At 44.6% G+C, this 101,105-nt stretch overlaps 1 protein-coding gene, 1 long non-coding RNA gene and 1 pseudogene across 2 annotated transcripts; all 3 read right to left on the reverse strand.

Annotated features, from left to right (window-relative positions):
- Positions 1–1,514: 1,514 nt before the first annotated feature.
- On the reverse strand, positions 1,515–64,981 carry LOC129327968 (zinc finger protein 850-like; annotated as a pseudogene).
- Positions 54,461–57,750, reverse strand: LOC129327276 (uncharacterized). Its single transcript, XR_008596798.1, has 4 exons — positions 57,696–57,750; positions 56,062–56,147; positions 55,249–55,375; positions 54,461–54,536 (listed from the first exon to the last, which is right to left on the reverse strand). It is a non-coding gene; the product is annotated as an uncharacterized LOC129327276 (long non-coding RNA).
- A 24,702-nt stretch (positions 64,982–89,683) lies between the features above and the next one.
- LOC129327969 (zinc finger protein ZFP2-like) lies at positions 89,684–100,159 on the reverse strand. Its single transcript, XM_054976717.1, has 7 exons — positions 100,060–100,159; positions 97,883–97,975; positions 95,838–96,077; positions 91,333–91,415; positions 90,258–91,014; positions 90,035–90,211; positions 89,684–89,868 (listed from the first exon to the last, which is right to left on the reverse strand). Exons 1-7 carry the CDS (start codon positions 100,157–100,159, stop codon positions 89,684–89,686), a joined length of 1,635 nt encoding a protein of 544 aa, XP_054832692.1.
- Between the last annotated feature and the right edge of the window lie 946 nt (positions 100,160–101,105).

Raw genomic sequence — 101,105 nt, forward strand, 5'->3', positions numbered from 1 at the left:
TCTCTCCCCAAACTTTGACAGAGGGCCAGGATCACATGGTTACCATCTACCCCCACCACAGTATCTTGGCACCCCAACATATTTACAAAAATAGCAATTGCAAATGAGGATTACTCTCTAAATAACATACAAACACCGATAATAATAAAAGGAGGTATCCATCTGTCTGCTTGTGAACCTGTTTGTCTGTCCAGGGCAGGCATACCTTATCAAATAAAACTTGGGTTCTCAAAATTGGCTTCCAGCTTTAGGGCATTAGTGGGAGCTGCAGTTCCCAAATGACATCCACCCACATGGCCTCAGGACCCCTCCACTCTCCCTGCCATTTGCAATGGATTACATTTACTTATGATAAATGAGGAAGGGCAGTGGCTGCACAGATTGGTAGGATAGAAAAACAACCACTCCCTGCATCTTCAGGGGGCTATTTTTCTTCAGAGGTGTCAGAAACCAGAATTCAAAGGCTGGAAAGTGAATCTTCACTTGCCAGAGTAGAAATGCTGCCACCAGCCCCTTTCAACTAACCCACAGCTCAAGCCCAAGAGGCCAGCCCCAAGCCTTCTGGATGTTAGCAAACAGAAGTCAACCTTGCAAGGTAGGCACTATGCGGGCTGAGTCCGGAAAACAATGATTTGGGTAACTTAGGGTAAAATGGCCAAGGTTGTGGATTCGGTAATGAAGTTTATTAAAGGAAGTGCAAAAATGCAAATTATAAAAAGTATGGAATCGTGCGATCAGGAGAAGCAAAATAACAACAGGCTAATTGGCTAAGCAAACGTTACTTTTGAAAACTTGCAAACGTAAATCAGATGTTAACTAGATGTTACCTTTCAGACAGGTCTCAAGTCCAAAAAGAGCTTCAGGATCTCAAGTCCAAAGAACATAGGAAAGATGACAGCTAGCTACAGGACTCCACTCAGAGCATAGCATAGCACAGCATTCAGAAGCAGACTGATCCTTCAGGCAGAAGTGACCCCAAAAGGGACCGAAGCTAGACTACGATACAAGCTTTTTTAAGGCCAACTGCCAGCAGTATAGCCTGACCAGCTTGACCTATGATGACACACTCCACAGTTGCCTGCCTTCATAGCTGGAGGAGAACTAATCACTCCACTCCCATAATGCCATGCGTTAATGAGAGGAATCCAAGTGATAGCCTCCCCTAATGTTCTGTCCTCGAGAGCTTCTAAGGTCTTGCCCCAGTGGTCTCATCTCATCCTCTTATCTGGCTGGAAACTGACAGTGTCATCTCTATGCCAGTCTCCCAGAAAACCTCTCTCTTTCCCCCCCGAGTTAATTGGGAATAAATCCCACTGCATCTCAGCTAGGCCAAACAGCTTGAACCCAAGTGTATGGAAGCATCAAGAAATGTGCTAGGCAAGTTTGTTTCTGGGCAAGCTTGCCTGTCCTGTCACCCCTTCTGGGGTCTGCTGAGGCGAAACATCAGCTGTCCAAGGCTGGCCTGGCTTTGGCCTCTCCCCCGTAGGCATCAAGTCAGAGGCCCAAGATGTGCACTTTTCAAAAATCTTTAAATTTTTATTGATTAGTGCAAAACAAAACAAGAGAAACATAAAGCAAACAGAAAACCCCAATCGCTGGCTACAAAAACACTACTGGCAAATCTATACATACATAGACATCTATAAAAGGTTTCCAGATATCTAGAAATAAGTCCTATGCAATTGCTGTCTATATCGATATGTTCCAATGTTGATAAATTCCTAAGATCCTCAAAACCAATGAATAACAGGCTTTTGCCTTTCCAGTGCTGTAGTATGTCTTTTAGCAACCGTAAGGACAGGGAGGGTCCATTTCCGTGAAGCTGCCATTTCTTCCAGGGGAACTGGTCTCTATGGGCTAGAGATCAGAAGTATTTCCAAAAGAACTCCACGCCCCACCTGGAGGTAGGCAACCCTATACTTATCTGTGGAGCACATTGGGGTGCATTGGCTTCTGCCTCAGCTGGGGTTCTGCAGTCACTGGGTCTTTCTTCCCTGCCCTCTAGCCCTCCAATGGAGGAGGGGCTTAAGAGGCTGTGGCTGCATCAGCCGGTGTGAGTTAGCTGTGCCCCTTTATTCCACTCAGGGGGACGTCATCAGGCACTACTCTATGACTGCTAATGTTGCCAGAGATTCCAGCATGCCAACTACCCGATCTGGACCAAGCAGAGTGGCCCATGTTCTTTCTCCACCCCTACAAAAAAATATCCATAGGGATCCATTTCCAGCCTTTCTATAGTTTCTCCCCTATGTATTCTTGGATGGACAGAATTTTTTCTGCTCCAACTGAAGGACAAATTCTGGACATTTATATGTTTTTTCCCCCCATGAATTCTTTGACAGGAATTAAGGTTTCAACTGTGACTGGAGGTTTTCCCACAATCCAGACATTTATATGGTTTCTCCTGTCTCAATTCTTTGAAAGGAATTAAGGTCTCCACTGTGACTGAAGGTTTCGCCAAACTGCAGGCATTTATATAGCTTCTCCCCTGTGTGAAGTCTTTGATGGACAGTAAGTGTTCCACTTTGAGTGAAACATTTTCCACACTCCAGGCATTGATATGGTTTCTCTCCTGTGTGGACTCTTTGATGGGAATTAAGATTTCCACTGTGACTGAAGCTTTTTCCACACTGTAGGCATTTATATGGTTTCTCCCCTGTGTGGATTCTTAGATGGGAATTAAGGTTTCCACTCTGACGGAAGGTTTTTCCACACTGCAGGCAAGTATATGGTTTCTCTCCTCTGTGGATTCTTTGATGGGAGTTCAGGCTTCCGCTAACACTGAAACTTTTTCCACACTCTGGGCATTTATATGGTTTCTCCCCTCTGTGAATTCTCTGGTGGTAAGAAAAGCTTTCACTATACGTGAAACTTTTTCCACACTCTAGACATTTATATGGTTTCTCCCCTGTGTGAATTCTTTGGTGGAGAGTAAGGTACTTATTCCGACTGAAACTTTTTCCACATTCCAAACATTTATGTAGCTTCTCCCCTCTGTGAACTCCTTGATGGACAGTAAGTTTTCCATTTTGACTGAAACTTTTCCCACACTCCAGACATTTATATGGTTTCTCCCCAGTGTGAATTCTTCGGTGGACAGTAAGCTTTTCATTTCGACTGAAACTTTTTCCACACTCCAGGCATTTATATGGCTTCTCCCCTGTGTGAATTCTTTGATGGACAGTAAGTTTTCCACTTTGACTGAAACTTTTTCCACACTCCAGACATTTATATGGTTTTTCCCCTGTGTGAATTCTTTGATGGGAAGCAAGTGTTCCACTCTCTCTAAAGCTTTTTCCACATTGTTGGCATGTATATGGTTTCTCCCCTGTGTGAATTCTTTGGTGGGGAAAAAGAGATGTACTGTGACGGAAACTTTTGCCACACTCCAGGCATGTATATGGTTTCTCTCCTGTGTGAATTCTTTGATGGGAAATTAGGCTATATTTGCACCTGAAACTTATTCCACACTCCAGGCATTTGTATGGTTTCTCCCCGGTGTGAATCTTACGATGGGAAATTAAGCTACATTTCCACCCAAAGCTTTTTCCACACTCTAGGCATTTATATATTTTCTTTTCGTTATAAGTGTTCCAATGAATATTTATAACTGATTTTTCAGGAAAATTTTCCACACTTGCAGTGAGTTCATTCCTATTGTCTCTTTCGTATAGTTGTTGCAATAGAGAGTCGCTTGCCTCTAAAAGTCCAGAAGTATTTCTCTCATTATAAAGATGTCTTCCTTCTTCCTTCCTGAGGGCATCACAATATTCAACCTTCTCTTCTAGAGCTGAATTCATATCCTCTTTATCCATCACTGGATGTTCTTTCATTTCATTTTCTGACTCCCTCACGGCTCCTGCTGACAAAAAGAGAAACTGATGTGATGACAGTACACTTTCCCCAACTATCTGTGCCAGAATTTTCTACTCTGCCTTCCAATGGTTGTGTTTGTACTCTGTGAATGCTCAGAGGTTTAACTCACACAGGCCGTAGCCAGTTCTCCCCCTCACCTTCTCTAGTCCGTCTAAATTCCAAGCCAAATAAGTTGCAGAGTAGCCATTTGTATATTAAATGAACAAAGCTCAAGAGGACAAAACAGAGAGAACATACAATAGAGGTTTTCTGCCTCAAAGTGTACCAATGGTTTCAAGTTTCTCTTTCCATGCTGGGTGAATTTACAGATAGGAGTGTTGGGGGGTGGGTTGAGGGGAGAAGAAGGGCATCTGTTAAGAGAGGGTCAGCCATTCATGTTTTTACACATGGAGGAGGGACTGAAGAAAGGTGGACAGCCAGATGGAGAAGGTAATCTGGACAAAGGGAAAAAGGAAAAAAATCCCAACCTGAAATCAAGTCAGGAACCAAAAGATTGAGCAACAATAAAATAAAAATAACATTTTATTGCATAGTGCACAGACTGACAAGATTAAAAACACCATGTATGAAATACCTTTAAAAACTCAGAACATGGTATACACCAATCACAACAATATATGTGTGGACATTATGTTTACACATAAATATTGACCAAAGATCAAGCGTGTTTTGGCCCTGGGGGTCTTCTTCAGTGGTCAAAAGCGTGTTTTGGCCCTGGGGGCCTTCTTCAGTGCCAGTGAAGTTCCGGATCAGAGTCAAGGTTCTGGTATTGACCTATAAGGCCCTGTGCAGACTGGGACCAGCGTTATCTATGGGACCATCTCTCCCCATATATTCCCCAGAGGACACTCCGATCAGGGGACAAACAGCTGTTGGTGGTCCCTGGCCCCAAGGAGGCCCGCCTAGCCTCGACTAGAACCAGGGCCTTTTCGGTCCTGGCTCCCACCTGGTGGAATGCTCTGTCTGCTGAAATCAAGGCCCAGCAGAACTTACTATCTTTTCGCCAAGACTGCAAGACAGAGTTGTTCTGCCAGGCATATGGCTGACGTGTGGTATTATGTCTTCACAATTGTTTTAATAAAGGATATATTAATTGAGTACTGTTTCACAAATTTGTTTATACAGAGTAAGGGATGTAATAAACAATTTGTATATTCTTTTGTTTCTCTTGACACAACCATATACTACACCATATATTGCAACCTCCCTAGACCTCAATTATACAGGCATCTTATGCGTTCTAAAAACAATTCATTAAAGTGTCCCGTGCTCAAAGTGCTATCATGGATGTTATTAAAGTGCAATTGCTTTTGGCATCTTATGACACTATTTCTCATATAGAACTCGATTTGCCTTGCATACAGGTACAATACAGGTACAGTATAAGGGTAATTCCAGACACTGTGAATGTCACAGATCAAAAGGACCTATAATCATAGGTTCACGTAGTTGGTTCTGTGACTGCATTCTCTAACGGACGGTCCAGATCCTTGTAAGGTCTGTTTCCAAGCTTCTTTCTCAAAGAGCACAGATGCTGGAAAATAACTTACGGAGGGAGGAGAGGATGGCTCTAAGGAACTTGAGATCTGATGACTCTATTATAATAAAAGAGGCTGATAAAGGGGGTGCAATTGTGCTGATGGATAAAAAGGACTACATGAAGGAAATAAATAGACAGCTAAACAACGAAATGGACTATAAACCCATCCCAAACGATCCTGTAAAGAAGATCAGTCTATTAATAAAGGTGACAGTGGATGAAGCACTAGCCCTGGGATATATCACGGAATTAGAACATACAGGTTTAATTAACCCGTCCCCTAGAACACCAGTTATGTATATATTACCAAAGATTCATAAGGAGGGGTTTCCCCCCCCAGGGCGCCCAATAATATCGGGAAGTAATTCGGTTTTGGAACCGTTATCCAGGTATTTGGACTTCTTTTTGCAGGGCTTTGTAAGAAAATTACCTAGTTTTTTACTAGACACAGGGGGTTTCGTGAGGAAGTTTGAAGGTTATAAATTACCAACAGGGGCAATACTGGCAACACTTGATGTTGCTTCATTGTATACCAACATCCCACATGAAGAGGCACGCCTAGTGGTAATGAATACCTTAGATCAGAGGGAGTCTCTACACCCACCCACCTTTTTTCTGATATCACTGTTAGAGATAATATTAGAAAATAATTATTTCAGAGTGGAGGACGACTTTTATGTTCAGCTCCGAGGAGTTGCGATGGGATGCTCCGCAGCACCTTGTATAGCAAATCTCTTTATGGGATGGTTGGGAAAGGATTTTTTTTTGCAATCCCGCAATTAATCCATTTTGGAAAGACATTATCATATTTGTCCGTTTTATAGACGACCTTTTCCTAGTGATGAATGAGAATGTTGATATTCAGAATTTGGGGGACTGGATGAATGGTATACACCCCAACATCAAGTTCACTTGGAATACTAGTAGGGAGTCCGTGGACTATCTGGACGTGACAGTATACAAGAAGGAGGATGGAACCTTGGCAGTAAAACCGTTTAAGAAGAGAACAGACAAGAATTCACTACTTCATTACAGATCATTTCATCCAGGACATCTAAGGGCTAATCTACCGTTGGGTCAGTTTTTACGACTAAAAAGAAATTCCACCAGGGAGTCTGATTATATTGCCCAAAGTAACATCTTGCAGGAACATCTTAAACAACGGGGATACCCTGATAGGGTTTTAATTAAAGCCAGACTACGTGCTGATGAAATAGCCAGGGAAGATTTAATTACACCAAAGGAACGAACAACAGGGGAACGAATTGTGGGGGTCTTTGATTATAGCAATAAAGCCAATGCTATTAGAAGGGCAATTTTGAAACATTGGCCACTTGTCAGCGACATCCCAGGCTGTGGGACCCCTCCTTTAGTAGCCTTTAGACGGACACGGAATATTAAAGATCAGATCATACATTCAGACTTGAACTATGACAATGACCCAAGGGGTACAGGACTACCAAGAGGTCTGTACAGATGTGGTAGATGTAAACAGTGCTCCCTAATAATGACCACAGAAGACTTGAATCAACTAGGAATTGAAACCACACAAGAATTTGTTAACTGTGGCACGGAAGGAGTGGTATATGCCCTGAGATGCCCATGTGGATTATTGTATGTGGGAAGTACTGCACGTTCCATTAGAACGAGACTCAGTGAACATCAGTCTAGGATTAAGAATAATGTAGCAGAGGCTCCTTTGGTCCAGCATTATCTAGAAAAAAAGCATAGTGAAAGGGAAATGTTGTTCACCGTTTTATTTAAAACTCGGAAGAAAGAACACATAGCAGCAAATAGGGAGTTGCATCAAAAGGAGACATTCTGGATATATAAACTCAACACTCTTATGCCAAATGGCTTAAATATAGCCAACGATTACACCTGCTTTCTGGGATAATAACAATGTTACTTTAAGGACGGAGATTGTGTGATTAGGGCGTGGATGGCTTTCTGTAGATAATACAGCTGTTAGTCAATGGGACACAAATGGAAGTAATTGACAAATCAAAGAGGGATATGGAAGGTTAACTATGATGAATCTTTGAGTGAGTATATTGTAATATGAATATACTAATGTATGTTTTAAAATTTGGGAATGTATTATATTGTTATGTGTATTTTCCAGCATCTGTGCTCTTTGAGAAAGAAGCTTGGAAACGGACCTTACAAGGATCTGGACCGTCCGTTAGAGAATGCAGTCACAGAACCAACTACGTGAACCTATGATTATAGGTCCTTTTGATCTGTGACATTCACAGTGTCTGGAATTACCCTTATACTGTACCTGTATTGTACCTGTATGCAAGGCAAATCGAGTTCTATATGAGAAATAGTGTCATAAGATGCCAAAAGCAATTGCACTTTAATAACATCCATGATAGCACTTTGAGCACGGGACACTTTAATGAATTGTTTTTAGAACGCATAAGATGCCTGTATAATTGAGGTCTAGGGAGGTTGCAATATATGGTGTAGTATATGGTTGTGTTAAGAGAAACAAAAGAATATACAAATTGTTTATTACATCCCCTACTCTGTATAAACAAATTTGTGAAACAGTACTCAATTAATATAGCCTTTATTAAAACAATTGTGAAGACATAATACCACACGGGAGATTCTCTGTTGTGACAATTACATTACCGTGTTGCTCTATTTTGTTGTAGGCATATGGCTGAGGCTGGGCCTCCGCTAGCCTGGAAAAAAGGGGTGTATAAAACCCCCCTGTGAAGGCTGTCCACCATCTTGTTTTAAATGTATTGTTTTTAATGAATATGCATTTTTATTGTATTTTAATTGTATTTTTAATATGTTGGTATCTGCCTTAAGCCTGCTTGCAGGGAGGGTGGAATACAAATCTGAAATAAATAAATAAATAAATAATATTTTCACACACACAAAACTACAGCATTATCAGTATAAAATATTTCTTTTTCAGGCCAGGCAGGTTGTATATGAGTCCTGAAATCAATAAAAATACTAATGTAAGGCAATTATATACTGACTAATGCCAATTTTTTTTTTTTGCATACTGGGAATTCAACTATGGCCCTGGACAGATTTGCATATGTAAATTTCTAGGAATAGCATTGGGGCATATCCTATGCCATTTCATTGACATCCTAATTGAATTATACATCTTTATATACCCTCTATATTATTTTATTCACAGAACGCTTGCCTTTTGTTGCCATCTTTGATGAATGAGGCTCCTCAATCTATGCACAATTGATTTGTGACTAGTATTTGGAGCTCCACTTTCCTAATGTAAGTAACTTCCGTTCTTCTCAAGATTTAATGCAAAAACAACTTTTGGGACTAGTCAGTTTATTATAATGTATTTACATCGGTATTTTTATTGATTTCAGGAACCATATACAACCTACCTGGCCTGGAAAAAAATATTTTTATACTGATAAAGTTGTAGTTTTATGAGTGTGTGAAAATAGTTTTTGACTACTGAAGAAGGTCCCCAGGGCTGAAACGCATTTGGTCTTATGGTCAATATGTATTGTGATTTGTTGTAATTGGTGTATACCATGTTCTGAATATTTAGAGGTATTTCATTCATGGTGTTTCTAATCTTATGAATCTACACTGCAATAAATTGTTATATTTATTTTATTTTCTTGTTGCCCAACCTTTGGTTCCTGAAGAAGGTCATGGGACATGAACAATAAGTGTGAAAGTATTAACTTATTTCTGCCTATTTCTTTAACATCACAGAGGTAAGTTTTAGATTTTGGTAAAAAAAAAAGGGTTTCCCCCTTTTTGATTTTCTCTATGTTCAGATGTCCTGGGGGGACAAACAGGCACAGGGAGGGGGTGGCTAGGTGGAAGTTGGGAAGGCGAAAGAGCTGACTGGTGCCCCTCCATCACTGGCACCTTAGACTATGGCCTACAGCCATGTAGTGGGGTGGGCTGCCCCTGTGTCGGCTGATTCCTTTATCATAGTCTGGTTGCCAGCGGACAGACTTTAATTCTAATTTGAGCCAGATGGGGGTAGCAGAGAATAAACCCAAGGTGTAAAAGGCTGGGGAAAGGTCAATTCCTTCATATGGTCTAGTAAATGGAACAGAGTAAATCTCACATTCCCCATAGTAATAATTGGGTACCACAACTGGCATGACACAAAAATTAGAGCATTAAAGTAGGGCATGAACTAAATCAGCTGCTGTAGAGAAGGCAAGAATACTGAGGTTTAGTGTCTGGAGACCCTTTCCAATGTCTTATTTGGGGAGTCTGGCCCTGTGACAGACTAGATGGTATTGACTGATCTGTAGCTTGGGGCAATTAAATGGAGAACAACATTTCACTTGGATGGCGATTGGAACAGGAGCAAGGGAGAAATCTCACTCTGGTCTGATGGCATGACGAATGGGACACCCTTACCCCCAAAATCAATCAAAAACTGTACAGCAACCATGGCAGAAAGGTGGAAGAGCAGCCCTTAACACTGACCGATATTATTACACTTCCAGGTTAGCTGCAATTTCATCCTGGTTTAGGAAAGACAAAATTAGAGAAGATTGGGAGGTTGAACTATTAGGTAGTGATACACCTTAAACCATTTGGGTACGGAGACAGAAAATAATTCATTATGAAAATGGAGAAAATAATATTTGTAGAGCCTTAGAACAAGCATGGGAGAAATGTCAGAGATCTTTAGACACAGAGTGTCTGTTCTGTCAGGAAAAGAATATATGCAGGCCTTATATATGCAGAATATATATATGAAAGAATATATGCAGAGGAGTGGGGAATCAAACCCGGTTCTCCAGATTAACCACTACACCAAAGTGGCTCTCAGAAGGAAGTTGCCTATTATCAAAGGTTCAAGAGCTAAAAGCACCATTTCAGCATTCTCAACCATCTCAACTATCTTTTTGAAGATAAACTCAAACTGTGAGGATAAACAAAGCCACAGAAATCCACCAGAACCTTGGAAGGAAGCACAGGCAAGACAGATCAAAGCAGCTACCTGCCAATCTCGCTCCTTCATCAGAGCCCAGGAGAAACAGCTCTTCCTCCTCTTCCATCCAGGATATGAGTTCAGGTTTGGCAATCTGAGGTCCTTTTAATCAGAAAAAAAAATCACAAATTTGTAAGTCTTCTGTGGGGATATAAATCCAGCAATTTGAAGGAAGCTTGACTCTGTACTCCACACCACCCCATTACTTGCCTGTTGTGTATTTCTGGAGGGGCAGTATGGGGTCAAGAGTCACCCATCTTTTATGAAACCTTGGGGGAGCACACATACTTGGCCATTCACACATGCACCCTAACTCTGGGTCACTTGAAACCTGAGCCTTTGTATACACACATTGCAGATTGGTGCAATCCCCCCCCCCCACCTTAAATCATTTTTAAAGGGTTGACTTAAGAGCAAAGGGAAAGATTGACAGTAAGTCAGAAAACTGAAAGGGCATTTGGCAATCAAAACATTGGGCAAGCCAAAATACTTAAAGTATCTGCTAGGTAAGTCCTCATTGAACAGTTACTCAGATCTTGGATCATTAAGACGTCCCCCTTATGGCTAATCCGTGAGAGAGTTGCGGGAAGGTGCGCATGTGGGAAGGTGCGCATGTCTCTGAAGAACACGAGAGCAGGAAAGAGAATGCAAGAAGGCTTCGGGGTTTGAGAGGGAGAAAAATGCTGGGGAGATGGATCTGAAGGGGGGTTGGCAGGAGCCAGAGAACCAGGGGATCTAGAAAGGGGCACCGGGTGCCTCCACGGCAGGAACCAGAGCCGCTGTCAGAGCAGTGATGGAATATTTGCTTACAAAACTCAGGAGATGAGTTTTTGCCCCTATCATTAATGCAGGAAGGAGACCACGTGGCTCTCTGGAACGTGTTAAGACATTTGGCTTAGGAAATCCCTTGATGTCCTCTGTGATGTCGGTTCTTTTTGTCACAAATACTGATCATTTCTTGTGGCTAAAATCTGAAATGATCTTAGTAAGTCCGTGTCGGCTGTTCTGAGGATGAGCTTTCTTGCCAAGGGAGCCTGGAGACCTCGTTTTACATTGTAATGAATATTGGTATTATTTCCTCTGACTGTGATCAAGCTGCTTTTTCCCCGTTGGCCTTTCAGCATCATCTTCAGAAACGAAAGCGATGTGGGGAGGCTTTTCACTGCCACCATTTCTATTTTCTGGGGTGGCCGGGAGGCCTTAGATGACTATAGGGGTGTTGTCATAAAAGTGGCGCTGGAAGCTCTGTGCCTGCTCCCTGCCCAAGTGGGATGGAAATGCCAGCTGAGAAATAACGGAAGTGGCAGGGAAGCCATCAGAATTGCCACATCTCCGCCCAGACTGGAGGGAAGCCCCTGCTTCGACCGCCCCACCTTCCCCAAACCAAGCATCATTTATCAGCTCTTCTGATGCCCTCTCACAAGGTTCAGACCCAGGACTGCCAGGCAGGGGATCCCTCTCTGCAAGGAGACACCAGAACCCCTCCCACATCAGAGGAAGAATCACAGAGGGTGGCAAAGGGCAGACAGCCTGGCCACGTCTTTCCTCACTAAGGACTTCCTTACAGTCACCCCTCCCGGCAAGAAGGAGACAGCCCAGGAGAAAAGGATCCTCACCCAGAGAGGCCACGTGCCCAAAATTTTCCAGCATGACTTCCTTGTAGAGAGCTCTCTGGGCTCGGCTCAGCAGGCTCCACTCCCCCCAGGTGAAATACACAGCCACCTCTTCGAAGGACACCCGGCCCTGGCAGAAGAAAAAGTAGGCCTTTCTTTAGATCACTGGAGAAGTGGTCCATGAGAAAGACGATGCAAAAGGCTGGTGTGGCATAGTGGTTAGAGTGACAGGCTAGGACTCTTGGAGAAGAAGAAAGCATTTCTTTACCTCGCTGGAAAAATGGTCTAAGGGGAGGGGGCAAAAACAGAGAGAGTAAATTTATATCAGAAGTGCAGCACAGAAAAAAGGGGCTGGGAGAAGAGGGCTGAGAGGGGCGGCTGAGGGACAGCAGCCTTGTGGGGAAGAGGCTAGAGATGTCCATACTGTAGAGGGCCTAATCATTTTCCATGGGAAATGCATGGTCCTGTACTGTCTCATAGTCCTTGCTTGGGATTCTCTGCATTCTAGGCAGGGGGGGGACCACTTTCAGCCCCCCCTCACACTGGACAGCCAGTGCCAGAATGGAGGGCAGCAGGATTTGAGGCCAGTGGCACCTCATAGACCAACAAGATTTTAAGAGTGTAAACTCAGGGCTCCCTCCATCAGAGCTTTGACTCCAGAAAGGACATACCCTGGGAACCTCGTTGGCCTCTAAGGTGCCACTGGACTCAAATCCTCCTGTTCTACTGAAGACCAACATGGCCACTCACCTAGAACTGAAGGGGTCTGAACATCTGAGACATGCAACAGAGAAGGAACCACTGCCGCCGTCTGATGCCCGTCTCCCATTGATCCCCCCGCACAGTACCTGAGCTGGCTTCATGGTGGCTTTTCTCAATTCAAAACACAGAAGAGATGGCGGGAGAAGGTGTCAAGGATGTCTTCCGCCTGCCTGAGAGGGAAAGAAATAAAGAGGGTGGGAAACCTTTTTTAGTACACACACGTTTTCTGTGCCAGTCCCTTCAGTGAACCTCTCTGGACTGGCAGATGGCCATGATGCGTTTCTGTGGCAGGGAGGTTTTAACAGAGGGAAATGGTGTTCCACCACCTACAGTCTCAAGTGAATCTGTCGCATTGAACCCATACAGAAAAAGCTGGAGAAAAGTGCCTCAATTAATGCCACCCACCCCACCACCTCAGGCCTCTGCCGGCTTTGTCTCTTGGACATGAAGACCAGATCTGAGACTCGTGCCAGAGAGGGACCATCTGTCTTGCCTCCTCCTGACCCTGAACCAATCCTGCAACTGTGATTAATAATCAATCTACTGGGAAAATAACCTTCCTACATGCCCTGCAGAGCAGAGAAACAGCTCCAGAGACCCGAAGGAGGGAGAATGAGAGAAGGGGGAGGGGAACCATCTAAGGGGCTTCCCACCAGGGGAAAGGCTTGTGTGATTCCCCTACTGCTGCTGCTGTGAGATAGGAGTCCAGGGGCAATGGGGCTTCCTTCCACAGGGCAGATTTCCCTGCCTCAGAGCCAGGCTGCAAGTGACACCTTACACAGGTTGGACACTTGTCAGCTTACCTCAAGTTTTGATGGGAAATGTAGGCGTTTACAGCTTGGCGTTCCGTTACAGCTGCAAGACCAGGATGCCTACATTTCCCATCAGAACTTGAGGGATGCTGACCAGTGTCCAATCTGTGTCAGGCGTCACTTGTAGCTTGGCTCTCAGTCTCCTATGTGTGTGCCCCTCCCCATGCACATATGCCACAGCGGCTTTTCCAGTTTAATTTAAAAATTAGCAATTGAATATTTGCATAACCTGATAGACACATGGTCATAACAATGCAACAACAGCAAAGTGCTGATTAAACAAATCAAAATAGCTTTTGCTGTGGCAGGGGAGGGAAAATGGCTGCCCTTTGGGTGGGACCAAGAGAGCCTGAAGTGGCACCTGGCCAGGTATGGCCACAATCTCACAGCAAAACAGTTTTGGAAGAGGTGAGACAAAGGCTATGGGAAACTCCAGGAGGTGCCCAAATGCTCCCTGATGCTGTAGGGAAGCAGGGGGATAAAGCTGCCCCCCCCAGCATATCACCTGTCTGGAAAAAGTCTAACACCCCGGCCTCCACTTCCCAAAGAGAAAAGGCATACAGCGTTGATGCTGAGGAGGAAGGTTTCATCAGAGAACCCCCTTTCCACTCTTCAGCTTCTGTTTGGTGTGGGTCTTCCAAGGGTCAAAGTCTGCCCCCCCCCATTTAACACTCCCCCTCTTTTCAACTCCCTTAGTCTTTTCTTCGGTGCCCCCATATCTGCCCCATCGTCCTGCCCCAAATCTCCCTCTATTCCTTCCCCTTTCTTGCATTTACTCCATCCTTCTCCCGCACCCCAAATCTCCCTTTCAGCCCCACTCCTCTCCCCCCCACATCACTGCCTTTCCTTCCTACGTGCCTCCGGCACCTGAAGCCACTGCCCAGCCTCCAAAGGTGCTGGGTTTGGATTCTGCTCCCAGGCTCGCTGCAGAGACCTCACAGTGCTACACAAAGGGGATAAAAGAGGCTCTCTCTGGGGCGGGGAGGGGGGAGCAGGAGGGAACTGAGGGCCCCTGCTGCTCCCCCCTCCTTTCTCCATGCTTTGGTTTTTGCATTACAGACTGCATCGCATTGGATCTTGCATCGCGGCCCCCGCCCCATATCCCCCTGCTCCCCTACCCCAAAGCCCCTTTGAGCTCACTCGATCCCTCCCAGCCGTCCAAACAGCAGCCTGACAAAGAAATGGCTTCGGCAAGCAAGGATGACAGGAAATGGCGTTTTCACACAAACACCCCCCCCCCATGTGCCTCTCTAGGACTGTAGCTCGCTCCCTTTAACCCTTTGAGAGTATTCAGTTGCTGGAGGGGCCCCGAAAAAAAAATCTATTGCTGATGGAGTCTGGAGAGGAGGGGCTGAGGACAGAGACCGCCCCCCCCAGCCTTGATGGGGCTCCTTCCTGCAGGAGGGGCTGCCCCTCTCCCTCCCCCTTCCTGGACGCTTCAGTCTGGGCAGGATCCAGCCCGTCTTTCGCATTCTGCAATTTCTGCAGGGAGGGGTGCAAAGTTAGGGAAGCCAAAAGGGCACTTCTGGCTGACAGCTGAGCCCTCGGAGGGGCGCCCAGTGCGGAGGGGGATCCAGGAAGAGGCGGAGCTCACACACACACACACACCCATACACAGACTCTCTCTCTCTCTCTCTCTCTCTCTCTCTCTCTCTCTCTGCCTTCCCTGAGGCGGCATTCAAATGTGTGTCATCGCAGCCCAGCTGGATTTGAGCCCATTGGCACTTTAGGGGCCAACAAGATTTTCAGGGCAGAAGCCTCCGAGGGCCAGAGCTCTCTTTGCTGGATCCGTCTGCAGAAGGGAGGGTGGACTCTCCAGAGCTCATAGCCCTCTGCCTGCCGGGACTCAGCGATCTCCGCTTCGGCTTGCATCTGGCAAAAGAGCTTTGACTCCGGAAAGGACACGCCCTGGAAATCTGGCTGGTCTCTAAGGAGCCCCTGGATTCAAATCCTGCTGGACTTCTGCAGACCAACAGGGCTGTCCACTAAAACAGAGTGAAATTGGGCTGGTTGAGAGCCCTTGAGAAGGGAGTGGAGAAGATTTAAAAGGCGTTTTGGCTGGGCCTGGAAACACCCCCCAGAGGAGCTGTCTCCCTCCTTCCCCCAGAATCACCCAGTGAGGTTCCCCCAGAAGTCCAGCTCCGAAGTGGGACCACCAGCTGCATTGGTGCCTTGGGCTGTGTGTTTGTGTGTGCTGTGTGTTTTGGCATGGAGGAAAACAGTTGCGGTTGGGAGGAGAGCTGTCCATCTCCTTGTCCGCTGTGGCATGAAGCCAATCGGACCATCTTGACCCAGGTTATCTACAGATCCCCCCTCATTTGCACTGAAAGCTACAGCTGGTAGTGGCAGGCCTACGTTATCCAAAATGGAAGCTGCAGGCTTTAAAACTGGCTGCTGGCTTTAGGATAAAATAGCCTAATCTACCTCACAGAATCAAAAAGAGTCCAGTGGCATCTTTAAGACTAACCAACTTTATTGTAGCATAAGCTTTCGAGAATCACAGTTCTCTTCATCAGATGCATGGAGGGCAAGAAGAAACTAGTCAGATATAGAGGAGGAGAGGGGAGGGAGGAGTAGATGCAAACTGCTGCTTCTGATATGGAGATCAGTTTGCTTCTGTTAAGGAAATCAGTTACTTCTGATAATGAGATAACCATTCATAGTCCCTAATCTACCTCACAGAGTTGTTGTGAGGATAAAACGGAGGAGGGAGTCCTGTGTAAAGTATTTAGTGTCCTCATTGGGGAGAAAGGCAACACAGGCAGGGAAGGGAGAAAATATCCCCTTTTAGTAAACAGAAGGGATTGAAGAACCTCTCTGAGCTATCAGAGCTAGTAGGGGTTTGTTAGTAGTTTCTGGTTTTCTAAGGGGTTCCTTTTTCAATTCCTGCCCTGCCACTGAAAGTTGCTGGCTGACCTAAGGCCAGGCCCACATCCTCAGCCTAACCCACCTCACAGAGCTGTTGTAAGAATAAAATGAAGGTCATAATAATGTTAAGTTACTTTGGGACCCTGATTGGGGAAAAAGTGGGGTCTGACATTTGTTATCAATCTAATTTTGCTTGCAGTTTGCCAGGAAAGGGTGATCTCTACGGTTATTGCTTTATCCAGTGCAGCTGCAACCACTAGAGGGCCCTGGATCCTTTTCAGTCTGGCTTCTGGCCGGAGACTGCTTTAATAAGTCTGGTTGACAACATCCAAGAGGAAGGGGCAGAGTAGATTCTCAGGTGAACAGTGAAATCCTAAACAGATCAGTAGACCATCCAGGGTTCAGTGAGAATCTGGAATTTTTTTTACCTCTGTCATGACTATAAACTAAGCTGCGCTCTGTCAGTTGGTCTCATTCACTAAAGTGGGAAGTTGGAGAGGTTGCTATTTTCTTGCTCGCTCCCTTTTGGGCAAGACTTCTACAAAATAAGGAACAATTGTGCTTATGGTTGCATAAGACGTGGCAACACCCACAATAAGTTCTTGTACCCATGAAGGCTTTTATATCCAAGACCCTGTAACTATGGTCATTGTACAAAAGTATAAAAAATGTGTCTGGATATCTCAGAGAGTGCATTTTAAACATACTTGATGCACTCCATATAGACTTCAGGAAGAGGAGGGGAGGCAGCGCCTTTCTAGCCCCCTCCAAATGGGTCTCCACATCAAGGCTCACAACACTTCTTCTGATGACTTCTTATGTAGTCCAGATGCAGGAGTGTCGGGTAGGGGCTCCCTCTCCACAAAGAGGACCATAACCCCTCCTATAGCAGAGGACAGATCACGGAGGGTCTCAGAGATCAGCCACTGGGCCCAGGACCACCTCCTCCCTCATTAAGCAGAGGAGTTAGCCGTGTTAGTCTGTGGTAGCAAATTCAAAAAGAGTCCGGTAGCATCTTTAAGACTAACCAATTTTATTGTAGGATAAGCTTTCGAGAATCAAGTTCTCTTCGTCAGATGCATGATGATGATGCATCATGCATCTGACGAAGAGAACTGTGATTCTTGAAAGCTTATGCTACAATAAAATTAGTTAGTCTTAAAGGTGCTACTGGACTCTTTTTGATTTTGGTCAAATATAGAAGAGGAGGGAGAGAAGGGGAGGAGAGAGAAGAGGCAATTAAGGGGGGAAGGGGAGGGTGTTTGATGCCCTCATTAAGGACTTCCTTATGGTCTCTCCTCACAGTGAGAAGGAGACAGCCTAGGAAAAACGGAACCTCACCCAGAGAGGCTACGTTCCCAAAATTCTCCAGCATGACTTCCTTGTACAGGGCTCTCTGCGCTGGGCTCAGCAGGCTCCACTCCCCTTGGTGAAATACACAGCCACCTCTTCAAAGGACACCAGATGCTGGAAGAAGGAAGAAGAGGAGAGTCTCTTTATATCACTGGAAAGGGGGTTCATGAGGGGGGGAAATCCATAAGGATGGTGTGATGTACTGGTTTGAGTGAAGGACTAGGACCTGAGATGACTGAATTCGTATCCCCTCTGTGCCATGGAGGCTTGCCCAGGGGCATTGGTCCCATCAAAGTCTCCCAGCCTAACCTGCCTCACAAGACTGTTGTTGGGAGAGTTAAGTGGAAGAAAACAGTATGAAAAGCTGTGTTGGGTCCGTGACCAGTGAAAAAAGAGGGACATAATTTAAAAGTAAGAATGAATAAATAATAAGCAAAATCACGGATGGTAAAACCAAAGTGGAGCAGAAGTAACAAAGACGAGGGAAATTAGGCTCCCCGCTCCCTGTTCCAGTCTCCCTTGGGGACAGCTTAGGGCCACAGGGGATGTCCTCATTTTGCATCTGATGGAGAGACCTGTGGTTCTCAAAAGCTTATGCCTCAATAAAATTGGTTAGTCTTAAAGGTGCTACTGGACTTTTTACTGTTTTGCAACTACACACTAACTCATCTGGATCTATGACTCATTTTGAGGGTGGCCAGAATCTTTGTGGGGAGGTGGCCAGAGATGTCCATGAAGAGGAGCAAATTCCTTTCCATGGGAAAGTTGAGCCAACACAAGGCATAGGGTTGCCAGCCTCCAGGTGGTAGCTGGAGATGTCCCAGAATTGCATCCAATCTCAAGGCAACAGAGATTGGTTCCTCTGGAGAATATGGCTGCTCTGTATGGTGAACTTTATGGCATTATACCCCACTGAGGCCTCTTTCCTCTCCAAACTCTGCCCTCCAGGCTCCACCTCCAAAATCTCCAGGAATTTCCCAACCAGGACCTGGCCACCCTAACCCTAACCCCCCTTACTTGCACTGGCTGCATAGCTGGGCTTATCTGTTCACTAATCAGAGGAGACTGCAGAGCCACGCTATCCGGGTGGTCTTTCCACTGCTGCCTGGAAGGGTGAGAAAGAAAGGTGGATGGAAACTCTTTTTTACACACAAATTTCTGTGCCACTCCCTTTAGTGGAGCTCTTCCCCTCCCCCCTTCAAAGGACACTGGACGCTGAAAGAAGGAAGAAGAGGAGAGTTTCTTTATATTGTTGGAAAGGGGGTTCATGAGGGAAAAAATCCATAAGGACGGTGTGATGTACTGGTTAGAGTGAAGGACCTGAGAGACTGAGTTCAATTCCCCTCTGTGCCATGGAGGTTTGCCCGGGGGTGTTGGTCCCATCAAAGTCTCCCAGCCTAACCTGCCTCACAAGACTGTTGTTGGGAGAGTTAAGTGGAGGAAAACAGTATGAAAATCTGTGTTGGGTCCGTGACCAGTGAAAAAAGAGGGATATAATTTAAAAGTAAGAATGAATAAATAATAAGCAAAATCACGGATGGTAAAACCAAAGTAGAGCAGAAGTAGGCTCCCCGCTCTCTGTCCCAGTCTCCCTTGGGGACAGCTTAGGGCCACAGGGGATGTCCTCATTTTGCATCTGATGAAGAGACCTGTGGTTCTTGAAAGCTTATGCCTCAATAAAATTGGTTAGTCTTAAAGGTGCTACTGGACTTTTTACTATTTTGCAACTACACACTAACACGGCTAACTCTTCTGGGTCTATGATTCATTTTGAGGGTGGCCAGAATCTTTGTGGGGAAGTGGCCAGAGATGTCCATGAAGAGGAACAAATTCCTTTCCATGGGAAATTTGAGAAAACACAAGGCATAGGGTTGCCAGCCTCCAGGTGGTAGCTGGAGATGTCCCAGAATTGCATCCAATCTCAAGGCAACAGAGATTGGTTCCTCTGGAGAATATGGCTGCTCTGTATGGTGAACTTTATGGCATTATACCCCACTGAGGCCTCTTTCCTCTCCAAACTCTGCCCTCCAGGCTCCACCTCCAAAATCTCCAGGAATTTCCCAACCAGGACCTGGCCACCCTAACCCTAACCCCCCCTTCCTTGAACTGGCTGCATAGCTGGGCTTATCTGTTCACTAATCAGAGGAGACTGCAGAGACACTATCTGGGTGGTCTTTCCACTGCTGCCTGGAAGGGTGAGAAAGAAAGGAGGATGGAAACTCTTTTTTACACACAAATTTCTGTGCCACTCCCTTTAGTCGAGCTCTCTCTGAATTTGCTTTGGGGATGCAGTTCAAGATCCTGGGTTTGATCAAGGAAGACTCCACAGTCTTTGGCCCAGTATCTTCCCCACCCCCAACCCACCATGTTTTATGAGGGAAGATCTCACCTTCCTTACCTTTCCCCTTCTGGCCACATTTCCTCCCAACCTCACCAAACCCTTTCCTGGGCATTGCGTCCATAGTGCTCCCTTCACCCTCTCTGAGGGAAGACAGGACCCTCCGGCCTGCCCCACTAAGAGGCCGTGCTGAGAATGTAGTGCCCTGATGGGATGGATTGCTTGGCTCAAGGCGGCATGTGGGAGAAGTAAACTGGGAAACTGAAATCTCCCCATACAGAGGAAACATTTCTGCCCTCCCTGTTTGTTTTGATGCTTTTGTGTGACAGGAGGGTTTTAGCAGAGGGAATCCTCCTAAAATGGGCTCTTCCTGTGTGGAGAAAGCAGGGGGAAGTGCCTGAAATTGCCATCCACTCTACCACCAAAAGTCTCTGCCAACTCTTCCTGCTGGCTATGCAGACCCGGAGTTTGAGACTCTGGTTTATCCACGTGCCAGGCAGGGGCTGTTTTTCTTGTCTCTGGAACCCAAAGACATCCTGCACCCGTGGTTGATCATCTATGGGAGCTTGGAGGGAGAAGCCCACTTCGCACATGCCCAGGGGATGAGAAAAGCAGCCAAGAAGTCATAGGAGATTGACCAGGATGGCAAAGGAGAGGCAGGGAAGGGTTGGAGGGGCAACCCATAGGTTTAAACTATGGGGGGAGGGGCTGAGGGGCTCAAGCCCCCCAGATTTGGCTAGAGGGGGCTGAGCTTCCCCCCCGCCCCGGGCAGCCAGTGAACTACATGGGGGCTGAGGGGCTCAAGCCCCCTCAGATCTCACATGAGGACCTCAGTTACAATGGCAGATGAAGCATAGGATTGTTATATCATATTATAATTTCTATGATTCTTTGGGGCTTTGTGCCTTTTTTTGCTTGTATGTATTAGCACGTTTATTAAGAATTTATAATTTTAAAAAGATATTGTGGTTTATGTAAACAAATTACAAATAAATGTTACAGAAGAATTTAGAGGCTCTGATGGAAGATACATGATTTTGAAAACCAGGCTCCTGGAAGGCAAGATTTACACACTAGCAACAATATATGCACCAAACAATGCAAGAGAAAGCTTTTATGAAAATGTTTTCCAATCCATTTTCAATTTTCAAAAACATAATGATCTTCAGAGACATGAATGGGGTAATGGATCTAAAAAAAGATAGGTTAAAAAAAAAAGGCAAACTGCCTCCAAATGTGTTTAATTATACCGAAATGTTACAACTGGAAGATGTTTGTAGGATCAAAAATCTGAATATTGGAGAGTATACTTTCTTTTCTGACAGACACCAAACACATCCAAGAATTGATATGTGCTGGATATAAAACACCTGAGTTATTTATATTGTTTGTTATATTATATTTACTCTTTTTCTTTTGATGTAATTATAATTGTTCTAGTGTTTTTATTTTCTTTTTTCTGTTCTGCTTATATTTATAAAAATAAATTTTATATCAAAAAAGAATTTGTACACTGCCTTAAAATACCTATGACTATGACATACACTAATTAGCTTAGTCCTTAACCCTGGCTGGCTCCACCCATTTTCAATGTAGCAAAAGTTCGATTGCAAGGCCTCTGTTGGATATAAGTGCAATATAATTGCTTGGCAACAATTTATATTTGGGAAATGTTAGAAAACTCCACTTCTAATGCCCTCCCATTCCTCAGGTTTCAGAGGGGGAGAAACCAGAGAGTTAGAAAGATAGATCGTTCAGAGCATCTGTTTACTGCTTATCCCTTTACTGCCCTTTGATGTGTAGATTACTACTCTCAGGACTTCTTCCTCAGATCAGTAGACAGGCATCTGTCTCTTCACTTTGTTATCATAGTTTCTATAATAAATAACTCTGACTTCTTTTTTAAAACTAAAACTTTTCTAAAACTACTTCCTTTTTAAAACTTTCACTCTCACACCAGCCAGCACGCTCCAACCACGCATCATCGCGTTTTCTCTGCAATCAATGTTAAGGACCAGTTTCTATTCCTTTTAACAGGGAAAAAAGTGAGTATCTATTTTACTTTCCAGTAACGTTATCATTACATTGTATTTTGGAAATGGAACACTGGGAAAGGGTAGGCCTTACATTTCCTTGTTGAAATAGCTTTGTTTGTTGGTTACTTTGTTTTGCTGGGTATGGGAGAAGAGTTAGTTTTTTCATGGTGTTGTGTTTGTGGGGGGGGGGGCTGCTTCAGCCCCTCTTTCAATATCCATTCCATGTTTAAATGGAGAGGTGGTGTCTGTTGCAGAAAAAGACAATTCCTAAAAATGAATGCTGTCTCTCTGAAACAATGAGAAGCCCTATCTGCATGAACAAGATTGGAACAGGGGGATGCAGATTAGAGGCCTTTTTAAAATTTCCTTTTGCCCTGTGCGCAGCCTGGAGAGAACATTGGCAAGGAATGTGCACCCTGTACATGTTCATGCTCTGCACTTTTCTGGTATCTACAATGGTGTGGTACAGTTTCAAAGGGGTGATCAACTAGCTAATGCTTAGAGAAGAAACTGAAGGGAAAAAAAACACCAGTTGAGTAGCACTTTCAAAACTACAGTGATATATTGTTATAGGATTTGGGAATTCTTTTGATTAAAGTTGTATTTCAGCTGTCTGGAGATTTGTGGAAGCCAAATGTGTTTTGCAAATTGGGATCAGAGTCATAAATCCTAGTATGAGCGGATCCTGTTTGCATCACCTTCCTGAACCAAAGGGGCAGTTTCTGCTGTCCAAAATTCTCTAATTCCGGGAAAAGTTGAGCATCAGATCTGCTTTCAGGAGATAAGGAAAAAATGTGCCGATTCCTGCATCCTACAGGATGCCCTAAAAATAAGAGGGCCATATTTTAAGGCTTCTTCAAAGATTTGGGACATGACAGATGTGGATTTGAAGGGGCTTAAAAACCCACAACTGGCACAGCTCTTAAACACACACACACACACAGAGGCCTTCCACCCTGGACACCGAGAAGAGAGAGGAGGTAACACGGAGACTGTAAGAACCCTGGGGTTGGAGCAATTCTTAAAAAAGGGTTTCTAACATATTTTTCCATGTTTAATAAGGGCAGATTATGAGCCAGCAGCTTCTCACTCTGGAGAATCTTGAAGGTGACTTTTTAAATCAGCATGCTTTTTCCAAACTGAGAAAGGGTGGTGGTGGTGAAGTATCTTCCAGAATACTGTTTCTACATTCCTGCTTATAACTATATTTTTAAATCCAGCCTCACTCCAACAACTAATGTGTATATGCATCTGCCTATTAAAATGCATGTGCTGAATTTTTTTTTGTGAACTAATGAATGTATCACATAGCCACTGTTGTGTTTAAATGGTGGCAGATTGTCTTGAACCACCCCTGAAGAATTTTATAGGGCCATGCATGTATATAGAAAACTACGCCGCTAGTTGTGAATGCTATTTAATGTATCACACACCACATACTAAATTGCTTCATTTTTCATTAACTGTTTCAAATGTATGTTGTATGTCTATAATTTGTTATTCTGTTACATTGCCTTTCATTGCAGAATTTTTGCGTGTTCTAGGATTCATTTTTGTGGGAGGGAAGCATACAGTGTTTTTTTCTAGTGGCCATGAATATATACATCCGCTCCACTTCTGCTAACTGTACTTTTAATCTAAAATTTAGGATGCTATGCTCCTTTGTTAATGAGACGGATATAATACACACCTCTGTCTTGATATTTTGTGCGTTTAAAAGCTTTCAGAATTCTTTTCATTCTTTCCCCCACTGTTTCGTAATGAAATATCAGGTGTTGCTCCATTTAAATCCCATGTTAACCATTTGATCAGACCAATTTTAAAATTATTGTATAAACGGGGTCAGTAACTGTCTCATGTAGATTAAAACTCCTCTGGACCCCTCTGTTTATAACACGCGTGGTATGGGGGTCTGAGAGTAGCATTTTTAAATGGCGATGGACATATAAATCAGCATGCTTTTTCCAATCGGGGGTTGGCTAGGGGTCTTTCAGGATAGCACTCACACTTTCTCACACCTGCTAACTTTAAGTCTGTCTATAATCTACACAAAGTAACATGCATGTATATTTATGCTAAAATTAGCAATGCAGTGCTCTTTGTTAATGAGACTGATTGAATAGAAAAATGCATGTGCTGAAATTTTTGTTAACTGATGAACATATCATATAATGTAATTGTCATTTTATCTGGCAGGAGCTGAATCAATAAAAATAAAAAGTCTCAGTTGTATTTTACACACAAACACATAATGGCTGTTTCCACACACCTTGAATAATGCACTTTCAATGCACTTTAGTTATCCTTTAGAAGAGGATTTTTTGTTCCACACATGGAAAAGCAGTTACAAATGTTCACTAAAGTGCATTGAAAGTGGATTATTCAACGTGTGTGGAAATGGCCAATGTGCTCTATTGCTCAGCCTGACCTGTGTTCTACACTTTCAATTCCTCTGATATTATAGCTGCAACTTTTAAATTTTGACCTGTCCCATAATATTGGTGGTTGCTGCATGTACTGCCAGAGAGAGTCAATGTACCTCATGTAAGCATTCTACTCCACCCATAATGGGGATGTTACCCCCCACCCCAAGCACACACAGACTGTGTACATTGCACATGCAGCATACACATGTATCATCTGCTCCTCACCCTCTCACATTTCTACACAGAAATACGTATTGAAGAACTGGATATGCCCATAGAAACAGCTCCTTCCAAGTGTGCCAAACAAACCACCATGCACTGCACTACAGAGGTGCAAGCGGAGGCCCATGGCCCAACTTTCTTCAGTGATGAGATAGGTAAGTCCAGCCTCTCCCTGATATATACTATAAAGCTGTAGGGCTTTTTTTCTGGGAAAAGGGTGCTGCTGAGCGGCGCGGAGGGCAATCTAAACTCCCCTCTGTCTGGAGATCAGGGGGCGGGGCCACCAGCCATGTGATCATTTTCAAGAGGTTCCGGAACTCCGTTCCCCCACGTTCCTCCTGAAAAAAAGCCCTGGCTGTATCAATACAGTTAGATTAACTCCCTTCCACTCTCTTACAGAAATTGTTTCAGAGGGAAACAGCATGCCAGTAGCAACGAGAGAGACTCCTACAGCAGCCCCTAGTAAGTCTCAGCTTAACAGGGTCCTGAGAGTTAAGCTAGACAGCCACAGCGGTAAGGCAATAATGTGTTTTTTTTTTCTAGATACACCAGCTGCAGCACCCCCTGATGGCCAAAGACGCCAGAGTACAGCACCCAGCCTGAGACATCAGGCAGAGTCAAGTGCTAAAGGAGTACCGCTCTCTAAGAAGAAGAAGTCCAATCCTTCACAAAATGTTGAGGTTCGTTACAAAAAGCTCTTTGAACACTGCCAGAGAGTTTGTGACATCTTTGAGGCGATAAAGGAGAAAAAGCTGATTCTGGAGAAAACCCAGCAATCCATGGCTGAAGATAAGATACGTCTCCGCAAGCTATATGAGAAACATGTAGCTGATATTAAAAATGGTAACATCTTTTCTGCCTGTAATGATAATTCATTACAAGGGGGCTGCGGGGAGCCGAACTCTGCTGCCTTAACACTACCGGCCCTTTCCCCCCACTCCTGGGGAGATGAGGATGCCGGAGGGGCTGCTCCACCCTCTCCACACTATAGGCAGGAACAAGAAAGCGTGTGGGATGATGAGGGGCTATCTTCTACAGCACAGTGCTCACAACCCCTGTCACAAGAAGCTGCAGCATCTCCTCTAGAGACCCCCCCAACTGAGGGGGATAATCCCCCTCTAGAGGAAGGTGGAGGTTCATGTGGAGAGTGTCAGATCCTGGGAGAGGCCTTTTGAAAGATACAGATCACTGATGATTGGCGAAGAATTTCGTTTTGTTAAATTGCGGTGCTATTCAGAGGCATTCAAGAGGCAGGTATCCGTTTGTTGATTCACAGTTTGGCAGGTATACATTTGTTGAACAAGATAAAGTTGTGGTACATAAGTATTTTGAAAACTAACTAAAAGAAGTCTACTCTTTTAATACAGAAAAGGTTGTACTATTGATATAGGTTAGAACACTATAATGCCTTTTTTCTTGGGAATTCATATAACTAAATGTATTTTTTATGGCAATAGACAAAATTCTTTAGATATAAGAAATTATTAAGAAAACTAGGATGTGCTTTTTTTAAAAAAAAAACAATTTTTATTGGTGAGTTCAAATTCAAAATCAAATACATACAAACAATCCCCTATCTAATTTGCTATAGCCCCCACCCTTTCCTCCCCCCTCCTTATCGACTTCCAACAGCTTTCCAACCCTTAAGCCTTTTTATTACTCCATTAAATTTCACTTAAATTCTTCTCTAACACATATGTCATATCTCTTACTCTAAGCATAATCAAATTCCTGCATATACGTACTATATTAAATCCCCAAATGAGTATATTTTGCTTTTCATTAGTTAAACTATATATTCTGGATATAATTTCCATAAACATACTGCTACCTTAGATTGTTCTTTTACAATACACATACCATAATATCTCTTACTCTAAGCATAATCAAATTCTTTTGTATACATACTATATACTATACATACTATATGTATTATATCCACTAATGTATCCATTTTGCCCCTCTTTAATTAAACTATATGTTCAAAATAAAATTTTCTTAAACATAGTACTAGCTTAGATTTTAATAGTTAAAATTCCCCCTTCATGGTAAAGTCACTACTCTCTTCCGTTTACAACAACCTATTTTAGTAATTCTCAAACTGCCACAGTTCTCCTTTCACATCCCATTTTTTTCTAAGTACTGTTTCAATTTCCCCCAGTCAGCAATATATTGTCCTGGATCAAGATCTTTAAGTCTTCTTGTCATTTTATCCATCTCCGCCATGTACAGCAATTTGTAAATCCAATCTTCTACAGTTGGTACTTCTTGCACTTTCCATTTCTGCGCATACAAAAGTCTTGCCGTCGTGGTGAAAACTAGGATGTACTTTTGATGGAAGTTGAATTTTTTAAAAATGTAATAAAATGTAAACGATAAGATGGACTTGGACTAAGGAAAAAAGGATGGAAATGTAAAATGATAACAATTAAGAGGTTAAACTTAAAAGGGAATTTATATAAAATGCCTTGTGGATGATACTTAATTTTTAAATAGTTTATATAGAATGGATAAGATTACTGAGATGTTAGAAATGTGGAAAGTATACAGTAACTTGTCAGTATAAGTGGTAGTTCTTTATTTTAGAGTTACAGGTAGATGTTGGATAATGATCTAGGTGTTTCCCCATATACCTTTGCAGACACTAATACCTTTTAAGATGGAGATGTTTTTAATTGGAATATATTTTAAATGAATGCAAGAAAGGATAAAGGAAATGAAGAGGAGTTTCCTGGACTTTAGAGATTACTTTATAATTTGAACAAAAAGCAATACGAACATTGGTACACACTAAAATACAAAGGGACGTATATGTTCTACTCTAAATAGTTAAAATCTATTTATTGAGAATGTGGAATGTTATGTTGAATGCTATTGTAAGCAGATCATTGTGAAGGTACTTTTTCTTTTTTTTCTCCTTCTTGTCTTCTTGGCTCTTATTTATATCTTTTTACCTTCCCTCCTCTTGTTTTATATCTTTTTTCCCCTATATACTGTTTGTTACTTGTATTGAAAAAACAATAAAAAATTTAAAAATAGAGTGAACTCATTCCCACAGGCTATTGCAGCACTATTCAGAGGCATTCAAGAGGTTCAGAATGAATTGAACAGGCGAATAGAAGATGGGGACTATGTCCTGTTGCGCTTAGAGTGTGGCGGGGGGGGGGGGTAGAAAATTCTCTGTATTCATTTAAGAAGAAAAAGAATGAACTAAGCGCCAGGGAGTTCCTTGAGTATATTAGTGCCTTGCTGCAGAGCAACAGGGAGATTCTGGGTAACAGCACATTACGCCTAGTGGCTACCATCATGAAGGCTCCATGGCGGGGGGGGGGGCACTGTGAGAGACCACCAGAAATTGCCTCTTTTTTTCAATAATAGCACTATAAGGGATAGACTTGATTGACTGGGGTCCCCCACATGGAGCCTTCACTTTTGAGGTGCAAAGGGTGTGTTGCTTCCCCCCATTCATGCCTGTGCATTTCTCCTGGGGGCAGCCATTTAGGAGCAGCTTGCACAAGAATTGAGCTTTGGTGCCAGAAACATCACCGGTCCCCCTGGAGAGAAGTGCTTCCAGTACCAAAGCCCTGTTTCTGTTTTAGCTGTTCCAAAGCAGGCTGCCCCCAGGAGAAATGAACAGGCAGGAAAGGGGGTGAAACTGAACCCCAAAACATTATTTTGGGGCACAGAGGGCTTTTATCTTTCCCAGTTCCTTATTCACAGCAATTCCCAAGACAAGCATCTGGGAAGCAGGTCAAATAGTAGGTCTTTACTCCAGAACCAAAGACTGGATCAGCACCAGACATGTTCTCAGGCCGCTGCCCCCCCCCATCTTGCAAGAAGTAAACAGCACAGTCAGAATACAGGCTATTACTTTTAATCACATAATTCTCATATTCCTGAACATATTTGTCAAGCTTTACATAATCACCCCAAAGAGCCAGCTTTTCTTTTTCTACAGCACTCCAGCATTTTTTACTTTTAGTCGTTCTCTTAAAAACACCAATGGAGAACTTTATCCTCTTTTTTGGAATAGAACCCCCCCTGGGGGGATTGAGTGCAATTAGGCACCCCTGAGGGTTGCTTCCGTTTGGCCTCTGTGGAGTAGAGAAGTTCCTGGGACAGCACCTGGGAAAACAGACACAGAAGCAATCATATTCTACCTTCCCTTTCGTGCTCTCTTGATTGTTATTAATCCTGTAAAAAGCACTCACCTCTCTACAAGAAGTCCTAGGTGGGTTTCAATACATAGCTGAAAATACATAAGAGAAAAGCAACACTAAAATACAACAAATATCCAATGCAAAAATATACCTCTGTATCATCTCTAAAACTGATCTTGAAATGGTTAAAATCTTTAATTTGGTAGCTTTGCCCACCCACCCACCACACACACACTGCAGAGTTTCCATATCTAGTTGCTGTTATTTTAGAATCACATTTACAAACAGGAGCCAGAGAGATCAAACGTGGCAGATTATTACTCTTAAAAGAGAGTTTTTAACCTTACCAGCCTGCTTGACTGGTGGCAAAGCTCCAACAGCAATACCACTCACTTGTGGGGGGGGGCAGTTGCTGATTCCCCATCAGATATAATCACTGTCAAAGAGAGAGAAGGAGGGAATTAATAATAAAATCTGACATCTTTTAAAAACATTAAAACACTTTGAGTAAGCTGTACCTATATCGTTTAAGTTGGGCTGAATCCACATTACCTCCACACCCGGAAGTATAGCGTCTTTCAAGCGCGATTTCTGAATCGTGCTAGAAAGACACTATACTTTCTGGTGTTTAGCGAATATTTAGTGCAACACCGGGACGCGCGGAGGTAATGTGGATGCATAGTAAGCTGCACTATACACATCAGCAGGTGTTTGCATAGTGCATTGGATCACTGCTGCAACAGTGCCCTGGAGGCTGGAATTAAAGATTAAAGACTTTTTTCAACCTTCTTGGTCACCCTCACTCTTTGTATGCTCAGGGGCTCAGCTCACACTCTGTATCCAGTTCTCTCCCTTGCTTTCTCAATCCCTTCAAAATTCCAAGCTGATTAAACTGGCAGAGTAGCCATTTATATGGTAAGGAATGTAGCAAAAGAGAGAGTATACAATGGAGGCCTCCTGCCTCAAACTGACCCAGTCATTTTAAGTTTCTCTTTCCTTGCCTGGGGGAAATTATAGGGGAAAGTGGTCTGAGGGACTTGTGGGGAGAAGGAAGGCGCCCTTTAAGAGGGGGACAGCCACTCATGCATTTAACACACAAGAGAGGCAGCCAGCCAGGTGGAGAAGAGGGTAATCTGACGTGAACAAAACGGCAACTATTACGGTATTTTTGCCTCTCCCTTTAACATGAGGGAGCTAGGTTTTAAATCTAGGGGAAAAGGGGGTTTGTTTTTAACTTTTTCATTTTCTCAGTGCTCAGATACGACATTAGATACGACATCTTATGTTGTTCTAGGGTATGCTTTTTTATATGTTCTGACCTAGGAGATTCTGTTCCTAGATCAAGATGGGCAGCCATGTTAGTTTGTCTGTAGCAGGAGAAAAGAGCAAGAGTCCACTAGCACCTATAAGGCTAACAAGATTTGTGGTAGGGTATGAGCTTCCATGACTTCGTTCTCCCAACTTCTGAAGAATAAGATGTGGTTCACGAGAGCTCATACCCAACCACAGACTCTGTTAGTCTTATAGGCGCTACTGGACTCTTGCTCTTTTCTATTTCTGTTACTGCAGTTGAAGTCCTACAGGTCCCAGAACGGAGCAGCTGCTTCCTTGAAAATGCCTCTTTGAGCCAAAACACACGTTAAGAAATACCTAGGTTCAGCACGTGTTCTCTTACCTCAAGGTTTGCCGGGATCTGTAGGCGTCCTGGAAGCTTAAAGTATGCATCCAGGAAGCTTAAAGATCTGTAGGCATCCTGGAAGCTTAAAGTCCTGGAAGCTTAAAGGATCTGTAGGCGTCCTGGAAGCTTAAAGGCGTCCTGGAAGCTTAAAGCTTAAAATACAGGCGCCTGTATTTCCCTTCCCCTTTTTGCTGCTCTGTAAATGCTAAACTTTAAGCTTCCAGGACGCCTACAGATCCCGGCAAACCTTGAGGTAAGAGAACACGTGCTGAACCTAGGTATTTCTTAACGTGTGTTTTGGCTCTATGTCAGCTCAGGCCTGGCTTGAGCCCTTTTGATATCCTAAACCCCCACCTTCTCTAAGCCTCCTACTGGTTTGCAGAGAGCCAAGAAGTGAGGGAAGGCGGAGAGGAAGTGGGCCTTTCCCCAACCCCAATAACAGGAGAGAATTAGGGAGCACGCTTCCCAGCAGCTGCTCTGGGCAGAACATAATGCCATGGGTGGGTTGCTGAGTGGGTAATGGTGGTGGCTGGGCAGCCAGTGTCGGAGGGATGGCACCATTTCACTGGTACCTCAAGCAATTGCGTAGGGCCACGTTGGCTGATTAGGACAGCCTAGGCAGACCCACCCTTGCATGGGCCGATTCTTCTACCGAGAGCTGATCGACTGCAATTCTAATTCTAGTTGGACGGTGGAAGCAGAGAGAAAAACCCAGTTGTAAAAGTGAAGGAGAAGGAAAAGACTGGAAAGAGAGGAATTCCTTCTCCTGGTCTAAATAACTGAAAACCAGGATCCACGGAGCAATTTGTGCACCTCCAGGGGTTTCCCTGGCTTTTCTCAGATCTTTCTCAAACCTACTGTGCTCCAAACCACTGCAGTAAAATGTGGGTAGCTGCCTCGTGGGTGGAGAAATTTAGATTTTCTCACCCACATGGTAACCATTTTCCTTGATCCTTTGGGGCAGCTATTTCCTTCCTCTGCCACCAGGGGGCTTTTTTGTCTTTTAAAAAATTGGTACTAGAGTATCATTATATGGGAAGTTTTCTGAATTCCCAGCTTTCAAGCCTTTGCTTTTTGTAAAATCAAAAAGAGTCCAGTAGCACCTTTAAGACTAACCAATTTTATTGTAGCATAAGCTTTCGAGAATCAAGTTCTCTTCATCAGATGCATGATCCGATGCATGATCCGATGCATGATTCGGATCATGCATCTGATGAAGAGAACTTGATTCTCGAAAGCTTATGCTACAATAAAATTGGTTAGTCTTAAAGGTGCTACTGGACTCTTTTTGATTTTGCTACTACAGACTAACACGGCTAACTCCTCTGGATCTATTTGCTTTTTGTGGATCCATTGTGTGCTATGCACCCATTTCTCATGTGGTCTGTGCACCCATGAAAGCCTCATTCTTGGGGTCACGCAAACGAGTTACCAGAGAGAAGCAGGTAGCGCCTGCTGTGTGGAGAATCTCTCTAAGAAGGGCAGTTCTAACAATTGCCCCCTCTCTTTATGTTGGCTGATTTAAAAGGGGGGGGCTCTGATGTTATTAAAGAAGGTCTGTTTCAGGAAAGCAGACTGTAAACTCTCAGAGGCTGACGGAAGTGGCTGTGAGAAAGAAGAAGGGAAATTGTGTAGGACAGAGGCTACTTGTTGAGGTTTAGCAACTTGAGAACAATGCGAGCGGTACAAGTGCCTGAAGGGTCAAACAAAGACTTGAAGGGTCTTTCCCGCTTCAGTACCCCCGCTTCAGTACCAGAGGACATTTCTTTCTACGCTCTGCACTTGGGGGAGGAGGTAGAATGTGTTCCTATGAGACCTTTCCCTTCCATTCCTCCAGCCAGAGAGGAAACCACTCTGTCCTCCAAAGGACCCCCTGCAGTTTGGGAACATAACCCGCATTCTCTCTCCCCCCTGACTCTTGATAAGAGTCAAGTTTATATGCAAAAGGAGAAGCCACCCTCAAAAGTGACAGTTCACTTTCCATTCAACTTGAGTCGCCCCATCAGCAGAAGGAGCGGCAGCTGTCAATCTTGCATCACCTCTGAAGGGAGAAGCACTCCTGCCTCCCACAAGAGCCCCCTGTTTATCCAGAGCCTGTGCTAGACTTGAGTCAGCTCTGAGCCAGCTAAGCTGCCCTTCCAAAGCAATCAGCTACCACTCTGTCCCACCCCCTTTCTCTTTTTCAGAGTCTCTGTGCAGCAGCCCTTCCCCTGTTAATACTGCTTCAGCATATTGCTTGGGTAACTAACAGTGAAACCCTAAACTGGATTACTCCAGTCTAAGCCCTTTGAAATCAATGGTCTTAGACGGGAGCAACTCTACTGAGGATTTCATTGTAAATCCTCTTCCTGCTGCACACAACAGGCAACTGGCTGTTAATTGGAAGATATTAATCCTGATGGGAAAGTCAGGACTACTTCTGCAAAGTGCTGAATGTTGCACTGCTACTGGCCTATCTCTATGGGCTGGCCCCCTTCAGAATCACAACACTGCTCTGTTCGTAGGGGAACAGACAGAATGCATTCAAATGAGATCTCCTGGAATTACAACTGGTCTCCAGGCCACAGAGATCAGTTCACCTGGAGAAAATGGCTACTTTTGGGGGTGGGCTCCATGGAATGATGCCATGCCAAGGTTCTTTCCCTCCCCAAGCTCCACTTTCTCCAGGTTTCACCCCCCCCCCCCCCCAGATCTCCAGGAATTTCCCAACTTGGAGCTGGCAACCCTAATATCTCCCCCCCTCCTGCCCGACCTACCATGTTTTATAAGGGAAGCTCTCCCTTTCTTTATCAATTCCTCCCCTCCCGTTCTGGCCACGTTTCCTCCCAACCTCACTAAATCCTTTCCTGGACATTGAGAGCCTCGCTACAAGTGACATCTTCCACGCAAACGGCACTTGATCATTTTTGCAAGTCTTTCTGGGTACTGAAGTCCCTCTCCCACACCCCTTTTCCTTCTGTTCCTTCCCCTCTCCGTTAGCACGGCTGCCTGAAGAGACGGAGAAAGCCTACGACAGCAGCTTTTGCAAATCGTCTTGCTGGGGGGTGGGGAATGCTCTAGAGAAAGCTGACATGTCGGTGAAGTCCTTCCCTCTCTGTTAGAACTGTTAGGATCGCTGCCTTAAAAGTCAGAGAAAGCCTGCGTTTGCAAATCGTTTCTCTAGTCGCAAGCCTGCTCTCAATGATCTTTGGGAGTGGGCAGCTGCAACTTTCTTAGCTTTCTCTAGAGTATTTCCCCCCCCCCCCTCCCCAAGCAAGACGATTAGCAAAGTTGCAGCGGGCAGGCGTCCAGGGTGGAAGGCCTCTGTAAGTGTGTGTGTGTGTGTGTGTAAGAGCTGTGCCAGTTGTGGGTTTTTAAGCCCCTTCAAATCCACACCTGTCATGTCCCAAATCTTTGAAGAAGCCTTAAAATATGGCCCTCTTATTTTTAGGGCATCCTGTAATATGTAGGAATATGATGCATCTGACAAAGAGAACTGTGATTCTCGAAAGCTTATGCTACAATAAAATTGGTTAGTCTTAAAGGTGCTACTGGACTCTTTTTGATTATGCTTCTGTTAGTTAGTTATCAGGTTCAGCTCCAAAGCCTATAACTTCAAGGGCAGATGCAGGGTCCACGTTCCTCACCAGGACCAGCTGTCTCCGTATGTTCTGCTGCATGACTGAGGTGAACAGCTGCCTGGGCAGAAGCCTTCTTCCTTGCGGTTCCCACTCAGTGAAACCTCCTCAGAAAGGCTCCTACAATTGTATCGTTCCACAGAACGTGGTGAATGGAATGGTTTAAGAGGGCATTTTAATAGAGGGAACAGGGTTGTGGTTTTAGAACAGACTCTTCTGGACCCCTCTGGCCAGGCCTGATTCAGATATTTAACGAAACAACACCACTTCAAGTCAATTTCTTACCGTCCTCTATATGACAGCCCTTCAAGTACTTGAAGATGGTTATCATATCACCTCTCAGTCATCTCCTCTCCAAGCTAAACATACCAAGTTCCTTCAACCTTTCCTCATAGGACTTGGTCTCCAGACCTCTCACCATCTTCATTGCCCTCCTCCAGACATGTTCCAGCTTGTCTATATCCTTTTGAAATTGTGTTGCCCAAAACTGAACACAGTACTCTAGGTGAGGTCTAACCATAGCATGCTTTGATGACAAAGCGTGTCAGCTTGTAATGAAGCCACAGGATCGCATGGCTCTGAAAATTCCACCAATTAATAGTAATTATATTAATAAGAATACAAGGAAGAACAGGTCGTGATTATAAACACCAGATTTGTTATGCACTAGCACTTTATAGGTCCTGATAGGAAGTCTGAATGAAATTATGAATGAACTAGAGAAGAAATACCCTTGTATTTACTGAATGGCAATTGATGTTACTAGAATACACTTTGAATGGTTTGTAAGAAATTGACTTGAAGTGGTGTTGTTTCGTTAGATGGTTACAAATTTTTGCTTTTGTTACTTGATCCTGAGACCCTCCTTATTTGACTGATTCAGATATTAGCATGTTCTTAAGAAGCCCTAACCTTTCCTGTATCTTTTAACTAACGGCCAGAGCAATACTCAGTAATGGTTTTAGTATCATTAACGGGTATAGGACACAAGCAGGGCTCATTTGGAGGCGGAACGCATGGGAATGGCGTTCCTGTAGATCTGAAAAGAGGTCACGTGGGTTTTGGCCCTCCCCACGTGATTCCTTTCCCCCCTGGCTGTCCTTCTTTAGCAGCAGGCAGTAGCAGCTGCACCACCTCCTCCTCCTGGTTTCCCTGGTATTAACTGGGGGCGGGGTGGGGGCATGGGCCATCCTTGAGGCTGGTAAGTGGTGAGGGCTCTCCAAAGGAGGGTAAGCTGCTTTAAATTCATTCTGCTCTGCTGCTTTATTTTCATTTGTGACTCGTGAGAGAGAAGGGGAGTGAGTGAGTGCTAGCCAAGTGGGGCTGGACTCCAAAGAAACTTTAGCTGCTTTGAATTCATTCTGCTCTGCTGCTTTATTTTCATTTGTGACTCGTGAGAGGGAAGGGGAGTGAGTGAGTGCTAGCCAAGTGGGGCTGGGCTCCAAAGGAACTTTAGCTGCTTTAAATTCATTCTGCTCTGCTGCTTTATTTTCATTTGTGACTCGTGAGAGAGAAGGGGAGTGAGTGAGTGCTAGCCAAGTGGGGCTGGACTCCAAAGAAACTTTAGCTGCTTTAAATTGCTGCTTTATTTTCATTTGTGACTCGTGAGAGAGAAGGGGAGTGAGTGCTAGCCAAGTGGGGCTGGACTCCAAAGGAACTTTAGCTGCTTTAAATTCCTTCTGCTCTGCTGCTTTATTTTCATTTGTGACTCGTGAGAGAGAAGGGGAGTGAGTGCTAGCCAAGTGGGGCTGGACTCCAAAGGAACTTTAGCTGCTTTAAATTCATTCTGCTCTGCTGCTTTATTTTCATTTGTGACTCATGAGAGGAGGGGAGAGAGAGTGAGTGAGTGAGTGAGTGAGTGAGTGAGTGAGTGAGTGAGTGAGTGAGTGAGTGCAAGCCGAGTGGGGTTGGGCTCCAAAGGAGCATAAGCTGCTTTGAGTTCATTCTGCTTTAAGGAAATACCTGGAGATTTTTGGGGAAAGGGGCCTGAGGGGTGGATGTTGCCTTCTGACACACTTCCAGTGATGTCAGGGGGTGTGGCATATGCTAATGAGATAGGCTGATGAGTTATGCTAATGAGTTTCTACAGTTCTTTTTCTAGGAAATGACCCCTGGACACAAGTAAGGAATATTACAGAACCGCTGCTTCCATTCTAAGCTTTTATTCCAATATCATTATTCAACATTTTCATCGTTACATAAATCAACAGAAAACCATACCATCCATCATTGCTACACGGATTATTCAAAAGGAGCAATTACACGAGGTCATAAAAGTTTCTTAACCCAAAAGTTGAGCAGATCACAACCAAGAAGCCCCATCTAAAAACAAGATCTGATAAATCCGCCTTCCCATATTTATAGGATTTGAGAATCTTTTCTCAACAACAACTAACCGTCCCACTTGCTAAGGGTGCCCATTCCTGGCTAACTCATTATTTTAACTTCAAACATCATACAAGGTCATCTATACTTGAAACAACTTCTTAAAGCATACAATATTTGTCCATTCATACTTTTTATGTTAACAAAGTCTGTATAGAAACAGTGATTACAAGATTCTCATACGCATGAATATCTTTTGGGCCCACAACCAGTACCCCCATCCTTAATGCCTATCTTCATTCCAGTGAAGTGGACCGTTCTTGTCCTTCTCAGATGTGTCGATGCCCCTGAGCCTCAACACAGAGGATCTACTGATATGGGCTAAAAGGATTTGAGTCCAGCTGCACCTTAGAGACTAATCAGGTTTTCAGAGTATAAGGTTTCGAGAGTCAGCGCTCCCTTCTTCAGACATGAGTAGAAATGGAGATCCCAGAGTCTTTACATCTCAGCCAAAGGTAGGTGGGGTGTTACAAGGGAGGGCATCAGAATGTAAAAGTACATCGCATCTGATTAAGGCAGAAATTGGCATCTGTACTGAAATAAGAATACCAAGTCTCTGATCAGCCCTGTAGGGAGGGAGCCAATTGATCTGAATGAACTCCATTTCTGCAATATTATGTTTTAATCTTCCCTTGAAGTCCCTCTGTTGGAGGGCGGCCACTTTTAGATCAGCAATGGAATGTCCTGGGAGATTAAAATGTTCTCCCACTGGTTTTGAGTGTTGTGATTTTTTTTTTTTTGGTTTATAATATTTTATTAAATTTTCAAAAATATACAACTTATTGCATAGATATATAAATTGAACAAATGTTTGGCATTACAAAACCTTATAGTACATTAAGCATGAAATATGAAAAATATAAAGTTACTATTAACATCATCATTGACGATGATTATTAATACTACTTCTGCCAACAAGATAGCTAAACTTCCAAATCCAGATAAGAACATTATAACGAACTTTACCGCATCCAAACTGCTAAACATAGATAAAATTAAATATTTTGATATGTAGTTGTTTTTTTTGAAGAGCAAAGTGTAAAGACACTTATATTATTACCAGATCTACTAAACTGGTATTAGAAATTGAGAATTAAATATTTTTGATACGAAGTTGTTGCTGAACATGGATCTATATTGGTAAGGTATTCCATAAAAGGTAGCCATTGTTCAGCAAAGTTTGTTGTTTTCAGGGAGCATTGTGATTGTTGTATTCTATCTGTGACTTTTTCCATTGCCATCTGATACCATACTTTCACAAACCACAAAATTAAGCTAGGAGGATACGATAATCTCCAACAAGATGCTACGGATGCTTTAGCAGCAACTAACAGTGACGTAATTAAATCCTCTCTAATCTGTGGTATTGTAGTGCTCTGCCAAATATCTAAAAAAATAAGTTCTGGATTTAAAGGGATTTCAAAATTTGTTAGAGTCGCAATTTGATGCAAAACAGTCTCCCAAACGTTCTTGATATATGAACACTGCCACCAGCAGTGGGCATAGGTACCAATCTTGCCACATTTTTTCCAACATAATGGGGAGTTCTTCGATGTCATCCTAGATAGTTTTAGGGGTATAAGGTACCAACGAAGAGTGTTGTGATTTCTAATATCAGATTGATGTCCATTCACTCTTTTGAGTAGACTGTTTGTCCAGTGTAGAGAGTCCAGTGTACAGAGCAGAAGGCCATTGCTGACACTTAACAGCATACATACCACCAGAAGATGAAAAACTGAATGGTGGACCTAACAACTGGTGGTGTTAGGTCCACTGATCATGATATGGGTTAGATCGCTCTTCTGATGGACAAAGGGCCATTGAATGGTATTTCTAGTTTGTCTTTCAGCTCTCTCCAAGGCTGTTCAACTCTGGGCCATTTCTAGCCATAAGGCCAAGTAAACCCTATTCCTGCCTGCAGAGAAATCCTCTATGATCCTCTATGAGTTACTTAATGAAATCCAGCAACGGTTTCCTTATATTTCTGGCTATATTTATTGCAACCGTATTGAGCAGTTGTGTGTCAAAAGGTCCAAGGGAGTCGGAGAAGCATTATGCTGGCAGACCTGTGTGAACTCTTTGGTGGAAATTAAGGTATCCACTAATCTTGAAGTTTTCTGGTGGGAAATAAGGTTTCCCTTCTGACTGTAGCATTTCCAACACTCCAGGCATTTATAAGGTTTCTTTCCTGTGTGAATTCTTTCATGGCTGCATCCACTATCACTGAAGCTTTTCCACATTCCAGGCATTTAAATGGATTCTAACCTTTATGAATTCTTTGGTGAGACGTAAGGTTTCGCTTCTGACTGAAGCATTTCCCACAGTCCAGGCATTTATATGGTTTCTCCCCTGTGTGAATTCTTTTATGGCGATTAAGGTTTCCACATTCACTGAAGCTTCTTTCACATTCCAGGCATTTAAATGGCTTCTCCCCTGTATGTATTCTTTGATGGGAAGAAAGTCTTTCCCTCCAACTGAAGCATTTCCCACATTCCAAGTATTTATATAGATTTTCCCCTGCATGAAGTTTTTGGTGGGATACAAGGCTTCCACTGTGTCAGAAGGTTTTTCCACATTCCAGGCATTTATATGGTTTCTCCCCTGTGTGAATTCTTTGGTGAGAAGAAAGGCTCCCACTCTGACTGAAGCTTTTTCCACACTCCAGACATTTATATGGTTTCTCCCCTGTATGAATTCTTTGATGAGAAGAAAGGTTTCCACTGTGTCTGAAGCTTTTCCCACACTCCTGGCATTTATATGGTTTATCCCCTGTGTGAATTCGTTGATGGACAGTAAGGCTTTTATTATCACTTAATACTTTTCCACACAGTGAGCATTTATATGGTTTCTGCCTCATGTGAATTCTTTTATGGCGATTAAGGTTTCCACTCTGATTGAAGATTTTTCCACACTCCTGGCATTTATATGGTTTCTCCCCTGTGTGAATTCTGTGATGGGAAGAAAGGCTTTCCCTCCGACTGAAGCCTTTTCCACACTCCAAGCAAATATATGGTTTCTCCCCAGTGTGAATTCTTTGATGGGAATTAAGGTGTCCCCTCTGACTGAAGCATTTTTCACACTCTGGGCATTTATAAGGTTTCTCTCCAGTGTGAATTCTTTGATGGGAATTAAGGGTGCCACTCTGACTGAAGATTTTTCCACACTCCAGGCATTCATATTTTTTCTTTCTGTTACTGGTTCCCCAATGCATATTAATATCTGATTTTTCAGAAAAATTTTCCCCACTTGCTGTGCCCTCATTTCCATTGCCTTCTATGTGCATTTTTTCAAGAAGCGGAATTTCATGAGTGTTTTTACTTTGTAATAGACCAGAATTACTCTTCCTTTTAGATGGATGTTTTCTCTCCCCCTTCCTTAGGGTATTACAATTTTCAACCTTCCCTTTCACATTCGAATATGTATCCTTATTTTCCATCACTGGATGCTCAGAGGTTTCATTCATAGACCCCCACATGCCTCCTGCAGAAAGAGAAACTTAGTGTGATGATAGGACCCACACTATCTTGTATCATTTACAACCTATCTAGATCAGAGCTTCCTCCTTTGTTTTGAGATGGTGGTGTTTGCACTCTGGGAACGCTCAGGGGTTAAGTTCACACAGTCTGTTGCAAGTTTCCCCTCTCGCTTCCTCTATTCCTTCAAAATTCCACACTGACTAACCTGGCAGAGAAGCCATTCCTATGGTAATAACTGGAGCCCAAGAGGACAAAAAACAAACAAACAGGGAATATACAATGGAGAGCATCCCCCCACCCCACCCTGCCTTTGGGGCTCTAACTGAGCCTTTTGTTTTAAGTTTCTCTTTTCCTGACTTGGGCAGCCAGGAGAAATAGTGCTGGTGGCTGGACTGCTGGCACTGGGTGCTCAGAGCTGAGTGGTGCCCTTCCCCTGGCACCCTGGGAAATTGCCTAGGTCCACCTGGGGGCTGATTAGGGCAGCCTCCTGGCTGAGGGCCAGACCTGCCTTGCTGTGTCCATCAGAGAGAACAGAGATCTACGGGCAGATGAGCAGATGAGAGATGGCAGCCAGATGAAGAAGGTAACTAGACTGATTTTAATCTGAAGAACAAACCTGGAACCAGTAAGGCAGATTTGCCTTTCTCTTTAAACACATCACTTAACCTTCCCAAGATGAAAGAGAAAACTACATTGCTTTCAGTGTTCATAACCCAGCCAAGCTCATTGGAGGAGAGGGTCAGACTCTGAAGAGAAACAAGGCCACAGAAATCCACCAGCCCCTGGGAGGAAGAGCAGGCATCGCACAGCCCCACAACAGATCGAAGCAGCTACCTGCCAGTCCCTCTTCTGCATCAGAGATCAGGAGAAACGGCTCTTCTTCTCCTTCCAGCCTGGAAATGAGGTCAGGTTTGGCAATCTCAGGCCCTTTTATGGGGAAAAAAGAAACACAAAACTGTGACTCTTATGTGTGCTCCTCAATTAAGCAATTTCAAACCAGGATTCCTGCTCATACAGAAATTCACAACAGACAAGTAATAGGGGCAGGGTGGCACAGGGCCATATTTGGAACTGGCAGTTCTGTGCCTCCTCCCTGCCAGGATGAGACGGAAATGCCATCTGAGAACTAAGCCAGTGGCTGAGAAGCCAGCAGAGTCCCCTCCGTAGCCGCATCTCAAACCAGGTAAGACAAGACCCAGAGTGGGAGGAAGCCCCCTGCTTAGACCCTCCCGCTTTCTCCATATATTAGGCTCACTTGGTGCCACTTCTGCTTTTAGTCCAGACACAGGGATGCCAGAGCGGGGGGGCTCCTTCTCCACAAACCTCCCCCCCCCCCCACATCAGAAGATCAGAGGAGGGATCACAGAGAGTGGCAGAGATCAGCCACTGGGCCTGAGCAGACAGCCTGACCACGTCCTCCCTCAGTAAGGAGTGACTGTTCCCTACAGGGAGGCAGCCCAGGAGAAAGGGATCCTCACCCAGAGAGGCCACGTGCCCAAAATTCTCCAGCATGACCTCCTTGTACAGGGCTCTCTGCGCTGGGCTCAGCAGGCTCCACTCCCCCTTGGAGAAATGCATGGCCACCTCTTCAAAGGACACCAGACACTGGAAGAAGAAGAAAGTTTCTTTATAACCCTGGAATGGTGGTCCATGAGAATCCAAAGGGTTAATGGTGCATACTGGTTAGAGTAAAGGAAAAGGAAATGAGAGGACTGAGTTTGAATCCCCTCTCTGTCATGCATGTTTCTCCGGGGACGTTGGGTCCTTCATAGTCTCTCAGCCTAACCTACCTCATAAGACTGTTGTTGATACAAGTTAATAATAAAATAATTTTTAAAAAAAATAAGACTGTTGTTGGGAGGGATAAGTGGTGGAGAGGAGAACAGTATGAAAAGCTGTTTTAGGTCCCTGATCAGCGAAAAAAAGAGGTATGTTATTTAAAAACCAGAAATAAATAAATCATAAGAAAAACCAGGGACGGCAAAACCAAAGTGGAACAAAGAGGGGAGGAGACCCCCCCCAGCCCAGTCTTCCTTGGGGTACGTGAGGGCCGAGGGGCTCTCCTTGTCTGCAGGGGGCCAGCAGCCAAGTGAGGAAGAGGCCCGAGATATCCATGAAGAGGGGCAAATCCTTTCCCTGGGGACATTTGTAGCGCAGTATGGTTTTCTCCTCTGAACATGCCATCCTACACAGCGGGTGACCATTTCCCTCCTTCCATGTGGGCAGCCTCAACATCTTGTGGCAGCAGAATCAAAGGGAAGGACCCAATCCGCTGAGCCTTGCAACAGAGAAGGACCCCTTCCTCACATCTGTGTGTGCATCCCCTCCTTACCTGAGCCGGCGGCATGGCTGGTCTTTCCCTTCACCACACAGAGGGGACAGCGGAGAAGCAGCCAAGGGGGTCTTTCTCCTGTTTCCTGGCAGGATGAGAAAGAAAGAAAGAAGGAGGGAGAGAAATGCCTTTTGCTGCACACAGATTTCTACGCCAGTCCCTTCAGCGCTGCTCTCTCTGGATTTGCTTTGGGGCACAATTCAAGATCTTGGATCCCGAGTCTTTGGCCTGCTATCGCTCCCTCCCTCCAGCCATTCTTTACGGGGAGAGGTCCCACCTTCCTTATCCATTTGTCCCCCTCCCCTTCTGGCCATATTTTCTCTTAACCTCACCCAACCCTTTCCCAGCTGCTGAGTCCCTGACCCTGCCGGAAGCCACAGCGGTCCCCCCTCCCCTCTGAGGGAAGACAAGACCCTCCAGCCTTCCCCTCACAACTAGGAGGAGGAGACGGGGATGAGGTGGGGGAGCTCTGAGGTGATGGGAGGGCCTGCCTGATTCAAGGCAGCAGGTGGAAGGTCCTGGGGGAGAGTGGCCCTCCGGTTTAACCAGCATGAGGTGGGCTCTAGGGGGGAGTGGGTCTGTCTTCCATGGCTGCTTAAGGACTCTCCGTCTTTCCCTCCGCATGACTCGCTGCCACTGCTGTTAGCTTAACTTTACCAGAGGGCAGACTCCATTTTCTAGGCCTAAGCCCCTGTTAGAACCAAAGCAGAGGCCCAAATATGGCCCCTCCCTTAAGGCAAGGGTCCGGGGGCTACACAGCGGGAACATTTCTGCCCTCTGATTGACATGATGTTTTTCTGGGGCAGGAGGATTTGGGCAGAGGGAAGCATCCCAAAATGTGTTCTTCTTTGTGCAATCTCAAGTGAAGCCACCTTGAATCTACGTGTGGAAAAAGCAGGGGGACATGCCTGGAAACGGCTCAGGTCTCTGCCAGCTCTTCCTGCTGTTTACGCAGATTCAGCCTGAGACTTTGGTTCATCCACGTGCCAGGCAGTGGCCGTTTCTCTTGTCTCCTGACCCCATGGTTGATTATCTATGGGACCTTGGAGGGAGAAGCCCCCTTCGCACATGCCCAGAGGATGAAAAAAGCAGCCAAGAAGTTACAGGAGATTGATCAGAATGGCAAAGCAGAGGGAGGGTGGGGGATTGGGGGGCATCTAAAGTGTTTTCCATTGGCGGGGGGCAGGCTTGGTGCTGCTGGAAGAGCCAAGACAAGGCAGCAACAAGGAGATTTCCGCATGGCAGGTTTCCCGTATATTCCATGCCCGATATTCCGATAGCACCCACCACAGAATGCCCCCCCCCCCAGATTCTTTTAAAATCAGGGAACTGAATTGGTATATCTACGGTGTCCTCATGTTATACTGTGATGCGAATCAAGTTCTTTGAATTCCCAGCTTTCCCTTTTTAAACAAGGAAATCTCCGGCCCTCTTCGGTGTGAAAATAACAGAGAGGAAGGCATGTTTCTGCAAGGAGAGGGGCTAGAGATTTGCTTTTCCAAAACGCCAAATTGGGGGATTCTGAGAAGCTAATAGAGACATTGTTATAATAAGAAACAATTGAATTTTAAAAAACTCCCCTCTGGCTTTTTCAGACGAGGAATTGGCAGCCACGGAGGCAGGGGGAATAGGTGCAGCGTGGATGGGAAGGAGGAAACCCAAGCTTTCCCATCCACGAGGTAGAAATCTAGTTTGGCTGGGCAGGGAGAGGGGCCAGGTCTCCCATCAGCTGCTGGCCGGGGCCCCCACCTCCACCATGGCTCAATCCTGCTGCCCCCCCCCCCCCCCGCCACTGCTTTGCAGAAAGGAGGAAACTCCAGGATGGTTTAGAGGAACCTCAAAGGGTCTGCTATCTAGCTTACCTCTCCTTGGGGTAAAGGGGGGGATTTCCCCTCTTCTCCTCTCCTCTCCACCCCCAAGCAGTTTCTGCTCTCCACTCCACGCGATTTGAACTCACCAAAGGCGTCTGGGATGGAGCAGATGAAACTCCCGCATTTCAAAGGAGGGAGGGGGTACGGCAGGAAGTGACCTCACTATCCCCCCTCCCCACTGCCCGTCTAGGAGTTGGGACTCTCTCACTAACCCTGTGCTTGACTCGTCCTCCACCCCCCGCCCCTGCCCCGTCTTGCTTTGCGCTCCTCGGTGACTGGGGTACTGGGTTTCCAAAGAGGGAGCCTAGAGGGTTCCCCCTCCCGTCCTCTGGGCATAGAGGGAGGTGAGGGAGGAGATAGCTGTGAATTCCCTGACTTGTGCAGGGGGGTGGACTAGATGTCTCTGGGGATCCCTTCCAGCTCTATGTTTCTATGTTTTTTGCTTCTAATATTGGGACCAGAGACCAGACGCAGCCCCCTGGCAGAAGTCATGGTTTTTAAAGTGAACAAGAATAAAGTTTGTTTAGAAAAACTCACATCTTGAGATAAACATATACGCTTCTATTGAGAGCCAGTGGAGTGGAGCAGTTAGAGGGTCGGACTAGAATCTGAGACATCCACATTCAGACTGCCCATCTGCCATGGAAGATTGGCGAGTGATGGAGGGTCAGAAATACTCTTAGCCTCACCTTCCTCACAGGGTACTTGTGAAGATAAATTGCAGTACAGAAGTATGCCAAGGTAACCATGTGGCTAGACTACTTTAACACACTTCACATGGATCTATCCTTGAAGTCAGAAAATGCAGCTGGTAGACTAGAGAATGCCACAAAGCAGTTACTCTTAGGCTTGAAGCACAGAATGCACCTTAAACACTTCGTACAATTCCTCCATATTCTATTGATTCATAGAAACATAGAATCATAGAATCATAGGGTTGGAAGGGTCATCTAGGGTTCTCTAGTTCAACAGCTTGCCCCATGCAGGAAATTTACAACTAACTTCCCCCACACACCTCCAGTGACCCCATCTCCATGCCCAAAAGATGGCAAAACTACCTTACCCCGAGGTGATGATCGGAATGTCCCTGGGCAGGGACCACGAGAACTAAGCACTGATGTAACCCTTCCTGCCCTCTCCCTCGCGATCTGCCCAGGTTCACAGAATCTGCATTGCTGTCAGATGACCATCTAGCCTCTCCTTAAAAACTTCCAAAGAAGGAAAGCCCACCACCACGCAAGGAGGCCTGTTCTACTGAGGGACTGCTCTAACTGTCAGGAAGTTCCTCCTAATGTTTAGCTGAAAACTTTTTGATTTAATTTCAAGCCATTGGTTTTGGTCCGAGCTTCTGAAGCAGTGGAAAACAGCTCCACGCTATCCTCTATATGACTGCCCTTCAAGTACTTGAAGGTGGTTATTGTATCACCTCTCAGTTGTCTCCTCTCCAGGCTAAACATAAAAAGCTCCTTCAACCTTTCCTCAGAGGACTTGGTCTTCAGACCCCTCACTACCTCTGTTGCCCTCCTCTGGACATGTTCCAGCTTGTCTACGTTCTTCTGAAACGGTGGTCCCCAAAACTGAACACAATACTCTAGGTGAGGCCTAACCAGAGCAGAGTAGAGCGATACCATCACTTTGGGTGATCTGGACACTGTGCGTCTGTTAGTTAGTTATCAGGATCAGTTCCAGGGGCTCTAACTTCAAGGGCAGATCCAGAGTCCACATTTCTCTACAGCTCTCTCCATATGCCTGGACAGAAGCCTTCTCTCTTGCAGTTCCCAGTCAATGGAACCCCCTCAGAAAGACTCCCACAGTTGTATCGTTCCACAGAAGTTGGCGAACAGAATGGTTTAAGAGGGCATTTTAACAGAGGGGAAAGTGTTGGAGCTTTAGAACACACTCTTCTGGACACATCTGGCCAGGCCTGATTCAGACCTCAGTGTCCTCTTAAGAAGCCCTGACCTTCCCTATATTAGATCATTTAACTAACAGCTACAGCAATATACCTCAGTAATGGTTTTACTTATACCTTTACGTATAGGACCCATGTAAATAATGTTACAGAAACTCTGCTTCCATTCTAAGCTTTTATTCCAACATTATTATTCAACATTTTCAATGTTACATAAATCAACAGACAATCGTACCATCCATCATTGCTACACGGATTATTTAAAAAGGAGCAATTACATGAGTCCATAAAAGTTTTTTACTCCAAAAGATGAGCAGATCACAACCAAGAAGCCCCATCTAAAAGAAGCCCCAATTAATTCCCCTTCCAATATTTACAGGATTTGAGAATCTTTTCTCAACAATAGCTGACTGTCCCACTTGCTAAGGGTGCGCATTCTTGGCTAACTCATTATTTTAACTTCAAACATCATACAAGGTTATCTATACTTGAAACGGCTTCTTAAAGTTTGTTCATTCATTCTTGCTACTTTTTATGTTAACGACGTCTATATAAAAATAGTGATTTCAAGTTTCTCATGCATATGAATATCTTTTGGACCCACAACCAATGCACTTTAAATCAAAACTTTATTTCAGTGAAGTTGAACATTCTTGTCCTTCTCAGATGCGTCGATGCCCCTGAGCCTCAACACAGAGGATCTACTGATAAGGGCTAAGAGAATTTGAGTCCAGTAGCACCTTAGAGACTAAGTTTTCAGAATATAAGGTTTCGAGTATAAGGTTTTGAGAGTCCGAGCTCCCTTCTTCAGACACGAGTAGGAATGGAGATCCCTGAGCCTTTACATCCCAGCCAAAGGCGGGTTGCGTATTACAAGCGAGGGCATCAGAATATAAAAGTACAATGTATCTTATTAGGGCAGTGAAATAAGAATCCCAGGTCTCTGTTCAGCCCCGTGGGGAGGGGGATCCATTGATCTGAATGAACTCCATTTATGCAATATTACATTTTAATCTCCCCTTGAAGTTCCGCTGTTTGAGGACAGACACTTTTAGATCAGCAATGGAATGTCCTGGGAGATTAAAATATTCTCCCACTGGTTTGGAGTGTTGTGATTTCTAATATCAGATTTATGTCCATTCATTCTTTTGAATAGGGAATGACTTGTTTGTCCAGTGTAGAGAGCAGAAGGGCATTGCTGACCCTTAACAGCATATATACCACCAGAAGATGAACAACCACCGAATGGTAAAACTGATATTGTTACATCCAGTTATCGTGATATGGGTTAGATCTCACTTCTGATGGACAAATGACCATTTAATTGGGCTACTACTTTATCTCGCACCTCTCTCTATGGCTGTTCAGTTCTGGGCCCTTTCTAGCTGTGAGGCAAAGTTAACTCTATTCCCGCCTGCAAAGACAATGACTATGATTTTCTTGGTGAAATCCAGCAACAGTTTCCTTATATTTCTGGCTATATCTGTTACAACCGTATTGAGTGGTTGGGTCAAAAGGCCCAAGGGGGTTGGAGAAGATATATGCTTGCAGACCTATGGATTTTGACTGCAGAACCCAGAGGTGTGTCATATGTTCCCCAGGGAAGGAAAATGGGAAAGTCACTGAAGTTTCATTGCAGCTTTCTAAACTTTATGAGTTCTAAACTTTATGATTTCTTTGATGGGAAGTAAGCTTTCCCTTCTGACGGAAGCATTTCCCACACTCCAGGCATTTATAAGGTTTCTCTCCTGTGTGAATTCTTTCATGGAGAGCAAGGGTTCCCTTTCGACCAAAGCTTTTCCCACACTCCAGGCATTTATATGGTTTCTCCCCTGTGTGAATTCTCTGATGGACAGCAAGGATTCCCCTTTGACCAAAGCTCTTCCCACACTGCAGGCATTTATAAGGTTTCTCTCCTGTGTGAATTCTTTCATGGAGAGCAAGGGTTCCCCTTAGACTGAAGCTTTTCCCACACTCTAGGCATTTATATGGTTTCTCCCCTGTGTGAGTTCTTTTATGGCGATTAAGGCTTCCAATATCACTCAAGCTTTTTCCACACTCCAGGCATTTATATGGTTTTTCCCCTGTGTGTATTAATTGATGGCGTGTAAGGTACCAAAGTTCACTAAAGCCTTTCCCACACTCTAGGCATTTATATGGTTCCTCCCCTGTGTGAATTCTTTGATGGAAAGTAAGTCTTTTATTATACCTGAAGTCTTTTCCACACTCGAGGCATTTATATGGTTTCTCTCCTGTGTGAGTTCTTTTATGGCGATTAAGGCTTTCTCTCCGACTGAAACACCTCCCACACTCAAGGCATTTACATGGTTTCTCTCCTGTGTGAGTTCTTTGGTGGACTGTAAGGCCTCCATGTTGACTAAAGCTTTTTTCACACACTGAGCATTTATATGGCTTCTCCCCTGTGTGAATTCTTTGATGGACATAAAGGCTTTCGCTCCGACTGAAACCCTTCCCACACTCTGGGCATTTATATGGTTTCTCTCCTGTGTGAGTTCTTTGGTGGAGTGTAAGGCCTCCATATTGTCTAAAGCTTTTTTCACACACTGAGCATTTATATGGCTTCTCCCCTGTGTGAATTCTTTGATGGACATAAAGGCTTCCCCTCCGACCGAAGCTTTTCCCACACTCCAAGCATTTATGTAGTTTTTCCCCTGCATGAAGTTTTTGATGGGAAGCAAGGCTTCCACTGTGTCTGAAGATTTTTTCACACTCCAGGTATTTATATGGTTTCTCCCCAGAGTGAATTCTTTGATGGGAATTAAGGGGTCCGCTCTGATTGAAGATTTTTTCACTCTCCACGCATTCATATTTTTTCATTTTGTTACTGGTTTTCCAATGCGTATTGATATCTGATTTTTCAGAAAAATTTTCTCCACTTGCTGTGCCCTCATTCCCATTGCCTTCTATGTGCATTTTTTCAAGTAGTGGAATTTCATGAGTGTTTTCACCTTGTAAAAGTCCAGAATGACTCTTCTTTTTAGATGGATGTTTTCTTTCCTCCTTTATCCAGGTATCACAATTTTCAACCTTCCCTTTCACATCTGAATACGTATCACCTTTTTCCATCACTGGATGCTCAGAGGTTTCATTCATGGACCCCCACATGCCTCCTGCAGAAAGAAAGAGGAACTTAGTGTGATGATAGGACACAACCTATCTTGTATCATTTACAACCTATCTAGATCAGAGCTTCCTCCTTTGCATTGAGTCTGTAGCCAGTCCCCCCCCCCCCCGCCCTCACTTTCTCTATTCCTTTTAAATTCCACACTGACTAACCTGGCAGAGAAACCATTCCTATGGTAATAACTATAGCCCAAAAGGACAAAAAAGAGAGAATCTACAATGGAGATCCACCCCACCCCACCCTGCCTCCAGGGCTGTAAGTGAGCCTGTTGTTTTAAGTATCTCTTTTCCTGCCTTGGGGGTGGGCTTTGGGGGAGAACAAAACCACCCTTTAAGAGATAGCCAGCCAACTGTGGTTTAACATACACAATAGAGGGTCTGAAAGGAGGAGGACAGCCTCTTGCAGAAGGACAGAAATACGTTTTACAACTAGGGAAAAACAAATGCCTTTTTAACTTTTTCGTTTTCTCTCCGCTCAGATATTGTCATGCTGTTTAGCCGTATGTTCGTTTTTTTAGTGTCAATTGCATGGTAGATTCTTTAAGAGAACAAAATGATGTTCCCAAAATCAGAATTCTCTGTTCCCTGCCGCCACAGGAAGCCTCCTGCTTTGTCCTCGCAATGGAGCAGGTGATTCTTTGGAAATGCCTCTTGGTGGTCTCAGGCTGGCTTCAGCAGTTTTGGCTCACTCAGTCTTATGTCCTTTGAGCCCCCTACTGGGTAATGGGGAGCTATGAAGAATGCTCCCCCACACCTCCCTGGGCTGTCCTTGCTGCCATGGTTGGACAGCCATGTGGGGTAGTGGTAGCGGCTAGGCTGCTGGCATTGGCTATTCAGAGCAGCCTGGTGCCCTCCCCTGGTACCCTGGGTAATTGCCTAGGTCCACCTGGGGGCTGATTAGGGAAGCCTCCTGGCTGAGGGCCAGACCTGCCTTGCTGTGTCCATCAGAGAGAACAGAGATATATGAGTAGATGATCAGATGACAGATGGCAGCCAGAGGAAGAAGGGAACTAGACTGATTTTAATCTGAAGAACAAACCTGGAACCAGTAAGGCAGATTTGACTTTCTCTTTAAACACATCACTTAACCTTCCCAAGGTGAAAAAAGCAACTGTATTGTTTTGGTGTAGGAGTTCAATTGATCCCATATTACTTATTAAAAAATTAAGGAAACCAGGTGGTTCTCTCTATCAAGGCATTCGCTACTAAGAAAGAACACCAGGCCTCAAGAATAACTTTCTTCAGAAATGTAGGAATTCGAAGAATGAACATGAAAACTGACGAACAAAGACTTGCAAAGAAGAGGCAAACTGGGAATGTCATTACTGCTTAGTCTCTCTTTCCCCGCTGAAAGCAAGGTAACTGGACAGCAGCAAAGCCAACCAGGGATGCCCTGAGAACATGTAGTGTCTCTGAACACCTTAATAAAATGGTCTGGTGCTAGAGAGCTTCCCCCCTCGAAAAGCCTCTTTGCTGCTTATGGCTGGGAAAGGAGGGAGCAGAGAAGGGTTCAGAGGAAAGCAGTTGTCAGCACTTGACACTGCATATTATCCTCCAGGCATTGCCTCCTTTGAGGGTTGCCATAAAAAAGGATCCTCTGAGACTTACTTTGTAGATTCCAATCAGCAACCCAAGCTGGGCTTTTATCTATGATATTAAAAATCCTACTATATAATTGAGGAAGCGTGTTTCAGACAACTCACTTTATACCGTGATGCACCACCAGAGGGCGCTGCTGCAGAGGGAAGCCCATACAAGGCATCATGTCCCTCCAGAAAATGTGCTGTGGCAGGAAGGCCAGGCTGGGATCGGGAGGGGAACAGGTGGCAATACTCACCCCCACCTTAACCCAGCTAATATTAGGAGTGGAGCAGGTGGCAATGCCCACCCCCACCTTAACCCAGCTGGTATTAGGAGTGGGGAAGGTGCCAATGCCCATTGACTGCCTTAACTCAGTTGGTATTAGGAGTGGAGCAGGTGGCAATGCCCGCCCTCTGTTTTCACCCAGCTGGTATTAGGAGCGGAATTGATGGCAATACCCACCCCCACCTTAACCCAGCTAATATTAGCAGAAGAGCAGGTGACAATGTCCACCTGCGCCTTAACCCACCTGGTATTAGGAGCAGAGCAGGAGGCAATGCCCGTCCAATGCCTTATCCCAGCTGGTATTAGGAGCAGAGCAGGAGCCAATGCCCACCCCCTGTCAGCCAGTTGGGATCAGGAGTGGACCAGGTGGCAGTGCCTACCCCCTGCATTACGCAGCTGGTATTAGGAGCAGGGAAGATGGCAATGTCTGCTCCCCTTCGGCCATCTAAGACCAGGAGCAGAGTAGGTGGCAATGTCCGCCTTCCCCACCTTCAGACAGCTGTTATTTGGGGTGGAGTAGGTGGCAATGCTGATCTAATGCCTAAACGCAGCTGGTATTAGAAGCAGAGCAGGTGGCAATGCCCACCCCCTGCAATTACCACCCCCTGCCTTAACACAGCTAATATTAGAAGCGGAGCAGGTAGCAATGCCCACCCCCGCCTTAAACCAGCTGGTATTAGGAGCGGAGTAGGTGACATTGCTGATCCAATGCCTTAACGCAGTTGGTATTAGGAGCAGAGCAGGTCGTACCCCCACACACACACACCTTAACAGAGCTGGTATTAGGAGTGGGACAGGTAGCAATGCCCACCCCTGGTAATTCCCACCCCTCGCCTTAACCCAGCTGATAATAGGAGAGGACCAGATGGGAATGCCCACCCCCCGCATTAACCCAGCTGGTATCAGGAGTGGATCAGGTGACAATGCCCACTCCCCTTCACCCAGCTGAGATCAGGAATAGTAGAAGGCAATGCCTGCCCCATTTCACCCGGCTGGGATCAGGCGCCAAGGAGGCAGCAATTCCTGTCCCCCTTCAACCTGCCAGAATGAGGAGCAGAGCAAGGGCAATACCCGCATCCCCTTCACCCATCTGGTATTTGGAGTGGAGTAGGTGGCAATGCCCACCCATTGCCTTAGCACAGCTGGCTGTAGTAGCAGAGCAGGTGACAATGCCCACACCCCACCATAACCCAGTTGGTATTAGTAGCAGAGCAAGTGGAAATGCTCGCCTCTCTTCACCCAGAAGGGATCAGGAGCAAAGCAGACGGTGATGCCTGCCCCCTACACCTTGCTGGGATCAGGAGTGGAGCAGATGGCAGTGCCCACCCCAGCTATCACGCAGGATCAGGAGTGGAGCAGGTGGCAATGCCCACCTCAGGTTTTCACCTGGCTAGGAGCAAGTGTAGGGTAGAAGGCCATACACTTCTTCCTTTCTCAGCCAGGATAAGGAGCGGAGAAGGTGGCAATGCCCACCCCCTTCAATCTACCAGAATAAGTCACTGAGTAGGCGGCCATGCCCACCGCCGCCTTAAGCCAGCTGGTATTAGAAGTGGAGCAGGTGGTAATGCTCACCTCCCCCCACCTTAACACAGCTGGTATTGGGAGCGGAGCAGGTGGCAATGCCTATCACCTGCCTTAACACAGCTGGGATTAGGAGTAGAGCAGATGGCAATGTCCACTCCCACTTCCGCCAGCTGGGATCAGGAGCAGAGCAGGTGGCAATGCCTGCCCCTCTGCCATAACCCAGTTGGGTTTAGGAATGAAGCAGGTGCTAATGCCCGCCCTGTCCCGTGCCTCCACCTGTCTGGGATCAGGCCCAGACCAGGATGTAATGCCCTTCTTCCCTTCACCCAGCCAGGATAAGGAGCGGAGCAGGTGCCAATACTCATTCCCTTTAACCTACTGGAATCATGCACTGAGCAGGTAGCCATACCCACCCCCTTCACCCATCTGTAATCAGGCATGGAGCAGAAGGCAATGCCTGTTTCCCCTTCACCCGTCTGCGATCAGGAGCAGAGCAGGTGTCAATGCCAGTCCTCTTTACCCAAAGGACAACCAATATCAGGTGTGGAACAGGTAGCAAAGCCCCCCATCCATTCACATGACCGAGATCAGGCATGGAGCAGGTAGCAAAGCCCACCCCCCTTCATGTGGTTGAGATCACACGTGGAGCAGGTGACCTCCTTCATCGGTCAGGATCAGTGACGGAGGAGGAGGGAATGCCTGCCTATCCGCCCTCTCCTCTCTAGAGCCCATTGTATTTTTCCCCACAATGGGCTTTGTTGCTAGTATAGAAATAATACAAATGGAAAGTATATTTTGACCTTGTGGAGACAGGAAGGGATGTTGGATTCAGAAGGGTCCCTCTCAGCTCTGTGATTGTATGAAAAGGAGCTGGCCGGGAGCTTCCAAACATACCTCCAGGACCTCTCTCACTGGGGCTGCTGCTTTCTTCTTCCGGCTGGTACAGCTTTCCTTCATCGGTGGCTTCATCCCCTGTTCTTTCAGCTGGGAAACCCACAAAATCTTCCTCAGATATTCCTCTTCCTGGACTGTATTCCGAAGCTCTTACGGGCTCCGGTTCAAATGACTGCGCTGGGGAGGGGGTTTGAATAGAGACCCTCGGTGAGCCTAGGTGAAGGGCAGGAGAGCTGTGTAAGCAGTCCGCCTCGCTCTCCGCCACTGAATATGTGCTTAGGGATAGGAAAAAACTAAGCCATGCGTACACTACAAGGCACAACAGCCAGCCTCCCAACAGGGTGAGATGCTGCCAGCTCTCGCCCAGAGGGAATGCCGAGAGATTAGGAGCCATTGACTTCTGCCCCACCAGCCGTGGACGTGCAACATCCCTGACAAGAGAGATGCTAGAGATAATTCCTCTTTGACAGCCTTCGGATATTCCTTCCCCTTTTGTCCCTTTTGATCTGAGCCCCCACTAAGATCCTGCCTGGCAATCAAGAGCCATCAAGATTCTCTGGAAAATTGTATTCCTCCTGGGAATACTTAATCTAGAATTCAAAGTACATAACCCATACCGAAGTAACCATTAAGGTCTTTGATCCAAAGGACCGCTTTAACAACAACAACAACAACAACAACAACAACAACATTCAATTTATATACCACCCTTCAGGATGACTTAACACCCACTCAGAACGGTTTACACTCAGATCAAAGCAGCTACCTGCCAATCCTTCTTCTGCATCAAAGATCAGGAGAAAGGGCTCTTCTTCTCCTTCCATCCTGGAAATTAGGTCAGGTTTCGCAATCTCTGGTCCTTTTATGATAAAAAGAAAAGAAAAAAATTGTGACTCTTCTGTGTGTTCATTTATTGAGCAATTCCAAGCCAGAATTGGGTGCCCTGAATTGGACAGCCCAATTGAGCCTGATCTCGTCAGATCTCAGAAGCTAAGCAGGGTCGGCCTCAGTTACTGCTTGGATGGGAGACTTCCAATGAAGAAGAGGGTTGCAGAGGGAGGCAAGGGCAAACCACCTCTGTTCGTCTCTTGCCATGAAAGACTTGAAAGCACTCCCCATTCCATTCCAGGAAGAGGGGCAGGGTGGCATGGAACCATATTTGGCACTGGCAGTTCCCTCTCTGCCAAGAGGAGTTGGAAATGCCAGCTGAGAACTAAGCCAGTGGCTGAGAAGCCAGCAGAGTCCCCTCCGTAGCCACATCTCAAACCAGGTAACACAAGACCCAAAGTGGGAGGAAGCCCCCTGCTTAGACCCTCCCGCCTTCTCCATATCTAGGCTCACTTGGTGCCACTTCTGCTTTTAGTCCAGACACAGGGATGCCAGAGGGAGGGGGCTCCTTCTCCACCCTCCCCTCCCCACATCAGAGGATCAGCGGAGGGATCACAGAGAGTGGCTGAGATCAGCCACCGGGCTAGAGCAGACAACCAGACCACGTCCTCCCTCAAGAAGGAGTTCTTCACAGTCACTTCTCACAGCAAGAAGGAGGCAGCCCAGGAGAAAGGGACCCTCACCCAGAGAGGCCACGGTCCCAAAATTCTCCAGCATGACTTCCTTGTACAGGGCTCTCTGCGCTGGGCTCAACAGGTTCCATTCTGTCTTGGAGAAATACACAGCCACCTCTTCAAAGGAAACCAGGCACTGCAAAAAGAAGAAAGTTTCTTTATATCTCTGGAAAGGTGGTCCATGAGAAAGAACATCCAAAGGGTTCGTGTGACGTAGTGGTTAGAGTAAAGGAATAGGACCTGGGAGGACTGAATTCGAATCCCCTCTCTGTCATGGATGTTTCTCCGGGGACATTGGGCCCTTCATAGTCTCTCAGCCTAATCTACCTCACAAGACTGTTGTTGGGAGGTATAAGTGGTGGAGCAGAGAACAGTATGAAAACCTGCTTTGGGTCCCTGATCAGTGACAAAAAGAGGGATACTATTTAAAAACCAGAAATAAATAAATCATAAGAAAAACCAGGGATGGCAAAACGAAAGTGGAACAAAGAGGAGGGGAGAAGACCCCCCCCCCATTCTTCCTTGGGGTACGTGACGCCTGGGGGGGACTCTCCTTGTCTGCAGGGGGCCAGCAACCAAGTTGGAAAGAGGCCAAAGATATCCCTGAAGAAGAGCAAATACTTTTCCAGGGGACATTTGTAACACGATATTGTTTTCTTCTCTGAACATGTAATTCTACACAGCAGGTGACCATTTCCCTCCTTCCAAAAGGGCAGTCTCAAAATCTTGGGGCACCAGAACCAAGGGGAAGGAACCCAATCCGCTGAGCCTTGCAACAGAGAAGGACCCCTTCCTCACATCCTCTGTGCATCGCCTCCTTACCTGAGCCGGCGGCATGGTCGGTCTTTTCCCTTCACCACGCAGAGGAGACAGCCAAGAAACAGCTGAGGGGATCTTTCTCCTGCTCCCTGGGAGGGAGAGAAAGATGGAGGGAAATGCTTTTTGTTTCACACAAATTTCTATGGCAGTGTATTAAGAGTCCCCTCCCCAGCCATTCTTTACGAGTGAAGGTCCCACCTTCCTCATCCGTTTGTCCCCCTTCCTTTCTGGCCATGTTTCCTCCCAACTTCCCCAAATCCTTTCCTGGCTGCTGAGTGCCTGACCCTGCCGGGAGCCACACCTCCCCCCTGAGGGAAGACAAGACCCTCCAGCCTGCCCCACACAACTAGGAGGATGTTGTGGGAAGGAGGTGCCCTGAAGTGACGGATGTGAGACTGTAGGTGGGAGATGCCAGCTAGGAACTGAAATCTCCCCACACAGAGAAAATATTTCTGCCCTCTTTCCCTGTTTCCCATGATGCTTTTCTGTGGCAGGAGGATTTTAGCAGAGGGAAACCTCCCAACATGGGTTCTTCCTTGTGCAGTCTCAGGAGAAGCCAATTTGAATGCCTGTGTGGAGAAAGCAGGGGGAAGCCCCTGAAATTGCCATCCAGTCCTCCACCTCTGGTGTCTCCCAGCTCTTTCTCCTGGCTATGAGGGTCAGGTCCCTACTCTAGTCAGGGACAGTTTTTTCTTGTCTCCTGACCCTAAAGAGATCCTGCATTGCGGTTGATCATCTAGCCCGAAGCGGGCTTGGAGGGAGAAGCCCGCTTTGCACATGCTCAGAGGATGAGAAAAGTCACAGGAGATTGACCAGGATGGCAAAGCAGAGGGAAGGTGGGAGACTGGGGGGTATCTAAGGTGTTTTCCAAAGGGGGGAGGAAGGCTTGTTGCTGCTGGAAGAGCCAAAACAAGGCAGTGACAAGAGGACTTAGCATGGCAGGTTTCCCCATATATTCCATGCCCGATCTTCCGATAGTCCCCTCATCCCCACCAGTTTCTTTTAAAATCAGGGAACCGAATTGGTATATCTCTCTTGACATCACATTATAATATGATGCGAATCAAGTTCTTTGAATTCCCAGTGTTCCCTTTTTTAACCAGGAAATCTACAGCCCTCTTTGGTGTGAAAATAACAGGAGAAAGGCATATTTCTGCAAAGAAAGGGGTAGAGATTTGCTTTTTTTAAAGCCAAATTGAGGAATTCTGAGAACCCAATAGACACATTGTTATAGCAACAGTCAACTGACATTTTAAAAAAAAAAATCCCTTCTCGCTTTTGCAGACGAGGAAATGGCTGCAACAGAGGCGGGGGAATGAATGCAGCATAGGTGGGAGGGTGGAAATCCACTTTCCCATCCACAAGGTAGGAATCGAGTTTGGTAAGGCGGGGAGAGGGGGCAGGTCTCCCATCAGCCGCTGGCCAAGCCCCCCCCCCTCCACCTCGGCTCAATCCTGCTGCACCCCCCACTGCTTTACAGGTAGGAGGAAACTCCAGGATTTGGGGGGGGGGGTTAAGAGGAACCGCCAAGGGTCTGCTCACCTCTCCTTGGGGTAAACGGGGGGATTTCCCCTCTTCTCCTCTCCTCTCCACCCGCAAGCAGTTTCTGCTCTCCACTCCACGCGATTTGAACTCACCAAAGGCGTCTGGGATGGAGCAGATGAAACTCCCGCATTCCAAAGGAGGGAGGGGGCATGGCAGGAAGTGACCTCAACAGCCCCCTCCCCACTGCCCCTCTAGGAGTTGGGACTCTCCCACTTTAACCCTGTGGTTGAGTCGTTCCCCCCCCCCCCCGCCTATTCCTGCTTTGCGCTCCTCGGAGACTGGGGACTGGGTTTCCAAAGAGGGAGCCTGGAGGGTTTGGGTTTTTTTCCTTCCTCTGGGCATAGACGGAGTTGAGGGTGGGGAGAGAGAGCTGTGACTTCCCTGCCTTGTGCAGGGGAGTGGACTAGATGACTCTGGGGATCCCTTCCGCCTCTACGTTTCTATGTTTTGTGCTTCTAATATTGGGACCAGAGACCAGAGGCAGCCCCTGGCCATGGTTCAGTCCTTGATAGGAGGGCAGTTTTGTCTTCTGCAGCTGTTCTGTTCTATCGCCAAGTAGTAATTTCTTTTGAGGGGGGGGGGGAAGAGGGGCTTTAACATCCACAAAGGTTACGGAGAAACGGGTGGGGAGGTTTCTCTGGAAGTCCCAAGCAGGCTGACAGAAATAACGGCACTTTAGTTAACCCCTTTGGCCCACTCCTGCATGGCTCCTGAACAGAACTCTGTCAATCAAGTTGCCTGTTCTGAAGCACTTCTTATTTTGCTGTCCTAATTTCTTTCCTACCTCTGGGTGGGGAAATACCTAGAGATGTGGGTGTGGAGCCTGAGAAGAGCGGGTTTACGGGAGGGGCAGGACCTCAGCACGGCTATAATGCCAGAGATTCCACCCACCAAAGGAGCCTCTCGAGATTAGCAGTAATTCCAGGAGATCTCCAGGTCCCTACTGGAGGTTGGCATGCCCATCTTGTTTGTATCTGAGATGGGGGCATTGTTTTCACAGTAGCATTTCATGGCTGGGAGACAGCAACGGAGCCAAGGTAGAGAACCATGGCCCCTGATTTGTCATTTATTGATTTATGTATTTATTTAAAATGTTTCTTAGCCAAAGGTAAAGGTAAAGGTAAAAGTAGTCCCCTGACCAATGGGGGGAGGTTGTATCACAACGTGTTCTTGGCAAACTTTATGTTGTGGGGTGGTTTGCCATTTCCTTCCTCAATCTAAGCTTTACCTCCAGGAAACTCATATTACTGACCTCGGAAGGATGGAAGGCTGAGTCATCCTTGAGCTGGCTACCTGAACCCGGCTTCTGCCAGGATCGAACTCAGGTGAGCAATGGGGCCAAGGTAGAGAACCACAGCCCTAGATTTTCATTTATTGATTTATTTATTTTAAATGTTTCTTAGCCACCTTTCCACCTCAGAGGAGCTCAATATCCTGTCTCACAGAGTGGCCAATCAGTTGCCAGCCGGTTGCTATGGAGAGCAAACAGGGCGTAGAGGCTGAGGCCTTCCCCTGAAGTTGCCTCCTGCCACCGGGATTCAGAGGTTGGCTGCCTCTGAACATGGAGGTTCCCTTTAGTCGCCATGGCTACTAACCCTTGAATGACCCCTCCTCCATGACTCTCGTGACTCACCTTTTTTTCACAGCCTCCCCTGACAGGGAATTCCACATCAATCCCTCATTAGGTAAAGAAGTATTTCCCTTTGGCCTGTCCTGAATCTACAAGCAGATACTGGAAGTTGTGATTTTGGTTCCAGTCTGCATCTCCTTACGCTTGCCTGTTTTGAACTTTATTTGCCACTCTGCTGCCCACTCGCCCGTTTTGTGGATTTCTTCCTGGAGCTCTTCACAGGTGGTTCCAGTTTTCTCCATCCTGAAGAGTTTGGTGCCTTCTGCAAACTTGGCCACTGTGCAGCTCACCCCCAGTTCTGGATTATTTAGGAATAACTTAAATAGCACCGAACCCAATACCAATCCTTGTGGGGCCCCACTGCTTGCTTACGTCCGTCGGGGGTAGAGTCCATTTATCCCTACTCTTTGCTTCCTGTCATTTAACCCATTTTTAATCCATAAGAAGACCCATGCCTTTATTCCATAACTACTATAAGCGCCCTATTAAGAAGCCCTAACCTTTCCTATATCATTTAACTAATGGCCAGAGCAATACCTCAGTAATGGTTTTACTATTATTAACGGGTATAGGACGCAAGCAAATACAATAACAGCACCTCTGCTTCTGTTCTAAGCTTTTATTCCAACATTATTATTCAACATTCTCAACGTTAGATAAATCAACAGAAAATCACAGCATCCGTCATTGCTATATGGATTATTTAAAAAGGAACAATGTTCTCCCACCGGTTTTGAGTGTTGTGATTTCTAATATCAGATTCATCTCCATTCATTCTTTCGACTAGGGACTGACCTTTTTGTCCAGTGTAGAGAGCAGAAGGCCATTGCTGACCCTTAACAGCATATATACCACCGGAAGATGAACAACCGAATGGTAAAACTGGTGTTGTTACGTCCACTGATCGTGATATGGGTTAGATTGCACTTCTGATGGACAGACGGATATTTAATTGTGTTACTACTTTATCTCTCAGCTCTCTCCAAGGCTGCTCAACTCTCGGCTGTTTCTAGCCATGAGGCCAAGTAAACCCTATTCCTGCCTGCAGAGACATCCTCTATGATCCTCTATGAGTTACTTAATGAAATCCAGCAATGGTTTTCTTATATTTCTGGCTATATTTATTGCAACCGTATTGAGCAGTTGTGTGTCAAAAGGCCCAAGGGAGTCGGAGAAGCATTATGCTGATAGACCTGCGTGAACTCTTTGGTGGAAATTAAGGTATCCACTAATCTTGAAGCTTTCTGGTGGGAAATAAGGTTTCCCTTCCGACTGCAGCATTTCCAACACTCCAGGCATTTATAACGTTTCTTTCCTGTGTGAATTTTCATGGATGCATCCACTATCACTGAAGCTTTTCCACAATCCAGGTATTTATATGGTTTCTAACCTTTATGAATTCTTCGGTGGGAATTAAGCTTTCCCTTCTGACTGAAGCATTTCCCACACTCCAGGCATTTATATGGTTTCTCTCCTGTGTGAGTTCTATTATGCTGTGTAAGGCCTCCATGATGCCTAAAGCTTTTTTCACACTTTGAGCATTTATATGGTTTCTCCCCTGTGTGAATTCTTTTATGGCGATTAAGGCTTCCACTATCACTGAAGCTTCTTTCACACTCCAGGCATTTAAATGGCTTCTCCCCTGTATGTATTCTTTGATGGGAATAAAGTCTTTCCCTCCGACTGAAGCATTTCCCACACTCCAAGCATTTATATAGTTTTTCTCCTGCATGAAGTTTTTGATGAGAAGCAAGGCTTCCACTGTGTCTGAAGATTTTTCCACACTCCAGGCATTTATATGGTTTCTCCCCTGTGTGGATTCTTTGATGGACAGAGAGTATTCCTCTCAGACTGAAGGTTTTTCCACACTCCAGGCATTTATATGGTTTCTCCCCTGTGTGGATTCTTTGATGGAAAGCAAGTATTCCTCTCAGACTGAAGTTTTTTCCACACTCCAGGCATTTATATGGTTTCTCCCCTGTGTGAATTCTTTGATGAACAATAAGTATTCCTCTCAGACTGAAGGTTTTTCCGCACTCCAGGCATTTATATGGTTTCTCTCCCTTGTGGATTCTTTGATGGACAGTAAGGTTTCCACTCTTACTGAAGCATTTTTCACACTCTGGGCATTTATAAGGTTTCTCACCTGTGTGAATTCTTCGATGGGAAGCAAGGCTTCCACTGTGTCTGAAGCTTTTTCCACACTCCTGGCATTTATATGGTTTCTCTCCACTGTGAATTCTTTGATGGGAAGTAAGGCTTTTATTATCACTGAAACCTTTCCCACACCCTGGGCATTTATATGGTTTCTCCCCTGTGTGAATTCTGTGATGGGAAGAAAGGCTTTCCCTCCGACTGAAGCCTTTTCCACACTCCAAGCAATTATATGGTTTCTCCCCTGTGTGAATTCTTCGATGGGAATTAAGGTGCCCACTCTGACTGAAGCATTTTTCACACTCTGGGCATTTATAAGGTTTCTCTCCAGTGTGAATTCTTTGATGAGAATTAAGGTGTCCAGTCTGACTGAAGATTTTTCCACACTCCAGGCACTTATATTTTTTCTTTCTGTTATCGGTTTTCCAGTCTATGTTAATATTTGATTTTTCAGAAAAAATTTCCCTTGTGCCCCCATTTCCATTGCCTTCTATGTACATTTTTTCAAGTAGTGGAATTTCATGAGCATTTTTACCATGTAATAGACCAGAAATACTCTTTGTTTTAGATGGATGTTTTCTCTCCTCCTTCCTCAGGGTATCACAATATTCAACCTTCCCTTTCACATCTGAATATGTATCCCCATTTTCCATCACTGGATGCTCAGACGTTTCATTCACAGACTCCCACATGCATCCTGCAGAAAAAAATAGAAGCCCGCTGTGATGATACGACACAACGTATCTTGTATCATTTACAACCTATCTAGATCAGAGCTTCCTCCTTTGCTTTCTGAGGGTTGTGTTTGCACTCTGGGAACGCTCAGGGGTTAAGTTCACACAGTCTGTAGCCAGTTCCCCCTCCTCACCTTCTCTATTCCTTTTAAATTCCACGTGGACTAACCTGGCAGAGAAACCATTCCTATGGTAATAACTGTAGCCCAAAAGGACAAAAAAGAGAGAATCTACAATGGAGATCCACCCCACCCCACCCTGCCTCCGGGGCTCTAAGTGAGCCTGTTGTTTTAAGTTTCTCTTTTCCTGCTTTGGTGAATTTAGAGGGGGAGGGCTTTGGGGGGCTTTGGGAAAGAACAAAGCCACCCTTTAAGAGAGAGAGAGAGAGAGAGAGAGACAGTTGTGGTTTAACACACACAATAGAGAGTCTGAAAAGAGGTGGCCAGCCAGTTGTAGAAGAAGGAAAGAAATAAGTTTTACATCTAGGGAAAAATTGACGTCTTTTTAACTATTTCATTTTCTCTGTGCTCAGATGTTGTCATCTTAAGCTGTTCAGCCATATGTTCTTTTTTGAGAGTCAATTGCATGGTAGATTCTTTAAGAGAAAAAACGGTGTTCCTGAAATTAGAATGTTCCTTACCACTATAGAAAGCCTCTTGCTTTTTCCTCGCAATGGAGCAGCTGCTTTGTTGGAAATGCCTCTTCATGGACTCAGGCTGGCTTCAGTGGTTTTGGCTCACTCAGTCCTGTGTCCCCTGAGCCCCTTACTCGGTTATGGGGAGGTAGGAAGCCGCAGAAGGCAAAGAGGGAGAAGAGGATGGGCCACCTGCTCTCACCCCCCAATAATGGGAGGGAATTAGTGAACATGGTCCCCCATGCCTCCCTGGGCTGTCCTTGCTGCTGTGGGTGGGCAGCCAGGAGAAATAGTGCTGGTGGCTGGGCTGCTGGTACTGGGTACACAGAGCTGAGTGGTGCCCTTCCCCTGGCACCCTGGGAAATTGCCTAGGTCTGCCTCGTGGCTGATTAGGGCACTCTTGTGGCTGAGGGCCAGACCTCCACTGCAGGGGCCATCAAAGATCACAGAGATCTACAGGCAGATGAGCAGATGAGAGATGGCAGCCAGAGGAAGAAGGTAACTAGACTGAGTTTAATCTGAAGAACAAGACTAGAACCAGTAAGGCAGATTTGCCTTTCTCTTTAAACACATCACTTAACCTTCCCAAGATGAAAGAGACAACTACATTGCTTTCAGTGTTCATAACCCAGCCAAGCTCATTGGAGGAGAGGGTCAGACTCTGAAGAGAAACAAGGCCACAGAAATCCACCAGCCCCTGGGAGGAAGTGCAGGCATCCCACAGCCCCACAACAGACCGAAGCAGCTACCTGCCAGTCCCTCTTCTGCGTCAGAGATCAGGAGAAACGGCTCTTCTTCTCCTTCCAGCCTGGAAATGAGGTCAGGTTTGGCAATCTCAGGTCCTTTTATGAGGAAAAAAACCCACAAAACTGTGACTCTTCTGTGTGCTCATAAACTGAGCAATTGCAAGCCAGTATTCCTACTCATGCAGAAGTAATAAGGGCAAGGTGGTATGGGGCCATATTTGGAACTGGCAGTTCTGTGCCTCCTCCCCGCCAAGATGCGATGGGAATGCCAGCTGAGAACTAAGCCAGTGGCTGAGAAGCCAGCAGAGCCCCCTCCATAGCCACATCTCAAACCAAGTAAGACAAGACCCAGAGTGGGAGGAAGCCCCCTGCTTAGACCCTCCCGCCTTCTCCATATCTTAGGCTCACTTGGAACCTCTTCTGCTTTTAGTCCAGACACAGGGATGCCAGAGGGGGGGGGCTCCTTCTCCACAATCCCCCCCACATCAGATCACCAGACGATGGATCACAGAGAGTAGCACAGATCAGCCGCTGGGCCAGAGCAGGCAGCCTGACCACGTCCTCCCTCAGTAAGGAGTGACTGTTCCTTACAGGGAGGCAGCCCAGGAGAAAGGGATCCTCACCCAGAGAGGCCACGTGCCCAAAATTCTCCAGCATGACTTCCTTGTACAGGGCTCTCTGGGCTGGGCTCAGCAGGCTCCACTCCCCTTTGGAAAAATGCACAGCCACCTCTTCAAAGGACACCAGACACTGCAAAAAGAAGAAAAAGAAGAAAGTTTCTTTATATTGCTGGAAAGAAAATCCAAAGGGACAATGTTACATCATGTTTAGAGTAAAGGAATAGGACCTGGGAGGACTGAGTTCGAATCCCCTCTCTGTCATGGATGTTTCTCTGGGGACATTCAGCCCTTCACAGTCTCTCAGCCTGACCCACCTCACAAGACTGTTGGGAGGGATAAATGGGGGAGAGGGGAACAGTGTGAAAAGCTGCTTTGGGTCCCAGATTAGTGAAAAAAGAGGGATGTAATTTTAAAAACAGGAATAAATAAATCATAAAAAATCAGGGATGGCAAAAACACAGAGGAGGAGAGAAGTCCCCCCAATTCTTCCTTGGGGTATGTAAGGGGTGGAGGCTCTCGTCTGCTGGGGGCCAGCAGCCAAGTGGGGAAGAGGCCAGAGATATCCCTGAAGAGGAGCAAATCCTTTTCCAGGGGACATTTGTAACACAGTATTTTTTTCTTCTCTGAACCTGTAATTCTACACAGCAGGTGACCATTTCCCACCTTCTAAAGGGGCAGTCTCAAAATCTTGAGGCCCCAGAACGGAGGTGAAGGAACCCGATCCGCTGAGCCTTGCAACAGAGAAGGACCCCTTCCTGACATCTGTGTGTGCATCCCCTCCTTACCTGAGCCGGCGGCATGGCTGGTCTTTTCCCTTCACCACAGGGAGGAGACAGCAGAGAAACAGCCAAATAGGTCTTTCTCCTGTTTCCTGGCAGGATGAGAAAGAAAGAAAGAAGGAGAGAAATGCCTTTTGCTGCATACAGATTTCTATGCCAATCCCTTCAGTGCAGCTCTCTCTGGATTTGCTTTGGGGCACAATTCAAGATCTTGGATCCCGAGTCTTTGGCCTGGTATCGCTCCCTCCCTCCAGCCATTCTTTACAGGGAGAGATCCCACCTTCCTTATCCATTTGTCCCCCTCCCCTTCTGGCCATATTTTCTCTTAACCTCACCAAACCCTTTCCCGGCTGCTGAGTCCCTGACCCTGCCGGAAGCCACAGCGGTCCCCCCTCCCCTCTGAGGGAAGACAAGACCCTCCAGCCTTCCCCTCACAACTAGGAGGAGGAGACGGGGATGAGGTGGGGGAGCTCTGAGGTGATGGGAGGGCCTGCCTGATTCAAGGCAGCAGGTGGAACGTCCTGGGGGAGAGTGGCCCTCCGGTTTAACCAGCCTGAGGTGGGCTCTAGTGGGGAGTGGGTCTGTCTTCCAAGGCTGCTCAAGGACTCTCCGTCTTTCCCTCCGCATGACTCGCTGCCACTGCTGTTAGCTTAACTTTACCAGAGGGCAGACTCCATTTTCTAGGCCTAAGCCCCTGTTAGAACCAAAGCAGAGGCCCAAATATGGCCCCTCCCTTAAGGCAAGGGTCCGGGGGCTACACAGCGGGAACATTTCTGCCCTCTGATTGACATGATGTTTTTCTGGGGCAGGAGGATTTGGGCAGAGGGAAGCATCCCAAAATGTGTTCTTCTTTGTGCAATCTCAAGTGAAGCCACCTTGAATCTACGTGTGGAAAAAGCAGGGGGACATGCCTGGAAACGGCTCAGGTCTCTGCCAGCTCTTCCTGCTGTTTACGCAGATTCAGCCTGAGACTTTGGTTCATCCACGTGCCAGGCAGTGGCCGTTTCTCTTGTCTCCTGACCCCATGGTTGATTATCTATGGGACCTTGGAGGGAGAAGCCCCCTTCGCACATGCCCAGAGGATGAAAAAAGCAGCCAAGAAGTTACAGGAGATTGATCAGAATGGCAAAGCAGAGGGAGGGTGGGGGATTGGGGGGCATCTAAAGTGTTTTCCATTGGCGGGGGGCAGGCTTGGTGCTGCTGGAAGAGCCAAGACAAGGCAGCAACAAGGGGACTTCCACATGGCAGGTTTCCCATGTATTCCATGCCTGATCTTCCGATAGTACCCACCACAGAGAGTCCCCCCCTTCAGTTTCTTTTAAAATCAGGGAGCTGAATTGATATATCTACGCTGTCATCACGTTATAGCGTGATGCGAATCAAGTTCTTTGAATTCCCAGCTTTCCCTTTTTTAACAAGAAAATCTCCAGCCCTCTCTGGTGTGAAAATAACAAGAGAAAGGCATGTTTCTGCAAGGAGAGGGGGCCCCCACCTCCACCACGGCTCAATCCTGCTGCGGCCCCACCTCCCAGCTTTGCAGGAAAGAGGCAACTCCGGATTGGGTTGGGGGGGTAGAGGAACTCCAAAGGATCTGCTGTCCAGCCCACCTCTCCTTGGGGTTCTCCTCTCCTCTCCCCCCAATCAGCGATTTGAACTCACCAAAGTCGTCTGGGATGGAGCAGATACTTTAAGGGAGAGAGAACTCCTGCATTTCAAAGGAGGGAGGAGGCATGGCAGGAAGTAACCTCACCAGCCCCCACCCCCCACTGACCATCTAGGAGTTGGGACTCTTTCACTTTAACCCTTTCCCCCCCTTCCTCTGGGCATACAGGGAGGTGAGGGGGGAGATAGCTGTGAATTCCCTGCATTGTGCAGGGGGCGGGGGCAGAACTACATTTTTGTGGCCTTGAAGCTTGCACTGCTATGGGAGCCCCTTCACAACCAGCAACGATAGGGCAACATCCAACAATAATTCCTGTCCCGTTGCTGTCACTTCATAGCAGGGCTCTGCAGGATGTTGTTGGCTACAAATATCTTCAGCATCCACAAAGATGCACAGTACAAAAAGTCTAACCACATAAGTAATGTAGATACTGTAAGACCAGGTTAATGCTCACAATACTGGAACAGTAGATGAGATTTCCAGGCTGTACCTGGGAGGCTGTTAGGGTTGGTAGGGGACACAGCACCTACCTTTCTCTCACACGGATTGCATGTGTGCGCTCCTGGACCCACGCAATGATGTCCCCATATGTACCCCAGAGGATGCTTCCTTCAATAAATAAACAACTGTTGGTGGTCCCTGGCCCAAGGGAGGCCCACCTGGCCACTACCAGAGCCAGGGCCTTTTCGGTCCTGGCACCAACCTGGTGGAACTCTCTGTCTGAGGAAACCAGGGCCTGGCGGGATTTATTATCTTTCCGCCAGGCCTGTAAGACCGAGATGTTCTGCCAGGCATATGGTGGAGGCTAGGTTGGGCCCCCACTGGCCACACTAAAGATCTGTCTACCACCCCACATATGAGCCAGGGCTTGAAAAAGCAGTATTTTATCATCGCCATCTGAAGAGAAGCTGTATTGTATCAAGTTGTTTTAATGTTATTTGTATACTGTTTTATCTGTTTTTAACTGTATTTATGTAATTTGAAATGTTGTACTCCGCCCTGAGCCCGCCTGGTGGGGAGGGCGGACTAAAAATCTAATATAATTCTGGGAAATGACATCATCGTGTGGCCCGTAACCCTGGGAGAGCCTGGATTGGGCCCGAATCGGCCTGGAATGGGCTGCTGCAGAGCACAGGAGCGCTTCTATGCTCCACAGTCGCCTGATCCAGCCTGATTCGAACCAATTGGCCCAGATTAGGCCTGAACCAGCCTGGAACGAGCCGCTGCAGAGTGCAGGAGCACTCCCATATTCAGCCATGACCTGATGATACGGCCTGATTCGGGCCTGCAGGAGTGAGAGAGCGCTCCTAAAAGGATTAATACCTATAAAATTCCATATTTTTCACAATCATATGAATTTCTCATTCATTAATTTGTTTATATTTATTTATGTTGTTTATAGTCTGCCTTTCTCACTGAGACTCAAGGTGGATTACATAGTGTAAGAACAGTACAATCAGTATCAAGGACATTTCCATACAGTGTCATAGGATTTTACAAAGACATAGCATTAGCAAGGATCCAATACAAAGTTTAAGAACTGCTGTAACAGAACATAATCAATTCTACGACTGACATTAACTAACATGAAGCCCAGGTAGTATATAGGAATACATATTCAAAGCAACAAATAATATGCAAGGCGATGTAGTAGTGAAGTCTATGGTCTCTAATTCATTAGTGAAGCATCTGAGACCCCCTTCCTACAATACTTTCCTCCTATCTGAGTAAAAAGCCTTTTTGAATAATTTGGTTCTGCACCTTTTGTAGAAAGCCAGGAGAGTGGGGGCTCTCCTGACCTCCTCAGGCAGGCCATTCCACAGGATAGGGGACACCGTGTACAGGCTGTTGCTGATTTTGCCCATGTGCAGGATGGCATCTGCAAGAGACCCTGTTCAGATGAGCAAAGCTGCTGTGGAGGAACATAGGAAAGCCAGCGGTCCTGTAGGTATGCTTGGCCAAGGCCATGAAGAGATTTGTATGCAATAATCAATACCTTGAATTGAGTACAACAGTAACTGATAAGTAGCCAGTTGAGTGACTATAGGACGGGAGTGATGTTCATGCTCCTACTCGCTCCTGCTAACAGTCAAGCTGCAGCATTTTGCACCAATTGGAGCCTCTTAGTTAATTTAGATGGGAGACCAGTGTATAGTGCATTACAATAGTCAAGTCTTAGTGTTACCGTAGCATGGATCCAGGTGGCCAGGTTGGTCAGGTCGAGGTAAGAAGCCATCTTCCAGGCTAGAGTGAGGTTGCACTAAGCATTTTTTGCAGCTGCCTTAACTTGTTTTTCTAGTAGTAGTGCTGGATCCAGGACGGTCGTGAACTAGCTGATGCAGTGGTTGCGGAGAAACAACCTTTCTTGGCCACTTGCATTTCTGCTTCACAGATCCTCCAGTGTGTTCTGTAGCAAGCTCTATCAGCTTCCGTGCGAGTTATTTGCCAGCATCTTTCTAGACATCTTAATAATTCCAAACCAACATTTAATAACTTCCCAAGAAGTAATTTCACCATTGTTTTAAAAGATCTCTAATAATTACACAGGTTACCAACATTTCCTGCAATAATCCAAAGCAGGCTGTTATAACCTTTACTTTGGGGGGGGGTAGATTTTTCTTTTAATCTTTCCCTTCACACCCTCTGGGTAGTTAGCTGCCACCAGGAAGATTATATTCCAATATATTTTAATTAAGTTTTCCCCTTGGTAACGTTCCTAAGCGTCAGGCTCCTTCGTGGTTCTAAGGATAGGAATGGGATATAACAATGACAGCTACTCTGGGATATAACAAAACTAAATAAATGTTTATTTTCCAAGAAGTGTATTGGTTTCTTAAAAGTAGTTTTTAGTTCTTAAAGTTACTTCATTTAAACTCATTCACACAGATCTCTTCTAAGGCTTCACACACAGTTAGCCTCTTTCTCTAACTCAATATTTCTCTCACAGAAATGCTTAAAACTCCTCAGGCAGCACACAGCTAGCCTCTCTGATTCTCATTCACAGAAATATGAAACCTGCTCAGGCAGCACACAGCTGGCCTCTCTTTCCCTGACTGAGTGTCCTTTCACAAACATGCTCAGTTCATTACAAACCCCCCCCCTCCCTTGTCCTTAAGCGGAACACCTCTCTTCTCCATAAGAGTTGTGTGCAGCTTCCTCTGACTTAGGGAATGTTTCATTGTTTCTACAGTTCCATTTAAGTCCATTTCTCTTCTGTGGTTTTTGTTTTAAAATCTTGGTTTCTTTATCTTGCATTCCTCATCTGGTGGGATGTCATCTTCCTCTCTGGGATGTTCCACTGCTGGGCTGAGGTCATCTTCCTCTCTGGGATGTTCCACTGCTGGGCTGAGGTCATCTTCCTCTCTGGGATGTTCCACTGCTGGGCTGAGGTCATCTTCCTCTCTGGGATGTTCCACTGCTGGGCTGAGGTCATCTTGTCCTTGTCCTTCTCTACTACGTCGTCGTTGGCTTCTTCTGGTTGCTTCTCTACCACATTCTGTTCTTTTCCAACCAGTCTATTTCTTTCTTGCGAACAGAGCTTGAGCTGCTCAGTTCTTTACATGTTCTCTTCATGTTTGATGCACTGGGTGACTCATTTAGAAGGCTAGCATCCTTCAAGGAGTTTCCTAACTCTGTATACTGTTTTTTGCACACGCTGAACTTTTCTAGTACTTTACATTTGTCTTCAACCAGTTCAGCAACTTTACTATCAAGTTGTTTCTCTCTTCTTACATAAAGTCTATTTCTAACTGACTGATAGCTCCTGTACATTAGTAGAAAGACAATTAAGAGGGTAACTACGGCAAAATAAATCACCATTTCTAAATGCTGAATCTTTTTGTTGCTGTTTTCTAGGGCTTTTTGCAGCCTTTGGTTTTCTGTATCCAAACTTTGGTAACTGACTTCTAAACGTTCAGCCTTCTTAAAAGATATTTTCCTAAGCCTTAGACTTTTCTGAAACTGTAGGTTCTCACTTTCCAGTTCCTTGTTTTCTAATTGTAACTGAGCCATCTTGATGTTTATACTCTTCAAAGATTCAACCGTTCTGAGTTCTAAATTTTCTTCATCAATTTGTGTATTCTGTTTCTCTAAGGACTCTAGCTGAAATCTGGGGATTGTCTGGCTAGTTAGAGTCTTTTTTGGCATTCTATTTTCTATATCCAGATAAGAGTTTTCTTGCTCTAAAGTATTTATTTTTCCACAAGTTTTCTTTAGGTTAGTAACCCTTTTCTGTAACAACTCATTTTCCCATGCAAAAATGTTTGTTTCTGCATTCATCTCATTCTGCCTGGCCTCCTCTCTTATGTCCTTTAACTCAGGATCCTTCATAATTTCTTTTTTAAACTCCTCAGAGTTTTTATTTATGTCTCCGGCTTTTTCTTGGGACATTTCAGCAGTACTACTAACAGGAGTTTGTCTCTTTCTCTTTCCCTTCTGCAATGTATCAATTGTGTCTGATGGTAGGATACCTAGGGGCTTGTCTTCTGCTCCCCTGGCTTCAATCTGTAGAAAATCATTGGAGTCAGTGCATATTTGAATTCTTGCCTTTGCTCCCATTACATCTCTTCCTAGTATTACTGCCTGGTATTTTCTGTTCTTTAATAACTGCTACAGGAAAATATTCTTCTTTTCCTCTCCAGTTAATTTTTAGCTGGGCTAGTGGCACTCTTTTAGAATTTCATCACACAACTTGCAAGGATATTTGCTTATCTGGAATCAGGTTTTTCTTATCAACAAAATCCTCCCTGACCAGTGTTACTGAGGCTCCTGTGTCTAGAATGGCTAAAGTATCTCTCTCAGTTCAGTATCCTGAGTGACCTTCTCTATCTTTACTCCACACAAGTAGACTGTTTCTTCAGTGTTCATGGGTAAGGCAGTGTTCTTACTGGGTGTTTCATTTGTGTTTGTTGAGCTTTTGGAGTTTCTATCATCTTCATCACTCTGATCATCTAAGTCAGTTCTAGTGACCCTCCTTACATGCTCAAGCGTTGTTTGCTTGGGTTGGTTCTTTAGACATTTGTAAGCTAAATGCCCTTTCAGACCACATACAAAACATCTTCTATCATTCCAGTATCCATCTTGGTTTCTCTCTATATTTTTATCCTGACGTTTTATAATCTGAGCTCTCTCATATGTTCCTTTACTTGATTTAAACTCTGGTTTGTAGGAATAGTCTTTCTTTTCACGGCGATCCCAACCTCCTCTATTAAGTGTTAATCTATCTGCCCACTCTGATGCTTGATTGATATTCTCTGGAAGTTTATCTTTAACCAGAAGTCTGATCTCTGAAGGAAGTTGAAATAAAAACTGATCCAAAATCATTAGATCCCTTATTCCCTCTTTAGAGTTAGCTTTGGCAGATGAAATCCATTTAACAAAATAGTCTGTCAGTTAGGCACTAAAAGACTTAAATGACTTCTCTTTCTGAGGCACTAGGCTTCTAAACTTCTTTCTGAAGTAATCAGCACCTAGCCTAAATCTGTCATATACTGCCTCTTTGTATTCAGCATAAACAACAGGCTTATCTGAGGGAAATGTGTTGTAGATCTCAGCCAATTCCCCTCTAATTAAGCTGGGTAAATACTTCCTATATTGTGTCTCTGGTATTTCCCAGTTCTGAGCAGATCGCTCAAAAGTGGACAGGAAAATTTGTGGATCTTCTCCTGACACATACACCATAAAATCTTTTGGAGTAACTCGAGGTAAATCAGCTCTGGGTTCAGAGTTTCCCTCCTTTTCGTCCTCAATCTTAAGTCTCTCTCTTTCTAATTGTAATCTTTCTGCTTCCAAACTAGTTTGTTGAGTTCTAAGTTCTATTTCAACTCTCTACGTTTCCCTCTCAAACTGTTTTTGTTCTATTTCAGCTTCCCTTTCAATCTGTTTTTGTTCTATTTCTCAAGTTCTAAGTTCTGCTTCAACTTTCAACTTTTCCTTCAGAAATTCTAAATATTCTGGACTAGGGTTGTACCTTCCTTCAGGGTTTCTCTCCTCTGCAGTTCTACTTGGCTCCACACTGCTTTGTATTAGTATAACTCTCAGTTCTTCTACACTTTTCCCCTCATGAGGTAAATTTAACTCTTCGCACTTCTGAATCAGAGCCTCCTTTTTCATCCCCATAAACTCCGCTATTTCTCTTTCTTTTACTTGTATTTCCTTCTACAATTTTACTAAACTTCACCAGATTATGTTCTCTCTTATAGATCCTACTAGTTCTTCTGAGTCTTTCCTTTGTAATAGTTCTATATTCCTCATAGGATTTAACTGAACACTCTGTCTCTTTGGCTTTCTGTCTCTTCAGAATGTTCCTTCCTCCCAGGGTATTATATCCCACTTAAAATATTTTATCCTCCTCAGGATGTTTGAGATCCCACCTCTACCACCACTTGTTATAACCTTTACTTGGGGGGGGGATTTTTCTTTTAATCTTTCCTTTCACACCCTCTGGGTAGTTAGCTGCCACCAGGAAGATTATATTCCAATGTATTTTAATTAAGTTTTCCCCTTGGTAACATTCCTAAGCGTCAGGCTCCTTCGTGGTTCTATGTGGCCCTGAGGATAGGAATGGGAGATAACAATGACAGCTACTCTGGGATATAACAAAACTAAATAAATGTTTATTTTTCAAGAAGCGTATTGGTTACTTAAAAGTAGTTCTTAGTTCTTAAAGTTACTTCATTTAAACTCATTCACACAGATCTCTTCTAAGGCTTCACACACAGTTAGCCTCTTTCTCTAATTCAATATTTCTCTCACAGAAATGCTTAAAACTCCTCAGGCAGCACACAGCTGGCCTCTCTGACTCTTATTCACAGAAATATTAAACCTGCTCAGGCAGCACACAGCTGGCCTCTCTTTCACAAACATGCTCAGTTCAGGTTCCACACAGGTTATATGTCTCTCATAAACACTTCAGTATACTCAGGCAGCACACAGCCAGCCTGCTTTCTTCTGACTCCCCCCTTTCTCCCTGCACTCTCAGTCTAAACTGCATTCGCTCCGCCCACAATCTCAGCCAACCAATCATATCGCTCACTCATCCATCTCCTTCACCCTCACTCTTCACCTATCTCATCAAACATTTAAAGATACATGCACCCATTTCTTGAAATCATTACACAGGCCTTGAAACAAGAAGGTCTGTGCTGGCCTTTCCCCACGCTCATGGTGCCGTGGCTTCTTACTGGGCCAGGCTGAACTGCTAGGCTGCTGGGAACAACCAGCCCACTTCAGGGGAAGCTCCAACACTGAGCTTGCTCCATTCTAAGGTCAATATCAAGTGCTTCAACCCATTGGCTTATGATTCTGTCACTAAAATAGCCTGGTTTTAATAACACTTTTTAAAAGCTCCATTAATTTTTGTTGAAAAATTCATGCATTAAAAAAAATAGTTGCTTTAGGAGCCCTCTGGGATTAGGGGCCATAAAGATTAAAATGCATTTGTTTCACTGTAGATCTGCCTCTGGCAGAGGGTTGGACTAGATGACTCTGGGGATCCCTTTCAGCTCTACGTTTCTATGTTTTGTGTTTCTGATATTGGGACCAGAGACCAGATGCAGCCCCCTGGCAGGACCCATGCTTTAAACCTTCCACTGATAGGAGGACAGTTTTGTCTTCTGCAGCAGTCCTCTTCTGTTCTATCGCCAAGTGGTAATTTCTTTTGATGGGGGAGGGGGCTTTAACATCCACAAAGGCTATGGAGAAACAGGGATCTCTAAAAGTCCCAAGCATGCTGAAAGAAAAAACAGCACTTTGGGATAACCCCGTCAGCCCATTCCAGCATGGATCCCAAACAGAACTCTATCAATGAAGCACTTCTTATTTTGCTGTCCTAATTTCTTTCCCACCTCTGGGTGGGGAAGTACCTGGAGATTCAGGGGTGGAGCCTGAGAAGGGTAGGATTGGGGGAGCACTTTGGGAAAACCCCTTTGGGAAGAACCAGCACTTTGGGATAACCCCTCTGGCCCATTCCAGTACAAAATTCTCCATCCTATATAAAAACCAGTACAGAATTCTCCATCCTACATAAAGGACACTATGTCCTTTATTAATATTGTTGAATAATGGATTGGCTGATTTGATGTCACTCGACGTTAATGCCCTTTACACCTTGATTCCTCATGAAGCCGCTAGGGAAGTCATTACAGTAGTGCTCAGCAACAATCTCAACACCCTTCCACTCCTTTTCTTTTAGATTTATTGGATATCATCATGGAGAATTTTTTTAATGTTTAACAATCAATTTTATTTGCATAGCAAGGAGGTTGGGATGGGGTGTGCAGCTGCATCTAGCATCGCGAATTTGTTTATGTCCTCTTTAGAGTATAACTTTATTCTTAATGACACAGTCAATCCTTTTTTGGGAGATATATTAGTATTTAAGAGGTACATAGATGACATTTTCTTGGTCATGTGCAGTGCTGCACACATTGGTAGCATTGTAGAGTGGTTAAAGCACCTTGATGTTAACATTCCATTTTCGTGGGAAGGTTGTTTTAAAGCAATTAACTTCCTAGACGGCACTGTTTACAACTTGAGTAAAAGAAGACTAGGAGTATGATCCTATAGGAAGCCCACTGACAGAAGATCATATTTGCACTACACGTCATTCCACCCAGGTTTTAAAAAAAATATCCCCGTTGGACTGTTGTTACGAATAAAAAGAAACTCTGCCAATCATAAGGACTTCATTGCGGGCAGTAGAGAAGCTATAGGTTCTTTCTCAGATCGAGGGTACCTTATATGTATCATATCTACAGCTGACAGGAGGGTGAGATTAACACCACGGAGCACCTTATTAGTCCCACAATATAGGGAGGATCAAAACTAGATCAAATGGGCCATTGATTATACCCCCTTGCAAATAAAATTACAAGCATTATAAAGAAAAATTGGCATATTGTAGGGGATCTTCCCAGGTGCGATAAATCTCCAGCCATTGGGTACCGACGCACTGCTAATCTGAAAGATATCTTAGTGCCTTCTAAATATCAAGACAAACAGTTTAGTGTTATTGATATTAAAGGTCATCATGCCTGCAGCAGCTGCAATGTCTGTAGATTTTCAGTTAAAGCCTCAGACGTAATAAATCCTAAAACCAATTCTCCATTTCGAGATGCTTTTTTCTCTACATGCAACACCCCATTCGTTATGTTATACAATGTCCTTGCTTGAAATTGTATGTTGGCAGCACAGTCAGACCGATTAAGACATGCATAAAGGAACATAGTTCCAGAATCAAAAGCAAGGCTGAGGATGCGCCTTTAGTCTCCCACTGCATACAGTACCATGCAGGGAACTGTTCCTTTACGTTCAGTATTATCAGTAATTGAACCCCAAGTAGTCACAGATCACCAACATAAGTTATTACCATTTTAATCAGAATGGATTCATAAAGCTGGTTCATTAGCACCTCAAGGTCTGAATAGCCACATTGACTTTGCCTGTTTTTTGTAAATTTTAATATTGCTTTAAATCCTCTTCTTATTGCTTTAAATGGGTGTTGATTCAAGTGGCATTGTACCTTTAATCCTTTAAGGTAACATTGTATAAAAGAGTGATGATGAATGACACCCACATGGTAATTTTCCATAGAAACACTGCACCATTTGGTGGGTTATATGACTACTGACATTGTAAGTAATGTGATATTCTTTGATTGTACATTGATGTAAGTATTGCAAGGTTTGTGTGATTGTACATTGTTTTTGGGAATTGTATATGCTAGATATTTGTGTGCTGTTTTCTAGAAATTGACATGGTAACATAAGCCTGTGAACAAGTGTGAAACACGAAACGGGTTTGTAATGTCGGCCCACGCCCGTCAGCTCCACTCCCTCTTTGCATTAAGAACATTGAACTTTATTGGATATATTCTGGATAACAAGATGAAAGTTTGGATTTTCCTATTGAGTATACTCAACAACTGAAATATTAGCTGTAAAAGAAAGAAAAATTCCTTTTTGTTGTTGTACATTTGTCACTCTATAGGGGACTTTTTTCCTACCAGTGGTGCACAGTATACTGGATGGATTCTTTATCTATTCCCTTACATACCTACTATGGTTGCTATGGAGAGCAAACAGGCCATGAAGACTGAGGCCTTGCCTTGAAGTTGCTTCCTGCCACTGGGATTCGGAGGTTGGCTGCCTCTGAACATGGAGGTTCGCGTTAAGTCTCCATGGCTAGTAAACTTTGCAAGAACCCTCCTCTGTGACTCTGACTCACCTCTTTTTAAAGCTCTCTGTGCCTGTGGCCATCGCTGCATCCCCTGACAGGGAATTCCACATCAATCCCTCATTAGGTAAAGAAGTAGTTCCCTTTGGCCTGTCCTGAATATACAAGCAGATACTGGAAGTTGGGATTTTGGTTCCAGTCTGCATCCCCTTACGCTGGCCTGCTTTGAACTTTATTTGCCACTCTGTTGCCCACTCGCCCGTTTTGTGGGTATCTTCCTGGAGCTCTTCACAAGTGGTCACGGTTTTCTTCATCCTGAAGAGATTTGTGCCTTCTGTAAACTTGGCCACTGTGCTGCTCACCCCCACTTCCGGATCATTTACGAATAAATTATATTAAGAACCCCCCCCTGAGCAGGTAGAGCCAGTTGGAGAGAGTGCTTAGAGTACCTGACTAGGATCAAGGTACATATCCCACCCTTGGTTTGATGACCTTGGGCCAGTCACATCCTTGGAGTCAACTGTGAGGATAAAATGGATGACATGAGAATGATGTAAGCCCCTTCAGGGCCCCATCTGGGACAACAGGGGGGTCTGTCTATTGTCATAAATGTGATTTCTACCTACTGTTTGGCAAAAAAAGATGGCAAGCATTCTTCTTGCTTCCTCTGGTATTATTGCCACTCTTTCAACAGGGAGCAGAACCGCTCATTCAGTACTCTAGTTATTGTTAAACAGGGCTAGCCCTGCAAGCTATAAGGTTAAAGAGAGAAGTGAGGGAGGGCAACTCCTTGTTATTGCATAAATAGCTGTGATGGATATCAAGGGTTTTTTTGCAGCCATCACCTGGCTCACAGAATTTATTTTCCTCCTGAGTCCTGCCTCAGTTTTCTTTTTCCACTTACCCCACTGTACCCAGTGGAAAATCAAAAAGAAAAATATAAACTGGGTTTGAAGGGTTCGTATTTGGGCCTGAGTGTAAATTCACCCAAGCCTGGAAGAATCACTAGGATAAAACTGACAAACACCAAGAGGAATTATTTTTAAAGTGAACAAGAATAAAATTTATTCAGAAAAACTCACATCTTGAGATAAACACCAATGCTTCTATTGAGAGCCCGTGGATGTGGCAGTTAGAGGGTCAGACTAGAATCTGGGACATCCACGTTCAGACCGCCAGTCTGCCACGGAAGATTGACGAGTGATGGAGGGTCAGAAACAGTCTCAGCCTAACCTTCCTCACAGGGTTCTTGTGAAGATAAAATGTAGGACAGAAGTATGCCAAGATAACTATGTGGCTAGACTACTTTAACACATTTCACATGGATCTTCCCTTTTTTAAAAAAATATTTTTTTATTGGATGGGTTGACATACATTTTACGAATATTTTAAGAATACATTTCCCCATACATTCATAAATGCAGCCCACCCTCTCCCCCTCTCCCCTTTTCTATGTAGACTCCCAACAGCACTATGACTCCTTTATTTCTTATTGTTAATTCTATGCTACTTTCATTTGTCCATATAACTAGAGGTAAAATCCTAACCTATCACTTCTTAATACAATTCTATAATTATCAATAGACTATCCATATTCTATCAGAACCCCCCTACTTCCATATGAATTAATTCTTCTTTATCAATCTTTTCCTTTCCCCCTTATACAACCATTTAAATCCAATCCTCCCCCCCATTACAATTTGTTTCTTTAATCATTTACATATATTTAACCTAAATCTCTTAATTAACACTTTAACTTGAAACTAAAAACTTATTTCTTCAAGTCATTCCATTCATAGTTTCTCTCTCTTTTACAAATAAATTTGGCTTTAACATTTTCCCAGTCCAAACACTTTAGTTTAACTTAGTCCCTAATATAACACTTTAAAATTAACAACTTATTCTTTCAAATAATCCCATCTATAATTTTCATATCTTTTACATATAAATATAATTTTGAAATTTTGCCCTTCCATAAATTTTTTAAAAAAATTTATTCTCCTTATTTTCTTGTCAGTTCCCTTATTTAGCTCTACATTTTACATTTCCCAATTTATTCAGATTGTTAATTTATTCTTTTTACTTTACAATTTAACCATAAATTCTGTCCCCTAAAACAACTCTTATAGCTTAGAGCTGAAATCTTAGTCCTTTAAGTAATTCCCTCTTGTAACTTGAGTTTTGTGTTTATGTCTCTTTTCCAGGCGTTCTCTTTCTCTTGAGCAATCTTATCACTTGGTAACTTCTTCTGCTGAACATAACTGGAGATAGCTCTGTATTTCATGTTTATTGCTGATTCTTGTACTTGCTTCTTTAAAGGTCCTGATGAAACTTCAATCATTTGTTCTTGCACACTCTGCGTTATTTCTCCTAGTATATCGCGTTTTCGCTACTTAATACCTGTAGCTCTATACTCAATTTCTGCCACACAATCTTGAGACACTTGTTCTTCATCTTTTAAACTTGATGACACATCGGTGGTTTTTTGCTCCTTTTCTTGAATTATCTGCTTTGTTACTTGTAACTCATTCTTCGGCTCCATTTCTGCCTTTAATGCCTCTTTTATGCTTTTAATTAAGCTTTCTTTCATTTTCTGTATAGATTGGCTCAATCCTTCATAGCCCTCTGTAACCTTTTCTCCCAGCAATTCTATAGCCGATCCTATGGAAGCCTGCCATTCCTTCTCCACTCTCTTCATGCTTCTACACTAGATTTCTTCCCACCCCTGATATTTTTTTTATCTTTTATTTTGAAAGTTCATACTATTTTAATCTCACCAGATATTGGGCGGAGAGTCTTTATGGTAGCTTGCTTCGTCCTTCCCTCTTCCGGAATGGTGGATTTCTACTTCCTCTTGTCCTCTCATTGCTATATCTTGCATTGTTTCTCCGAGGTCTTCTTTGCTGTTGCCTCTTCCTTCTTCCTGCTCTCCAGATTAAGCCTCTCTAAGTAGTGCCATTTGCTGTTCTCCTTACATTCTATTCTCTCGCGATGTTTGCTTGGCAGCGTCTCCACCTCCTCCCCTTTTCTCACTGCCGGCTAACTCTCTCCAAACCACAGGTATGTGTAAACAAAAGTTATTTTCACTTCTTTTGCACTTTATAGTCTATCAAATTTCAATTTTTCCTTCAAGATGCCTTGCTCCTTTCTTGTTCTATCAGCTCAGCTCACAATTTTCACTTTTAATTAAATTTCTCTTCTCTTTTAAGTCTGAAAGCAAAATAAAGATCTTTTACCTCAATTTGTTCCGTTTGGGTCTTTTGTGCTGCCTCTTTAGTTTCTAATTGGCCAAATCTGGTTCTGAAGCTTGGTTTCTGGCGACCTTATGCCAAACAAATGACTCAAAGAGTACTGCAGAGATTTTAGCTCGCCCTTCTCCAATGGGACCTCAAAGCGGTGAGGCAAATCCTACGTTCAGGACCTTCCCCGCTGCTGAGATCACACTCTCTTCAGGACTTGTAGCATTCTAGCTCCCCTTCTACCTGTAGAGGAGAGGCAGCCAGTGATCTGAGCACCTGGCCTGCCCCAAACAGTCACTCTTGATGGTCCAGCTCCCTAGACCACGTCAGGTCACCATTAATCCCAAACTGGAAGTCTCCCACATGGATCTACCCTTGAAGTCAGAAAATGCAGCTGGAAGACTATAGAATGCCACAAAGCAGTCAGGTTTGAAGCACAGGATGCACCTTAAACACATCCCGCAATTGCTCGATAGTCTATTGAGTCATGGAATCCTAGGGTTGGAAGGGATCTCTAGAGTCATCAACCCTCTGACCAATGCAGAAAATTTACAAATTCCCCCACACACATCTCATGACCCCGCCTCCATGCCCAGAAGATGGCAAAACTTCCTGACCCCAAGGTGGCGATCAGCATGACCCTGGGCATGTAAGAAGGGCCCATGAGAACTAAGCACTGATGTAACCCTTCCTGCCCTCCCCCTCGCAATCTGTAGTGAAATAAGAACCCTAAACCTCTGTTCAGCTCATGGGGAGGGGGTGGGGTCCATTGACCTGAATGCACTGGTTTTCTGTAATATTATGTTTTAATCCCCTCTTGAAGTCCCTCTGCTGGAGGACAGCCATTTTTAAATCAGCAATGGAATGGCCTCTTTTTCGGTTTTGGTTTCCCGGCCATGTCGGACGCTCCTCTCCACAGGTCTGGGAGGAATCGGCCGAGCAGCCTGACCAGGTGGTTGACCTGCGAGGGCTAACCTCCAGGATTCCCAGATAGGGGGGTCAGGGTGCTGTGGGAAGAGCCCCCTGAAGTCGATCCGGGGGGTAAATAGCCTGTTTGCTCCTATGGAGGCTGGCAGACTTGCGCAGCACATTGCATGCTGCCGGGCCATGGAGAACGGCAACAAGCAGATTTAAGGTGAAAGCCTGTAAATAAGCAGATCCCTTCTGTTATTCTAAGCGTATGCGAAGGATTGGTGGGAGTTGAAGCTAAAGAAGGTTCGGAAATCTCCCCCTTCATTGAGTTTTGGAACTTAGTTGGCGGACTCCCCCCCCCTCCCAAGATGGCGACGAAAAAGCAGAGCCCTGCTGTGAGTAAATCGGTTTTGGCTGCATTACAGGGGAAGGGAGAGACTCTTGAAGAGGTGGTTATACGGTCGGTAGTTGAAGCTATGAAGCCCTTTGTTGATAAGCTAAATGACATCGGACAAAGGGTTGGCTCAGCTGAAAATGAAGTGAAAACCATTAAAGATGTAGCCCTCAAGGCAGAGCAATCTGCTCGGGAAAATGCAACACTCATGAGAGCAACAAACAAAGAAGTAAAGCTTTTGGAGAACCAATTGATAGGATTACAAGTGGATCGTGCTCAGACGGTATTGCGTCTACAGAACGTGAAGGAGGAGAAAAGTGAAAATTTAAAGGATTTGGTGTCGGAACTCTTGGCGTCATCCGCAAAGGCAACTAAAGAAGAGTTAAAAAGCGATATTCTGGAAGTCCGTCGGACGTCTTCAAAATATGCAATGAAGCGTCAGCTGCCTCGCGAGATTATTATTGACTTTTCATCTAAGAAGATTCGGGACACCATTTTATACAATTCGATTAATGTGGACTTGGACTTTCTTGGCAACAAGGTTAAGATATTGAAGGACATTCCATTTTTAGCTCGGAAAAGAAGATTCAAATACAAAAGGTTTGCAGCTCTTCTGAGAAAGCGTGATATAAAATACAAACGGTTATTTCCGGAAGGCATCTGGTTCAGATATAAAGACCAAGCCTACAAGATAATATCGGAAGTACAGCTGAGGGACTTTGTGCTTAATCATCAAGAGTTCCAGCAAGAAGAAGATCCAGAATCTGAAGGGGGGAGTGGGGAAGAGGGAGTGAGCGCAGCTAGTGTAGCTGTTCAGAGAGAACTGAGACCGAGATGCAAGGGGGGGAAGAAGACCTGATCCTGACTGTAGTCTGTATCTTATAAGATCTACCAATCTAATAGCATATTAGAAAGTTTAACTTTAAATAATTGTACTATGAAGGGAATGCAATATTTATAGTTATAGTTTGTGTTTTTATGTTGTTTTTTCCCTCTCCCCTTGTTTCCTTTTTCCTTTTTCTGTATGTAGTTTGGAGATTAGTAATTAAAAATAATTTTTTTAAAAAAAGCAATGGAATGTCCTGGAAGATTAAAAGGTTCTCCCACTGGTTTTGACTGTTATGATTTCTAATATCAAATTCGTGTCCATTCATTCTTTCGAGTAGGGACTGGCCTGTTTGTCCAGTGTAGAGAGCAGAAGGGCATTATTGACACTTAACAGCACATATACCACTGGAAGATGAACAACAACTGAATGGTAGAACTGGTATTGTTACGTCCAGTGACCATGATAATGGGTTAGATCGCACTTCTGATGGAAAAATGGCATTTAATTGTGCTACTTTAAAAAAAAATTTTATTGGATGGGTTAACAAATATAAACATACAAGTCATTACCATTTTCCACCCCATTACATTTTCCTCATCCTTTCCCTCCCCCCCTTTTCTGGTGACTCCCAACAGTTTTCCATCCCCAACTTATTCTAAAGAATATATAATATCCTAAAATCTATAATAATATATATCCTATATAGCTAGTCTATTTACTTATATTAACTATCATAATATAATACTTATCTAAATTAAGAGTATGAAAATTATATAACCATATAATAAGTACATGTATATATCTAAAATATACTATTCCTTAACTCCCTATTATCTGTATTATAAATCTATTACTTCTATTACATCCCTAAAATATCATATATACTTACTATTACCCATACAATCTTGTTATTCAATCTTATACCTTCCCAAATAATTGTACTATCTTACTCTTAAATTTATACTACTGCAATACTGTAACTCTCTAACTCTATACTATACCATTAAAATATAATAATATACCCCCTTTTAACCTTAAGTAAGTTTCTATCTCCCCTTAACAACTATCCAAAGACCACAATTTGCCCTTCATGTCCCACTTTTTCTCCACATATTTCTTAAATTTTTCCCAGCTTAATGTATATTCCAGCTCTTCTTGTTCTTTCAATTTCCCAGTTAACTTGTCCATTTCTGCCATATTCAGAACTTTCAAAATCCAATCCTCCATAGATGGTATCTCCTGAGTCTTCCACAACTGTGCATAACACATTCTGGCCGCTGTAATCATATAAAATACCATAACTCTGTCCATTTTATCAAAGTCCTCTAGGTTCATGCATAATAACAACAATTCTGGGGTTTTATTTATATTCCTTTGTAAAATATCAGACATAACCTTAACTATATCCCCCCAGAACTGTTTTGCCTTATCACAAGTCCACCACATATGATAAAATGAACCTTCATGCTGTTTACATTTCCAACATTTATTAGACATCTGACTGTTACCATTGGCCAACTTCTTCGGTGTTAAATACCATCTATACATCATTTTAGAAACATTTTCACGCACCGTGGTACATGCTGAAATTTTAACTACATTTTCCCATACCTTTTCCCAAGCTTCCATTGGAATTTCCCTATTACAGTTTATTGCCCACTTAACCATCTGAACTTCAACAACCTCCTCCTCCGTGAACCATTTCAATAGTATCTTATATATTTTAGAAATCATTTTCTTCCCTCCCTGAAGCAAACAATTCTCAATCTCAGCATTTTGTAGTCTAAAACCATTTTTCCTCTTGTCTTTCTCATACAAATCTTTTATCTGCATATATTGAAACCATCCATATTGGAATGGCAATTCATCACTACCTTTAAGCATATAATTACTCTGTTTTATCTCGAGAATTTCTTTATATGTCAACCAGTCTTCCCCTGCATATTCTGTTCTTGGATTTACTACTTCCGCAGGGATAATCCACATTGGTATAGTCTCTTCCATATATTTCTTGTATTTAGTCCATATGGCAAACAAGCTTCTTCTTACATAATGATGTAAAAACAGAGTCTGCTTTTACTTTGTCATACCATAGATATGCATGCCATCCAAATAATTTATTATATCCTTCCTGTGCTAACAACTTCAAATTCTTCAATATCATCCATTCCTTTAGCCAGTCCAGACATACCGCCTCATGGTATGATTTAAAATTTGGTAATTGTAATCCTCCTCTTTCTTTTGCATCATAGAGTACTTTCATTTTAACTCTGGGTTTCTTTCCAGCCCAAACAAAGTTTAACATCGTTCTCTGCCACTTCTCAGATTGTTTACTGTCTTTAACAATAGGTATTGTCTGTAGTAGAAACATCATTCTTGGAAGAACATTCATCTTAATTACTGCAATACGACCTAACCATGACAAGTTCATTTTATTCCATCTAATCATATCTTTATCTATTTGTTGCCATAACTTGTCATAGTTATTCTTATATAAGTCTATATTTTTCACTGTCACTTCCACTCCCAAGTATTTAACTTTGTTCACTACTTCACATTCCACCTTATCCATCAACTCCTTTTGTTGTTGTTTGGTCATATTTTAGCACAGTATTTTGGACTTCACCTTATTTATTACGAATCCCACTAAATCTCCAAAGTCTTTCATTTTCTTCATCAATTTAGGCATGCACTCTATTGGATCCTCCACTATCACCATTATGTCATCAGCAAAAGCTCTCACTTTATATTCAAATCCTTTTATTCTCAGTCCTCTTATTAAATTATCTTCTCTTATTTGCCTAAGTAGAATCTCCAATACCATTACAAACAGAAGAGGGGAAAGCGGACATCCCTGTCTTGTTCCTTTTCTGATTTCTAACTTTTTTGTTGCATCCGAATTAACAATTATATTTGCAGATTGGTTTTTATATATTGCCTTTATTGCTTGTATAAATTTCTCTCCCAACTGCATCTTCTCCATTGTTGCACACATAAAATCCCAGTTCAAATTGTCAAACGCTTTCTCCGCATCCACAAAGAGAAAGACAACCTGGTTTCCTGGATTTTTGTCATAATACGCAATGGCATTCAGCAATACTCGTAAATTATTTTTTATTTGCCTTTCCGGTAAAAAGCCAGCTTGATCTTCTTCTATAAACTCCACTAACCAAGCTTTAAGTCTTTCCGCTAACAGCAAATATTTTATAGTCATTGTTAGTTAGAAATATTGGTCTATAATTCTTTACATTGCTTAAGTCTAATGTCTCCTTCAGTATCAATGTAATATTAGCCTCATTCCATGTATCTGGCATCTCTGCCCCCTCCAATATCTCATTCATCAATTTTTGCATCAGATGTTTTAGATCCTCTACCATCACTTTATAAAATTTTGCTGTAATTCCCGGAGCTTTACCCACTGTAGTAGCTTGTATTCCTTGCCCCACTTCCATTGTTGTTATCTCAGCATTAAGCTTCTCTTTCAACTTCTCCGGCACCTTAGGTAAATCAATCATGTCAAAATAGTCTCGTATCTTATCATATTCCACTGGGGTTTTTTTGGTATAGTCTTGCATAGTATTTATAGAACGCTCTCTCAATCAGTCCTTGATCATATAATTCCTTCCCCTCTTCTATTATTTTAGTTATTGTTCTTTTTTCTCTCTTTTTCTTCAATTGCCACGCCAAATATCTCCCTGGTTTGTTAGCTCCTTCAAATGATTTTTGCTTCATTCTCTTCAATTCCCACTCCACTTCCTTATTTTCCATAACCCTAATTTGTTCTTGCAATAACTTTATTTCATAGAACAATTTCTTTTTACCTGGCCTCTTTTTCAGTTGCTGTTCAACTTGGATAATTTTTTTCCTGAATCTCTTTTAACTTCGTTTCTTTTTTCTTTTTGTCTCTACCATTTAGATCCATTAACACACCTCTAATTACTGCTTTATATGTATCCCAGACCTTATGTGTTGACACACCTTTATCCACATTATACTGAATAAAAAATTTCGTTTCTTTTTTAAGCACCTCCACACATTCTGGGTCGCCCAAAAGATCCTCATTAATTCTCCATCTCCGTTTCTTATTTCTCCTTCCGAATCTCCACATCACAGGATTATGATCCGAGCTAATTTTCGGTAAAATGTCAGTCTCTTTTGTAAATACTACCAGTTCCTTAGACGCCCAGATCATATCTATTCTGGAAAAAGATTGATGACTAGTTGAAAAAAAAGTATATTGCTTCGCTGTAGGATTATATTTTCTCCAAATATCTTCTAAATGTTCTTGTTCCTGGATTCCAAAAAAAGACTTTGGTAGTTTCCCCGTCCTTACTTTGCTTGTTGATGAACTTTTATCCAGTTGCAAATCTACCACTCCATTAAAGTCTCCAGCTAAGATTACTTGATCATAAGTCCATTGCTCCATTTGTTCTCATAAATCTTTGAAGAATATCTCCTTAGAACCATTTGGTGCATATAATCCAAGTATCAAGGGTTTTTTTTGCATTACATAAAAATTCCACAGCCAGGTATCTTCCATTTTTATCAGACACTATTAATTTGGGTTGCAATTCTTCCTTAATATATATAACAATTCCCCTCTTCTTTTGCTTGGTTGCCAAAACAAATTGCTTTCCTAACTTATTAATTAAATATTTAACATCTTGATCTCTAACATGAGTCTCTTGCAAGCAAATCACATTACTTCTTTGTTTGGATAGCCAATGTAAAACAGCTTTTCGTTTAGAGGGTGAATTGAGTCCGTTAACGTTCCATGAAATTAATTTGTACTCCATAATTATAATCTAGTTGAGCTAGGAAAGTCTTTTCCATTCTCAATCAGAAAGACGTCCATTGCCTATTTTGACTTAATCACTCGTCTCCCTGATTGAAATTCAAAAGTCACTCCTTCCGGCAGCTCCCATCTGTATCTAATTTCAGCTGCCTTCAATTTTTGTATAAAATCTCTATATTTTTTCCGATCCTGGAGAACTTTTCGTGGTACTTCTTTCATAATTCGAACTCGTGTCCCAGCTATTTCCAGTGGAGTTTTGAAATGTCTCCTAATAATTTCCTCCTTCATTCTCCTTGTGGTCAATTGGACAATAATATCTCTTGGTAAATTATTTTGTTCTGCGTATTTTGAATTGACTCTGTACACGATATCTAGATGTGTCATCATTTCCTCCTCTGTTTGTCCCAAAAATTTTGCCAATATTTCAGCCACTTGTTTCAGAGCAGATCCGTCCATTTTTTCCGGGACTGCCCTCATACGAATTTGTCTGTCCATTGCTTTGCATTCCATCATCACAATTCTTTCACCCATACCCATAGTCTCTGTCTGAATAGCCTCCGTTTTTTTCTCCCCATCCTGCACCATCTGTTGTGTTTCTTGCACCTTTTGTTGGGTATTCTGTAAATCTGTTTTTATTGCCTCCATTTCTTTTTTAACCTCCATTATTTCCAATTTAATCACTTCTTTTATTTCTGTCATTAAATTTTGCTATATTTGTTGTACCGTTTCCCGAATCTCTTTATTTCCCTCCGTTATTTTCTTGTCCAAATTCTCGATGGCAACCTGCCAATCCTTTTCTTTTTTGGAGGCCATCGGACTTGCCTTGGGTCCCCACGAATCCGCTCTCTTTCTTAGTTCTGTCTTCTTTTTAATTCAAGTCTCTGTTTTTATATATCAATATATTAAACGTTTGCCTTCTGTTAAAATGGCGGTTGAGGCTTCCCATTCCCTTAAAATGTCGGGCGATGTTTCTCTATGATATAAAATGCCGGGCGATCTTTCTCTATGGTAACAATGTCACTACAGTATTCTTCCCTTACTTTCAATGGTGAGCCCTTTACTTCCGTTTCCTTTCCCTTACTTTCAATGGTGGGTGCTTCACTTCCTCTTCCAACGTTATTTTCTTTCCGGTTCTTCCTGTTCTTCCTGACCTCTCCCTCGCCGCTCTATCTCTGTCTCCTCTCCGTCTATTATCCTCCACTTCCTGTCTCGCAGCGCGTCTTCCAATTCCCACGATCTGCCCTCCGCGTCGCTATCTCCCCAACCACAGGTATGCAAAACAATATTCTTTCTTAGCTTTTTTTTGGCTTCTTCTCGTTTGCAAACCTCAAATCAAACTGCTCGGTTCTTTAGTATGCTTTTTCAGCTTGGTATCTCAGTCTTTCATTCTTTTAAAAACTCTGTCTTTGTTCAGTAAAACAGTCCGTTGGGGGAGATAGTAATCTTAACACAAACTTCTTGGGTTGTACTCACTGCTTCAAACGTCCAATTCTGTCCAATTCTGTTGCCGAGGCTGGGGGAACAGCGAGCCTATGCCAATTTAATGACGCCCAAAGCTGCTGCAGAGATTTTAGCCGCCCCTCTCCGAGGAGGTTCTCAAGGTTTGAGAGGAAAGCCCTTTATTCAGAGCCTCCCACCCGCCGAGACCCTTCACTCTTAGGGCTTCACGCGTTCCAGCCTGATTTCTAGCTGAAATCAGGAGGCTGTGGGCTATCTGTGTGCCCCGCCAGCCAAAAAAAACAGCACCTCAGATGATCTGGAGCTCCAAATCACGTCAGTCTCGCCATCACCCTCAACTGGAAGTCAGCATTTAATTGTGATACTACTTTGTTTCTCGCCTCTCTCCAAGGCTGTTCAACTCTGGGACCTTTCTAGCCATGAGCCAAGTAAACTATTCCTGCCTGCAGAGACTTCCTCTATGATTTTCTTGATGAAATCCAGCAACTGTTTCCTTATATTTTTGGCTATATCTGTTACAACCATATTGAGCGGCTAGGTGAAAAGGCCCAAAGGAGGCAGAGAAGTTTTATGCTGGCAGACCTGTCAGCCACGCAGGCAGTTCCTGGAATTTTGACTGCAGAGCCCAGAAGGGTGTCATATGTTCCCCGGGGAAGGACAGCAGGAAGGTTAGTGTAAATGAAGATCATTGCAGCTTCAGCTGGGGTTGCTTTCCCACACTCCAGGTTTCTCCCCTGTGTGAATTCTTTGGTGGAAATTAAGTGGCCACTAAGCTTTTTGGTGGGAACTAAGGTTTCCCTTCCGAATGAAGCATTTCCCACACTTCATGCATTTATAAGGTTTCTCTCCTGAGTGAATTCTTTGATGGCTTTATCCACTATCGATGATGTTTTTCCACATACCAGGCATTTATATGGTTTCTTAATGAATTCTTTGGAGGGAAGTGAGCTTTCCCTTCTGAGGGAAGCATTTCCTACACTCAAGGCACTGATAAGGTTTCTCTCCCATGTTTCTTTCATAGTGAACAAGGGTTCCCCTTAAACTGAAGCTTTTCCCACACTGGGCATTTATATGGTTTCTCCTCTGTGTGAATTCTTTGGTGGGAATTAAGTTGTCCACTCTGACTGAAACTTCTTCCACACTCCAGGCATTTATATGGTTTCTCACCTGTATGAATCCTTTGATGGCGATTAAGGCTTCCAGTATCACTGAATGTTCTTCCACATTCCAGGCATTTATAAGGTCTCTCTCCCGTGTGTGAATTCTTTGGTGGGAATTAAGGTGTCCACTCTGACTGAAACTTCTTCCACACTCCAGACATTAATATGGTTTCTCTCCTGTACGAATCCTTTGATGGTGATTAAGGCTTCCACTATCACTGAAGGTTCTACCACACTCCAGGCATTTATAAGGTTTCTCTCCTGTGTGAATTCTTTCATGGTGAACAAGGTTTCCCCTCAAACTGAAGCTTTTTCCACACTCCAGGCATTTATATGGTTTCTCCCGTGTGAGTTCTTTTATGGTAATTAAGATATCCACTATGAATGAAACTTCTTCCACAATCCAGACATTTATATGGTTTCTCCCCTGTATGAATCCTTTTATGGTAATAAAGGCTTCTACTGTCACGGAAGCTTCTTCCACACTCCAGGCATTTATATGGTTTCTCCCCTGTGTGAATTCTTTGGTGGGAATTAAGGAGTCCACTCTGACTGAAACTTCTTCCACACTCCAGGCATTTATAAGATTTCTCTCCTGTGTGAATTCTTTCATGGCAAACAAGTTTTCCCCTTAAACTGAAGCTTTTCCCACACCCTGGGCATTTATATGGTTTCTCCCGTGTGAATTCTTCGATGGCATGTAAGGTTCCAAGCCTGACTAAAGCTTTTCCCACGCTCCAAGCATTTATATTGTTTTCCCCCTGTGTGAAGTTTTTGATGGGTAGGAAGGCTTCCACTGCGTCTGAAGGTTCTTCCACACTTCAGGCATTTATAAGGTTTCCCTCCTGTGTGAATTCTTTCATGGCGAACAAGTTTCCCCATTAAACTGAAGCTTTTCCCACACTCTAGGTATTTATATGGCTTCTCCTCTGTGTGAGTTCTTTTATGGTAACTAAGGCTTCTACTGTCAAAGAAGCTTGTCCCACTCTCCAGACATTTATATGGTTTCTCCCCTGTGTGAATTCTGTGGTGGGAATTAAGGTGTCCACTCTGACTGAAACTTCTTCCACACTCCACACATTTATATGGTTTCTCCCCTGTATGAATCCTTTGATGGTGATTAAGGCTTCCACAATCACTGAAGGTTCTTCCACACTCCAGGCATTTATAAGGTTTCTCTCCTGTGTGAATTCTTTCATGGATAACAGGGGTTTTCTTTTGACCAAAGCTTTTTCCACACTCCAGGCATTTATATGGTTTCTCTCCTGTGTGAATCCTTTCATGGCGAACAAGTTTTCCTCTTACACTGAAGCTTTTCCCACACTCCAGGCATTTATATGGTTTCTCCCCTGTGTGAATTCTTTGGTGGGAATTAAGGGGTCCACTCTGACTGAAACTTCTTCCACACTCCAGGCATTTATAAGGTTTCTCTCCTGTGTGAATTCTTTCATGGCGAACAAGATTTCCCCTTAAACTGAAGCTTTTCCCACACTCCAGGCATTTATATGGTTTCTCCCCAGCACGAATTCTTCTGTGGGAATTAAGGTGTCTGCTCTGATTGAAGACTTCTTCACACTCCAGGCATTCATATTTTTTCTTTCTATTACCCGTTTCCCAATGCGTATTAATATCTGATTTTTCAGACATTTTTTCACCACTTTTTGTGCCCTCACTTCCATTGCCTTCTATGTAAATTTTTTCAAGAAGAGGGATTTCATGAGTGTTTTTACCTTGTAATAGACCAGAATTACTCTTTGTTTCTGATGGATGTTTTCTCTCCCCCTTCCTCAGGGTATCACAACTTTCAACCTCCCCTTTCACATCTGAATACGTATCCCCTTTTCCCGTCACTGGATGCTCAGAGGTTTCATTCATGGACCCCCACATGCCTCCTGCAGAAAGAAAGAGGAACCTGATGTGATGATAGGACACAACCTAACTTGCATCATTTACAACCTATCCAGTTCAGAGCTTCCTCCTTTGCTTTGTGATGATTATGTTTGCACTCTGGGAATGCTCAGGGGTTAAATGCATGCAGTCTGTAGACACTTCCCCCCCTCCCCCGCTTTCTCTATTCCTTTTAAATTCCAGGCTGACTAACCTGGCAGAGAAGCCATTCCTATGGTAATAACTGTAGCCCAATAAGGCAAAAAACAGAGAATCTACAATGGAGAACACCCACCCCACTGTGCCTCTGGGGCTCTAAGTGAGCCTGTTGTTTTAAGTTTCTCTTTTCCTGCCTTGGTGAATTTAGAGGGAGAGGGGTTTGAGGGTGTTGAGGGAGAACCAAAGCCACCCTTTAAGTGATAGCCAGCCAGTTGTGATTTAACACACACACAGTAGAGGGTCTGAAAAGAGGTGGCCAGCCTTTTGCAAAAGAACAGAAATACGTTTTACAGCTAGGGAAAAACAAATGCCTTTTTAACTTTCTCATTTTCTCTCTGCTCAGATATTGTCATCTTATGCTGTTTAGCCTTATGTTCCTTTTTGAGAGTCAACTGCATGGTAGATTCTTTAAGAGAATAATAACAAAATAACATTTGATTTATATACCACCCACTCAGAGCGGTTTACAAAGTATGCCATTATTGGTTGTTGTGGGTTTTCCGGGCTGTATTGCCGTGGTCTTGGCATTGTAGTTCCTGACGTGCTGTTGTCGAAACGTCAGGAACTACAATGCCAAGACCATGGCAATACAGCCCGGAAAACCCACAACAACCATTGTTCTCCGGCCGTGAAAGCCTTCGACAATATGCCATTATTATCCCCACAACAATAATCACACTGTGAGTGGGGGGTGAGAGAGCTCTGAGAGACCTGTGACTGCCCCAAGGTCACCCAGCTGGCTTCAAGTGGAGGAGGAGTCTTCTTGGACTCAGGCTGGCTTTTGGCTGACTCAGTCCCGTGTCCTCTGAGCCCCCTACTGGGTTGTGGGGAGATAGGAAGCCAGAGAAGGCAACGAGGGAGAAGCGGATGGCCCCCCTGCCCTCACACTCCAATCATGAGAGGGAATTAGTGAGCATGCTCCCCCACACTTCCCTGGGATGTCCTTGCTGCCATGGGCGGGTAGCCACATGGGGTTGTGGTGGTGGCTGGGCTGCTAGCACTGGGTGCTCAGAGCTGTCTGGTGCCCTCCCCTGGCACCCTGGGTAACAGCCTGCCTGGTGGCTGATTAGCAGCAACAAAACACAATTTCCCGTGCAATAACAATGTCTCCCTATTTTATTTACAGTAATTGCATAATTTAACAGAACTATACCACATGTAACCAGTTCTAGAAAAAATTATTTTGCAGGCATCATATATGCTCCAAAGTCCATACATAAAGTGTCCAGTGCTTCAAGTGCTCTATTAATATTGCAACAGGTATTAAAGTGCAAATGCTTCCTAGCACCATGTACACATTAATTATTTCATACAAGCTCGCCTTATATTCCAACTGGAGTTGGGTATAGTCCAAGATTTGGTTCCAATAAACTGTGTAGTTCACAAATTACAAGTAGGCCTTTGCGTGTATTCTTTAGGTGTACATTGATAATTCTGTGACATCATTATTCTAACGGAAGGTCCAGATCACCATTGTATCCGTTTCCAAACTCTTTCTCAAAGAACACAGTTGCTGGAAAAATATGCAATAACACATATTACACACCATCTTACAATAATTTACATTTACAATACAGCAATAAATATTGCATATACAATCAATATCACATGTACTCACTCAAAGTTTCATGCAGCTACCACTCCATATTAGTCATCAGTTTTCCAATTTTCACCATTTGCAATCCATTATCTCATAATCATCTTATCTACAACAGCCCTTCCACGCCCAATTAGTATACTATCCTTTCTTAAAGTGATCTACAATCTGAGGGTCACTAGCCCAAAAAACAGGTAAAGTCATTAGCTATATTCAAACCATTAGGTATGAGACTATTCAGTTTATAAATCCAAAGGGTCTCTTTTTGACGAAGCTCTCTTATTGCTGCCTCATGACCCCTTTTATGGGTCTTAAACAGCACAGTGAAGCTCATATCCATCTCACTGTGCTTCTTTTCCTGATAATGTGGAACCAATGGGGCTTCTAATACATTGTTTATTCTAGATTGATGCTCACTAAGTCTGATTCTGACAGAACGTATGGTGCTACCCACGTACATTAATCCACATGGACATTTTATTAGGTACACAAATCCCTCAGTATTACAATTAACAAACTCACGTATAGTATGTATCCCCATCTGTCTCATATCATCTAAGCTCATAATCAAGGAACACTGTTTACACCTCCCACATTTGTATAAGCCTTTTGGCAGCCCAGTATCCACCTTGTTAACGTTATGACTTAAATCGGAATGAATAATAAGGTCTTTGATGTTCCGTGTTCTTCTAAATGCTACTAGTGGAGGAGTTTTGCTCCATATTTTGTGCTGGTGGCTGATTAGGGCAGTCTCGTGGCTGAGGGCCAGACCTCCCCTGCTGTGGCCGTCAAAGAGAACAGAGATGAGCAGATGAGAGATGGCAGCCAGAGGAAGAAGGTAACTAGACTGAGTTTAATCTGAAGAACAAGCCTAGAACCAGTAAGTCAGATTTGCCTTTCTCTTTAAACACAGCACTTAACCCTCCCAAGGTGAAAGAGACAACTGCATCACTTTGGTGTAGAGGTTCAACTGATCCCATATTACATTAACAAAATTAAGGAAACCAGGTGGTTCTCTCAATCAGGGCATTCGCTACTAAGAAAGAAAACCAGGCCTCAAGAATAACCTTCTTCAGCAACATGGGAATACTAAAAGTCAACATGAAAACGTATGAACAAAGACTCCCAAAGGAGATGCAAACGGTGAATGCCAACCGTCTCTTTCCTTGCTGAAAGCCAGGTCACGTGACAGCAGCAAAGCCAACTGGGGATGCCCTGAAAACATGCAGTGTCTCTGGACACATTAAAAAAATGGTCTAGTGCTCCCCCCGCCCCACATCCAAAAGCCCCTTCGCTGCTTATGGCTGGGAAAGGAGGGAGGGGAGAAGGGTCCAGAGGACAGCAGCTGTCAGCACTTGACCCTGCATATTATCCTCCAGGCATGGTCTCCTTTGAGAGTTGGCACGAAAAAGGATCCTCAAAGACTTCCTCTGTAGATCCCAATCAGCAAACCAAGCTGAGCTTTTATCTAAGACTAGAAACAAAGCCCGTTGTGGGGGGAAAATACAAGGGGCTCTAGAAAGAAAAGGGCGGATAGGAAGGCATTCCCTACTCCTCCATCACTGATCCTGCCCGGGGATAGTGGGAGGTGGGCACCTGCTCCATGCTCCTAATATTAGCTTAAAATGGGGGGGGGGGGGTGGCATTGCCATCTGCTCTGCTACTGATCCAAACTGGCTAAAGGGGAGTGGGCATTGCCACCTGGTCTGTTCCTAATGCCAGAAGGGTTAAGACATTGGACGGGCATTGCCACCTTCTCTGCTCCTAATACCAGCTGGATTAAAGTGGGGGTTGGTACTGCCACCTGCTCCACTTGTAATAGTAGCTGGGTTAAGGTGGGGGTGGTTATTGCCACCTGCTCTGCTCCTAATACCAGCTGGGTGAAGACGGTGGGTGTGCATTGCCACCTGCTCCATTCCTGATCGCAGATGGCTGAAGAGGGATGGGCATTATCACCTGCTCCGCTCCTTTTATCATCTGCATTAAGGCATTGGAAGTCATTGCCATCTGCTCCGCTCCTAATACCAGCTGGGTAATGCGAGGGGCAGGCATTGCCACCTGCTCTGCTCCTAATACCAGCTGGGTGAAGACAGTGGGCGTTCATTGCCACCTGCTCCGTTCCTGATCCTAGATGGCTGAAGAGGGATGGGCATTATCACCTGCTCCGCTCCTTTTATCATCTTCATTAAGGCATTGGAAGGCATTGCCATCTGCTCTGCTCCTAATACCAGCTGGGTGAAGACCTTGGGCTGGTATTGCTACTTGCCCCGCTCCTAATACCTGCTGGGTTAAGGTGGGGGTGGGCATTACCACTAGCTCTGCTCCTGTTCCCAGCCTGGGCTTCCCACCACGGCATGTTTTCTGGAGGGACATGGTGCCTTGCCTGGGCTTCCCTCTGCAGCAGCGCCCTCTGATGGTGCTCCAAAGTATAAAGTGAGTTGACTGAAGCAAGCTTACTCAGTTATATAGTAGGATATTAAAAATATAGAAATATTAAAAATGGGAAGTATATTTTGTCCTGGTGGAGCCGGGAGGGATGTTGGGTTCAGAAGGGTCCCTCCCAACTCTGTAATTCTACGAAAAGGAGCTGGCCGGGAGCTTTCTAACGTACCTGCAGGATCTCTCTCACTGGGGCTGCTGCTTTCTTCTTCAGATGCTTCCTGTGAAGAGGCGCCTTCCGGCTGGTACAGCTTTCCTCCATCGGTGGCTTCATCCCCTGTTCTTTCAGCTGGGAAACCCCCAAAATCTTCCTCAGATATTCCTCTTCCTGGACCGTATTCCGAAGCTCTTACGGGCTCTGGTTCAAATGACTGCGCTGGGGAGGGGGTTTCAATAGAGACCCTCGGTGAGCCTAGGTGAAGGACAGGAGAGCTCTGTAAGCACTCCACCTAGCTCTCCGCCGTTTAATATGGGCTCATGGATAGGAAAACCCTAAGTTGTGTGTACACTACAAGGCACAATAGCCAGCCTCCCAACAGGGTGAGATGTTGCCAGCTCCCACCCAGGGGGAACCAAAATAATAATGCCAAGAGATTAGGTGCCATTGACTTCTCCCCCACCCCAGCAGCAGACATGCACAATCCCTGAAAAGAGAGGCACTAGAGGAAATACCTCTCTGACTCCCTTCAGAGATCCCTTCCCCTATCCTCCTTTTTCATCACTGCCCCCATTAAGATCCTGTCTGGCAATCAAGAGCCATTGATCGCCTCTGGAAAATTTTATTCCTTTCTGGGAATATTTAATCTAAATTTCAAAGTACATCACCCATACCGAAGCAACCATTAAGGTCTTTGATCCAAAGGACCGCTTTGCCCCAGGGCACATTTTGCCCTATAAATATTTGGGTTCTGCCCCAGCCAAAGGCCACTCAGTTATTGGATCCAGGTGCCGTACCCTCAGAATCCACTGAGAACTCCTCCAAGCAACACAAGTCATTGACTCTGTTCTCTGCGAACCTTTCTACGCCTCTGATCGGTAACTACTACCCGAAACCTATGCTATTCCCTGTCATCTCTCTGTTTATTCCTAGGACTCTGGTGTGTATGTGTTACATGCATTTATCTATCTATGTGTGTGGCTTTCCACCTCATTAAAAGTTACAATTTATTTGGAAAACACCCATCTCATTAGTATCCTTGGGGAGGGGACCTGCTAAAAATTGGTGGAGGATCTCGCTAGTTTACCACCTCCTCCATGCCTGCTACTTTTCCCAGCTTGCAAGGAGACGCATTCAGGTAACAGCTGAGGCAGGGTAGGAACGCCGGGAAGGATTTCCCCTGTGGTCTCCGCACCCACCAAATTCCTCCTTCTTGGCATCACGTGCAACACGTTACCAGAGTTCCTGCCTTGAGGAGAATCTCTCTAGCAAGAGCGGATTTAAGTATTCTTGCCTACCTCCATGTTACCTCCATGATTGGTGTAGTTTGTTGTAGTGGTTAAGAGCGTGGCAGGACTCTAAGCTGGAGAACCAGGTTTCATTCCCCGCTCCTCCACTTGAAGCCAGCTGGGTGACCTTGGGCCAGTCACAGCTCTCTCAGAGCTCTCTCAGCCCCACCCACCTCACAGGGTGTATTGTTGTGGGGATAATAATAACATACTTTGTAAACTGCTCCTACTGGGCATTAAGTTGTCCATATAGAAATTGAATATTATGTTTAGCTATTACGCAATGGAATGGACTTGGGGCAAGGCTTCTTGCAGAGGTCTAGCAACTTGAGACCAAGGCCTGCCGAACAAGTGCTCATTCCAGGGGCAAAGCAAAGGCCTGCAGGCTCTTTCCCCCTCAGTCCCCACCACCAGAGGTGAAATGAGATTTCTTCCTCCCCACTGCAATTGGGAGAGGAGCCAGAATGTGTTCCTATGAAATCTGTCTGGGGGTGTTTTCAGTCCTGTCTCTGAGGAAAAGCAGAGGCATTGCTTTGCAGGCCCCCCATCCCAGGATCAAGGCCTGCCCCCTCCAGTTAAAGGGACTGCCGAAGGATGTTGCCTGTTTTCCTACGTTCAAGGCCTACGTGCATCATTTCAGTGTCCACAACCCAGCCAAGCTCTTTGGAGGAGAGGCTCAGACTGTGAAGAGAAACAAGGCCACAGAAATCCACCAGCCCCTGGGAGAAAGTGCAGGCACCCCACAGCCCCACAACAGATCGAAGCAGCTACCTGCCAGTCCCTCTTCTGCATCAGAGATCAGGAGAAACGGCTCTTCTTCTCCTTCCAGCCTGGAAATGAGGTCAGGTTTGGCAATCTCAGGCCCTTTTATGAGAAAAAAAAGAAACACAAAACTGTGACTTTTTAATATGCTCATCAACTGAGCTATTCCAAGCCAGGTTTCCTCCTCATTCAGAAATTCACAACAGACAAGTAATTGGGGTGCCCTGATACCCCAGGTGAGACTGATCTCATCAGATCTCAGAACCTAAGCAGGGTCGGCCTCGGTCGACATTGCAAAAAGAAGAAAAAGAGGAAAGTTTCTTTATATCGCTGGAATGGTGGTCCATGAGAAAGAACATCCAAAGGACCAGTGTTACATAGTGGTTAGAGTAAAGGAATAGGAACTGGGAGGACTGAGTTTGAATCTCTTCTCTGTCATGAATGTTTCTCTGGGGACATTGGGCCCTTCACAGTCCCTCAGCCTAACCTACCTCATAAGACTGTTGTTGAGAGAGAGAAGTAGTGGAGGAGAGAACAGTATGAAAAGCTGCTTTGGGTCCCTGATCAGTAATTTAAAAAACAGGAATAAATAAATCATAAGCAAAATCAGGAAGACAAACCCAAAGTGGAACAAGGAGGAGGGGAGAAGACCCCCCCCCTACTCTTCCTTGGGGCATGTGAAGGCCAGGGGGCTCTTCTTATCTCCAGGGGGCCAGCAGCCAAGTGGGGAAGAGGCCAGAGGTGTCCGTGAAGAGGGGCAAATCCTTTTCCAGGGGACAATTTAACATAGTGTTATTTTCTTCTGTGAACGTGCAATCCTACACAAGAGGTGACCATTTCCCACTTTCCATGTGAGCAATCTCAACATCTTGTGGCACCAGAACGGAGGGGAAGGAACCCGATCCGCTGAGCCTTGCAACAGAGAAGGGCCCCTTCCTCACATCCTCTGTGTGAGCATCCCCTCCTTACCTGCGCAGGCTGCATGGCTGGTCTTTTCCCTTCACCACACGGAGGAGACAGCCGAGAAACAGCCAAGGGGGTCTTTCTCCTGAAAGATGGAGGGAGAGTCTTTGGCTACCCTCTTCTCCTCTCCTCTCTACCCCCAATCAGCGGTTTGAACTCACCAAAGGCGTCTGGGATGGAGCTGATGCTTCAAAAAAGAGAGAACTTCCACATTTCAAAGGACGGAGGAGGCACGGCAGGAAGTGACCTCACCAGCCCGCCTCCCCACTGCCCCTCTAGGAGTTGGGACTCTCTCACTTTAACCCTGCGGTTGACTCGTTCCTCCCCACCCCCAGCCTAGTCCTGCTTTGCGCTCCTCGGAGGCTGGGGACTGGGTTTCGAAAGAGGGAACCGGGAGAGTTTGGGGTTCCCCCCCTTCCTCCGAGCATAGAGGGAGGTGAGGGAGGGATAGCTGTGAATTCCCTGCATTGTGCTGGGGGTGGACTAGATGGCTCTGGAGATCCCGTCCAGCTCTAAGTTCCTCTGGGTTGGGAAATTCCTGGAGATTTGGGGGTGGAGCCTGAGAAGGGCAAGTGTAGGGGAGGGGCAGGACCTCAGCACCGCCATAATGCCAGAGACTCCGCCCACCCAAGGAGCCTTTCCCTCCAGGGGAACTGATCTCTAGAGATTAGCAGGAATACCAGGAGAGATCCAGGTCCCTCCTGGAGGTTGGCAAGCCGGTTTGCATCTGAGCTGGCAGAGTTATTTTTCACAGTAGCATTTCTTGGCTGGCAGACAGCAAGGGAGCCAAGGTAGAAAACCACGGCCCTAGATGCTTCATTTATTGGTTTATGTATTTGTTTAAAATGTTTATTAGCCCCCTTTCCGCCTCAGAGTTGCTCAATATCCTGCCTCACTGAGGGGCCGACCAGTTCCCAGCCTGTTGCTATGGAGAGCAAACAGGGCGCAGAGGCTGAGGCCTTCCCCTGAAGTTGTCTTCTGCCACCGGGATTCGGAGCTTGGCTGCCTCTGAACATGGAGGTTCCCTTTAGTCGCCATGGCTACTAACCCTTGAATGACCCCTCCTCCATGACTCTCTGGGCCTGTGGCCATCACAGCCTCCCCTGACAGGGAATTCCACATCAATCCCTCATTAGGAAAAGAAGGAGTTCCCTTTGGCCTCTCCTGAATCTACAAGCAGATACGGGAAGTTGGGATTTGGGTTCCAGTCTGCATCCCCTTACGCTGGCCTGCTTTGAACTTTATTTGCCGCTCTGCTGCCCACTCGCCCGTTTTGTGGATATCTTCCTGGAGCTCTTCACAGGTGGTCCCGGTTTTCACCATGCTGAAGAGATTTATGCCTTCGGCAAACTTGGCCACTGTGCTGCTCACCCCCACTTCCGGATTATTTAGGAATAATTTAAGAACCTCCCTGATAGGTAGAGCCTATCAAGGGATAAATCCCACCCTTGGCTCGATGACCTTGGGCCAGTCACATCCTCGGAGTCAGCTGTGAGGATAAAATGGATGCCATGAGAACGATGTAAGCCCCTTCAGGTCCCCTTCAACTAGGGGGTCTGCCTATTGTTATAAATGTGATTTTTGCCTACTGTTTGCCAAAAAACAATGGCCGCTCTTCCTCTTGCTTCCTCTGGTATTATGGCCACTCTTTCAGCAGGGGGCAGAACCACTCATTCAGTACTCTAGGTATTGTGAAACAGGGCAAGCTGTAAGGTGACAGAAAGCAGTGAGGGAGACCCACTGCTTGTTATTGAAACAACAGCTGCGATGGATATTAGGGGGGTCTTGCAGCCATCACCCGACACACAAGATTTTTTCCTACCGAGTTCTGCCTTGTTTTTCATTTTCCACTTACCCCAATGCACCCAGCAGAAAATCAAAAAGCAAAATAGAAAGTGGATCAGAAGCAATCGGATCTGGACCTGAGCATAAATTCCCCCAAGCCTGGAACAACCCCTAAGATAAAACTGAGAGACACGAAGACTTTTTTTGAAGTGAACAAGAATCAAGTTTATTTAGAAAAACTCACATCTTGAGATAAACACCAATACTTTTATTGAGAGCCAGTGGATATAGCGGTTAGAGGATCAGACTAGAGTCTGGGACATCCACGTTCAGACCGCCAGTCTGCCACAAAAGATTGGTGAGTGATGGAGGGTCAGAAACACTCTCAGCCTAACCTTTCTCACAGGGTTCTTGTGAAGATAAAATGTAGGAAAGAAGTATGCCAAGGTAACCATGTGGCTAGACTACTTTAACACATTTCACA

Source organism: Eublepharis macularius, chromosome 4 (genome assembly GCF_028583425.1).
Source record: "Eublepharis macularius isolate TG4126 chromosome 4, MPM_Emac_v1.0, whole genome shotgun sequence".
NCBI classification, from domain to species: domain Eukaryota; kingdom Metazoa; phylum Chordata; class Lepidosauria; order Squamata; family Eublepharidae; genus Eublepharis; species Eublepharis macularius.

What these genes read in the sequence shown, in the direction of transcription:
- LOC129327969 (XM_054976717.1), bottom strand. Translation starts at nt 100,159, where the DNA reads ATGGTGAAAACCGGGACCACCTGTGAAGAGCTCCAGGAAGATATCCAC. An exon ending in TGCAGAAGAGGGACTGGCAG is followed by an intron (nt 96,078 to 97,882) that starts GTAGCTGCTTCG and finishes TCCTTCACCTAG; the next exon opens with GCTCACCGAGGGTCTCTATT. An exon ending in ACAATATAAATGCTTGGAGC is followed by an intron (nt 90,212 to 90,257) that starts GTGGGAAAAGCT and finishes ATGCCATCGAAG; the next exon opens with AATTCACACGGGAGAAACCA.